Source organism: Ruditapes philippinarum, unplaced genomic scaffold (genome assembly GCF_026571515.1).
Source record: "Ruditapes philippinarum isolate M1 unplaced genomic scaffold, ASM2657151v2 ctg407_1_1_1_1, whole genome shotgun sequence".
In the NCBI taxonomy this organism is placed as follows: Eukaryota; Metazoa; Mollusca; class Bivalvia; order Venerida; family Veneridae; genus Ruditapes; species Ruditapes philippinarum.
This window is the reverse complement of record NW_026857632.1, coordinates 101,589-245,767: the sequence shown is the minus strand read 5'-3', so window position 1 is coordinate 245,767 and position 144,179 is coordinate 101,589. Positions and strand designations below refer to the sequence as shown.

Sequence of the window (144,179 nt, the reverse complement as noted above, 5' to 3'; positions counted from 1 at the left end):
ACAAATAACCAATCTTAATAATAATTTCCAAAAATACCCTCTTTATAAAATATACACTTATAGGAGGGTATATATTTGATATTATAGACCTGTATATGTTGGATATTATCGTTAATATTGATAGAATTTCAAGTTCCTGTGGAAAAAAACCATTAAATTTTAATACTCGCCAACCAAAATTCATCATGAACAATGTCTTTTGTCTGCCCATTCATAAATGATATACAATTCTGGTAAAAACCAATTAACCATTGAAAAGTTTATAAGAATATCTGGTTATCAGATGTCTACTAGTTCTTCTTTACTTGCTGCATTTCTTGCTTGGACGCCCTTTGATGCTTTGCATCAATGTTTTTGTTGTTAAGAGAGTGATATAACTCCCAATCACAATAAAGTATCACTCAACCCATGGGAACATAAACAACTCATGACGCTACAAAGAGACAAAAGAGAACAGTATGAGTGTAAGGATTTTGTATTTACCAGTATTTGTTTTTCTTCGCGCTACAAATAAAACTGTATATATACCCTCTTTCAGAAACTGTTGAGGGACTTAAAACTCAAATGATACCATCCATATGTAGTCACTTATTTGTGAGTATCACAATAACTTCAATTCGACTTTAAATAAACTCGACTGTTATATAATATGAATTAAATTATAAATATATGTAAAACTAGCACTGTGATAACCTATGTACGAACATATTTATACATTTGGTATGTAAATTTCACTTGAAACGATGTTCTGTAGTGTATGTCCTGAATAAAAACAGAGTCACGATCACCTGAAGGTCGTACATAAGATTAAATGTTTCTATTTCAATTAAATAAAATGAATTATCATAATTCACATTTACTATCCAATAAAAAAACTAAACCATTAAGATTAATATATACTTCTGTCAACCAACCTTGCATTGTTGACATTTCCAGAGATGACCTGGTATTTCTATACTCACTTGCACATGCGCAACACTAACAGTACGTTGTTTGCTGGGATGTTCCTCTTTAAATAATTCATAGTGTCTCTCTATTGATTAAACGCAGCTTTGAATTATTATTTCATTTTTTCTTAAATTCTGCAATTCCATAGATTATGGTCTGTACTACTAAAGATACTTTTTATATTGTCCCTGAAATAACTTAAATATCACACGTACCTGCATGTGGGTGAAATTAAGTGATTAGATATCTAGTAATGGCAATCAGTCCTAGACTATTCATTTCTGTAGTCAAAGAGAAAAAAAATGTGTTAAACCGCAGAGTAGGTGTTACGGTAAAATGTCTATTTTCCATATTTGTACGTAATTGCTGATATTACCAAACCAAAATGTCAATCTAGGCTTTAAAGCTGCACGCCTCCAGATGAGCCAAAATATTTCAAGAAATTCAATCTTAAGACAAATGTATTAAGATATTAAGAAAAGTAAAATGATTCAATATTTAATAAATTACTCACATGTTATGCGCGATTTATGACTGCTTTTGCAGTCTCAATCACTATAATTCTACTACGTTACTAACGCAGAAAGAGGTAGTTATGTATATTTTGACCTCTTTTTGCAAATTTACGTGGATTGTAACTGCCGCTTGCAATGTGTGAATTATTTTCTGTGGTCTTTTCACAATATTTGACTTTCAAATACATTTTTAAAATTTTCGTGAACATTAGCATAAATCTGTAGGCATTCTGAATTTATAAGAATCAAAAAGATAATCAGACACGTGATAGTTTAGCTAATTTGTTTTTGTCTCGTTTTACAACTGTGAAGATTAAATTATATATTTTGATTTTGTGCAAATACAAAATTGTCACAAATACATTCTGTGGTGAACGTATTTATTTTACATCACTGACAATTGTGTTCATGATTTTAGCAATCAAGCAATATCATGTGTTATGTGTTGAGTCGAGTGCGCCTAAGTTCGAGTACATTAAACATAACTGCAGTAACATAACTTACATTTCCATAAAGGTTAGTAACATGTTACTCTTACATGTATACCCAATGCAACTCGCGTAAATTGTAACATTACAATTTGTTACATTTTCCTGCTACAATCTGGTCTTTTTTCCTGTGAGCACGTCTGGCATTATATTAATATATTATACAGCCATCATGTGCTTAAAGTACATATGTCTCGTTCAGTTGCATGACTGTTTACATGCCGATTATTTTTTCAAGATGGACACATTTGTGTATGTGCAATTGCTCGTAAATTGTAATGACATAATTTATGTGACTTTAACAAACGTTAGGGTAACGAAAACGGATAACGGAAATTACAACGCTCCTTTAATTTCTAAATTAACATCTTCTGATAAGATTTAAATGTGAAAGATGCACCAATTATTGGGCAGGTTTCAGTGGAACAGTAATTTACATCTTAAATTATGATTGTCTTATCTTCACCTCCTGTCATTAAGGCAAAGACATTTCCAGACATGCAATGAAATGTCTTGTACTATAACAGTCAATAATAATGTGTTCTATTTCCACACAATTTGGAAACGTTATTAGGATTTAAGACACATTCAAATAAATAAAAATATATTTGCAACAGTTACAACCTAACTTTAAAGATGTCAAGGCGGACATTTGCCTTTGGAAGTTAATGCATCTGAAATACCATAGTTTTCTTTATGACAAAAACATCTGTGTTAACATATTAACATTTTATTATTATTATTATTATTTTATCTTTTAATTCAGTGACTCTGTCTTAAAAAATGATTTTAAGGAAAATACGTTTTTATACGATTTCTGGATATCTTGAAGGTTACTTCATGCATATATTATCGGTGAAATAAAGCTGTTCAATGTGCAATAATTTTAAACTCAATCTTCGTATTTTGTTATTCTTGTGTTTTTTTTTTCAATTTATAGTAGTTTTTTAAATTCTGCATACTTCATATGTATAAACAGAGCTGCGTAAACAAAGTCTATGTAATGAGCGACTAGCTGTAGACAGTATAAAATGTTTTGTTGTTGGTTTCTTTATTTGTTTATTTATTTATTTATTTATTTATTTATTATTTATTTATTTTTTATTTATTTATCTTTCTTTTTATTTTTTTTTATTTGAAGCAACTGTCATCTCTATTCAAAAATATATTAATTACGTAACAGGGCTGCGTTTCATGGAGAGTTTTAAGTTAATCCTAGGACTTACGACCAACTTTAGGAGAAAAAGTGTTTTCACTTAAGACCGTTTCAAGTAACAGTCCTATCTTTTGTCTTAAACTTTAGACTTATGACCGATACGCTCTCCTGTAAAAAAGTTACAAAATACAATGAAACGCGCATTTGATTTACTATGCAAATTTTGATTATAGCAAGTTAGTTATGTATTGCCTTCTTGACGTAATAGACAAAAAGATTTTATCATGTTGAGTGAAAATATATAACATGTTTCACGAAAAACGAAAAAAACAACCTTTCCATTATCAAAGAAAAGTGGTAACGAACCCCGTTGCTTGCTGTGCAGCTGCAATTGTACAGCGGACAGTAATATTATTATTTCTTGTTTTTCAAGCGATATTTTGCGCTACATTGTGACGTCACGTTTACAACTCTTTAAACGTCTGTACAGCGTTAATGACTGAATTAAGGATATTAGTGTTCGGATTTATTTTCTTAGTTAGACCATTTTCTATCATTCTAGATTTTCAAAACAAAATTCAGCAAAAGTTGTTTTGTATTTGTCAGATTTTTCAAACAAAATGGCGAAAGAAGTCCCTTAAAATAAAAATGAGTTTTGACTCCGCCCATTTCCTTATTGTTATTTCATATTTATTTTTAAAAAAATATGAAATATTTCTGACTGATATATGTCATGGGTAAAATTAAATAGTTTTCAATATCCCCTTTCACTAATTCGGTGATTTGCATGATGATCGATTCCATTTGTACAGTAGACTGATCAACTTATCGTCAGTATAAACGTCCAGCGCCTCTGACCTTCCCCCGGCACAGTGCCCTCCGTCTTTGAAATACTACCATGAACGCTGCCATGTTTGATTTTGGAGTGGTTTTGACTTAGGACAATATTAAGATACCTTTAAAACAATCCTAGCCTTCGGACTGTTTTAGTCATAAATGTAGGAGTCATAATTTAGAACCTTTTTAAGACTTTCTTTGAAACGCAAAATTGTCTCAATTTTTTTATCTTAGGACCGACTTAAGACTCAGAACTCTCCATGAAACGCAGCCCTGACTCAGAAATATTAAGATGTCGTTCCTAATGTCTTTGCAATTTTAACAAGCGATAATTTTATTAAAATGTAATGACCATTTTATAAGACATGTGTTCAATTAGTTAAAATGCAATATGATCACCGCTGCATGCTGAGAGCAACATAAAACCTAAATGAAAGTTTATTTATGATATTTGAAAAAAAGTGCAAACAATCAGCTGTTGAAAATGCAAGCGTGTTTAAGAACTTTTATTATTGCTAAATTATTGATTAAGATTTATATCATTTTAACGAAAAAGATATGTCCTTAATGAGGCGAGTTATTCAAAAAATCTCTATTTTGCCCTTTATATTTAGTGTTTTAACGATCAACTGAAGAATATATTTACATTTAAATGATGTTAGAAAACCCATCTCAATTTGAGACTTTATGCATATCTTTATTCATTTCAAATTCCACACAAATACGATGGAGATAACTTATATTTCTCGAAATCAAGTATGATGTTAGTAATTCAAGTAACTCAAACTTTATTGAATTGTCTTCTGATGCAATTGATTAATTTGCTTGATTAAGTAGATTGCACATTTAAGATTTCTATATATTTTACATACTAATACATGCTTAAGATAAGGTTAGCCACTGCTTCGTCGTTAAAACACCTTGCTTCAATAGCTTCTGGCACAAGTAGTTTGAGTAAACGTAGATGAGCTTTACACAGCAATTACATTATGTTTCTTTTTTTACCATTTTTCCTTCCATTATTTATCATGTTTTAATGATTTATATAACACCAATTCAGCTTGTAACAGAAGGTCTTAGATGTGATTTCATATAATTTATTTCCGATCATCATTCTCAATACGAAGAAAACGAAACAAATTCGAGACATAGTTAATAATAGCGCTCCCAACATGTTTCATTTCTTTAGTCAAATTACACTTTGCATCGCTTCCGTATTCAAACAACTAGCTTACGGAACGTCGGTGGTTCTACCCAGGTGCCCGTTCGTGCCTGAAATAATACACGGAAGGGCACCTGAGGTCTTCCTTCACCAGTAAAGCTGGAACGTCGCGATATGAGCTATACTGTGTCGATGTGACGTAAAACACAAAACAAAAAAAAATATTCAAACAATGTGAAATTAGACCATGTAGACGATCGACACATCGCTACGGGCTGACTGAAAGGTCATGTAGGGACTGTTGTTTTTTTTCTGCTGATGATTATTGGAGAATTTCATAAAGCTATTACGTTATTTTTCATTCTATATATTTACCATTTTCAATACATTTACGAATTTTAAGTGGACACCGAGCTTATAATGGTAACAGCGTCAATTGTTGATCTTGGTATATAAATCATTAGTTAAGAATAACACAATACAATAAATAATACGATCATGTTTGAAATAAATTGTACACCTTTTAACATTGAAACAGATGAACAGATGCTTTAAATGGGTATGACCCTCTTTTGTAACTATACTGAAACAAAATTGAATTTTAAATATAGTTAATATAAAGGTGAACAGATAGACAGTGCTGTCAATATGGTTTTGGGCAATGATATTTCATTCATTATTATTTGTTCAAATGTGTTCAATGATGATAACCAACCATATTAAAAAGGAAAAGCATTATGAATTGTGACTGTAGTTTATTTCTGTAGAATGGCTTTGGCAAACAAAAGCAGTAGTTATTGCTTTGAAAATAAGAATACATATTAAAGTACGTGTTAACGTCTGGGGAAATGGCTTGTTTTCTTTTTATATTTATGTCTTTATAACAAAAGTACACTGGCTTTATATGGTGCCATTCTGGGGCCGTTGCCTTCTCTTTTTTCACAATTCACATTTTGAAGCGAGTGTTAAGTCACTTCAAGTTACTTTATCAATTTGATAATAACATCAATCTTCTTAACATCTGTTTTTGACATTTATATGTTAGACTAATGGTATCAGTTTGGAGATGAAAGAAAGACTTTAACTCTCGTAGATAAAAGACATTTAAAATAGTATAATATAACAAATTGTCACTTAAAAATTCAGATCTAACAAATTGCTTTATAGATTGGTTATAAGGAAAACAGATTGGTTATGAGTAAAACGATTCGTAACATCTCAGGAAGAAGACATATATTTATTCACATTTCTCCCAAACATTTTAAAACATGAATATATCATTTACAGTTAAAGGAATGTTCTTACTTTTACACAATTTACAAGTTTCTTTTAACATTTTCTAGAAATGCAAACTTCAATTTAAGGAACGCACCTTACTGCCGATTTTTTGTAACATTTGGAAACCCGATGTTAAGATTCATCTTAATTTCCACATTGAGTGCCTTTGCATTTGTGTCTTTCCTTTGTTTCAGTTACTGCAAGGCCTATTATGCCATACTTATATACATTATATTAAACATTTTTGTGTGAATCATTTACTGATGTAAACCAGTGACAAATGTTGCGAGAGTTCCCATTCTTAAAATTATAATTTTTGCCATTGAGTTTATATTGTGGGGCGTCCGTGGCCGAGTGGTTAAGGTCGTTTACTTCAAACCACTTGCCCCTCACCGCTGTGGGTTCGAATCCCGACAGGGACTTTGGATTCTTTCATGTGAGGAAGCTATCCAGCTAGCTTACGGAACGTCGGTGGTTCTACTCAGGTGCCCGTTCGTGCCTGAAATAATGCACGGAAGGGCACCTGAGGTCTTCCTCCACCAGTAAAGCTGGAACGTCGCGATATGACCTATACTGTGTCGATGTGATGTAAAACCCAAAACAAAAAAAAAAGTTTATATTGTGAGGTTGATCGTATTATATATTATGGGAGATTGTGCGCTGCCCAATTAAAAAAATTCCATTACAGTCATATTTAGAGTTACTCTACATGATTTGTTGTTGTTGTTTGTCACAAATTAGTTTAGATTAGATAATAATCAAATATCTTACTTTTTCGACAACATTGCAACATTATCTAAAGGTGTAAAATCATCTTTCTGAATGTAATATACAGCAATTAAACTTCTTTCATAATTTGGTAATTACGTGCCGCATATCAAGTTAAAATAAACAAGGAACTACATAATTTCATGGTCTATGTCAATCTTATTAAAACAATGTGATTATTGTGCGTCTGTAAATAATAATCCTGATATACAAGCAAGGAACGTAACGTTACAATAAATATGTTCATATCATGTTCAATATCTGTAATTTTGTTAAAATATAGGATGTTCTGCTTACTGATTCCCATTTAACTCTTATGTATCCGACTTGTAAGTAATACAATTATCGATATCGTTTTTCAAAATCTTAATGTAAAATAACATTACCTTTTGTTTTGGGTAATAAAACGTCACATTATCGACATCGTAACAATATGTGCGTACTTTATCATAATTCAAACCATTTACAGTCACACCAGATACTACGCGTAAATTAGAGTTGTCATATTTCGCTCGATCAATACCTGAATAAGTTGATGAAGTTATCAGAGTATTGTGTAATATGATATAAAGGAATATACATTTATAACTTGATGAAGATTGATATAAGCAATCATTGTTAACAGAAATGTAAGGACAAAACAAGCATTTGTGATGCTATTTGTTTTAAATGATGTTGTGCGGAAATATGTTTCTATAACACAACATTTTTCTTTCTAAATATTTTCTGACGTTTGTAAAGCAATGCAACTATATGAACACTTATGCTTACTGAACGTCGGTCGTGTTCCACAAGTGCCAGGCTATTTGAGGTCTGTTTCTTAAATCAGTAAGGGCTTTGTATAAGCCAGAAGACTATCGGTGTGTTTAAGAAGTCAGTAAAAGATAAACACGGAAGCTTATCAGTGCCTCCACTTATCTAAAAGTTTCACATCATGTCAACTTGGTTCTTCGGGTTTTGACCAGAAACATTCCATGAAGACGTTATGATTAATACGTAATACATTTATAACACATTCCGTGAAGAGGTTATGATAAAATACGCAATAAGTACAAGTTTTTAATCATTGCAAAAAAACTTTGTTGAATTACGTGAGCTATTTGTCTATGCGAATAACGTCTTTGCGTCTAACTAAATATTTCAGCAAAGTCGTGAAATCAAGAAGTTTCGACAGTTTTTTTGTTCGAGACACAAAACTTTACGGAAGCGTATCAGGGCTACGGAAGCTTCAAAGGGTCACCTCTTACGCGATCTTTTATGAGAAGATTTACGCAAGTCGAAAGAATTAAGGTGCAAAGGCATGATATCTTTAGTGTTTTCGCAAAAAATAATTCGAATAAACGAGAAGATTTGAGTTAATTGGCCAAATGTTTTCTTGCAAAAACAGAAACATTACACATAACGATTAATATTTTGACGAAAAATTAATAAAAGGTGTTTTTCGAAAAAAATATAGAGGCAATACATGATGCATTTCACTTTATCGAAAAAGATTATGACGCAATACCTAATTCATTTCACCTTCTCGCATTAACTTTTGATGCATTACCATAATACATTTCATTTGATGAAAAAAAGTTTGCGCAATGCCTCAAGTGTATTCCGCTTTTCGTTATAAATTTTGTCGAGATCGTCTTCCGTTTTGCATACGATGGCTTATTATTTCGTTAAATAAGTTTTAATAAAATTGTGATATTCAAGACTACAGCAGGTATTTGTCGAAGTCATGGAGAAAGTTCTAACAGTATTGGTATGATGTTATGATTTTTATCATCGTCATTATTAGTAGTATTACAATTAGTCGTTATAGGAGTTGTAGAAGTGGCGGTGCTGGCGGCGGTGGTTGTAGCAGCCCAGCAAGTATCAGTCTAAAGAGGTACATGTCGTATTACACGCTTTGTTAGATTCTCACTCATTTGGCTTTCCATGATAGCTTATTTCATAGTCAGTGATTTACAGTTGCCATTCCCTACCTCATTTTGCATTTTAATCCACGGAAACAAATTCTTAAACAGGAGCTGTCACTGAAGTGACTTATGCCCCCGATAGGAAGCTCTGGCATAAAATCCTCAATATATGCCAAAATACTGGTTATATATACCCGACCTCCTTTGATAAATATCATTCCTATAATAGTCTAAACAATTTTCACTTAAAATCATCATTAAGGGCCAAGAACTGTGCGAAAAAAAATCATGTACAAAATCATGGCACAATGCACAACTATACTTGGCATGCAAACAATTTTATAAATGCTCACTGAAATTTTCAAACTGGCAAAGTTAATTTACTGAAATCAGGAACAATCCACAACTAGGCTTGGTGGCAAACAATTCTGTGAATAATTCCCCCCTCTGCTTTGGTGATGAAGCGCGGACAAGCTTATTTTACTCAAAAAATGAACATTAAGGGGCTATAACTGTCCCAAAATAGATTCAAGCGGAAAATCAAGATACTATGCACAACTAGGCATAGTGACAAACATTCCTGTGAAGTGTCACTGGAATCACTCCTCAGTTTTCCTGATGAAGCACAGACAAGCTTATTTTACTCGAAAAATGACCAGAAAGGGGCCATATCTGTGCAAAAAAAAGATTCAAGAGGAAAACCAATAAAGTATGCACAACTAGATTTGGTGACAAACAATCCTGTGAAGTTTCACTGAAATCGCCCCTTAAAGCGCGGATATGATTATCCGACAAACGTTTGGAAGGGCGGGGAGAGGGACAGTGCGATTACTATATGCCGACCTTCGATGCATAAAAATGCTAAAACGACAAAATAACTATATTACTCCAATTTATTTGTTCATCCAGACTTAACAGTATTCTTAAATTACCTTAAAATTTATGTGGGCCTCCTCCCTAAAAAATGGTTTAAAATGATTGTAAGCATGCAATAACAGGATAAACACTTACCAAACACAACATTTTTAGGAATCTTTATTAACCTTAGTATTTACTTCAGAAAAAAGGATGCATAATTATAAATATATATGATATCATTAAAAGTAAAATCAAAGCACTTAATATACTAGTTGTATTGCGACTGGCAACAGTAACCAATGAAGTACTTAACAAAGCATATCTCTGTTCATTATAAAGAATTTAATTGCCAGTACAATGTCATATTAAAGAAATTCCATATGGAGGTTTTGCCAAACGTGTTTATTGAGGTAAGTTTTGAAAATAATACAAAATTCAATAAAAAAAAGTTATGTAATATCATCACTAATATTTTTACCTTTCAAGGTCATACCGATATCAAAGTCAAATTTCATAATGTGTTAGCTCACCTGCCACGTAACAGAATGAGCATTTGTGGTCAATTTTTCCGCCGTCCATCTTCCGTAAACAAAGTTGGCGTTACCGCTCTAGCGTTTTCATTTTTGCTTTGATTTTGACTGAACTTTGTCAGAAAGTGAATCTCAATGTAAGGTAGATCATTTTATACAATGGATTATGTCGGGTGAAGGTCAAGGTCACAGTGACTTTGAAAACAAAATCAACAAATTATGATAATTTGTTTTACATAATACTATGCTTGGAACAGTTTACCAAAATATGATAAAAAGTAATTTGCAAATGTTATAATATGAATGAAATTTGGGTGCATTTATTTGAACCATACGAACAATTGGAAATACAATATTGGCTGCAAAGCTACCAACAGGCATGTAATTGCTAAAACGCTTCTTGAGTGCAAATGTTTTGTTGTATGCAATTTTCTTCTCTTGTGAACATGTTGCAATTCACTAGACAGTACAATAAAAATGCAGTATTGAAGAAATGAAAAGATACTTTTAAAACACGGTCACCATGAACCGGTTTCAAAAATATACTTCTACACAATGCCCAAGCTCATTATCTGCCATTATACAGAAGAAAGGTAACATTTTTATTGCACACTACTTATTCACCATACCTTGCCCCTTGCAACTTTTGTTCTTCCAAAATTAATAGAAATAAAAAAACACTAATAAAAACCGCTGGAAATAGTTCTATATGATAAAAGACAGACACTAATCTTGGATCTGCCTACTAGTATACCCAAATCAGCGTACCGTGACGCATTCCGGACTAAAATTATGCATTTCTAGTACTTCGAGTACTTCGAGGAAATGACATAATAAAATAACTGATTACTAAAATTTATTACATCCAGTTCCATAATTAGCAAATCTTTTCGAATACTTCCTGTTACTCCGACTTTGATAACGAACATTGTTTTGAGTAAATATCTTTATGGATGATACATGCATTCAAAAATATTTCGCATTCGATGTTCCAAACGGTTTAAAAAGTTGTGTTTAAGAAAGTTCATAGTGATGTGTGTTTTTATTTACATAGTTGTTTGAAAGAGTCGATTGTTGTTGTTGTTGTTGTTTAAAACCCCCTAAAATACCCCGATAATTGGAAAAGCGCCATTCAACGTTGCAGTAGTATTGGTCCTAGTATTGCTAGCAGCAGAAGCAGCAGTAGTAGTAGTAGGAACAGCAGTAGTAAAAGTAGTATAAGTAGCAGCAGTAGTAGTAGTAATTGCCTAAGAAGTAGAAGCAGTATAAGTAGCAGTAGCAGCAGTAGTAGTAGTAGCTGAAGAAGGTAATAATAAGTTGAAGTACATGTGATAGTAGTAGCCAAAGTAGTAAGAGTAGTTAAGTAGTAGAAGCAGTATTTATATTAATAGTCGTCTTAGTCTTATGCGTCGTCGTCGTTAGTCGTAATCTTTTATTTTACATATATTAATAGAAATAGATAATATTCTTTGCAAAAGTACTGAATGACTCCTCCACATGAGCCAAAATATTTCAAGAAATTGAATCTTTGGAAAAATTTATTAAGATCTTTAAAAAGTAAGAAGATTTAATAGTTAAGTAATTATTTACATGTTATGAGCGTTTAATGAGTTAGTAACGCAGTAAGAGATTTTTATGTATATTTTGACGTCTTTTTTATTATTAACGTGGATTGTACATGCTGTTTGCAATGTATAAATGACTTTCTTTGTTCATTTTACAAAACTTTACTTTTAGATACATTTTTAAAAATTTCATAAGAATAAGCAAGAACCTGGAGGCATGTTGCCAGTTAATGTTGTTGTATTCAGTGAAAAATTCTAATAATTTACTTTGCTATTTGATTTACTTTCAGATACTTCTTGTGGCAATTCATATCAAGTTGTCTTATGGTATGCTACGAGATGAGCTGAGCCTACACGATACTGTCCAAAAATACTTCAATCTTGGTTATACGCATTCGGAAATGGCTGGAATGTTTTTGTTTGTTCACCATATTGTAGTTTCCAAAACTAAAATAAAAAGAATTCTTCGACGTTTAAACTTACGTAGACGTGAAGAAAGCAACCCAGAGGATATTGCTCGTGGAATAGTACAGCTACATCGAGAGGGTTATTCTGAACTAGGTTACAGAGCAGCATGGAGAATGCTTTTTTGAGATATGGAATCAGAGCACATCAAAATACAGTGAGGATTTGTCTTAAGGCGTTAGACTCTTGTGGAGTAGTCAACAGGAAAGCAAGACGATTAAGACGTAGACAATATTTCAATCGAGGCCCAAACTTCGTAATTCATGTCGACGGATATGACAAACTAAAACCATTTGGAATATTAATTCATGGAGCTATAAATGGATTTTCCCGAAAAATTCTATGGTTGAGAGCTGCACATCAAATTAAAACCCTGCTTTAATTCCATTTTTATTTCATGCAACATGTAAAGAAACGTGGTCATGTACCAAGTATGGTAAGGGTTGATGCAGGGATTGAAAACTGTACATTAGAGAACCTTCAGATCGCACTTAGAATGTCACATACTGATAGCATGTCAGGGTACAATTCTGTTTCTGTTGGGAGATCAACTGCAAATCAAGGAATTGAAATGCTTTGGATTTCCTCTCGAGAAACTTTACTTGTTATTGGAGGAACTTCTTTAAAGATTTGATTGATCAAAACCTATTTGATAATACCGATCAGTTGCATATCGAATGCCTCAGACTTTGTTTTATGCCTCTCATTCAAAATCATCTTGACAGTTTTAAGAAATCCTGGAATATACATACGATTCGGGCACAAACTTATTGCGAGACTGTAACAGGTAAACCCAACATGATGTATTATCAGCCAAGGATGTTTGGTTATACAGATTGTTCGTTTGCAATAAATTGTTCTGAAGAAGAATTGGAGAATCTGGTGCGGGTGTATACCGAGGAACCACCTATCCATGGTAGTTGCAGTTGAGTGAAAATTGGATGGGGTTAAATGCACATTTCTTTCAACAACTGAACACTGCAGAACAAGCAAGCGATGTTTATCAAAATATATTATCATCGCTTCATAGTCGATTACTACAGAATTAGGTTTTTTAGTGAGTGGGACACATTTCATGGGGTATATGACAACGGTAGTAAATAGGCCACGTGGAGTTGTTCTTATTATGTCTGTATTATGCACATGCAAATACATGTATATTTGATAATTGTTAAAATGTTATGGAATCGAAATGTGTTAATTTCCCTAAAATTATTTCATTTGTGTACATATATCTGATAATTTGTAAGGTAACGATAGATTAAGAATATCGAAACATATCTAATGTCAATTTGTCACATTTGTAGAGGTATTAAATAAAAACGGAAAAGTATTGTTTTCAAACTTTTTAGGGTGATAATATGTTACAGACTAAGTTACAGAGTTATATTGTAATGTGATGAATAACCCATTTTATTATCCTTGACATACGAAACTTACTTTTTATTAATACATAATTCAATCAAATAAAGATTATAGTTTATAAGCAGTTCAAAGCAACCTAACAAGGTAGATTTTACCTAGAGGTATACCAGAGCTTAAGTGAACACTTAATCTGTCAAACCTGTCAAGCCAACGTAATGCTCAGCTGAAAATCTAATAATGACACCCTAAGGTATTTCTTTATGTTTGTAAGGCCCAATAATTTTATATTGGAAAAAATTAAAAGACACGTAATAGGAAATGGTAGGAACGACTTCTGCATGTCCACAATAAAACATTTTAAATTAGTATTTAGTATACACAGCTTTGTTTATAAAGTCACCGTAATAAGACGAAATTATTTGCAAAACTGTTTTTACTAAACAAAGACAGTTCATTCCTTACGGTGAATGATTTCACTGTTGCATATCGACCCTTTAGACACCTGAAACTATCAAACTTTTCCCGTGTTTTGAAAGTGCTTGGTTTGCAAACAGTTTTTTATTTATAATTTATAGCACTGACAGATTGAAAGGTCAAAATACCCCTTCTGGAGGATAAAATAACAAAGGTACGCATCATGTCTTACACATCTGTCCACGAAAAGACTGTCAATGTCAAATGGTGGTAAAAGTCACATGTTAGTTTTTAAATTGAATTTAATGTAAGTCGCTTTTGAAAATAAAAACGCTCTGCACAAATGTCATCGGAAGTCACTAGAAACTTTACAGTGCAGACAGCCCCTCATGTTGCTCCAGACATAACAATATTGTGGCGCCTTGCAGCCACCCGAAGCACCAGTCGGCACACAACAGAACACCTCTAGTACTTAGACTGCCAGGCAGTTAACTTAAGGCTGCTATGAGTTGTTTCCTTTGAAACCGATGAACCAAATCTCTTCTTATAGTCAGAGAAAGGCATTTTTGATACATAACATTATTCTTAAACTATTTTGTGGCTATATGATATGTATTTCCCCCATGCTAGGCCACTGGGCAGCTCGACTGCTAACTTTAAGGCTGCTTCTTACGCAAAAATATATCGATAGGAAAACAAAACATGACTACAAGCTGAGTTAACAGGGTCAATCATAGGTCAAACTCAGATTTATGAATCAAATCGATCTATTAATAAAATTATGGACCATTTAGGAAAAATTAAATCCAGAGCCACCGCCGGGCGGGGCAACTCTCGACTTTTTACTTTTTCTGAAAGCAAACAAAGAAATGTTTTCACAAATCTTAACGTTTCCTTTTTATAATTTTGTTTGTATGAATCCTGTCCATATATTTATCCGCATGTGTATTACAGAAGAAAATATGTATGTATGTATGTATGTATGTATGTATGTACGTACGTACGTACGTACGTACGTACATACACACCAATAAATATATTTGGTCATGTAATGCACTAATCAAAGTCAAGGTCATTTATAAGTGAAGGTCATGGTCTGTCTGATTATTTAAAAGGGCTATCCTTGAAGATTATTATTTTCAAGTTTGAAGACAATCGATCCAAAATGACAAAGTAACAGCCAATAACAGCAAGAACAAGCAAAATTTGGACATTTGACCTTGAAGTGTTCAAGGTCATTTATGAATAAAGGTCAAGGGTAGTGTAGTCTTTTGAAAGGTCTTGTCCCAAGAATTGGTGTGGCCAAGTATGAAGACAATACACCAAGAACTCAAAAAGTTATGATCTAGGTACCAGTTTGCAGACCGCAGCGCCGCCAGGACTATAACAATACCTCTACTGTTTTTGTTTTTTTTAAAGTCAAGGTTAAAATGATCAAGACGATCAATGTCATTTAGGTGTCAAGGTCATATTTAATACTCTATTTAAAGGCGGTCTTAAAGAAAAACTATAAAGGCAAATGAAGGTATACATAATTATAAATTAAGTTTATATTATTATTTATTATACATGTATTTGAAGGTTGATACCAATTAAAATTTTCTTCTACCACACATCATCAAGAAAATATGTGCTAATGATTGATATAGAATATAGGGTTTAAAGGACCTGCCTCGTCATTTTGATTTCATCTCGATAAGAAAGTTGAATCTATTTTAAATCAATTTTGAAGAACCGTGTCATTTATGGATCATAATTAAAGATTTTGTGCAAAAGGATGTCCAAATATAAAAGCAATAGGGTCCGTAATAAACAAGAGCTGTCGGTAGGACAGCAACGCTCGACTATTCTTAATGCTTGATAGTAAAAGAGCCTGTAAAAATGTAAAATTTTATGTGTTAATAACGAATGGAAATTTTCTTTAATACACGTTACAGTTATAGGCCTTGGAGAGAGTCCTATTATGCTCTCAAAGAAGAGTATACAATTTCAACTTGTTTCAATAGAATATAAAAATATTTGAGGTGGTATGCAAACCTTAATAAATGTAAATTCTAAGTTAAAAAGGAGCATAACTCTGTACAAATGCTTGATACACTTACCTCCTTCTGTCTACATGTTGGGGTCATGATGTTGAACAAATGTGTAAAGGTACAAAGCCATATGTCAATGGACATCGAAAATATTTGAGTTATTACAAAAACTTTAACATATGTGGTTACACCGACGTCAACATTCGGGTGACTACAATAGCTCTTAAACTTATCGAATAGTCGAGCTAAAAATTTGACCAACAATAAAGTTTTGGACTGCAATGGAAATCACAACCTGACTGTTATGATAAAAGGTTAGAAAAAAGTAGAACTGAAAATTGGTTCTGTATGATAAAATAGTCATAAAAATTAACTTAGTAGAATTTGCAGTCACAATTCAATGTCAAATCTTAAAGCCTCTTAACTATTTTATTGTCCATGCTAGGGCTTTAATGTTATTACATAAGACACACCTGGATACTAGCTTTTTATGAATTCCAAATTGGTTTCAAAACAATGCTGACAATGCAACTTCTAAACAATACAACAAAGAATGATTTCTAGTTTTATTTCAAATAAAATATAACAGATCGCATAAAAAGTTTATGACTTTTAATTTTTTTGCAGAACAAACCAACATACATCAAAGAAAATTGTAACATCAAAGGCACTAATTAAAGAAAACTTATTTTCTATTCCTAATATATATAAGGTTAAAAATCAACAAAATATTTATATATACGAAACCTTTGTTTCTGTTGCATTACAATAAAAATATAAAAGGAAAATACAGATCACACTAAAAATTAAGACTTTGTAGTAACTTTAACATTTTGGCAGAACTTGCCATCATACATCAAAGAAAAATGTAACTTCAAAATTACTAATTGGATAAGACTGACTTTCTATTCTTCACCTAGTTAAGACTTAGACTCAAAAAAATGTTTATATACTTTGTTTCTGTTTTATCACAATAAAGGTATAATAATAAAATACAGAGCATGCTAAAAATTAAGACTTTGTAGCTTCTTAAAAATTTAGGCATTACCTGCCATCATACATCAAAGAAAAATGTAACTTCAAAATTACTAATTGGATAAGACTGACTTACCATTCTTTACCTAGTTAAGACTAAGACTCATCAAAATGTTTATATACTTTGTTTCTGTTTTTTCACAATAAAGGTATAATATAAAATACAGAGCATGCTAAAAATTAAGACTTTGTAGCTTCTTAAAAATTTAGGCATTACCTGCCATCATACATCAAAGAAAAATGTAACTTCAAAATTACTAATTGGATAAGACTGACTTTCTATTCTTTACCTAGTTAAGACTAAGACTCATCAAAATGTTTATATACTTTGTTTCTGTTTTTTCACAATAAATATATGAGAATAAAATACAGAGCATACTAAAAATTAAGACTTTGTAGCTACTTTAAAATTTTGGCATTACCTGCCATCATACATCAAAGAAAATGTAACTTCAAAATTACTAATTGGATAAGACTGACTTACCATTCTTCACCTAGTTAAGACTAAGACTCATCAAAATGTTTATATACTTTGTTTCTGTTTTATCACAATAAAGGTATGAGAATAAAATACAGAGCATGCTAAAAATTAAGACTTTGTAGCTTCTTTCAAATTTTGGCATTGCCTGCCATCATACATCAAAGAAAATTACTAATTGGATAAGACTGGTTTTCTTTTCTTCACCTAGTTAAGACTAAGACTCAGGTTTATATACTTTGTTTCTGTTTTATTACAATAAAGATATGAGAATAAAATACAGAGCATACTAAAAATTAAGACTTTGTAGTTACTTTAAAATATTGGCATTACTTGCCATCACACATCAAACAAAAATGTACCTTTAAAATTACTGATTGGAAATTAATATTCGAATTGATGTTTGAAATCAAGAACTTGTAAAAGTGAGATACTAACTTTACCTTCAGAATTTTAACACATGGCGTCTATTATATTAAAATTTAAATCAGTTCTAAACAAGATTGCAATTGTGAAAAATGCTATGCCACCGCATTAATACATGTACAACACTAAATAGTAATGTAGGAACATTTTTTTTTGTTTCTATACAATTGAAGATTGTCATAATGTATAGATCACTGACCTATCTAACTCTTATCAGATTAGTGGTTAAATCGATTGTTATTCATAATTCAAATGAAAGATCAGAGTAGAAATCTATCAATGCAGTTGAGTCTAGTGAATTTGGTGGTGACGGTCATATTTCACATGGCCAAAATTCCATGACTGTACATCAAAGGCCAGCACAGTAAGACACTTTGTCAAAATCTACGCCAGTTGATTACAAAGATCACTTTATATCTTAATCTGTGCACATGGTTCAAATTTCATAACTGCACATCAAAGGACAAGAAAGTACAGGTAGGTCACATCATCAAAATCTAGTTCACCTGATATCACAGTACAATTTTACAACTTAAACTTTGCATATAAGTCCACATTTTCATGGCTGTACATCAGAAACCAAACATGACGAGAAACAGGTTCCCATCCATACGGATGTTTTGGTTCTGGCGGCACCCAAACAACACTATATCATTTCCGATGAGCCAAATATCCTAACAAGACTCTAAGCTTTTCCTCCAATTCAAGAAAAACATTTGTTTAACTACTGTTGTTACTATAAAATGAAAAATCCAAATATCCCACTCCGGGCAAAGGGCCGGGAATTAATCTTTATGACACAGGAATCACAGCCGGGCAAAAAAATTTGAATACAACTTTGGGGTAGAAGGACTCTCACATGGGCTGATATTTATGGACCAGTGTGTTTTTTTCTCATTATAAGAAAGATTTCTTTTTTATAAATTCAGACTATATAATCCTAATAGAAAACACATACAGCAAGGTGAATACGCTATATGGCCACCGCATCAAGCAGATGCTGCGGTGGGACATAATAAAGAAGTAGCACCTAGTGGCACCTTAAGAAAATTGTAAATATAGTTATATAATTATTGTAAATGTAAAAAATTGTTGTCAAGTCATTGCAATGACTTGTAATGAAGTTTAAAAATATTTAACTTTATCAAGAATATATAAATACAAGACTTTACAATGAACACAGAGACAACAAACTTAAAAATTCACCTATGGTATGTTCCTTGTGAATATTGTGGAGACATTGGTAAAACAAGAGCCGGTTGAACCGGGTGATGCTCCCCGAACAGGTTTTTAGACACAAGAAGGTAGTGTCAGAGTAATGTCACAGACAAAGTTAAAAGTGTAAAATAACCCAAATGTTGCGCGCAACACATTGTCTCAATATGGTGATCAATCATATTTCTACCTTTATGAATATATACCAGATATAGTAAAATCCACATTCATACACTGATATCAATATTAAGACGAGTCTTATTGGGCCTGAAGAATAAAGTTCGTAGTTCTAAAATCTTCGCTCTCGAGAGCTATAGGTCATTTACGGCGGGACGTGAACGGTTGAGGGACCTTTCAGACCCCACAAGAGGCATCACGACAGAACAGGTCTTTGACCTGCAAGCACCTTTGCTTAATTCACCGGAATACACTTGCCCCGCGCCCATCTGCGGGACATAAGTACATAGACTAAGTTGTTTTTCTATTAATGGTATGTTCTTACAGCCGGAGAGTATTAAAAAAAAATAATATCATCTGCTTTGTATCTCAGAGATTACTTAAATAAAGCATCACATCAACGTATCATTCGACAAAATACAAAACTTGTCTCCCCTAAAAATCACTACTATTGGTAGAGCCATTAATTTTAAGGAAAACATTAGTTTAATGATAAGAAGAGCGGAGCCTAGATATGTATATTCTCGAGTTCTATCTTCTGGCACGGTTTTTCAAGCGATAGGGATTTTTGCAGCTGAGTCAGAATTTTGTTACTGTGGGTGCCGGAAGAGAAAAAATGAATTGGCATTTTTGAGTTACGCGCCGTTTCCCGGCAAATACCAAATGAGCCTTGGTTAATTTATTATAGAAGCACGGATTTATAAAATTTATCTGACCCCTGATTTGAAAAGCGACATTGTAATTTGGGGTTTTTCAGACAAGAGGGGTATGTTTATGAGCATGCTGTTTTGAATTAGGATGTTTTTCACTCTCCTTCTATTTGTTATTTGAAGAAAAAAAACTTGTCCTCCCGCTAAAAAATCAATGGACTTACGAAGTTAAATGACGACATTGTGAAGACAAAATGAAATACAAGAGGGTCATGATGGCCCTAAATAACCGCTTACCTGGCTGCTTCAAGTCAGCCAATACCAGATTTATATTACTCCATAAGATTGTTTTGTTGAAGTAAGACTAAAATTAACTAATTTATATCAAAGATATTTTTAAATTTGAAATGTTGACAGTGACGGTCAAGAAAATTTAAAGTCAAGATAGTCACCTTCATATGGATTATTTTCAAGCTTTTGTCCATAGTGATGTTGTGTCTAGGGAGTAGAGGTGTAACAAGATTATGACAAATGTTTAAGTTTTCAGACGACAGCGGTTTGTGGTGTGGTCATTTTTGCCCATCGAGCCATGATGTGAACAATCTTAACAGATATTTACTTTGCAATGATACTCTTATCAAATACCTTAGCTGTAGCTTCTTTGGTGATGAAGTGAACATTTTTTTTTCCTATCGGAAATATATGTGACTCTCAGGTGTGGTCAGTTTGACCCAAGGGATCATGATTTGAACAAACGTAGTAGACTTCAACTAGAAAATGCTACACCCTGTTCCTTTGGAGAAGAAAATATTTGACGTTTGTCCTGTATAAGTCTATAAACTTAAGTGACCCCATTTAACCCCGGGGTCATGATTTGAAAAAACTTGGTAGAGGTCCGCCTGACAGTGCTTCATATCAGAAATCTAAACTGCAGCTCTTTCGGAGTTTTGAATTCTCCCTAAACAACTCTATGTCAAAACTAAGAGACCCCATTGTGGGACTCATTTGACTCTCAGAGACATGATTTGAACAAGCTTCGTAGAGGTCCACCAGACAATGCGACACATCAAATATCTAAGCTCCAGATCTTCTGGTTCTTGAGTTGAAGGTTTTAAGATTTTTTGCTATTGGTTGTCATGGTAACCAGAGTTCTGCATAGTATTCAATCAATTTTTGAGCACATTTAGCAGAGATACATAGCAAGAACATACCTGTAAAAATTGGATGAAATTGGCCCAGCAGTTCTGTTGTCTCACAAACGGACGGACGCCGGACATTGTGGCGCCGTTATATGATTTAGGTGAAGTTAAAAATCATATTAAACTGGTCATAATAATTATTTTTTACTTCCAATGAAAGAAAAGAAAAAAAACAAGCAGAGCGAAAAGCTAATCAGATTTGTTTACATCAATGAAATTATAAAACTAATCAAATTGTGATACATAGATAGTATAATACCTATAATACAGGTCTATAAAACATGTTTTGTAGATTAAGGCTAACACGCAGTATAAAAATAATTATCTAAATTTTAATTGAATCTTTCACATATGGTTATTAAATGAAAAACAAAAATACATATTCGTTTTATCACCAGTGTAATATGTTTTTTTTACTTAAATCATCTAGAAAAAAGCGAAGGAGAATGACAGACACTTTACTTATTGGTCTAACCTGACAGACTGGTGATTAGATGATTTACTTAGATGTTAATAATAATATAATATGATTCTTATTACTTTGGTTCGTACTTTTAAATGGCAACAAGCGATGTAATAGCGATGTAATAGGAAACTGTTGCGCATTAATTCAACACAAACAAATTCAATCGCATTTTCAGTGGTTTTAGCTTGGATTCCAGTAGCAGTTTAATGTAAAAAAGCCTTGTTTTCAAAAGTATTAATGAGTTCTAACTAAAGTACATGGAGATAGAAGATCTCCACTGGTTATATTATGCATCTCATTTCTGCAAGACTTTGCCGGTATGTAGTCTGAAGGGGTGAATGTGTTTTAGAAAAAAAAGCTTAAGGTATGGCATGGTATCGCGGTAATTAATTCCTCGCGTGGCAGGTAAAATGATATGCCAGACGTAGGTAAACTAATGTATATTAACTAGTGTATTTTGTGTAGCAAATCTAAATCAAATATGTTATATTTAACACTATTTTTGGAAAAATTGAAGTTCATAAATCATAAACATCTATTATGACTGACATTGATATCATTTTTTAGCCATTTGGTCATAAGGTATATAGGTGGAGTTCAAGCATGGGCAAGAATGTAGATGGTCACGGACTTTTAGGTTATATACATGTATTCTATTGCGTTATTCAGTATGAATAGCGGCTAGCCGTGGCAAACTGATAAGGCCTGCAGAAAGGAAATGGAAGTGATCTCATGTTTTTTTGCCTGTGGCACAAACACAATTATACATAAACGCACACACACGTACACACACGCGTACATGTATCGTAGATGACCGAATTATAATCATTTATTGTTTTATTGGGTCACATCGAACACATTGAATGTGCGTTATAAGATTATTAATGAGACTTCATTTAGATAATCAAGTTAGATGTGGTATGGTCAAATGATTAACTCGTCAGACTAGTAATCTAACGATTGCTGGCCACGTGGGTTCGTACCCAGTCAGTGGCAAGTCGTTTTTACTGTAAGCAAAAGATTTTACAATCATTGCTTAGTACTGGATGGTTTTCACTTCCAGTGTCTTATCACGCATCGAGCTTCCAAAACGACAGAACTAAAATAAATTTGTATTTATATAACCAAAAAAAAACCAAGTTGATATTCTAATTGGATAACGCTAGTACTTACAACAATATATACAAAATAAGCAGTCTGATACAAATTTAATAGATTTTTGTCGGATTTTACGTCAGGAACATTAATTGTGACTTTTCAGTCTTACTGGTGGAGAAAGACCTCAGGTGTCTCTCCGCATATTATTTCAGACACGGGAATAAAACAAGTGACGTTCCGTAAATTAGTTAAAGTATCTTCCTCATGTAAAAGAGAATAATAAGTATCTTGTGGGATTCGAACCCAAAAGGTAAGGGGCTAGTAGATGGACACAAATATTAAAAGCAATATACTGATCACTAGCTCCGTGAAACTGATTATTTTTTTTTAAAAAATCTAGTATTTAAAGTCGTGACAGACTCACAGTAATTTTATGATTTCAAACTTCCTATATTTTTCGACTTTAAGATTCCTTTGGCGGCTCGGATTATATTTACAAACAACCGTTGATATATGGCCATATAACCTGTCATCAATCTTTATAACTAATAATATACGGTGTGTAATCAAGTTATATCCGTTGTGTTAGATGCTTATCGTGTCCAGAGACATTACACACAACTCACATATGAACGTTGTTATCAAATGTGCGCGTTGACGTTCTCATGTTGGCTAGACTAGATATTGAATCAAACCAAACATTTACATTATCAAAAGACATATTTAAAAATATTTCAACAATGAAGGTTTTATTTTTAACTCAGTATACTATTTTGAAATGATTATTTAATAAAAGGGTTATTTATCGGGTATGATAAAATATGCACTTGTTCTCACGTGGATAATAAAGCACTCCCTACGGTCGTGCAAAATTACCGCTGCTGTGTATCTTAATATAATTATGTCATTTCACGATAAAAATATAACGAAAACCAGACTACACTTTAGGAATTGCGCAAAAAATATTTTCATCAAATGAAATGTTTTAGAGTAATGCATCAAAAGCTTTTGCGACAAGGTGTTATGTATTAGGTAATGAGTCATAATTTTTATCAAGAAAGTGAAATGTATCACGTATTGCGTCTACATGTTTTTCGAAAAATACCTTTTATTAATTTCTCGTCAAAATATTACTCGTCATGTGCAATATTTCTGTTTCTTGCAACAAAAAATTTGGCCAATTAGCTAAAAATTTCTCGTTTATTCGAATTATTTTTTGCGAAAACACTGACAATATCATGCCTTTGCGCCTTATTTTTTTCCACTTGCGTAAATCTTCTCACAAAAGATCGCGTAAGAGGTGACCCTTTGAAGCTTCCGTAAGCAAAGATTCAAAAGGTCAAAATTGAAAGTTTGTTTTTGTGAAATGAACTTTTACTCAATGTGATATTACAGTTTTAGTTATTGAAGACAGTTATGTCGCATCAGTCTTTAGATGACACGATAACACAAGCCTCCTTTTTAAAAAGTTTTCAATTCTGTAATTTCCTTACTCAATTTTTTATACCTTTGTACAGGCAATGTTGTAAAATATAAGTCTGTTCTCATTTTGAATTAAATAATATAGTTTTCAATTTGACTGAAATAACCTTCAAAATATCATAGAGTCGCAACATGACTGTCCCAATTTTAATAATAATATCGGATTTACTGATAACAATACAGGATCGATCTAAATAATCACACTTCTATTTCAATCACACAATGAAATGCAAGACCAAATCAAGGGCTTTTGCATCAGTAGGCCATATAGATGCATTATCATTAGTCTCACTTTAGATGTAAAATAATTTTCAAAGACAGATGCTCCTTCTTTGCAGAAGCCAATGTAAATAGGGGTCAAATCTTTAAATTCTTCTTGGATTTTTGAAATTTTTCTTTCCTTCTTTTTTCAATTTCAGGATAATAGGAGGGTATTTTAAAATTTGACGATAAATATTAAATTCTGGATATTGTAAGTCAACGGAGGATTATTTTCTTTTACAAAATAATTTGTAGGTCAATTTTACGTTTTCCTAAACTACATCTACATCTTATGAATGACTCAACTTAAGAAAGTATATTATCATCAAACAAATAATTGCCCGCTTATCTTGTTTCAGTTATAATGCCCAAGATACTTCATATGTTGAAATATTATTATGTTATGACTGCAGGAAATAATAACGTCTATACAGCACCAGGTTTTAAGCAACATTTGCACGGAAAGTCTCTTCCTTAGAAAGACTGTAAATCTTTAAAAAAAATACAGAAAGAACTAACTTATTCTAGATAACATAAAATGTTGATAGGGTGTACAGGAACCAAACGATAAAACACCGGGTATATTGTTATACGAAATAGAAAAATACAAAGCTTGTAGTAAGGGTCGTATTTTAGCTGTAAAACCAGTCTTTCGCTCCGGGTGCTTGTTTGGTGCCTTCTGGGTGTCCTGCTTGGGTGTGTCCGGAGGCGGCGTCCTGTGAACGTTGCTTTTGCCTTGTTGATCTTTATTCTTGTTATTTTACGTACACAAGTTCATAATTATTTCTTATTATGACGACTAGTATTTATGGATATTCTTAAATTTTGTTACTATAATAAATTAAAGTCGACAGTTCCAGCTAGATAATTACCTTAACGTCTTTGTAATAGTAAAATTTGCATATTTTAAATAAACGGTAGTTACAATGCCGTTGAACATACATTAGTGTCAATTTCAGTCGCCAGTAATGATAACTTGAAGTGAATTATAGGTTGTTTGATTGACAGAAAGTAGCAGTTTAAAACCAATGCGAACATGACGTATTGAAAACATGTGCACAAGTTTAATAAATTAGCAATGTAAAATAAAAACAGCTCTTGTCAGGCCCATCGGTTAATTGACTTTTTTTGGCAATATATACAGTACTGTGTTTCTGTAATAAATAAGTACCATACATCAAATATGAAAACAAAGATTAATAAAGAAGGGCGGTATTCAATCATTCAATGAACGCACCATAACAAAATAACCGAAAGGAGCCCATCTGGAAAACTAATAAAATTTGGAAAGGGCAAAAGGGTTAAGCACGGATGGGGTGTTACTTTTTATCAAGTTTTCCTGTTTTCCTTTCCTTTTCAATATGTGCCCGTTCTTTTTTCCCTTTTTTGTTTGATAAATGTCATTTTATCTTGCGGACAGCACGGATGTATTATATTGTGTTAAGAGAACCTTGCTTCATTTAATTGGAGTTACGAAAATATCAATGTTTTAAAACTTAAATATTTTCCAATTTACTTTAGAAATTCCTTCAACTTTCCGATTTGCTATCATTGTTTTGCAAATTGTAAACCTAGTTTAAAGAAACTGATGGTTTTCTCTAGTGATTATGAATGCAAGGAGAATTCAAGCATTACCGTTCAAGAATTTGAGCGTGTCAAGTATAGGTTTCTTAAAACTTTGTGCAGACGGATAAGAGTTGTTCTCGTATCATTTGATCCTTCAGCTACGCCTCTTAAACTTTTAACATGATTTAAATTGTTTTGCAGACAAGTTTTAAAAGTACAATTTGCAGTAATGAGGATTTTCTATCTTATGTGCAGAAAATATTCAGAATGAAAGTATGAAATGCTCGTACAATAAATTTAAGGTTACATACATTTGTTTTTTCTTTCACATTTGTAAGTATGTTACTCGTTTCACATAAGTAAATTTACTTGTATTTCATGTTATATTGATTGTTTTAAAGCCTCAAAAAGCTAATATTTTGCATGACTAAACCAAAATTTATTATCTCCATGCGCAGACAATGGTAGGATATATGGCAAAAGTCTTTTTCCGATGGTCCCTCCATCCGTCGCACACTTTTGTACGGAGCATAACTGTAACATAGTCTAGATACTGGCTTGAAACTTAAAATATGAAAAAGAATATGTAGCACTGACAAAAGCCCATTATTATATATTTTCAAGTTTTGTTAACACCCCCTTCCCCCGGAACAAATGTTAAAAACTATACTATTGATGGATTTGATATTTGAAATATTAATGAATGGCAACTAGGGTAAATGCGCTGATTATTTGGTCATATAACCTTAACACAATCTTGTATCATTCTTGATAAAATTTCCTTTCTATAATTTCCTTATTTTTTTTCATTTATTTTTTTTCCAAGTGCAGTATTAAAAAAAAAACAAGCACATCTCATCTTAAATAAGTGTAGTGACCATGAACAATTATCATTATTTTTTATTTTCTTTAAGGAATAGGTATATCATCAAGAACCATGATTATATTTAATCCTGTTTCATACATTTTTTTTTCTTTTTAATTAGAATTATTTTGCTGTCTGTTTTACAATTGTAGAATAATGAAGATTTTTTGACATATAAAAAACGACTTTTTACACTCAGGTGTGAGCTTGCCTGATAATATTTTTAAAGAACCTATACCATAAGGTAAACTTTGACATATTTTGAATGTTTTGCATAAGTGAAATTAGACGGTACTGTGCATGGTAGGTGATATCTTTTCATTTTTTAGGAATAGCGATATGAAGAATTTCTTTCAAACTGTTTGACACTTCAACCATATTTTGTTAAATATTTATGTAGAAATTCAAAATAGAGACGTCGTAAATGTAAGAAACTAAAGGAAAATTTCAACTGTACAGGCAGCTGTACCTTTTACATTTTGATAGATTCAAATAAATAGTCAATAGAAAAAAAAAGAATGAGATATTTCATTAGAATTGAGGCACCAGACACAAACAGCGTCTAGAAAACGATCGTGATTTTTGTGAAATTAGTCTGAAGACGATCTTGGTTTTCAATTCTTTACCAGCATTTGATAATCATCTTAGACTAAAGTGATACGAACATTGTGTTTACATTCAGATTTACAGCTGGATTTTGCCTAAGCTAACTTACGTACTCACTGGTCTTTTTTCTAATTGGTAAAAATATTTGGAATATCTGAGATTATGCTTTCCAGGGCATTACAAGTAAAATGGTTTCCTGCGGTGAACTTTTTAATGATGTAAAGATATTTCTTTTAACTATTTTCAACATTATTTGGGGGGAGGGGATAAATAAACGTTTGTATCAGGAATATAGTTGACAATTGAATAAACGATCAATAGAAGAAGGTCTTTGGAAACTGGTGACAGTTGAAGACCGGAGAAGGTCGAACATAAAACAATTATTTCTTTTTAAGAAAATGATTAAATAGGCCTACCATTTTATGAATAATTCCGAGCAAAAAATTAATAAAGTAAACACACAAGTTTACGCAGAAAATATCTCTATTTATTATGGCAGATGCCACTACGAATATTTTAATTATGTAGATTATCAGTATTAACAATTTATTAACAATAATGTTTTTTATGTGTAATCAAATAATAATGGTAAACTCATTAACTCACCTATAAGATCACCCAGGTTAGTGAACTATCTAACCTGTGCGTATATGTCGCAAACAAGAAAGAACTTGGTCCGCTTGGTCATGTAACACAGAAGTGGTTCCTGATGATAGATAGTTATTTGACGTGTTCATATTATTTACATATTGTACTGGAGTATTCCGTATTATTCTAACAAAAATTAATATCTTATCATCCATCATTTATTCGTTGAAAAACAGAAAACTAACCATGCATTGAATGACTAGAAAAAAGTCTGTGAAGAAGCACATATTAAAAAGGGGAAACTTTGCCAATATTTTATTTAAATGTTTTTCTCCATAAAGTTTTCCATGAAAAAATATAAATGTTACTCGAAACCGGGTGTGAAATTCTTAATATGATATAACTATACAAATAAAACTGCAAAGTATATCAGAATTCGAAAGTCCGTTTAAAAGCTAATAGCTTCTTGCACAATCGAACTAAAATAAATTCTGTATAAACCAAAGTATTTCAACTTAACATATTAATAATCTTTATAACAAATATCAATCATATTGGATTGATATGAAATAAAGATATGAAATGACCCCTCAAATGCAAATTAAAGCAAAGGTCATAAACATATCTGCACGACATTTTTTTTATTAATCTGACTTTGTAACTATCTAACGGGGTGTAAAAATGTAAAACTGCAAACGATTATAAAGGAAATGCAATGCCATCTAAAATGTTTTAATCTTTTAATGGCTATCATAATATTCTCTTCTGGCTTATAAATCATGATAAAGCCACTTCGATATAAAGTTTCGAATTAAATTTACTGCAATTTTCTTTCAGTCGTCGTGATAGAACACATATTTATGATTATTATCATTTGCCTACACACTAAAGATCAATGAGATGTGCACACATCAAACAAAAACCAATAATTTGATCATAGATTTATAACTTAGCACAAATAATAAATGACATCGCATTTTAAACTGAATGTATATAAATTACGGTTACCATAGCATAAAATTTCTACATTCAAATTGTAATATCAACGTAAAAACATTATACAATGTACTTTATTGAATAGCACAAACACCTTTAACAGCCCTCAGATTAAAGGATACGTTCCTGATCGTACATGTGATACATCCCTTGCAGCAGTGACTTTGTAATTTCAACGCAGACACAAAAATATCATATTAAAATGTACTTTTACACAAGTCATTTTAAGAGTAATTGAAATTTAATACAACCAATTATTTTTGTCTTTGTTTATTATGATACAGGAAATTAAAATAATGTGTTAAAAATTGTTTTCGTAGGAAACGTGCGTCTTACAATATCCAAGGTCTTAATTTTATGCTGAAATATAAACTTTCAATGTTTTTATGTCTAGGGTTTGGAATGCATCAGCAACTTGTTTTGGACGGTGTATATCTGGTTAAAGAATACTTTCAACATCCGTTAATTCATTATAAACGTATTTATATCGATGTATATCTTTTTCAGCACGTATGTCTTTCTTAGCTTCATTTTCTGTATAACATTAAAATATGAAAATGTAAATTTTCCCTCTTAACGGTAATTTATAATTGTATAATATATAAGCTACTCTTGTAAATAACTACTTTCAAAATATAATTATAACGAGACTTTGTGAGAAGATTAATTAAAACACTATAAACAGAAAGCTGAGTAAAAATTAGCACAAAAAGTAACAAAAAAGTCGCTTAAGTCTATACATGTGGTCTGCAAGATGTAGGGCGTTTGTGTTTTTCTTTCCTTGATATATGTCATGGAAGATGCAGCGTGTGCTTTGATATTCATTTTTGTTGCTATTAATGGAAAACACCCCGTGCCAAATTTAAGAGCAAAGAAAAATATAAAAGCATCAGCGTTTTTCCTAATTGAATTATGTCAGAATGAAAATACATTATCAAAAGTAATGCTTAAGATATAATCTGTTTTTCTGAATTTAGGAAAAGTATAAGACAGTCCATTAATTTTCTAAAAGTTTGAATCTTGATTCCTGTATTTTAACAGCATGTTATTCCTCATTTCGACACAAGCCGATTGATCACTTTTAAGTTCACAAAATCATTTATCAATTCTTTTTATTTTATGGTTTCGTTTGATTTTTAGAGAATCAAACTTTAATTAGTGAAAGTTATTTTCTATGTTTTAAATGGACATGTCATATATCAGTTATTTTATTGAAAATCTTTAAATATTTTGATTTTTTTGTATTGTCTTTTGCATCTTTTGAGAGGCATAAAAAGTTTCTTATTTCTATTGCCAGTAAATGGTTCTTTATTTACAACAAATGGCGACACAATATTATCGACCCGATCATGAAGGTAAAGAAAAGAAAGAGATAGTTATTTACCAAGACAGGGGTGATATCATGAAGTGTGTTCAATACATCTTTGTCCCAATTTGATTTCCATTCATATGAAATACCGTTGTTTACTTGTTTTAAATGACTACATGCATTTGGTAGCGATAAGTCTTCTGGCTAAAACTTTAAGGAATATTAAGCCAAAGCATCTACATTTCCTCGTATTTCTTCGTGGCTTGGGATCCAACATATTTTTATCGATTTAGTTTTTTAGATATCATGAAATCACAATAGAAGTTTGCCCCTGTCCTGTGTCCTGTTGGGCTCCTTGCCGGTAATCCTGTGTTTGAGGATGCATTCATTAAATACCACCCTTCCTTGTTAATCTTGTTTGTCATATCTAAACAATAGATTATCAAATTTTCGACACGGAGAGTTTCTATCAGTTAAAACACGAAAGTCCTATAATATTAAGATTAGTGTATGTGACGGTAGCATTAGGGAAATGAATGTCAAAAGTGCTGATAAAAAAACACAAGTGAAATAAATGATAATAGTGCGTTTAACAGTAGTAATAGTTAAATAAATGTAATTAATGCATGTGACGCTAGCATTAAAGTAGACTACACTAACCTTGATCTTCATACATAAATGGCCTTCACCTTCATAGTTAAAATTCTACATTTTGCTTGATTTTTGCTATTAGTGGCTATAACTTTGTTATTTGTGAATGGATTGTCTTCAAACTTGAACAAAATAATTTTCTAGGATAGACCTTTAAGTTGAACAGACAGAACATGACATTCACTCATTAATGACCTGGACCTTGAAGGTCAAATTATTGATTTCTTTTTTATTATTATTTTTCCCCTGAAACTGGCTATAACTTCAAATGTGGTATAAATGAATTGATTATCGTCAAACTTGAAGGAAACAACATTTTAGACAAGAACTTCTTAACGTGTAAGCTGCCTTTGATTTTAAAATGACTTTGACCGTGAAGATCAAATCATTAAATGTTGGTTAAATATTCATCATTTTTTATATGCCCGAAAGAATTTCGGGCATATTATGTTACACCCCCTGGCGTCCGTCCGTCCGTCCGTCTGTCCGCTTTCACGGGACAGTAAAAATGTGGCTAGAGACAATAGGTAACTGTTCTTTCTCTTTGATATCATTCATTCCGTAATGCTTTTATGAGGCTATTTTCTTTTGTGTGGCTAAAAAGAACAATAGAGTAGCCACATAATTACTGTCCTGTTAGAACATCCGTTCGTCCGTCTGTCCGTCCGTTCGTCCGTTTGCAATTTGATTTCCGGAGCATAACTAAAGTTCCATTCCGCCAATAATATTCAAACTTCATTGGATGAGTGTCCATACTGGGCAGAAGACCCCTATTGATTTTGGGGTCACAAGGTCAAAGGTCGAGGTCACTATTACCATAAAACTTCCGGAGTATAACTTATGTTCCATTTTGCCCACAGTATTCAAACTTCATAGAATGATTGTCCATATTGGGTAGAAAAGCTCTCTTGATTTTAGGGACACAAGGTCCAAGGTCAGGTTTACTATTGCCTTTAATCTGAAAACAGTTTCTGGAGCACAAATTAAGTTCCATTTGGCCCATAATATTCAAACTTCATAGGATGATTGTCCATATTGGGTAGAAGACCCTTATTGATTTTGGGGTCATCAGGTCAAAGGTCAGGGTCACAATGATCTTTACACTGAAAATTGTGGTTTGTGGAGCATAACTTAAGTTCCATTTGACCAACAGTGTTCAAACTTCATAGGATGATTGTCAATATTGATAAGAAGATCCTTAATAATTTTTGGGTCACAAGGTCAATGTCATTATTACCTTAAAACTGAAAACGGTTTTCGCTCAATAACTGAAGTATTAATCAACCTACATCTGTAAAATTTTATAGGATAAACAGCCATGTCCAATACATGACTCCTATTGAGTTTAGGATCATATGATCAAAGGTCAGGGTCACAACTACCTTAACACTGACAATTGTGCTTTCCGGATCATAACACAAATTACATTTGACTAACAGTGTTCAAAGTTCATAGGATGATTGCCTATATTGAATAAAAGATCCATATCTATATTGGGGTCACAAGGTCAAAGGTCAATATCAAATGACCTTAATATTGTTAAAAGTTTTACAACTGTTAAACTTCATAGAATGATCACTTATATTGTGTACATTAATTATATGCCCTAAAAAATTGCTTATATTATGTTATATCCATGGCGTCATTCTGTCCATCCGTCTTAGTTAAATTATTTAATTCCCATGTCTTACAAATGTTTTATCCTTTCTAAAAAAAATCACTTTCGGGCATAGTATGCTCCGCCTAGCGGTGCTCTTGTTATTTATGTACGGATTTGATTAATACAAGGATAAAAGAAGACTTGCTTCCAAACAAAAATATTGAATAATATAAATGTCACCTTGACCCTAAATTGACATTGACCATCAAGGTCAAATTAATGGAATTCTTTTCTGTTTTTTTTGTAACTGGCTATGTCTTATTTATAAATTGTTTAACTTCATATTTAGACACAACACAACGGTCCTTTTTGTGTACTCAAAGTGACCTTGTCTCATGTATGACATTTACCTTGAAGGTCAAATTATTGAATTTTACTGATTATGGCTATAATTGGCTGTAACTTGGTAATTCACCAATGCATTACCCGACAGGGTCAAATTATTGAATGTTGTTGGTTTTGTCATACTTTTGTTATTTATGTTCGGATGTGATTAATATGTGGACAAACCAACGCTTGTGACCAAAGGAACATGTTGAATAACTTTGACCTGTAAATGACATTGACCGTCAAATGATTTGATTCTGCTAATTTTTTCTGAACTTGCCATTTATCTATTGAAATGATTCATATTTGACAAAACAAGAAGTGCAGCTAGACGGACTTATTGAAATAAAAATAATAGTAACAAACTTTATTTTCTTTTATTTTCTTTTGAAGATTTATTTAAACAATGTATGTGTTTGCTTTTGGAAAAGTAAAAAAGTCGAGCGTTGCCCAGCCCCGCGGTGGCTCTTGTTGTATTTCCTATATCTGCATAATATCTTCCACCACTGGCAATGTTCTACATGGATAGAGATTAGAGTATCTGGAGACATATTGGTTAATAAGTTATTTTTAGTCATCTTAAATGATAATTTTCCTTTCAATTTATTTATTTATGTAGTCAGTCATTTACTCCAACAATTTGAGACTGCAATACTTTTAAATTCTGTAATTCAGATTTGGTCATATAATCACTGGTAATTTTGATATCATTGCAGACAAAAGAATTCGTAACTTATTTTAGAAAGGACCTAAACACAGAATTCCTTCTGAGATTGATTTTAATGCTTGTCGTGGTCAGATTGCTGAATCTGTAGAGGATTTTTCTGTCAAATGGTGTCGCCGTGAAAATGTTGATAGTAATGCTCTAGTTACATGGAAACGTAACAACTTTAAAATTATTGATTCACGTATTAATTTTATCTTGGAAATGAATATCTTCTGCCACCTAAACCAAGACTTACTTTAAGAAATCTGAAAAAGGATATTTTAGCTTTTCATTCAAAATTTGTTTTGGTGGCGGCGGACAAGGCGGCTAATAATATTATAATTGTATGACGAATCCATTACATTAACTTTTTGCATAAGGAATTAAATAGTACAAATGCGTATTCTAAAACCTCTGCCTCCGAAAAAGACATTGTGAAAAATCATATCACTAATATTTCCAATCAATGGAAAATAACTCAAACTTCTTTTATGTATTGGATTCCTAAATTACAAAAAAAAAACCTTACAAAGCCAGATTCATTGGTAATTCTACATCTTGTACTACAAGTAAACGTCTTGTTAAAACACATGTAATTAGATATTGTGATAAAGTCTATGAAAACACAGGCAAACATCTCTTTTGGTTTATTAAAAATTCTGGTGAAATTTTCGATAAATTTAAAATTAAGAACTATCAAGCTTCAACTGTCAGTACATATGATTTTTCTACACTTTATACAACTTTGCCTCATAAATTAATTAATAATAAATTAATTTCTCTAATTCAGAAAACTTTTGCACGGGAAAAGGTTACCTTTCTAGCATGTAATTCTAACAAAGCTTTTTTCACTAACGGTATTGTAAAACAGTATACTATGTGGACCTGTGACGAAGTTTGTAGAGCACTCTCTTTTCTTTTAGACAACATTTATGTCAGGTTTGGTAATACCCTATTTAAACAGATCATTGGAATTCCTATGGGTACTAATTGTGCACCCATGGTCGCCGATTTGTTTTTGTACTGCTATGAAAGAGACTTTATGTTCAGTCTCCCTGAAGATGTCGCATTTAATAATACTTCCAGATACCTTGATGATATGTTTAATTTAGATCATTCTTATTTTGATCAAATGGTGACATTTATCCTCATGAACTACAACTTAATAAAACGAACTCTTGAAATTTTAGTACATGATTTTTGGATCTTCATATTACTATCAACAACAATTCTATTCACACGAAAATCTATCATAAAAGAGATGACTTTGACTTTCGTATAGTTAATTAACTACATCTAGATTGAGACGTACCCCATGCAACATCTTACGGGGTGTATTTTTCTCAGTTAATTACATTCGCTAGAGCTTGTAGCAGCGTAAAATATTTCGACGAGCGGAATATTTTCATTACCAGCAAGCTTCTAAAACAGGGCTACCGCTATCATAAATTACGGAAATATTTTACAAAATTTTACAATCGTAATTTTGATTTAATTTCAAAATTCAATTGTGATTTAAAAAACTCTTCTGCCACAAGGGATTAGCCAGCCTGCTTTATATGGCGATGTGATTTACAAACTTCGTAAGATTCGTAAAATCATTAAACGTTTTATTAAAAGAGGTTATGACCCTACATTTTTAAGACATACTGCATGCTAAGTGTTCAACCCTTTTACAGTTGGACACTACGCTTTTCTCTTTTGATAACATCTGAAGGACCAAGCGGGACACTCTATGATGAACAGTTATTAAAGCCCCTTGGGATTGAAATGTCTTAATGTTCGTCTTCTGCCTTTCTTCGTCGGGCCCTTGTAGGTGATTTTCTTGTTGCTCTGTCTTCCTTTAGGACATTGAGTACTTTTGTTATGGTCATTGGGTTTACTTTGATATGTTTCTACATGATCATTTTGGTGTTTTACTTATTTAACCTTTTGACAGCTAGCGACAGCACGACAAAGCGCCAAACTTTTGTCTTGTGTACCTGTCACTAACGATGCACGCCAAACGGCGCGATGTCGTGTGACGTGTTGTTGCGATGTCACATTGTCGCTCGGCTCAAATCAAAGGATTGGCTTATTAACCAAGCGACAGGGCAACATCGCGACAACGCGCCGCACGACAACGAGCCGTTTGGCGTGCTTCGCTAGAGACAGGATGACAGTGCGACAACGCGCCGTTTGGCACGTTTCGCTAGCGAAAAGGCGATAACGATATAGGTTGTGTTGTCGCTATCGACAACGCAACGCGCAATGTGTACCAAATCAGCCGCCATAGTCGACTGATATTAACGTGGTTTCCGGAGTTATAAAAAGTGTCGTGATTTTCGAAAAAAAATGACCTTTGTAACAATGCTGATATAAAAATTGAAGACATTTTATTTGTTTACCTCAACTTTAAGTATTTCTTCTTTATTGGCATTCAAATTCAGTAATTATATACAGTACTATAAAAAATGTGGGTCGCAGATTTCCTGCTGAAGGAAGAAAATATAAAATATTTACTGTGTGGGAAATAATCTTTAATATAGATTTATTGCAATGCAATGTTCGTAGTTTCTACCGAGCATTACTTTACAAGATAACTGCCTGACATGTGCTAATATATTACAATTACGAATAAAGTTTCCGACCCGTCAGACCAATATTTCTTAAATAATCTGACATTTTAACAATAAACACAAGAAAGTGGTATTAATGCAGTATCTGGAAATATTAATCTTTGCTACAAATTAGATGAAAAGAACAAATTACTTTTGTTAGATTCGACTTGACAAAGGATATGAGTCTGTAAGGTTTTATGATTTTGTGTGTTTCATTCAAATCGGACAGCTTAATATCTATTGAAAACTTTCACACAGTGTGAGAAAACAAGTTTAAGTTTATCCAATATTTGCTTTGTTATTTTATATGAATAAGGGCATTAATATATGTTGTACAACAAATATTTTTCTGCTTTATTTCTGCCTAGTTTGGATAAAATAATGTAAGTATTATAAAACTCTGAATACAGTGTGATCTCTAGGGAGCAAAAATCACAACAAAATTACATGAAAATTGCAGACACGGTATGATTGAGTCAGTACATGACACCTGGTGTATAGGTCATTAAGGAACCTAATAGGGCTAAGAGTGAGGTTTGGCGCGCCTCAAACCAGTTTAAACTCCCAAATAATTTTGTTACTACTGACCGTTCCAATGCGAAACCCGTCTGTATTATTTCTTTTGTATGTTTGGTGTGTTGTTATATATTTTGTATGTTGACACATTTTTTTCATGCCCTATGTTGATAAATTGTCGTTACCGGTATGTATTTTTCAATAATGCATTATGACTTTGTGCCCTTCCCTCATCCCGCCCCGTTTCTGTGTCGCCTGTTCAGAGTAGTGGCGACATATATTGATCACTCCTCCGTCGTCGGCCTGTCCGTCGTCTATCCGTCACAAAACTTGTCCGAATTACACCTCATAAACTACTGGTGCAATTTCATCTAAACTTTACAGGAATGATCAGTACCATGTCTAGTTGTGCACATCGTCGGCACTTTTCGGTTCAATGTTTTTGTCAGAGTAATGGCCCTTTAATGATTTCTAATTTTAATGGTTGTCGGGACTACTCCACTTACACCGCTAATGCAATTTCAATGAAATCTTACATGATTGATCTGAAGCTTAAGTCCTTGCGCATATTACACGGGTTCTCCGGTTTAATGATTTTTGATCGAGAAAAGGCCCTTGAATAACAAGCAATAATCATAGTATTGCTAGCAGTCCCCTACCGCTTAGAACACCAGCAACATTCTGAAGGGTCAATGATGATTGAATAATGCCACTGAATGAATGCATGAAATGAATGAACTTAAGTCTTTTGAGTCTTAATTTGTCTATATCATAGTAATGTTCCCTGTCTAGTAAGGAAATTATGTTTATACAACAGATAATCCATAGATTCAATTTTCTCAGAAAAAAATATGTATAACTTATGTTTCAACTTTTCTCTATTTTAAGTTAATTTCTTTAAAGTAAGCAAGTTCTTTAAAAGTGATCACAGGAAACAGTTATACTTCCATCTATCTATAATCTAAGTTTCATAAAAATATTTAGTAATCGCAAATATTGTTATATTTGCCATATTTTAAGAATTTTTGTTGCCAAAGCAACCACATTTTTCAACATAGAAAGACAAAAAGACGTGTAAAATTTCGAGACTGTCATCCACCCATATTTAAAGTTATCACGGGATTCAGTTTTGTGGACATATGGACGGACGGGCGGACGTTCCAATATTTTTGGCTTTGGGCTATTTTCTTTCTTATTTTCTTTTGTCTGCTTAAGGGCTACTAGCCCATAAACCCTTTGATCACCAAATGAACCTATTGTTATCTTTTGTTCTCTTTACCGTTATATAGCCCCTAAACTCAAAATGTTTGTTCGGACAGACAGACGGACGGAAGGTAAACAGAAAGACCCCTCCGGTTAAATCGGTAGGGGACTAAAACATGTGCCTATTTCTGTGTTGCCAGCTACACAGAAGCTTGTCCGGACTACTCCGCAGAAACTACTGGTGAAACATCTAAACTTTACAGGAATGATCAGTACCAAGTCTTGTTGTGCATGATAGTGTCACTTTACGGTTCATTGATTTTTGTTGAGTTATGGACTTTTCATGATTTTTATTTTTAAAGTTTGCTCGGACTTCTTATCCAATTTCAATGACACTTTACAAGACTGATTAGTAACTCAAATGTTTGCGCATCTTACACTGGTTTTCTGGCTGAAAGATTCTTTGCAGAGCTATGGCCCTTGCTACACAGCAGATTGTTTTGACTACTCCCCAGAAACTACTAGTTCATTTTCATCCAGACTTTACAAGAATAATCAATATTAAGTCTGATTTTGCACATTATCGGCATTTTATGTTATGGCCCTTTAAATATGTTTATTTAGAAGGTTTGTTCGTATACCACTAATGAAATTTCAGTGCAACTTTACGGGATTGATCGATAGCTCAAGTACGAGTATGTACGCAAATTACAAAGGTTTTTCGGTTGAATGATTTTGGGCTGAGTTATGGCCTTTAAATAAAACGCGTTTTGCTCTGTTAATAATTTCCTGCTACACAGTAGCTGCAGTATGCAATTGGCTTTCATGAGGCAACACATGTGATGGCTGATTGTTCTTGTTTCCTCAGTCTTGTCCATTTAATGTCCGTTTAAGCCGTTTTAATTCTTATTATTTGATTCCATGCTTTGATCTTTGTTCTCATTTTTTCTAATGCTAAAAATTCCAGTTTTCTTTATATATTGCAACTTCTTCTAAAAAGTATATTTTAGAATAATTTAGATTTAAGAACAATGTTCATTATTGATAAGAATGATTGCTTATAGTCGTAAATATTTAAATATATGTATATCATATTTTGGAAATGAAAAAGATCTTACAGAAATCATGAAAAACATTACTCAATCACCTCAATTGCTCTTTGTCATGGAGGGTCACAATCCTGTTTATAAATTACAATAGCACTACTTCGTTCGACCATACCTCATTCTAGTTTACACAAAGATTTCCGGTCATAGTAACAATACAATAGATTAATGGCAAGACTTGTGCTCCTTAACAACATGCATCATTTTATCTTGACAAGAGGTCGTAGACAATATTAGAAAATATGTCTTTTTGTTCGAAAATGTAAGATGCCCAGACAAACAAATTACAAAAATTACTTTAGACATTTAAACTGATTGCGATAGTGCTTTGATTATATCCGTGAATTATTTATTCAGCTAAATAAATTAATCAAGCATTTGGGAAAATGTATTAAGATTTACACTTAACAAGGTACATTAGTCTATTCTGAAGTGTAAGTCCCGTTCCTCTTTATGGATAGCATTGAAAGCTCTTATAAACTTTTTAAAGTGTATAAAATATCATCTCAAATTTGTCCAAAACATTAAAGTTTCTATAGTATAAATTAAGTGTTTTAGAATTATTTAAAGGTTTGATCCTTGGTCCTGTGTTAATGCGTTCATTAAGTGTTGTTCCTCCTTGTCGATCTTGGTTTCATATTCCATTAAGACACAATGAACAAGTTGAACTTAAACACGCAATAGTACTTTTTTAACTTAAATTATTTTATAAGTATTTTGTGAAAATGAAAGAGATTACAAAATTGATACAGAAAAAAGCATATCATTTTAATTATTATAATGATACATGAAAATGAGGATCAAAGGGATGAAGAACATTATAATGTGTCAGCCTTATTTAAACATAAGATTGTTGGGTACATTGTGTTATGTAATGTGTAATTAACAGAGCAAGTAGGGAATTCCAATATAACATATTTGTAATTTGTAATGTGTTAAGTTGAATGTATCAAAGTTAGATATGCATGGAAAAATAAACGCCCTCGACTACACCTTTGACCAGGCGTTGGTATCAAAAAGGGTTAAAGTAAAAACATATTCCAGAAGTTTTTTCTAGTTTTTCAAAGGAATGGGATAAAAAATGTTTAATCTTATTTATCATATCAAGTGAGCTTGACCTTGCATATATAAATTTTGAATATACTTGTAAATATTTCTGGGAAAAAATTGATCCCTCAGAAGCATCAAAATCAGCAAAATTACATGAAAGTTGCAGAATCGGTTTGAATAAGTCTGTACATGAGGGATAATGAAAAATTGCAACATCACTCACGCCCCCAAGCACCGGCTTGAACAGTATTCGATTTAACTAAATATACTGGAAGCTCTATGTCTCATACTTGTGATCATTTGTGATATAAATCTTAAGTTCAAACCTACTGAATGATCCGTGCATACATTTTTATGTTTTGATTGTATGTTTGTATGTATGTTGTGATTTGTATGTCGAATCAGTTCTTGGGACCAAACAGTACTAATCAATTAGCGAAAAGTTCCTTAATCAAGAGAGCAAAAGCTTGCCCCTAACGGGAACGAGTTGAACTCATGTAGATGAGATTTTTACATTACTAGTCCTACGCTTTAACCACTCTGCCATACTGCCACCGATCCATACAGTTCTTGATAAGACAGTGACGTGCCAATATCCGACTTTGCTGAAACGCACTTAACTTTAAAAATCTGGTTTTCAAATAATGTTACGTAGAGTTGCAGTTTTTGTAATAATCATGGTGTATCTTTTATGGCAGTTTTGATGAGCCCTTTTTGCACTTTTTTTATCTCACATGGAACGTTATATGAATCATGTTGAATAATAAAAGTGACGCCGGAAGGCAATCAAAACATTATGCTCTGTCATAGCATCCCGCTCGTGGTTCAATGTTGTTGAACCGCCAAGAATCTTCACAAATGTTCAAAGAAAATACTGATAACTAACAGTGCAAAATAACAGTTTTTTTTTCATAAATAACTGATTTCATTTATGATTAAATTATATATGATTGTATGATTGCTTAATAATCTAATGTCACGCCAGGTTTTCCCTACAGAACTTTTGCAGTCAATTTTCTTTAGTTTCCTATTGATGGTTTATGAAGTAGCCTTAAATTCAATCAAATGAAGAGTTCAATAGCATTATTTGTAATGTTACATCAACGAAAATGGAAATATGACAATTTGTATAATTAAGTCAATCTTCTGTGCATGATTTCATTCAATATCACAGCGCAAAATTGCTTAAAAATGTATTTTATTTCGGCAGTAATGTCAAAAATAATTTTATACAAGTAGAAAATTCAAGAAATTGTGTCAGATAACTCATGATCTTTGCAAATATTTCATCTGGCTTTTGTTTCATACAAAATTAATTCTAAATATCTAAACAGCTTGCCGACACGACAGAAATCTAATTTAGTAGATCAGAAATTAAAACGTTTGAGAGTGGCTTTCAATTATCTAATTTTTACAACAACAAAAATATATCGAATTTCCGTAATTGATTTGCACTTTCCGGAGAGGAAATTGCTATCTTTTTTGTTTCAAGTTGTTTTCATTTTTTAAATGAATTGAATTGTCTTTGTCTCCAGACCCATTACTCCAACGATGCAAATTACAAGTCATGCATAGTTAATTTGTTTTCTATACAATATTGGAATTCTAATGACGATTCTGGTAGAGCAATATTCACTTGGTGCATGTAACTGTCTATCTTCCTAACTTCACCTAGCACCAACTTACGCGGTACTCTGTTCATTTTCAACGAAAATGCGCGAGGAAAAACTTCACAGATGTCACTCACCTGCAGTTATGTGCATACATTTCTGAAAAGGGGAGTAACAAGAATAAAAATAAATATGTGAAAAATGCATGCAGACTTAAATAATGATGATGAAAGATAGAACAGCATGACGACCATGAATGTTGTTTAAAACATCTTGTAAATACATGTATTTTTAATCTAATTTTATATACATGTATATTAAGCATACTTAATCCCTCACAGAAGGAAATCTATAAGCAATATTTTTAAGCTTATCATCTTAGGCTATTAAAATTTTTTGTGTCTGTGTGTGGGTTTTTGTGTGTGTTGAGGGTTTTTTGTGATTTTTTATTGTTGTTGATGTTGTTGTTGTGGGATTTTTTTAATGTATGTGAGGGTTAGGTGGTCCGAGCACTACTAAAACGTGTCAGTTGATATCTACATGTTGGCTATACTTATATCGTGTCAATACAAAAATTACTTAAATAGATTAATATACAAGATATGTTGATAAAGATAAACAAAATGGCTACTTTTGATAGCGTACTTCATTTCGATTCATGTACTGTATATACTGGTATCTAATTTAATATAAAATAGGATTTCAGTTCAAACTCTATTAAGTAAGTACCATATTTTTCAATAAATATTATGTTTTACGTCTCATGTCATGTTGATGTTTAAAGTGTTTATTATTTCAACAAAGTCATACAAATAAAAGCAAATGTTATAAAAGATAAAACTTAATATTTAAACATATAAATGTCCAAATGCAAATCATATTAATTAAGCAAATGATTTTATCTAAGTTTATAATATAATAACGAAAATGTAAGTTAAATATCAAAACATGTTATCTATACAGAAAGATAGTTTAAAAGCAATTTGATAAAAATTGTAAATACTGTATACAAGTAAATTTATTTCACAAATGTGATACAGTACTCACGAACGCTTTAAATATTCATGTTACAATTTAAGTATAAATCTAGTTTCGGGCACTATGGATGGCAACGTATCAACAGTGTTTCCAAACGTAACTGGACCACCATGTGATGCGGGTGATACGCCATTGTATGTTGGCTTTATGACTGCAGGCATGGCAGTCGTGTTTTACGGTACAACCTATATACCAGTGAAAAAATTTGATACTGGTGATGGTAAGTTTTTTTCCTATTGTTTATAACTAATAACCGACAAGAAAATATTATATAATCGAATAATGCCTATATAATGATCAGTATTTAAATGAAGGAGAATGCTCAGGACTCTATCAAGTTGTTCTTACCTTTGTTTATTTGATGCTTTAAATGATGTCATATTTGAAGTCAAAACAATATCTTTTCACATTCGATGTTCTTGTTAGTTTAACTAGAAAAACATGGGAAACATAATAACTTATTTATTTATCTTAACACAGAAATATTCAAACCTAAATTCAACCGTAAACACAATAGTAGAAAAAGAAATTAAGATAGCAACTCTGAAAATGTTGCAGGCCCCATGAGGCTCGGTTTGATTGTGCTTGTTCATGGTCAGCAGTGTTCAATGCAATAACTCGTTTAATTAAGACTTTAGAGAGAACTGAGGATGTGGTTAATATAAAATCTTAAATGTACTTAGAATCTCACTTGTTTCAGAATCATTTTGGTCATGTAATTAACAGAAACCAAAATCACCGACCACTTTCAAATGATGTATTACCTATTGCAGGCATGTTTTTCCAGTGGGTATTTGGAGTATCTATTGGAATATATTCGCTGATAATTGCACAAGTCCGAGACAATCCGACATTTTATCCCATTACAATGCTTGGAGGCGCTTTATTTATAACAGGTTACAGTTCATGTATACAATTAAGTGAAAAATAAATTTAAATTGATGGTCAAATAAACTGTATTTTAATACTCGATGCTAAGATTCCATCTCATCTTCTTGATTACTTAATGAGTTACAAAACTTCTAAAATATCTAAAACTATATATTATTGACGGGCACTATTACTAAAAAATGTTTAACGAATGTGTGCTAACCTTTGTGATATTCGATAAACCGTACTAAGACTAAACTAGTATTGTTCACATTGCTAATTTGGCACTTTTATAGGTATTTTTGTTGAAGGGTTTACGTAATGATAGTGTAACATTGCATTGCATGCACTGTTTTTATTTATATAATATGTATTTTTAGGAAATCTCACTGTAATTCCAATAGTTAAAATGATAGGACTTGGACTCGGTTTCAGTATCTGGGGTGTGACAAATTTACTGAGCGGCTGGGCTACAGGAAGGTACATTTGAGCCGCGTCACAACAAAACCAACATAGTGCGTTTGCGACCAGCATGGATCCAGACCACCCTGCGCATCGCGCAGTCTGATCAGGATCCATGCTGTTCGCATACAAACCCTATAACAAGAAGAGAAATTTATAGCGAACAGCATGGATCCTGATCAGACTGCGCGGATGCGCAGGCTGGTCTGGATCCATGCTGGTCGCAAACCCATTATGTTGGTTTTGTCGTGACGCGGCTCATTTATTCATATGCACACATCTATATACTAACTTAAATACCAAAGGTAATAGAGAATTTCTTTAAAACTGAAATATTTATTTTAAGTGTGGATTAAATTCGAAATCTTTATTCAAAGCACGTCTTTATTTCCAGGTTTGGATTATTTGGGTTAAAAGCAGATCCCCCAGACAATTTGGTTCTGAATGACATCGGCGTGATATTGGCAGTTATAAGGTAGTTTCAAGCTTTCATTATTGATTATAGAAATATAAGCATTTAAAACGCATTTACTTAGCTTTTATGGGATTGGGCATGTATTTTAAGAGACAAAACTCTTTCAAAACATTTTCTTGTTGCATTCTTTTAAGTTCTACCATAAAGCAAAGTACTAGTACTAACAGTAATACTTGTCTTCACCTAATGCGTTTTTGGTAAAACATCTTCATGGATATTCACGTTATGTTGAATTTATAATCACAAACATTCTAAAACATTTTAAAATCACCTAGTGAAACATATAGCTTATTTAATTGTGTTATCATTCTTGTAGAAAAAGAGAACACAAGAAAATGTCCATTTTATGTTCTATAGTACTTAGTATTTTATTTCAGTGCTGTGATATTCACTGCTGTGAAAAATGAGGTCAGTAGTTCAAACATTGATACAACTGTTACTGTAGATGTATCAGAGAGCAGTCCTTTACTTCGGGTAGGTTTTTTAAAAATTATTTACTTAATAACAATGGAACAACATAGACAGTTTAGATAGATATCTGCATTCATACAGAATTAATTTGTTTTAGTAATGAAATTTGTCTGGTAATTTTGACGATGCAAATTAAACTTTTTTTAAGAAATATTACAATAACCAAATATCAAACATATCGTTTGAAATCATTTGAAGAACAAAATGGTCTATCAAAGATCTTTTGTCGTGTTAAACCCGTTTTTGTTCAGTTTTTAGTAGGCGTCCACAAGATTTGGGATAAATCAATTCTATCAATTTCATTGCATTTAATGTTCATTAGATTCGTAAATTCCATTGCAATACACAAATCGTATCATTTTTTCAGTTATAGGAATTTAGGATCCCTAAAAGAAATGGTACCTTAACATCCAAAGGAGTTTAAAAGTAAAAAATAATGGTATAGAAGGCAAACAATAATGTATGTATTTGATATTATTTTACTTTTCAGAACACAGATCACCTAATCGAGAAGAGGTTGCTAGAAGAACCGGAGTGTGACATAGTTACTTTACCTAAAATTAATCAGGTTGTATGTCATTTTATATTTATTAATTTCAAAGATATAAAGAAATTTATTATTGCCTTCGTGCTTACCAGTTTAAAATATGAAAGTAAAGCATTGTCTTGATACTAATAATTCTTCCCCATAACAAAAAATAACACTATCAGACAGAAATTTATCTTTCCTTTCTTTCCTTCTTAACTATTTCAGAACGAGTCAACAACGGAGCAAGAGTTATTAGTACAAACAGATGACTCTAGTATGTTTGATCATCTGAGTCCAACAATAAAACGTATATTGTAAGTCTTGCTCTACGCATTTCATTTTGCTCTCTTTCTGTCTTTAAGACATGCTTTGTATATATGCACTTTTAATTGCTATAATGAAAATCATCTTAAAGCCAAAGCGTCTATAGAAGTATGTTGTTGCTGTTTTTCTTCGTATGTGCTTCTAGTCGTAATTGGTGACATGAAGTTAACACTTTTTAATGTGTCAATTATAATGTTTATCTCTAATTGTACGTTATTTTTTTTTTATAATCTTTTTTACTTGAATTGATTCTTTATATAATCTTGATTATTTCTGAAAAGATTTTTTTAAATACATAATGTTGTAACAAATTAAGCCCATATCAAAAGCTATGCGTTTCAAAGTTGTCAAAGTGTTACAGAACCAATCAAATGTTTACAATTAAATGAAACGTAAATGTCTTCAGTTGCATTATAATTAGATATTGCGGAAAATTTGAAGCATTAACGTGTTAGGTCAAATACATAAAAAAAAACTATTAACCTTTTAACAAAATGAAAACCCGTAAAAATGTGTATCTTTAATGTTATTTCTTCTAATGGTAGCAATAGGAGAATAATCAAATGGCCCTCCTTAATGTCAATATCGAAGCGATGTTGATTAATCACAATTTTAACACCCTAGTCGGGTTTTATTTCAGTGGTTTGTAAAGTTTAAAGACATAAAAAGAATTAAATCGCCATGCATCAACTGTAATAATATTATTACGACCGTGTTTAAACGCTTGAATTTCTAATAAAAGATAATCCAGCCCTTTACAGTTTAAGCGCGCACGGCAATCAGCATCAATGTTTCAGGATTTTAGAATAGCAGCAGACAAAAAGTTTGCTTAATAAAGTCATTAGTTTTCTGTAAAATATTGAAATGCTTTAAATTGACGATGTTAAGTGTAAAGGCGATATTGGAGACATGGGTATCTTAGTACAAATAGTTTAATTGATAGAGTTCTTTTCTATAGATAGTACACGATCTGTTCAAATATATACATACATATATAATTAAACATCGCATTATATCATAACATGATAAATTATATCTATTTTGTTACACTTTATTTTCAAGGGGAGTTGGCCTATCATTACTGGCAGGCTTAGTGTATGGTCAGGTTTTCACCCCATTTCTTTATGTTCAAAACAACTATGAGAATTCCAGTCAAAATGGTAGGTTTTATACTCGTATAATAATTTAAAAATGACCCTTGTAATAGCGTGTTTTTGTGTTAACAACAGCATTTTGTCCTCCTTGCTTTTATTTTGTATCTGTTTTTTTATGATATAAAGGTAATGTTTTCTCTAGAGAATGTTCTAAACCAATTTGAACAAATGTGGAAGGAAGAAATAATTCATCACCGTTTTAAACTGGTTGTTGTCAATCATGTGATAACAACTAAGTTGTATTGATAATATATTAATGTAACGATTTCAAGCTGCGGTAATAGTTCATCTTGAGCGTTTATTGTTATAATATTTTGATCTTTAGCTAGTTTGATATAAATATTTCGTAGATAATAGACGTGTTTCTTACCCAGCCATTTCTCTTGTAAGCCTTAAAATTATATATGTATGGGTTGTCTGCGTTATGTCAGTTGTTTTCTTTTCAATATTCAAACAGAATCGTATAACTGTGTATAAACTTTGTTTTAACTGTGTACTAGTACAATTGTAATGTTTACTCGAGTATATTCTAAAGCAAATGTTTACAGCCCTGGACTACGTATTCTCTACACTATGTGGAAGTGTGATAGCATGTAGTGTCTACTTCTTGCTGTATGCTGCCTATATGAAGAATCGCCCTAAAGTTTACCCTAGGGTCATTCTACCCGCATTTATCTCCGGGCTTCTGTGGACAGGGGGTACAACGTGTTGGTTTGTTGCTAACAAAGTACTCTCAGAATCCGTGGCGTTTCCAATAGTGACCACTGGGCCAGCCGTTGTTGCAAACTTGTTGGCTGTTTTTGTGTTCAAAGAAATTAAGGTAAATAGACTAGAAATATTTACGGTCAGGTTGTTGCTCATATTTAATAAACTATCACTTTTTTTGATAAATATATTAACGTATTAACGATTGTTTCAGTAGATTATTGTATTGAAACTTTTTAACAATTATCTGTTACACAGCACATGTTCTTACTTTCATTTCTCTATTTTAGGGATTTAGAAACCTGTCAATACTAGTATTGGGTTTGTGTATCACAATTACCGGCGCATTACTTGCAGGGTTCTCCAAACAGTCATCCAGTGCTTGCTGACCTCAGTTTCAAAAACTGTTTAGTGTATCTACGAAGCATTTAGACATTTTACGGGTTTTTTTATTTTGTGGATAATCAATAACATAAATTTTTCCTTTTTCATGCCAACAGCCGTTTTTATAATGTCAAAGTTTGAATGTATAAGTGTTATGGACAAGTTCTATAATCAAGTAAACCAACGAGATTTTATAAAGAGATAATACGGTGTTTTGCTGATGTTTTTATTCAGTTCATATATTTTCTACACGTTTCACATTTTCTTTAGTTTTACATTGAACACATTTCCCAGCTTTAGGGAATGTGATTATGTTTCACACTAATTGAACAGGTTATACTTTATCGGCTTTAACTTACCATTAATTTACCAGTTCAATTAAATAAATCACTCGGTATGGTCTCAGCACATTGTGATTTCTTAAGTGGTAACATGTAGTTCTGCGATATTAGATGAACTTTGTACAGACGACATTTGCCATGTTTTAACATATGCTCTATTAGACTAATACGTTACTCTGTAGAATTTAGAGAAATAAAACATTTTAAATAAAATGCACACTGGGACATATTGACTTTCCCATCCATTGAGAAAGATTAATGAGACTTTGTAATTGATGGTAGCTTTCAGAGTACAAAATTGTTCATTGTATATTACTTACGGTCACAGATACTCAGATTCAGCTCATTCATAATGATTTTAACACCACGTGATAGTTGTAGTTTTAACCCCGGGAATGATGTATGGAAAACAGGAAAACCTCGTTTTAAGAATTTAATGATCTATAATCTCGTACAATACACATCTAGAAGACATTCCAGTATAAACTATTGAATATTTAATGAGAAAAAACACTTAAAGAATAATGTGATATGTAATTATATAATGTTTTGTTGCATGTTTATTATTCACTTATTTGTTCTAAAACGTATATGTACTATAATCTTCCTGATAACATTATGTGAAACTGTAAAAAAATAATATGAAGCTTTATTTTCATTGGCTATAAATTGGGGTATTAAGTCATTATCTAATTATAGGTACACAACTTTTTATACCAGGAAGTTAAAATGTAAGACAAAATTAAAAAAATGTACTATATACATAAAAATCTATACAAGAAGACGGTGAAACGTGTGTACTTGTATGAACTTTTGGGTTAATATTAAAACTTGTATGTTTATTTAAATAGTTAATTCCCTATTATCTTACTAGATAAATCTAAATCAATAATTTATGTCCAGCTCTGATAACCTATGATATTTGGGATAATATTTATTTGCAATATAGAAGGATTTAAAGTCGCATTTAAAGGTGAGTATTTGGCTTTTGTAAATGTAATGTTTAGTTGAAATTTAATTAAGTCACACATTTATCACTTATTCATTTGTAACTGTGTACTTTAAGCATTAAATATTAATATCATAAACATGTATATGCAAGCAGAGTTTTAATTGCTATTGACTACATTCCAAAGTAAACGATAAACTTTAAAAAAGATTGTGTTTTAATACAATCGTTTATTCTGTCACTTCTTTTATTAATTTTGTCAAATAGCAACAACTTATGTTACAAATAGCTCTGTGCAAATAATATATAAAATTGTTTCATACATACATACATACATACATACATACATACATACATACATACATACATACATACATACATACATACATACATACATACATACATACATACATACATACATACATACATACATACATACATACATACATACATACATACATACATACATACACTTTTAATAACATTTTATAGAAACCATACATGTTAATACATATAAATAAAACAAGTTCCCTCGTATTACATCTAAGTGTTGATACATTTTTCTGGTCTTTTAGAGTGGTGGTGCTGTTGGTAGTTTTCACTCCGGATTACGGCAGTAAGTCAACATAACTTTATGAAAATATGCTAAAACATCACTGCATTCACTCGATACATTGGACATAGTAAATATATCAGATTTAACATGTATTTTTCTATGAAATAGTGTCAAAAAACATATGACTTGCTAGAAATCGCCTGTATGCGAAATGAGTGTGTACCGTTCCCCTCGGCCCAGGCTATGAAAAGAAAACTGTACTCGAATGTTCTAAAAAACCATTCAGGGGTTTTCATAATTTTGATATACCGTGGATAACTTACGGGTACTCTGCGCCTTATCTCATCAAAATCGGTTGAGTAATAAATAAGTTATGAATAAAAAACATACCTGAATCGGGTGAAAAATCGGCGTGTTCCGTACCCGAAAAGTCACGTGGTATGGCCACATTGAGTTCAGCCACGGCATCGTTCTTGGGCAGGCTGACAAACAGTTTACCAGTACTAGTTGCCTTCACTTTCACAAGAAACTGATAACTACTGTACAATCCCGAACAGAGGTAATGTGCAAATGACCGTAGAAAAGATTAAATGATCAATCACAACGTAAGTGACTTGCACGTCCGGTAATCGAACCCGGATCGCCCGATTCACAGTCCAATGTTTTACCTTTTGAGCTAACCGGACGGTGCCATTACACTCAGTCAAAGTGATTGTTTCCTAAATACCTTCATATATTGTCTAAGCCGACGATGCAAGGTAAAGTAAGAAATTTTGATCATTCAATCGATTCTCATAAACAGACTAAAAAGTCAACACAGTCGACTTCGTTATTTTAACTCTCGTGGCTCTCAAGCGATCACTACTTTCGGATTAAAAAAGTAATGTCCATTAAATGCAGTACTGTTATAAATGGACATCTTTAAATACATATTGTAGATGTTTGTTTTGTAAATTTAATCACGGAACAGACAACAAACACAATTTCTTCTTTCATTCATTTCAGAATTACTTGTAACACATAAAACATTCTAATATTAACCGTTGCTGTGAATTGAATGAAATGAACTTTTTGACTCTGCCAGGATTTTCATATGTTTTTTATCCTGAAAGATATTCATGGATACATAATTGTTCATTCAAACTTCAGTTTTTGCTATTGAATTTCCCATTATCCTTAGATCTACACAAGTTAATTTATACTTACCAATACTTGTTCATATACAAGGTATAAATTTACAATTTTGACTTTCATTAAACTAACTCCATTTGAGCACCTGTGAAGATGTTTCATCTCTTGCATACCAGACTGGTGTTTCCGTTAGCTTTACCCATGTCATCTACCATGGGGGTGCCAGATGAGTCGCGTGCTATACAATGGCATGCTTTGGGTGTTACGAATGAAGTTATAGTTTACATAAAGAAAATAGTAACGGGTATAATGACATAATTTTCCATGGAATTTTTTTATTAATGTAAAGAATTTAAAGTATGAGAGAAAATGGTAGAATATGCAAGAAAAAGATATCTGACATATCTTTGCGGTTCGGATCGGCAAGCCTCGTTACCGTTCAATTGGGGAGGATATTGCGATCTGAACCGGAACATATGACAGATATTGTTAGTATTAAGTCAATTACTCGACTGCTTTTGATGAGCGTACAGGTTGATCATCTTGAAATATGTAAAATGATATTATAATTATTGTTACAGACAGAATGGAGGGTAATATAACAACAATGTTCCCCAATATTACGACACCACCTTCCGAGCCGGAAAAGACTCCCTTATATGTTGGGTTTATTTGCGCCTCTCTTGCCGTAGTGTTATATGGAACCACTTATATTCCTGTAAAAAAGTACGATACTGGCGACGGTAAGCTTTTCATCTTACATCAATTGGATAGGTCTACGACTGGCATAAATTACATAAATATATCATGGAAAATATTGATAAAAACAATAGAAATTTATTGAGCTATTTCTTGAGAATAAAATGTTGAAAGAGTTCTAAGTGTTTGAATGATAAAAGAAACCAAAACTTTAAGCACGTATTCAAAATTATTTCATACCATAATGCAATTATTCCTATATCCTTATGCAAGTAATCTATTAAAGCTCCTTATGATAAACCTCTGCCGTATACCGACAATTACAGGTTATCTTTTTACAGGTATGTTTTTCCAGTGGATGTTCGGTATCTCTATAGGAATATATTCACTGATTGTTGCTCAAGTCAGAGGTAATCCGACATTTTATCCTCTTACAATGCTGGGTGGTGCGTTATTTATTACAGGTGAGATATCTCCTGCATTTTTCATTTTTACTAAACCTTTAATTATCTGTAATGGAAAAAAACTGCGATTGCACATTTTAAGAGAACAATTACTGAAGTATTGTACTATATCAATACAGTTGCAATGACTTCTTATTATAGTTCAAAGTATCAGTATGACATCGAGAAACACTTAGGTCTATTAAATAGTCAAGATAACCGTTAAAGGTCGCCCAACTCGGTAAAAGTGTGCATACTCAGTTAAATTGAGTTTGTTCATTGACGCCGTGATAAATGCGAGCTACCGTTTACACCTACCTAGCACCGGTTAAAAAAAACTTGCCTTTAAGATACTAAACTGTAGTTCCATTTGTAAGATAACTTACCATTATCTTATATATATACAGGAAACTTGACAGTTGTTCCGATTGTAAAGTTGATAGGACTTGGTCTCGGCTTCAGTATTTGGGGTGTTACCAATTTACTCAGCGGCTGGGCTACAGGAAGGTGCGTATATGTAAACATTGATAATTGATAGTCCAAAACTTCTGTGTGACTGATATAAGTAAATATTGTTTCTTAATAGCGCGTGTGAAAAGTCAAAATACATTCTAAACATTTTATTATAGGTTTGGATTATTTGGTTTAAAGGCAGATCCTCCAGACAATTTAGTTCTGAATGATATTGGAGTAATTTTGGCTGTAATAAGGTGAGTGAATGTTTGTTTCCCTACAGTCGTTGCTAGTTGTTAAATTGGTAAAATTCGTACTTTGGTTTTATAAAAAAAACAAAGATAAATGCTTGATGGCAGTTCATGTTATGTTCAATCACAATACAAAAGGGAAGAAAGATAACCCCCTTATTATACATAATGTTGATATGTTTAGGAATCATCCCGATTTATATATTACATGCACATGCATAATTGGCTTAAAAAATTTGCTTAGTTGAGAGGTACATGAAATACATGTGTTGATACTAAGTCCTCGTGATATGTTGTTGGTTAGTATTATTTCCTTTTATGAACTATTAAAGTGATTTCCTGCCCGTATTCTGCCTAGTGCCCTGTCCTGTTTTTGTTTGGGGTCCTCCTCGGCTCCTTGCCGCTAGTCCTTTTGCTGGGTCATGTGGGCAATGCGTTCATTGATGATCTTGTTTATCATATTTTGAACAATTAACATGATTGCTGTGTTTCAAAAAATTTCTTTCTTTACCCTCCCTCGAAATTTTATTGTATTGCAATTGTATTCAACAACATTATTAGAACCTGTATTACATTTATTTCCTCTACAACTTATTGTTTTGTTTAAGGGTAATTATAAACACAGCATAATTAAAAAAAAACTGAAGTATTCTTTTCCGGAACCTACCGGTTATTCAAAGTTAGAGCGTACTTTTCATTTATTGGTACATGTTTTCTTCGATAATCAGATATTACTTCTAAGGATAACTTGACACTTGAGACATAGCTGGCTAATGAGATGAGGAAAAAAAACATAAAAATATGTTAAAAACAACTTGAAATCAAATTGAGAAACGGCATGTTATTTAGCAAAAGTTAGTGTTTTATTTCAGTGCTGTGATATTCACTGCTGTAAAAAATGAGGTCAGTAGTTCGAACATTGATACAACTGTCACTGTAGATGTATCAGAGAACAGTCCTTTACTTCGGGTAGGTTCTTTTTAAATAATACACCATTCTTGATGCACTGATAAAAAAATTATTTTTGAAACAAAGAATTGATTTTATTACATGTACATTGTTATTTTTGTAGACGATTTTTGCTGATGACAGATATGTCATTCTGAAAATGTCGTTTTTAGGTACATGTACTTAATTGGCATGTTGTCTTTTTTTTCTTTTTATAACGACAAAGAAACAAAGTTGCTAAAGTATCATTTGATCAATTTAAGAAAATGCCTTTAAATCAGTAGGTATTTTGCTTTCCTTATTTCCAGAATACAGACCACCTCATTGAGAAGCGACTGTTGGAGGACCCGGAATGTGATGTTATAACTATACCAACAAGCATACAGGTTTATTTGTATGACACGAAATACAAATAAGATATTTCAGAAAATAAAAATGTTTAAATGCGATAAGTTTAGACACGGTTTGCTTTGTTATAGTAAAGATTGATATACTAGTATTTTAAATATACACCTGGAAATAAGTTAAGCATACCCCGGAAATTTAAAATTGGTTGTGATTGAAAGCACTGTCATGAGATGACGACATAATTGAGCTAAGAAAAAGTAATGTGATAAGTAGCGATACCAATTTAGTAACCATGAACAAGTAATTTTGAGTTTCATTAATTCTTTTTAAGCATAAGCAAATGTGTTGTTTTTACCAAAAAAAAATTCTGGTTTATGATCCTAAGAAGAGAGCTATGTGAACTTTCCTTGGGTAATATATCAAAGGTACTATCGCTGACATGAAATCCTGCAACATATGTCTGCAAATTTCACATAACACTTTCTACTTTGCGAGCTAGAAACACATTTGTATCACTAAATGGAAACGGTTTAATTCAATCTTGATTTTACTCAATTTCAGGCCCCAGAAGAAGAAAGTTTAGAACCACAAAATGATTCAAGTTTATTTGATAGATTAAGTCCAACGGTAAAACGCGTTTTGTAAGTAGTAATGCTTGAACGTTGTATTTGACTCAAAGATCCGATAAAAAGTTTGCACTTTTAGAAAATACATCTGTTTAGAATAAAATACATTGAGACATTTATAATTGGAATAATTTGTTTCTTTAATGGGAAATAATAATCAAACGCTAAGGCGAAGTGTGATTATTGAAAAGGGAATGATAAAAACGAGAGAAATTTTATCGCTTTTAGATTCTCCACTAATAAACCGCACACCCACATTTTTTTTCTTCCAAATTGTGGTTCATTTTTAAAACCTGACAACATTTTTATTGGAAGTGAAATGTTTTCAAACATGTTTCATGACATGAATAGAAAAAAATTGGATTTTGCACTAATATTGTTAATCTTTTTTTTATATTTTAACACTACAAAGTACGTTAACATCTTAAACTTCAACCTACTAGTATGTGATAACTATTCCAAGTTGCATTTTTCATAATTATCAAGTACAGATATATTTTATCGGAAAATGCACGGGGATATTGCTTAAAAATTAGAATATGCATAATAAAATGCAGTGTATAAAGTACATACATTTTTTATACTACATTCTAGTGCACCAGGAAACCACTCAAGCCTATTGGCTAGTTTTAATAAATATTAAGAAAGGTTGTCACTGATGTATATTTCTGGATATAATTTGATATTCCAGAGGAATTGTTTTATCTTTGATTGCTGGATTGATATATGGACAGTGTTTCACGCCATTTCTATATGTTCAAAACAATTATGAACATTCTAGTCAAAATGGTAAGTTTTGCAATACATAATGATACAATATATGTATTTCATATAATAAATGCCAAAGACTTTTTTCCATAATTGTTTATTATTTCATAACATTAGTAATTATAAATAAACAATATTAAGTCATGTCAAAGTCATTCCGCCATACTATACACATTTATTTAGGACAAATTTGCTACTGATTATTATTAAACATTGAAGAATAATAATAAAGTTTGAACATTATACTACAAATTATTACAAAACTTAATTTTCTAATTCAATTACAGCACTGGACTATGTATTCTCGTCACTCATAGGAAGTTTATTATCGAGTACTGTTTACTTCTTGCTGTATGCTGCCTATATGAAGAACCGTCCTAAAGTTTACCCTAGAGTCATTCTACCCGCATTTATCTCCGGGCTTCTGTGGACAGGAGGAACAACATGTTGGTTTGTTGCAAACAAAGTACTCTCAGAATCCGTGGCGTTTCCAATAGTGACCACTGGGCCAGCTGTAGTTGCCAATTTGTTAGCTGTGTTTGTGTTTAAAGAAATAAAGGTGATATAGATAATGATGTTTTTTCTTCTTCTTGTATGTCTTTTATATAAAGATGTACGAGGTTGAAGCATTATTCAAATACTCTAAATATTTCAAAAAAGTCGATTCTTTTCAAACCATATATCCATCATAATAACAATGGATTTAGAAAACATATGAATACTTTGTCGTGATAAGAATCGGAATCGGTTTCAGAAAATAAATGTTCAAGTATCTATTACTTAAAATTTTTCACTACAAATCTATTAAGCAATCGATTTGTTTGACAAGGATATAAATATTTCCGAAAGAAAGTTCTTTTTTCTCTACCAAAGTATGAAATATATTCATCACTATTTTACATTTGTATGGCATCTATCTGACTTTGGTTTCTCTGCTATATTTCAGGGATTCCGGAACCTGACAATACTGGTTATTGGTATGGGTATCACAATCACAGGCGCCATTCTCGCGGGCTTCTCCAAACAATCTTCTAGTGGATGATGACCAGTATATGTTTTCTTGTTGAAGATATCATTTCCTTTCAAATTTTAGAAAAAAGAAAACACTTTAAAAATACTAAAGACGGGCGTCTACTGTGTTTTGATAGCGTTCAGAAATAAAATGTGACGAGATCGGGAGTCTTGTTTTTATTTATTGCAGTGGTTCATTAGCAAAACATATTTACAAGCTTGATTTGCTTGTATTAAAAAAAACTACATAGACATGTATATGACATAATTAACATGTAACTCGCAAGTTATACTTACAAATGCACACAGATGTATGTGTAACTTGACGCAAACTATTTTAGGTGAAAAAAATCCTTCCAATATTTTTGTTTTGAAACCTTTTCTCAAGATATTGTGACAATCCTTCCACCGGGTGTAGAGCAATAGGTCTTCCCATTATTATTTAAGTTTTATGTTTACATTTACATATTACGTTTTGTTGTTGATGATGCTTAAGTTTTACTATTTATCTTGTGTTTTATAACTAATAATCATCATAAGTATCGATGCTCTCTGCATGTTCGCTTTTCTTTGCAATAAAACAAGTTAAATAGTGTGCGTCCAAACACTTCAGGTGGCAATTGATGAGTAATTTTTATCGGAAGATGCGTTAATATCTAATTTCTTTCAAATACATCCAAATAAATAAGAACATCCTAAAGCTGCTTCATAAAGTATCATATTATGTTTCTCACTATATGTGTGCTGAAAAGCTTATTATTTATGAACACAGTTTATAAAATTTAATTGGAATCAAAATGTTTATCCGAGACAATTACTCGTATGTTATTAATGAGTTTGGAAGACAGAAAGCACAGCTTCTCCAACAACGCAGTTTCTTAGGTAGATGAAATAAATAGAATAAGTTCTAATTTAGATAAAGTGTAGACTCACGTATCTACGTTGTGCTGTGGGACTTATAACCTGAATGAAATCTGTAGATTGTCAAATACCTCTAGAAGATATTTGATTTGCATGTGTGTGGAATAAATCACTTGGTATGGACGTAGCATATTGTGATCTCTGAAAAGAGCAAATATGATTCTATCGGATTCGATAAACTTATAAAATACGGCATTTTCTGTTTGCATCTGTACAGTTAATGAAAGTAACAGTAATACAATATGCTTGATTAATGGTGACAGTCATATACCGAGGCCCGAAGGTAACAAACAAAATGTTTAAAATTACATACAATCAACGTTTGTAAAAGTATCAGGCGATTTAGATCGTCAAACATGTAGCATAAAATTCACAGAATAAAATAGTTTCAAAACAAAACAAATACATATAGTATAGTAAAAGCAGGAAGATTGTAAAATAAAGAATATTGCAGACTCTGTTTGATTGCACATGTTCGCATCGCTTTATCTATTAGAGTTAATGATAACTTGACTTTTTGAATGAAGTTAGTAAGAAAGTGTAAACAGTTTGCTGGCAAGGTAAATAAATAATTGTAAAACAGCAAAGTTAACCATGTGTAAGATCTCAAAACTTGACAATCATTAATTTTGTGTGTATCATATTGCCGCTCTTCTTTTGTCCATTTTTGTCTCATCTTGGTGTGTCTGTATTTTCGGATTTTGTGGCAGAAAAATAAAAAATAAAGGACATACGACATGGCGTAAGTCTTTAAGGAAGTCTTAACTTTTTCCAAAGCCATTGTCAAGACTCTTTGCAACAGAATGTCTACAGTTTTATCAGCAAATGATAGTACCAAATGCGTGGATATGTGAAAAAAATTGACCGACTGACATGATGCATATTTCTATCAAAATGATTCCCTATTCAGAAAATAAGCCTTATTATGAAAGCATATCATGCATTTACCAGTTAAGCAAAAATAGGAGAACTTACCATTTTTTCTTCTCGAATGGCCTCATGTCAAAAAGTAAGACGATCTCGACAAAAATATAACGAAAAGCGGAATACACTTTAGGCATTGCGTAAACATTTTTTCATCAAACGATATGTATGAGGGTAATGCATCAAAAGTTTTTGCGAGAAGGTGTAATGTATAAGTTATTGCGTCATATTTTTTTTTCGAGAAAGTGAAATGTAGCATGTATTGCGTCTACATTTTTTTCGAAAAAAAAAACACATTTTCTTAATTTCTCGCAAAAATTTTACTCGTAATGTGCAATGTTTCTGTTTTTGCAAGAAACCATTTGGCCAATTAACTCAAATCTTCTCGTTTATTCGAATTATTTTTTGCGAAAACACTAAAGATATCATGCCTTTCCGCCTAAATTTTTTCGAATTGCGAAAATCTTCTCACAAAAGATCGCGTAAGAGGTGACCCTTTGAAGCTTCCGTAAAAATGAGTCAAAGGTGAAATAAAACATTTACTTAAAAAAATGTTTGAACAAAAATGCTTTGAAACATGTAATTTTAATCATGCAGCAGGGAGACAATAATTATCAAATCGGAAACAACAAAAACGGGAAAGATTTTTTATGGCTTTTAAATTCTCCACTTAAAATTGTTTCGGGTTTTAAAGCTTTTTCTTCTTCTTATAAATTATATTTCACTGAAGTGCAAAAACAAACCCATAATCTTGATTGTCATTTATCAAAGGTAAAAAATGTTTTAAACATGTGGGAAATTTTTGAATTTGCACCGAAAATGTTTTTGTATTAATGTTCACTATATCGTTATTTTTATTTGAATAAAATGTTTCGCATTTTTTAAAAGTTTTTTCTCAACTATCTTACTTGTTAGACAAATATCACACTTCAAATTGCTAACTGCACTTCTATCCGTCGGAACAATGGACACTATATGATTCCATACATGTAAGTTCAATACGAATATGCATGTCAAGATGACATTGTTAAAAAAAATGAAATATACGAATATATGTATATCATAATGTCACATTACTAAAAAAGACTTACTTGGTCTCCTATATCTGGAATTTCACTATGAATGAATGAACCTCAGATTTTAATTAAATAACTAGAAATTGAAATGCATATATATTACGTTATGTAATTACTTTACTTTATTGTCATCATGACATTTCATTTTTTTTACTTTTAGGCCTACCTGCTGCAGCAATGCATCATTTCTAAATGCATGTTTATTTTGCTTACTATTCATAGCGAATGTCTTTAACAAGGAACTTAACTTATTGTTAAATTATAACTTAAAAAATAAATAAATTAAAAGGTAATTATTTCATCTTTGCTAGCTTGAAATATATACGTCAAATGTTTATACCATTTCAGGATCTGGCAAAATGTTGAGACTAAACAATACAAAATCTCAGCCACTCTTCATTTTCACTTTAGACTTTTATCGTTTCAAACTCCTCAAGGTGTGGCTGGAGAAACAATTCAAAATATGATATCTGACAGATGTAATGACACCTCAGCACAAAATCTTTGCTGAAAGATAGTGAAAGATAGTGAAGCGTCTGGAGGTCTTTTTTTTTTAAATGGACAGTATCAACATTCAAACGCATTATCTCACATCACAACGTTAATGATATCGGAATTCTGTTTTCGTCTCCCTAAACATGTTCAATGACCAATCAGAGAGCACCTATAATTGCTTTCCGAGACGGTGCTAGGGGGGGGGGGGGGGTGAGAGAAATTTTTATTCTAACCGAGCCATCAATCTTTAATTTTGTTTCCATTCATATCCACAAATGTCCAATTTTACAGTTTCTAGGTCTCCTTTAACCTACTTTATTTGTGTAATGTCGTGTTAATTTACCAAGCCTTTTGGTGTAATGCCTTTAATCATATCGAACAAAGGTATATTTGGGAGAAGTGCCTGCTCGCATATGACCGGCTGTATCTGTTTAATAAACTAGCTATGTGTGTAAAAGACATGTTTAACAAACTATATTTGACAAGATTTACAGGCTACATTTGCTTGATGGACATGTCATACTTATTAACAAAATATATATGTAATGTTAATCTCAGTTTTAGAAGGACGTTGTCTCTAAGATGTTTCTTTTTTAAGTTGATGTACGGTTATAGAGAGAAAAAAGGCAAATCGACGGTCAAAAAACGAGCATGCCACGCGGAAAATCTCTAGTACGTATTTATTGGGTAAGGGCTTTGAGCCTTATATTGAGCAAAGACGATCCGCCAATTGAATCCGCATTGTAATCAGACAAATGGGTTTAAAACGGTTGGCGCAGGAAAATGGTGTTTTTATACACTTGATGTAAAGAAAGAACAAATTGCCGGAACAAAAAACGACCATGCCACGCGGAGAAATCTCTAGTATATATTTCTTTTGTTAAGGCTTTGAGCCTTATATTGTGCACAGATGACCCTACAATCTTGTACAAAATTGAATCCGCATTGTAATCAGAAAATGGTGTTTAAACGGTTGACTCGGGAAAATGGTGTTTCTATACACTTTATATACAGAAAGAACAAATCGCCGGAACAAAAAACGACCATGCCACGCGGAAATCTCTAGTATATATTTCTTTTGTTAAGGCTTTGAGCCTTATATTGTGCACAGATGACCCTACAATCTTGTACAAAATTGAATCCGCATTGTAATCAGACAAATGGGTTTTAAACGGTTGGCTTAGGAAAATGGTGTTTTTATACACTTGATATATAAAAGAAAGAACAAATTGCCGGAACAAAAAACGAACATGCAACGCGGAAATCTCTAAAACACAATTCTTGGGTGAGGGCTTAGAACTTTTTATTGTGCACAGAAGACCCTCCAGACATGTACAATATCGAATCAGCATTAGAATCAGAAAATGGTGTTTAAACGGTTGGCCTGGAAAATGGTGTTTCTTATAACCTTATATACAGAAAGAAAAAATCGCCGGAACAAAAAACGACCATGCCACGCGGAAATCTAGTACATATTTCTTGGGTTAGGGCTTAAAACCTTATATAGTACACAGAAGACCCCCCCCCCCCCAAACTTGAACAAAATTGAATCCTAATTGGAATCAGACAAATGGTGTTAAAACGGATGGCTCAAGAAAATTGTGTTTTTATACACTTTATATACAGAAAGAACAAATCGCCGGAAAGAGAAACGACCATGCCACGCGAAAATCTCTAGTACATATTTCTTGGGTGAGGGCTTAAAAGCCTTATATAGTGCACAGATGACCCTCCAAACTTGTACAAAATCGAATTCGCATTGGAATCAGACAAATGATGTTTGTTGGCTCTGGAAAATGGTGGATTTTCCAAAGAAATTATACAATTTAAATACAGAAAAAACGATTCGCCGGTACAAAAAAGACCATGCCATGCGGAGATCTCCCAAACATAATTCTTTGGTTAGAGCTTTGGTATTGTGCAAAGAAGACGCTCCAAAATTGTAAACAAGAGGTCGCTCACCTGTATAAAGGCACCCGGAGCGTGGCCAGTTTAAACCCCAGGGCTTTTATTTGAACAAACTTAGAAGACACCCATTAGAAGATGTTTCACAATGTTAAGTTTTTACTACACACATATAATGAAAAACAATGATCTACTCCCCCCCCCCCGCCGTCAGAGCCAATTTTAATTCAGGGGCTTTTATTTGAATAAACTTGGTAGACACCAATAAGAAGATGTTTCATGCTAAACATCTAAGCTCTAGCTCATTGGGTTTTTTTAAAAGAAGATTTTTTAAGTTTTTGCTATACACATATAAGGAAAATCAATGACACCCGGGGCGGGGCCAGTTTTGACCCCAGGGCTTTTATTTGAACAAATTTTGTAGACACTCACTAAAAGATGTTTCATGCTTAATATCTAAACTCCAGCTATTTGGGTTTTTTTCAAAAAAAGATTTTTTTAATTTTTGCTATACACATAGAAGGAAAATCAAAGACACCCTGGGGCGGGGCCAATTTTGACCCCAGGGCATTTATTTGAACAAACTTGGTAGACACTCACTAGAAGATGTTTCATGCTTTATATCTAAACTCTAGCTATCTGGGTTTTTTCAAAGAAGATTTTAAGTTTTTGCTATACACTGTCATATAAGGAAATTTTGACCCTAGGGCTTTTATTTGAACAAACTTGGTAGACACCCATTAGAACATGTTTCATGCTAGATATCTTAGCTCTAGCTCTTTGAGTTCTTTAAAAGAAGATTTTTTAAGTTTTTACTATATGCATATAGGGAAAATCAATGAGCCCCTGGGGCGGGGCCAATTTTGACCCCAGGGCTTTTATTTCAACAAACTTGGTAGACACTCATTAGAAGATGTTTCATGCTAAATATCTTAGCTCTAGCTCTTTGGGTTCTTTAAAAGAAGATTTTTTAAGTTTTTACTATATGCATATAGGGAAAATCAAAGACACCCTGGGGCGGGGCCAATTTTGACCCAAGGGCTTTTATTTGAACAAACTTGGTAGACACTCACTAGAAGATGTTTCATGCTTTATATCTAAACTCTAGCTATCTGGGTTTTTTCAAAGATGATTTTAAGTTTTTGCTATACACTGTCATATAAGGAAAATCAATGACCCCCGGGGCTGGGCCAATTTTGACCCAAGGGCTTTTATTTGAACAAACTTTATAGACACTCACTAGAAGATGTTTCATGCTTAATATCTAAACTCCAGCTATTTGGGTTTTTTCAAAGAAGATTTTTTAAGTTTTTGCTATACACATATAAGGAAAATCAATGACCCCCTGGGACGGGGCCAATTTTGACCCCAGGGCTTTTATTTGAACAAACTTGGTAGACACCCATTAGAACATGTTTCATGCTAAATATCTTAGCTCTAGCTCTTTGAGTTCTTTAAAAGAAGATTTTTTAAGTTTTTACTATATGCATATAGGGAAAATCAATGACCCCCTGGGGCGGGGCCAATTTTGACCCTAGGGCTTTTATTTGAACAAACTTGGTAGACACTCATTAGAAGATGTTTCATGCTAAATATCTTAGCTCTAGCTCTTTGGGTTCTTTAAAAGAAGATTTTTTAAGTTTTTACTATATGCATATAGGGAAAATCAAAGACCCCCTGGGGCGGGGCCAATTTTGACCCAAGGGCTTTTATTTGAACAAACTTGGTAGACACTCACTAGGAGATGTTTCATGCGTAATATCTTAACTCTAGCTATTTGGGTTTTTCAAAGAAGATTTTTAAGTTTTTGCGATACACATATAGGGAAAATCAATGATCCCCGGGGCGGGGCCAATTTTGACCCCAGGGCTTTTATTTGAACAAACTTTGTAGACACTCACTAGAAGATGTTTCATGCTTAATATCTAAACTCCAGCTATTTGGGTTTTTTTCAAAGAAAATGTTTTAAGTTTTTGCTATACACATATAAGGAAAATCTATGACACCCGGGGCGGGGCCAATTTTGACCCCAGGGCTTTTATTTGAACAAACTTGGCAGACACCCATTAGAACATGTTTCATGCTAAATATCTTAGCTCTAGCTCTTTGAGTTCTTTAAAAAGAAGATTTTTTAAGTTTTTCCTATTGGTTGCCATGGCAACCAGAGCTTTTAATGGAATTTAGATTTTTGAACAACTTTGAAAGGGGTCCACCTAAGGATAATTTCTGTAAAGTTTGGTTGCAATTGGCCATGTGTTTAGGAGGAGATGTTGTTTGAAAAGTTTGACGCCATTTTTTGAAGGGCGCACGACGCACGGACGCACGACGGACGCAGAGTGATGACAAAAGCTCACCCTTGAGCATTTTGTGCTCAGGTGAGCTAAAAAACGAATACGCCTTGGAATCAGGCCAATGGTTTTTTACGGTTGTCGTGAGAATATTGTGGGTTTTTTTTAACGAAATTTTCTACAAGTTATATACAGAAAGAACAAATTGCAAGTCCGAAAAACGACCATTTCATGCGGAAATCTCCTAGACATATTTCTAATGTTAGGGCATTGTCCTTAAATTACAGGAAAGCAGACCAACCAAACTTGTACAAAATCGAATCCGTATTGGAATCAGTCAAACGTTTTTATCCCTGGTTTTCTCGTTTTACTAAAATTTCAACAATTCATATACGGAAATAACAAATCGCCGGTACCTAAAGCTACACTAACTGAGACTTCTTGTTCTTTCTTTTCTTGCAGGAGAGTTTTGAGCCATATATTGCTATGAAGAAGATCTTACAAACTGATATTATCAACTTGATATGTACATTTTTATGTATGTAGCGTTCATTTTACAAAAACTTACTGTGCAGGATCTCAATTCCTATAAGAAAGTTCTCTGAAATGCGGTTTTTTTGTTTGTTTGTTTTTTGTCACACTAAACTTACTTTCATTTTTATAAAGTACCGAAATACATGTTTAATATACTATAGTATATAGATGGTTTTGGAAAGGTAAATATTATAAATTATTTTTCCCTTAAAATAATAAGAGGATATTTATTAAATAATTTCCTTTATTTTTTCAAGAAATTATTTCAATCTCGTTCGAACGAGATTTTTGTTTACAAATCACTGGTTCCATTTCAGTGTATATATTAGTAAGGTAGTAAACGGAACCAATATCACTCTCAACAACTATATAAGCACGTGAAACTCGTGCATCGGTCTCTCAATTTACAACTCGCCGTCCGAGTACACTTCAAATTAACTCTTCGGATTTTACATCGGAAATCTCGCTGTTTGGAATGCCACGTGGAAGAGGAAGACCAGTTAGGGCTTCAAGGCCAGTAAATACTGCAAACCAGCCTAAATATGTACAGACAAGGGGTCGGAAAAGGCAGGCAGAGGAGGGCGGTGACTCCCTAGTAGAAGACACGTCCTTACAGTCCAACGCAGATGTCTGGGTGTTAGGCGATTCGTTGCCGTATTGGGCCGGGGTTCACGCATCAGACACTTTCAAGAGCAATTTAAAGATCGACGGTGTAACAATTGCATGGTGGGGAAAAAGAGGCCTTGGTTGGTCGGGATTGAGGCGTCACATTGAATTGCAGGTTCTATTGTCTCAGCCACCTAAAATGGTAATTATTAACTTGGGGGGGAAACGACTTGCAATCTTTTAAAACACCTGACATAAGAAATCTTATAAAACAGGAAATTGACTATTTGCGTGATGCCTTTCCTGACACCCTTCTTGTGTGGATGGATATCCTCCCACGAACTTGGCCGGAAAATGAAAACAAGCCCTTAAACTTAAAGAGAAAGCGTTTAAATAGATTAGGTCGAAGAATTGTCATGGAGTCTGGGAAGGGGGCGATTATTACCACTGAGATTAATGACGCCTGTTTCTTCCGCCCTGATGGTATCCATTTAAACATTGTAGGCTTGGAGTTTTATTTAGACTATTTGAAAGATGCAATTGTTGAAAATTTATTAAATTAAGTGTTCATCGCTATTTTTTTGGAGGATAAATTTTTTGTGTCAAAATTTACTGTGGCGGGAAAAAAATTATGTCGATCGGGAGGCGGCCGTCTGGTTAACAATCTTGTCTACGGTCTTAACTATTACCGTGTATTTAATCAGCGTTAATATTATAAATTTATATCTTTGGCGTTTAAACTTCTAAAATTGTTTTTGTCGGTATAAAGTATGACACAGTGTATGTGTCGGTATAAAGTATGACAAAGTGTATGTGTCGGTATAAAGTATTACACAGTGTATGTGTCGGTATAAAGTGTGACACAGTGTATGTGTTGGTATAAAGTGTGACACAGTGTATGTGTCGGTATAAAGTGTGACACAGTGTATGTGTCGGTATAAAGTGTGACACAGTATATGTGTCGGTATAAAGTGTGACACAGTGTATGTGTCGGTATAAAGTGTGACACAGTGTATGTGTCGGTATAAAGTGTGACACAGTGTATGTGTCGGTATAATATGTGACACAAGTGTTTTGAGTCAGGTAACCAGATATTGCTCTAGTGCTTTGGTAATATCTGTGTGTTTGTAATCGGTATTCGTACTTCAGACTCCGTGATGCTTCTGGTAGTTTTCATTATTTTACGGTTATCGGTAGGATAATGGAAGGTATCAGTGGTTGTCAGCTGGTCCGTGTTGATGTACAATTATTTTGGCTCCGTGGCTTTGCCGGTACCCGATATTATTATATGGTTATCCGTACGATAATGGAAGGTGTCGGTCTTTGTCAATTAGTTCGTATTGGTATATCAATAAGACACTGGTAAACATAAGTGACTAGTATTCGGTTAATGTTTGGCAATCTGTTGGTCAATTATTATGACTAACATTTTTGTTTTGGCCTCCTTCCGGTCGGCATACGTTTTTTCCCAAACTAAAACCACGTTGGTTATCCACGTTGTTTATCTCGAGTGGCCATAATTTCCCAAAACATTGATACAAACTTGAATTTATTTTCTAAATAGTAAACATTTTATAAATGTACCATGTTGTTGTTTTCTCTTTTTCTTGTAACAAAATAAATAGAGGATATTTGTTAAGTTCAGTGTAAGATCGGAATATATTTCACCGAGTGAGCACCAAAAGGTATATTTCACGAGTGGCGCAGCTACGAGTGAAATATGAACTTTTGGTGTTCACAGGGTGAAATATATTTCGATCTTACACTAAAGTAAACAAATTTTCTTTTTATTATATGCAAAGAAACGTTTTAACAATACATTAAACCTAATACTGAATGAAAAGTGCGCCAAATAATAATACGTGACGTCATTTACGACGTCACGTCATTAAGTTGGTGCCCAGTATTGTGGACGTTGGTATTTCGCTGAAACAACGTAAGGGACTTAAATTCAAAACAGTGAAATTATCAAAGTGGTAATTTCACTGTTTCAAACAGTGAAATTACCAGTTTTATATCACCGATATATTTCTATAAACCACCGAAAAGCATGTAATAAAATGTTTAGTTTGTTAAAGTATGGCATGTCCATCAAATAAATGTTTAGTATATGTGGTATGGAAATGGCCTGCTTTTGTTCTGAAATAGCCCAATGCTAACATAGCATTCAAATGTCTCAGCTAAGGGCAACTTGGGATATCTGAATACATTGGTAATCATTTTTTGCACACAAGTGTTCCAAGGACGAATATATAGAAAATCTGATTTTTTCTTTATTTCATTTTATTTTGCAAGAAAACAAGTAGCATTTTATCATATGTTATATAACATAAAGAATCTACAACATAATATATATGAGTATCACAGTTCTAATAAATCACAGATCTAACAATTATTCATAAAATCTATATGCATATCACTGGTATAAATACATGTAATTAAATATAAAAGCTGAATCAGAGTTATATTTCATGTATGATTCCAATACAAAAATATAAATTAAACTTCCTGGTCTACCAATTAGAGTTATTCAGCTCAGACAATACTTAACCACATTTTGTGTATCAAAAAGCAATATTTTATAAGCTTAACACCTGCTAAAAAGTGTCCATTTACATAAGATTCTTAAATTCAGTATCAAAGACAAAGGATTAGTTCTTTCCAGAATATTGAAAACTTTTGTTCAGCCTTTATATTTAACGTTAAAGAATACAATACAACTGTCAAGTTTGATTTTAAACTTAACTTCAGTTTTTCATTAAAACTGATAATTAGCTTTGAGTATAATAACTTATTCACATGTGACTTCCAATACATATTCAACTACTTTGATAACTAAGCAAAAAAAATTTGAAAAGCTGTTTGACAGATTAGGAGGAAGTATATTTTTACTGGATTAGTGGATTTAAAGAGCAATCTTAAACATTACAACATTGAAAAATAAAAGTAGGAGTTTTTCAACAACAAAAATGCAAGAACAAGAACAATATCCTGACTTTTTAGATATATAAATAGATCATAATAAAACACCTGACAAATACACATACCAATTTGAATGATTATATCATTACTTTAATAGTTTGACATGGTACTACATGAAATGAAAATAAGATATGTTAGTATATCAATAATTATAATAAAATGAATGTGACATACTAGCCTAGTACAATGACAACAGGCACTACAGTATATAGTATATCTACTAACAAAAACTGTGAAACATTCAATACTGATTGAAAACTGCCATTAACTATAGCACCCATAAAAATGTGAAATAAATATTTGTGCATAAAAAAAAACAATAAAATATAGGACAATACAGTATAATCTAAAAATAAACATTCGTATATACCCTTGTACATTTATCAGCAGTATTACCTTGTATAACATATAACTTGTATAACATTCAACTTGTATAACATTTAACTTGTATAACATTATATCATATAACAGTTGTATTCTGTAATAACCCAAGTCAGTCTGATTGAAATAAAAAAATAATTTTTGCATTTGCTGTTGTATCCCTATAACATGACTGTCAATATGGTCTGATGAAAATTATCAGTCTAGTTGTGCAGTATTATAACTTTTGAGAAATATATTAATATGATAACTATTATTAATTTTAAATTTGCATAAATCCTTCTTTACAAAATTTGTATTTTTGTAAGTTTTCTTCAGTTTAAATGATAAGTTAAATAAGAAACTTGTGAGCAGTTTTCTGCTCACATCATTAGTTGATTTAATAAGTTTTTAAAGGAAAAAAAATATCTTCCCAGGAACAAGAGAAAAATATTCTTGTAACATCTTTAAATTATGTCACAACAAAACAAATTACTAATTTAGCATATAGCTATACATTTGACAGGATCTGTCCCTGTAAATGCATTATAAATAAAAACAAAAAATGCTACCTCCAAGCAAACATACCTAGCTAAATATTCTGGACAGCTATGATATATTACTGTTCCCAGTCTTCAGTAGTCCTTTAGCTACCGGTACATTATCACCCTGATTTATATCTACTTAGCACAATTCTTAACTGATGTAGCCACTACAGTAGGAATTTGTCACTTGCTCCACTACAGTAGGAATTTATCACTTTCTTTATATCTTTATTTTCTCTTCTTTAATGCTGTTTTTGTTCCAGCAGTCAGACTTTTACTGACACCACCTCCACCTTTCTCTGTGGACTTTTTTCTATCACTATCAGAATCCCCGTCCACTTTCTCTCCTTTAACTTTTCTTTCTTCCTCTTCAAGTCTCTCTTTCTCTTGTTCAGCCCTCATTCTTCTCTCCTTACGTGAATTAATCACAAGCTCTGCACATGGTTTTAAAGGTGCCCCTTCAACAAATTCACTTCCTTAAATGTAGAGAAAATCATTGTGTTAGTTTTTAACAAATGAAATGCCTTAATCATGAAATAAAAACAGATGTATTCAAAACATACCTTTTATTGGAAAGTAGTAATTTTGTCAAAGAAGTTTTCAATTATCTATCAAGTGAAATGTTTACAAAAAGTTATTAATTGGACTAGGTTCATATTCTTAGATCAGAATGTACGCGTCAAATAATAATCATGTTATCATCAGTAACAAAATAACTATACATATAACACAAATTACATCGGAATATTTCTATTAACAGATAACAACAGACATATGAGCCGTGTCTAGACAAAACCAACATAGTGCGTTTGCGATCAGCATGGATCCAGACCAGCCTGAGCATCCATGCAGTCTGATCAGGATCCATGCTGTTCGCTTACCAACTCTATTACAAGTAGAGAAACTGATAGCGAACAGCATGGATCCTGATCAGACTGCGCAAATACGCAGGCTGGTCTGGATCCATGCTGGTCGCAAACACACTTTGTTGGTTTTGTCATGACGCGGCTCATATGTTTTTTACATGTAAATAGATCTGTATATAATAAGAAACATCTATTGAAACACACAACAATATATAAACAATATCGTGTAAATTGAAAAACATTTCTTAGAAAGATGAGATGAAAAATTAAAATTCATTTTTTTTTTTTTCAGTGTTATTTCTGTTTTCAAGCAGTTATTCATGTATTACTTTACAATTCCTCAATTCTTTATCAGTTCTAACCTCTTGCAATGTCAATCTTATGTAATTTTATTTCATGCTGACCAGTGTTTTACTTAATATATCAGATGATTATATTCTGATAAACCACTAGTATAATTTTCACTGTACCCAGACTATATCTGAATGCGAATGAAAAGAATATCATAAGTACATAACATAACAGGCGAAAATAAATGTTGTCATATGTAAATTTTGCTTATTTAGGAAAAAAGTCAATACCATCATACATCATGTTAAAAATGTAACAAAATTAGAGGAATTAAACTATATTTCAAAATTGATGATGTGACGTCATAATGTGCTGACGTCACAAAGGAGAATGCGCGACATTACGCGGGCAAAATCAGTAAACAAGAGGGCCATGATGGCCCTGAGGTCGCTCACCTGTATATAGGCCCCCCCCCACCCCCGGGCCAATTTTTACCCAAGGGCTTTTATTTGTTTATTTGAACAGACTTGGTAGACACCCATAAGAAGATGTTTCATGCTAAACATCTAAGTTCTAGCTCATTGGCTTTTTTAAAAGAAGATTTTTAAAGTTTTTACTATTCACATATAGTTAAAAACAATGACACCCCTGGGGCAGGGCCAGTTTTGACCCCCGGGCGTTTATTTTAACAAACTTTGTAGATATTTACTTTAAGATGATTCATGCTTAATATCTAAACTCTAGCTATTTGGGTTTTTCCAAAGAAGATTTTTAAGTTTTTGCTATACATATATAAGGAAAATCAATGACCGCCGGGCGGGGCCAGTTTTGACCCTAGGGCTTTTATTTGAACATACTTGGTAGACAACCATTAGAACATGTTTCAAGCTAAATATCTTAGCTCTAGCTCTTTGAGTTCTTTAAAAGAAGATTTTTTAAGTTTTTACTATACGCATATAGGGAAAATCAATGACCCCCTGGGGCGGGGCCAATTTTGACCCCAGGGCTTTTATTTGAACATACTTGGTAGACACTCATTAGAAGATGTTTCATGCTAAATATCTTAGCTCTAGCTCTTTGGGTTCTTTAAAAGAAGATTTTTTAAGTTTTTACTATATGCATATCGGGAAAATCTATGACCCCCTGGGGCGGGGTCAATTTTGACCCAAGGGCTTTTATTTGAACAAACTTGGTAGACATTCACTAGAAGATGTTTCATGCCAAATATCTAAGCTCTAGCTCTTACGGTTCTTTAAAAGAAGATTTTTTAAGTTTTTACTATATGCATATAGGGAAAATCAATGACCCTCGGGGCGGGGCCAATTTTGACCCCAGGGCTTTAATTTGAACAAACTTGGTAGACACTCACTAGAAGATGTTTCATGCTTAATATCTTAGCTCTAGCTCTTACAGTTCTTTAAAAGAAGATTTTTTAAGTTTTTACTATATGCATATAGGGAAAATCAATGACCCTCGGGGCGGGGCCAATTTTGACCCCCAGGGCTTTAATTTGAACATACTTGGTAGACACTCACTAGAAGATGTTTCAAGCTTAATATCTTAGCTCTAGCTCTTTGGGTTCTTTAAAAGAAGATTTTTTAAGTTTTTACTATATGCATATAGGGAAAATCAATGACCCCCTGGGGCGGGGCCAATTTTGACCCCAGGGCTTTTATTTGAACAAACTTGGTAGACATTCACTAGAAGATGTTTCATGCCAAATATCTAAGCTCTAGCTCTTACAGTTCTTTAAAAGAAGATTTTTTAAGTTTTTACTATATGCATATAGGGAAAATCAATGACCCCCAGGCGCGGGGCCAATTTTGACCCCAGGGCTTTTATTTGAACAAACTTGGTAGACACTCACTAGAAGATGTTTCATGCCCAATATCTTAGCTCTAGCTCTTTGGGTTCTTTAAAAGAAGATTTTTTAAGTTTTTACTATATGCATATAGGGAAAATCAATGCCCCCCTGGGGCGGGGCCAATTTTGACCCCAGGGCTTTTATTTGAACAAACTTGGTAGACACTCACTAGAAGATGTTTCATGCCAAATATCTAAGCTCTAGCTCTTATGGTTTTTTAAAAGAAGATATTTAAAGTTTTTTCTTTTGGTTGCCATGGCAACCAGAGTTCTGCATGGAATTAAATTCTTTGAACAATTTTTAAAGGTGACCACCAAAGGAACATTCCTGTGAAGTTTGGATGAAATTGGCTTAGTGGTTTATGAGGAGATGTCATTTAAAGCAAAAGTTTACGGACGGACGGACGACGGACGGACGGATGACGGACGGACGCCGGACGAAAAGCGATCACAAAAGCTCACCCTGTCACTTTGTGACAGGTGAGCTAAAAATACTTAATACCACTTAAAAAAGAAAATTTATTTGTTTTACATATAAGATTGAAATATATTTCATTCGTGAACACCAGCTATTTTATTTTCACTCGTGGCTATGTCACTTGTGAAAATATTGCATCTGGTGTTCACTCAGGGAAATTATATTTCAATCTTACATGCAAAACAAACAAATATCCTCTGTGTAAACTTTACAGCATGAACTACTTTTATCAAAAACAAACGGTTTCACGCTAAGTTGTCACATATTTGATGATGGGTTTTTATACTGATCTATAATAAACAATCTCCTTGTAAAATTTATGGATACAATTCCTTTTTAAAAACACATCTAGAAATTTACTATATGTCTACACTACATTCAGAATAGAAAACAAGATGTCTAAAAATATAATACCGTGTCATGACAAAACCAACATAGTGCGTTTGCGACCAGCATGGATCTAGACCGCCTGCGCATCCGTGCAGTCTGATCAGGATCCATGCTGTTCGCTTACCAACTCTATTACAAGTAGAGAAACTGATAGCGAACAGCATGGATCCTGATCAGACTGCGCGGATGCACAGGCTGGTCTGGATCCATGCTGGTTGCAAGCACTATGTTGGTTTTGTCGTGATGCGGCTCATATAGTCTCACATTATTCTTAAGTGGCTGTAGTTTTCAAGTTTGTATACAGAAAAACAGACAGATTTTCAGTCAGATACTTTTTCATACATTCTAGTTTTTGTACAGACAGAATTACAGAAAGACAAAGTGATCAACACTACATGATCATGCAACTTTTTGACTGTAAACATTTCAAACATTTGATACTAAGAATATATTATACAGTAGATATATATATCTCCACATAAACAGCTACACAATATTAACCATCACCTGCATTAGATTTTCTTGGCTCTGCTGTTAATGCATAACCTTTAATTGGATTTAATACATAATTTACAGACTTTTAAGAAATAAAAACCTTTACTGATTAAAACTATGTTAATTGTCAAAAAAAATTGTAACTTATTTAAAAATTTGTGGCTCATGATCATAAATGCAGAAAATTAAAACAACAGTATAAATTTTAAGTATTATTGTATTTGTTATAATTTAAAAACATATTTTAATTCAAAATCATGAAAATATTGTTCATTCACTAAGATTTGAATGTAGAATAACTGAGATATAATTTTACCTATCAATTTCTTTGCTTCAACACCATTTATAATGGGATTCATCCAGGTTGACTGTCTAGTGTCAGTTAATCCTGTTGCCTTGGGAACATAGATATAAAATAACAAGTTCATTGCCTCGTGTTTCTTCAACCCATTTCCTTTCTTTAATGATTGACCTGTAAAATTTCAAGATAATTCCTTTAGCAAAGTTGTCTTTTCACAATATTTCAAGACAGAAGGAAATGATCTATGTATTGCTATAATGCATTTCGTAAGATAGAAACAATTTGAATTACGAACCAATAATCCCAAATGTGAAAATACTTGATTTACAATGATTAATACTTGCAATATGATCCTACTTTTTAACATATAGGTTACACCCATTAAAACTGAGAGTATTTATATCTTTAGTCTTTGATGAATAGAGTATTATTTTATTGGATTATCACTATATACTGGCAGGCAATAATTATATCTGAATGTAGTATCTAACAATAAATATATCTAACCTGACTCCCAAACAATACTCAGCACTAGAGAACAAAATATACGAAACAAGGAAATTTCTTTTCAACCTTTGGTACAGCATTTAACCTTTACCTCCCTAAATGTCTTAAATGGACGTGTCCATCTTTCTATGTGGACAAAACTAATAATCATTTTCTAAAGAATGAAATTTCTAAATATGTACTGACTGAATAGCGAACAGTGCAAACTATTATCAGATGGCACAGATGGGCCCGATGATGTTGGTCTGTTATGGTTGCATGAGTAGAATCTGTTGCCACCAACAGGCCAAAAGTTAAGGCTATTTTTATAACAGATGTATAACATACCTTTAGTAGTGACATCAAGACCTTCCTCTATCTCTGTCCGTGATGGGTACAAGTCACATTCTCTGAAAAATGCTTCCAGTTCAGACTGCTCCATCTCCGAACCAAATGCCTTCTTATCAAACTGACTTTCAAATCCTGAAATTATAATGTAAGTGCATGAAAATTCTCAATCATGGTTCTTAAAATATCAATATCACCATGTAATGTTTATTGGATTACAACATAAAATTTATATTTCTTTTCTTAAACAGTTTCGTATATGGTACTGTGTGATTATATTTAAACAACATTAGAAACAGACATCATCATCATGTCCAACACATAAATGCTAAGTCGTTTTGAAATCTGACCAGAAAATACATGAAGAGTTGCTGACCAGACATTATCATCAAAGCACTTTTATGAACAGCTTGTTTAAAGTCTAAGTGTAATCTTGACCTTTGAGCTTAAACCCTGCATCGCGATATACTACAAATTATTTAAAATTTCATCCATAAATAACAATGAAAAATGGACAGACAGACAGAGAGATAATTCAAAAGCTATATGCTTCCCTTTGGGAGCAAAAAAAATAAACATCCTTTTTCTGTAACCATTTGTAAGACCAATAAGACCAACAGTGCACATATGTTTTAAGTATTTCCAGCATCTCTTTGAAATTGAGAATGTATGGAAATTAAGTAACTTTTGAGAAATAATTAGAAGCTTTTGATGGATTGAATAAAAATATACTTATCAAATTCAACAAGATGAAACAAGGTCAATAAAAAAAGTTCAACTAATCAATGTAAGATGCTCAATCTCCCAGTATTATCTCAATATTCCGTCTGCAACAGGCTTACAGAAGATTTAAGGATGCTGTTTAAATACAGACATTTAAAGAAATGCTGGTGTTAGGATACTTACGTCTGCGCAGGTCCATGTATTCATGCATTTCTTGTAGAGAGAATGGTGTGACAGGTTTATCAACACCATGCCACCTTTGTACTCTGACAAGAAGATTTTTGTAATCTTTTACCATCTTCTCCCAGGTACTACCACAGAATGTTGCCTGAAATCAGTATAGTCAACAAACATGAGATGAGATGACATGACAGCAAACAGCCCCCTGTGTTTTCCTTTGTGTACTCTATCCTAGCAATTAAGACAAACTTAAGCCCGTTTCAAGAAATATAAATTTTAGACTTTTATTAAATTTATTCTCCTGAGAAAAGTTATAAAATACAATGGCACATACTTCAATCCCCATAAATGTTCATCTACTTCGTTATTCACAAATTGAAGAGTCTAAACATACAAGTCATAATTTAGGACATCTTCTTTTCAGTTTTGGTCTTCAGACATACTTCAAAGGACTTTCCATGAAACGCAGATATTTACCTTTACCTTGTATGGGAAATGTCCTGATCTTTTTTAAAACAATGACTGACTTCTGTGACACATCCAATATAAACTATTACATTAATGAACCAGTTTACTAAAACAAGAGGGCCATGATGGCCCTAGATCGCTCACCTGACCCATCAAACTCATCCAAACAATTACCTAGACAAGCATTCTGACCAAGTCTCATGACAGGTGAGTCAAAAATGTGACCACTACAGTGTTAACAAGGATTATCCATATTTGAGCAGTGTGACCTAGTTTTTTACCCAGGTGACCCATATTCAAACTTGACCTAGAAATCATCAAAACAAACTTTCAGACCAATTTCCAGGATATTTGGATCAAAACAGTAGTCACTAGAGTGTTAACAAGATTTTTCTATTTTTAGCTCCTGTGACCTAGTTTTTCATCCGAGATGACCAATGTTCGAACTCATCCAAGCTATCAACTAGACAAACATCCTGACCAAGTTTGATGATGATTGAGGCAAAATTGTGACCGCTAGAGTGTTAACAAGGTTTTTCTATTTTTAGCTCTTGTGACCTAGTTTTTCATCCGAAATGACAAATGTTCGAACTCATCCGAGCTATCAAATAGATAAGCATCCTGACCAAGTTTGATGATGATTGAGGCAAAAATGTGACCGCTGGAGTGTTAACAAGGTTTTTCTATTTTTAGCTCCGGTGACCTAGTTTTTCATCTGAGATGACCCATGTTCGAACTCATCCAAGCTATCACCTAGACAAGCATCCTGACCAAGTTTGATGATGATTGAGGCAAAAATGTGACCGCTAGTGTGTTAACAAAGTTTTTCTATTTTTAGCTCCGGTGACCTGACCTACTTTTTCATCCGAGATAACCATGTTTGAACTCGTCCAAGCTATCACCTAGACAAGCATCCTGACCAAGTTTGATGATGATTGATGCAAAAATGTGACCGCTAGAGTGTTAACAAGGTTTTTCTATTTTTAGCTCCAGTGACCTACTTTTTCATCCGAGATGACCCATGTTCGAACTCATCAGAGCTATCACCTAGACAAGCTTCCTGACAAAGTTTGATGATGATTGATGCCAAAATGTGACCGCTAGAGTGTTAACAAGGTTTTTCTATTTTTAGCTCCGGTGACCTACTTTTTCATCCGAGATGACCCATGTTCGAACTCATCCAAGCTATCACCTAGACAAACATCCTGACCAAGTTTGATGATGATTGAGGCAAAAATGTGACCTCTAGAGTGTTAACAAGGTTTTTCTATTTTTAGCTCTTGTGACCTAGTTTTTCAACCGAGATGACCCATGTTCGAACTCATCCTAGCTATCAAATAGATAAGCATCCTGACCAAGTTTGATGATGATTGAGGCAAAAATGTGACCGCTGGAGTGTTAACAAGGTTTTTCTATTTTTAGCTCCGGTGACCTACTTTTTCATCCGAGATGACCCATGTTCGAACTCATCCGAGCTATCACCTAGACAAACATCCTGACCAAGTTTGATTATGATTGAGGCAAAAATGTGACCTCTAGAGTGTTAACAACAAAATGTGAACGGACGGACGACGGACGAACGACGGACAATCATCGATCCTTAAAGCTCACCCTGAGCATGCTCAGGTGAGCTAAAAAATCATAATCAAGTATTTCTACAGCATGACTAAATGAGACATTGTCTCGTCTTGTTTCTAAAAATAGAAACAAGAGTACCTTTCTGCGTAGTTTCTCAAATCTCCTCCTGACCAAGAATCCTCGCACATTTTTCTGCATCACTACAGCTGCTTTGTGCATTTCTCTTTTAGATGGACCACTCTCTTTTGGATGATATATGCTGAAATATTTTATATAAATATTGTGTATGCCTGTAATTCTGTTTTCTGTATCACAGTTTAAGCATTTCATCTTCATGTACAATGTAATCTACAACCATGTACAGAGCACTCTCTCAATACAAATCAAATCATGTGGCCAATATTGTTTTTAATGCATGTAACTTAACAAATACATTCTTTCCAGTAATTCACCTAGTTTCCAAGACAAAAGTTGCTTATAAATTTTCTCTTTTTCACATAAATCCTGCAGATATAAGAAAAAGAAACCGTATCCAGGACAGAATGTCTTGATTGAATTGTCAGGAGAACAAATGTTACATAACATGACCTGCAATATCATGATTCAAGATTGTATAAAAGAGAAGGTATAAATTTGACCAATCCTGGATCCTCTCATTACATGTATCTCTAAATAAAATAACAACTTTTAGTATACCAAGGTCTAGTAGCATATTCATTCTTCTCTAAACTTTTCTTTATAATACATTAGACTGACTTGCATTGAAAAATGATAACCAGTACGGAATATACTTTAAACTTGAAAACAGTGTATAAATTGATGAAACTAAACTTTATATACAATATTTCTCACTTAAATAATCATCAACTATCAAATAGTGTTTTAAAAATATTTATAACTCATATTCATTTCATTGATTTCTATATTTTTACCCTCATTTCATGATAAAAGAATGACAAAAATAATCATAATTTACTCGTATATTTCCACATGAGGACCTATGACTTCAATCTTCGACTTTGCTTTCTGTTGATTGGCTAGCATTCTAGAGGTGAAAGGTTAATAAAGAGGTTATTGTATGACATTACAAAGAATAAAGCATGTGGCATGTGTTACAATAGAAAAATAATATACAGTACAAGATTTAATGATTGCAGTTTCTTCCCTAAATACACAAAGGTATTATATAATCATATACATGGTTTAGTGAAAGCAAGCATAGATAATTGTTTGTTAGGGGTAAACAGTTGATTAGAACTTGAATAATGTCAGATTCAACATAAATATATCTCATTATTTTATCTTTAAGTAAGTTAATTAAAAACCAACTTCTTGATAACAAAAGGATAGTACAGTGAAATAAAACAAGTAAATTTCATTAATGCAGCATATGTAAGTCTATATAATATGTATGAAATTGTGTTACTCTGAAGCTTACAAATTTTCACAATTACTAACACCTTCACTTTTAAATGCTTTACAGTATTCTGTAAGTAGTTTAAATTTTCAAATTTGTGAGAAGTAAATGTACTCACTCTTGTGCCATGGCATCTACTTTAACTTGTCTTTTTCCTTTGTATTCTACCTGAATCTTTTTAAAATCTTTAGCCCACTGTAGAAGTTGAGGGTCCAGTGGTGGTCTGTTGTAAATCTTAGCCTTCCTTCCCTGATGTTTCTTGTACTCCCTACACAAATATCAATAAATAGAAAACACTAATTGACAATGATATTCATGTTACTATTCATTTTATGGACTTATAAACAAAGACCAACTTTTTTTTGTTCACAAGATGAGTTTTGATTGCAGTTCCAATTTCAAATTCAAAATATAACATATCTTCCATTTGCAGAAAAACACCAATATACATTTCTTTCAGACACAAGCAGGCACTTTGTTTGAGCTATTGACTTGCATTGACTTTAAATCAATGTTGAAAGTTGGATTCAAACCCACATCTGGCAACCTTAAAGGCACATTATGCTTTAGAAATCAATATTTTTCTATTTCTTTAGAAAGGTTGAACATGTGTACAATGTTTTAGTTAAGTATGGATTAAAAGCAATTCAGATGTTAAACTACTGAAAAAAGAGAAGTGATGAGCATGCTGTAATGTATTATTAAGGTAGCAAAATGTAAACGAAGTAGTATTTTTGACTTGTATACAAATTTCTAAATTACTATACATTATTTAATTACCGGTATACAAACTGCCCAAGAGCAAAAGGAGCAAAAGATAAATAATCTATAATGGCCAATGAGTAACATATTGGAAACTGCAACAAGCTTAACGGACCTTTAATTCTGTCCACAAATTTGAATATCTCTATGACTTCAATTTTATGTAAACTTTCTATATTTCTCATTCTTATACTTATATTATATAACAACAACTTGCACTGGAATCTATATCAGCCGAGTACCAGAAATGGTAATAATTATTGAAGACAAATAACAGTTGTCTTGAACTTCAGTAAATTATCTATACAATATTTATAATCCACACCATGCACTTCTAGTGTGATATAGTGCATGTGATTAACATCTCAATCTTTCTACAGACACTATATATTGATTCCAGTTTCTGTACGTTAAATTTAGAGCTCTAAGTTTAATGACTGTATCACATACCTTTATTTGTACAAGTTACATCTTTTTTGCTCTAAATCCTAAATATCATTTGTATTTGATGAAGCAGAAACAGGTTTGGTGTTAAAAGCTTGAATATTTATCTCTACAAATACTTTTAATGAGTATGAATTGATATCATAAATTCAGATTATTGTATCTGGAATAAAAGTGGGGAGGAGTTTATGGACTAAGTAATCTTAAGCTTGATGAATGCATGTAAATGGCAATTTCTGCTTTGATGTTAAAACTTTTCATAGTTTTAATATAGAATTTAAAGTTAGAAATCCTTAAACTTGGCAACCAATTAGAATGTGGTCAAATTGCATAGATTGGTGACCTAACTTTGCTTTCTACTGTTGGTATAAGCCTGCCTTATTGCATGCAGAACTCTGATGGTAAAGTTACCTTTGACTTTCCTGTAAAGCTATCTGCTTGTCTTCCATATCTTTTCTATTATCCCACAACAACTTTCTATATGAGTTACGACACACATAACCTCGGAATATACGCTGTATATCTACAGCCGCCTTCGCCTCCTTTTGCTTCGTTACAGCCTCGGCAAACTCAACCTGAATGTGATTACCAAGATGTCAAACACTATAACACTTGCATAACATATTACAAATACATGATACTACTTTGTTGTGATGATCGTCATCTTTCAATTGGGACAAAACCACTAATTTGGGACAAAACCACTAATCACTTCTTGGAAAAATTTCCAAAATTTGTACTCACTGAATTATGAACAGTGCAGACCATGGTATGAGTGTTGTCCGATCTTGGTCTGGCACTGCTCCCATAGATTTATTCAGTTACCACTAGCAGACTACAGGTTGATATAAATACAGAATAACTAATTTGATCTGAATATAATCTTCGCCATAACCAAGAATAATTTACTAGACCCTAATGTTCACAAAGAAGACAAAATTGCAGACATAAGCGGATTTCCAATTATTTTAAATTAATATTTTACTTGGTTTAAATATCATAAAGATTCTTATGTTTCATCCCTTTTTGTCTAGACCAGAAAATATATATCCATTAATAACATTTATTTATTATAAATTATTATGTGAAATAATATATTGCCTTAAAAATAACATGTCTGAGATACTTGGGAAAAAACCCACTATAATTCTAGAGAAGTGCAATACTTAAACTTGATATAATTAATCATTTTTCAATTTTAATTTTCAAAAATATTAAAACTTCATTCATAAACATTCAGATAATATTTTTTAATTAAAAATTTTAAACTGTAAAACATTTATTTCACAACTATTTCCTTGTCAAGAGACAAAACAATCAAGTGCATAATAACAGATAATGGAAACAATTACAAAGGAAAGGAACGTTTCCATGCAATATAATTTTAGATTTAATGTCACTAAAGTTCAGCATATTTTAACCGATTTTCTTTCATGTTAGAATGGAAAAAAATAACAACTTTTCTTGTGATATACTTGTAGTAAAATTAAATGTAAGCTTATATAGCTTAACTTGTGTTGTGTTGTAGACTATTTTTCATGTGCATACAGCTTTTCTTGTGTTGTAGTATAATAATATATGGTTGTACAGATTTTCTTGTGTTGTAGTACAATAATGCATGGCTATACAATGTTTCTTGTGTTGTAGTACAATTATGCATTGTGATACAATGTTACTTGTGTTGTAGTACAATAATGCATTGCTATACAATGTTCTTTGTGTTGTAGTACAATAATGCATTGCTATACAATGTTTCTTGTGTTGCAGTACAATCATGCATTGCTATACAATGTTCTTTGTGTTGTAGTACAATGTTGTAGTACAATAATGCATGGTTATAGTTTTTCTTGTGTTGTAGTACAATAATGCATGGTTATAGTTTTCTTGTGTTGTAGTACAATAATGCATGGTTATAGTTTTTCTTGTGTTGTAGTACAATAATGCATGGTTATAGTTTTTCTTGTGTTGTAGTACAATAATGCATGGTTATAGTTTTTCTTGTGTTGTAGTACAATAATGCATGGTTATAGTTTTTCTTGTGTTGTAGTACAATATGTAGTACAATAATGCATGGTTATAGTTTTTCTTGTGTTGTAGTACAATAATGCATTGTTTTAGTTTTTCTTGTGTTGCAGTACAATAATGCATGGTTATACAGCTTCATTGATAACAAACAACTTACAGGATCAGGTATGCGTGACACCTGGGGTATAGGTCTACCTATATGAGCTAATGACTGCTGGCTGAGGTCAGTTTTTCCTCTGACTAACACAAAAGGTCTAGCATATATAACTTCAGGTGTATCAGTGTCAGTACTTCCATCATCCATACCTGCCTCCTCTATATGTGCTGGTAATGTTCCTAATGTATCTGTTATATCAAAATTAAATTTACTTCCACCTTCTTTTTTTACAAGCTATATAAAAAACATTATAAAACCAATTCTGTTTATACAATTGACAACTATAAATCTTTTTATACAATAAAAATTCTACAATAGCTGTTTACAAATTTTTCTTGACAATTTGTATAAACATTTTGTTTTACACTATCAGGAACCTTAAACAATCAGACACTAAGGCTATTGCATAAATTTGGAAAATTAAAATGCTTCAATTCAAACAAATTACAACAAAAGTTAAATACTGGAGGAGCAACACATTGATGTAATTTACTGGTCATGTTCAAAGAGATCTGACAAGAGTTGATCATATAAACACAATACCTACCATTGTTTCTCTGTGAATGTACGGTTGGTGCAGTGTGAGCTCGGGATGGTGTACGTAGACTGACAATCGACAGTGAATCATTAATACCATTAGAATCAGGACATGACCCAGGAGGAGCTGACCTACAGTTGTCCTTCCTCAACTCAACAACTAGAAATAGGTATAAATAATACATATTATACACTATAGTGATTGTTAAGTTATATATCTATAGGCAGGAGAAATGTTTCTATCAAAAGTTTTTATAATAAAACTGAAGAAAAACCATAAAGGCATGAAATATAACTCTTCAGTATTAATAAAGAATAAATAATAATCAACTGTGTCAATGTGATATATAAGGACACATTTAAATCAAATTAAAATCTCAATGATCTAATAAATTTTCAGTATTTTCAGAAATGACAAAAAATACATTTAATTAAAAAAACACATGACTTTAGTGAAAATTTCAAGCATTCAAATGCTAGCTAAAATGACTCCAAGACATGCATTTTAAAATTAATATAATACAGTCTTAATGCAGAAAACATCTCAGGTTATATGGCAATACTTAATTGAGAAGCCAATTTTCATTCTATCTTTTTTTTCATTTGAAAAACCCAAAAAGCTAGCACTGAGCAAACCATTCTATTACCTTCTGTGAAACTCTCTAAAGTAAAAGAAATATGCACTACTATTAATGTAATATGTTATTTTTCTTTCACTCATTAAATGTATTACTTTCTAGACAAGCAAATCTTACTTAAACAAGGTATGTTCATTATCTATAACCAGCAACCTTATCCCAAGGAGGAATAAGTTACAAGGTATGTTTATGCTGAAATTACTAAAATTTGAATATTTGACCTTGAAAGTCAAGTAAATTTAGGTCAAGGTCATATTTAAAAGGTAAAACAAAGTGCATGTCTAGAGGGTAATTATGTCCATCTGTTCAAAAATAATTTCCTTCATTTTGAAAAATTTCCATTGATGGTGGAGGTCATTGATAAGTCAATATTTAATTTCAACATATCAATTAAAGTACATGTAAGTTTAACATCAAGTCCAGAAGTGCTTTATAAGTACCTCAAGATTTAAAAATACTAATCAGAAAATGCCATATCTAAGAAACAAGTTTTGTCCAATAAAACATAAATCACATCACTCTTCTAAACTATTTTGCAGATATTAACCATCATGTGAATGTTTTAAGTTGTTATGGTCTATATATTTCATATTTATCAACACTTAACTTAAATACTAAATTTCATTACTTCAGTTTATTTTTTGAATCAGCATATTCTACCACTAGGCAGTTAACATGACCTAGATTTCCTAGACACTGGACAAGTACACTCCCTGTTTGTCCTAAAAGCTAGTGTGAACTTTACCAAATATATCACTCTAATTCATGACAGTTTCTTATCATGAAGTTGCTAACTACTTCACATAAATTACCTTTAAGTAACTTTAAGAGACAATTACTTTCCCACTTCTCGGACATACATCCATAAAATATAAGCAAGTAAATGGTCCATGTCACATATTTCTACAGCCCAATGTTTGTTGAAGAAATATGTTACCCAAGTAGGGGGGGGGGGGGGATTTTAACTTTAAGTTACATAGTTAATCATTAATACAATGCTCACTCTAATGAATTAACTGGTTTAGATTACAACTAAAGAAACAATAATTCAAGCTACTGATTTTTTTTTCTATTATCATCAATATCAAGTAATTCTGTTAAAAAATCAGCACTTAAAAATAAGGTAATGGCTCCCTTCGCATAGTAATATAATCACCAACTGAAACCCAATAGTTCTGGAAGAAATTATACCACCTTAAAGAAATATAACTTTTAATTGTAGCAAATGCACTTCCAAGAGAATTAACACAGCCAGAATCTATGCTATAGATCATTTTTAGATTTTATAAACAATTTTGATATATCATTACAGAAAATCTACAGAAATTAAAAAAAGTTACTGGGTACTTTTTACATCATGTTGAAACTTGAATTTGATCAGTTTTCACAAATCAAAAATAGTACATTCAGTCATGTATTAACGCTAAATTTTGTCCATTCATAAGATAACCCCATTTTAAGCATGCATAATAATCATTTAGTTACTGATGTTACTGGTTTTGTTACTGATTACTGAGCAAATGAATTAAGTTAAAATAAGAAGCTGTTAATTAATTCCTTAAACCTTACATATCACATACTTAACAAGGTGCCTCGTTGAGTGAAAATATACTCGGGCAAACTGGAAGCAAGCCTTTCCTCTGTTTCAACTTCTAAAATATTTCATTCTTTTCAAGTCAGTGATTTTTACAGACATGAATAATATAGAACACATTTTTAGACTTTAATGAACACTCTTCTACCAAGCTGTCACATCATGGTATTAAAATATATGTGTTGTATCATTATAAAATAACTGCAAACACTGTACTTTGATATTGAGAAATATTTTACAACGGAATTTTTCATTGTTATTATTGATTCTTCACTTTACCTCCAGGAAAAGAAAAAATTGTCATCATCATTTATTTGGTTTAAACATATTTATTTATGCTCGATTGCAAAACAAGTTCTTACAACTTATATTAATCACTTTAGAGTCCGCTTCCTGGAACCAACCAGTACTGGTGTCATATGAAGAAACATGGTCGTGACCCTGAGTAGGGCTCAAAACCATGATCTCTGGGACAAGAGGTAGACAAAATTTAAAGAACAAGCATATTTAACCTGTTTAATATTTTCAATTACCCTTCAACATAAAACTTCCCAATGTGGAGACTCTTCTTCAAAATCATGATTGGCATTCTATTACTTTTATTTCCTTCTAATTTTTTTTTAATTTTAATTTCTTCTAATTTTCCCAATGAATTTCTGTAATAACCCTTGTCCATCCTTGAATCTAAAACTGTCTATTGTTTGTTTAAAATATCTAAAAAATCAAAACTAAAATTAGAATGTATTTAGACTGTACACACCCCTTTGTCTCTACATGGGAGCCACATGCCTATCATTATAACAGGTTATATTTGGTTTCAGGGTGAAAATTTAAATTGAATTTCTGGTAATGAACTCTCCTGTCACCAACATAAAACAATATTTGAGCCGCGTCACGACAAAACCAACATAATGGGTTTGCGACCAGCATGGATCCAGACCAGCCTGTGCATCCGCGCAGTCTGATCACGACCCATGCTGTTTGCTTATAGACCCTATAACAAGTAAAGGAACTGATAGCAAACAGCATGGATCCTGATCAGACTGCACGGATGTGCAGGCTGGTCTGGATCCATGCTGGTCGCAAACCCATTACGTTGTTTTGTCGTGACGCGGCTCATTTATATAAAACAAACAGATTCTGTCTATTATACAGTGTAAAACACATAGAACAAATATACACTAACAATGTAAACTGTGCTAGCAAACAATCACTGACTCTTGTTTGAGTAAAACGTAACAGTTCCATGAAATATAACATATATTGCAACATTTACCCACAGAGCTGCTATCAATTAAAAAGTTTTATGGTTTTTTAAGCCAAATTTTAATGATCAGGAGTTTTTTTTTTAGTTTTTTTGTGTTTTTTTTTCCATTATCACTTTTTTTTGTCGTTATTTTTTAATTCTAGAATACAATTTTGGTTTTTACACTTTATAACTAAATATACTTTTTATTTCTAATTTCAGTATTTAATATAGAAAAAATATCTTAACAATATCATTTTTTTTTTGAAATGTTAACAAAAACAATCATATATGATTATTATGTCATAATTTCAGTACAAAATGATATTAATCTGAGGTTGAAAATAGTGTTTACTGGCTGAGATAAAACTTGATAAATAATAAAAGCTCTGACCCGTTACTTACGTGTTATACCCTTAACTAATCTCCCACTTTCTAAATAATTTGAATACACAAATATTCAGTACAAAAGAATAACAATTCTGAGCGCTAAATTTATAATTATTCAGTATCAAAGTTGGATTCTTTCAATTAAAATAATTATTCTTTCTCCTTAGAATAACTTGTATCATAAGAAAAGTTATATTTATTTTATTCAATTTACCACTGAATGTTTCCAAGTTTGTAAGCGACACTGTGTATTACAGAGGACAAACTGTTCCTGGATTTAGAACCAGTACTGACTAAAACAATTTAAAACAAATATATATCTACTAGAAATAGGGCAATTAAATTTAATGCTAATGTATTAATACTGGTAATGCATTACTTAAGTAATGCAAGGTAATGATTAATGCAACATATTTAGCATTATTTTAATACTAATTCAATTCATTACCTTTGCCAAAATTCTGTTAATGCATAGCATTATTTGGCATTACTTTGAAGTAATTCATTTACCTTTGCAGTCATAAACGATTATTAATTAGACTTAGGACATAATTAATCAGCAGTATATATTTTACAATTAAGCTAATATTGACTTTTTAAAAATATAATGAATTATTACACAAATGTACTTAGAACAGACCAACTTATGGTGCAAAGCAACATTTCCAATACCATACCGAGGGAGGCTTTACACAAATGAACTAAAAATGTGTCTGTCAAACAAAAACTCTGCCCTAACATAACAACAAGCCTAACAAAACTAAACACCACTTTACCTGGACGAGACTTTCTTGGGCTTTCTATTAGGAAAAAATGTTTTGTGATAAGTTTTATTTCTTTTATGTTGCAATGTACAAAATAGTTATGCATATACATATAGTGAGGAACATTTACTACATTATAATCTGAATATAACATAGACATCAAATATTCATTATACCTTAAAACTTAAAAACTTCAACAATATATCACTGAGTGATATACATATTATTAATAGTATTTATAATGTAATTTGTACAATAGCTAAAAATAAACAAGAGGGCCATGATGGCCCTGAAATCGCTCGCCTGTATATAGGCCCCCGGGGCGGGCCCAACTTTAACCCCAAGGGCTTTCATTTGAACAAACTTGGTAGACACCCATTAGCAGATGTTTCATGATAAATATCTAACCTCTAGCTCTTTGGGATTTTTAAAAGAAGATTTTTTTTAAGTTTTTACTATACACATACAAGGAAAATCAAAGATCCCTGGGGCTGGCCAATTTTAACCCTAGGGCCCGTATTTGAACGAACTTGGTAGACGCCCATTAGAAGATGTTTCATGCTAAATACCTTAGCTCTAGCTCTTTGGGTTTTTCAAATGAAGACTTTTTAAGTTTTTACTATATACATAAGGCCTAAAAAAAAAATGTTGTGTTTCCGGTGGCCCGACCGACCCTATTTTTTAGCGCCGACCCAAAGTTTTTTATCGATGTACAAAAAAAAAAAAAAAATGGCGCCCGTACCGACCGTACCGAAGACGGGTTTTAGTATTGCGAGTCGACAACGATGTGAGGCACATACGATTCGTGTTCCAATTACATATTAACGCGCACCGGCTAATATGGCGGCACAACAAGCAGCCGAAGTGTCACTGCTGGCGATTTTCTTTAAAAATACGATCATAGTTTGGCAAAACAGGAAATCAAATTAATAGACCACAGCAAAACAGCTCAAAACATTTTTCGGACGTGCATGGTCATGTTAAGAGTGATTATATTAAAATTGAAGCCAGTTGTTCGGTAAGAATAAAAAAAATGAAAACGAAAGTCGAGTCATGCCATTGGTAAAATTTATTTCAAAATATAAGATTGAAGACTAGGTTTGGTAGTCTAACAGTTTTAAGTACTTTTATATGCTATAGAATATAATTTAAAGTCCATATAATCCGTATCTGACATATCTACAATCGTTGATTGACTAAAAAAAAATAAAATAAAATAAAAGTCCAACCTACCGACCCCACTTTTTTTCGCCTCGCCACCAGAAACACATCAATTTTTTTTTTAGGCCTAAATGGGAAAAACAATAACCCCAGGCAGGGGACAATTTTGACCCCAGGGCTTTTATTTGAACAAACTTGGTAGACACCCACTAAAAGATGTTTCATGATTTATATCTAAGCCTTAGCTATTTGGGTTTTTTTAAAAGAAGATTTTTAAAAGTTTTTACTAAATACAAATAAGGAAAATCAATGACCCCCAGGGGCAGGGCCAATTTTGACCCAGGGCTTTTATCTGAACCAACTTGGTAGACAATGTTTCATGCCAAAGATTTAAGTTCTAGCTCTAACGGTTTTTTAAAAGAAGATTGTTTAAGTATTTTCTTTTGGTTGCCATGGCAACCAGATTCTGCATAGAATTAAATTCTTTGAACAATTTTTAAGGTTGACTACCAAAGGAACATTCCTGTGAAGTTTGGATGAAATTTGCTCAGTGGTTTATGAGGAGATGTCGTTTAAAGTAAAAGTTTACGGACAGACAGATGACGGATGGACCCTGGACGAAAAGCAATCACAAAAGCTCACCATGTCACTTTTTTGACAGGTAAGCTAATAAAAGGTAAACAATTTATCAAGGGTCTTTATAAATATATAAATATATAGAAATATAAAATCAGCTAGAATAGTGGCTGTAAAAGAAGCATATGTTGTACAGTCTTTTATAAATATCAGATATTATTTTACACAAACATGGGTTCTAAAACATGAGTTAATCTCAAAAATATAACACAATATTATGACAAATGTTTATCTCAAAAGAAACATTGTATAATATAACACAATATAACGAAAAATGTTTATCAAAATCTTCTCCTGAAGTATCTAATTCTGCAAATGTAGAATGTCATAAATCTGTAACATCTAACCCTGAATATTCCTGAGATAAGCTATTTTGTTTTTTTAGACCACTTGTTATATAATATTGTCATAAATATTCATTAATAAAGTCTGCACATCAAATATAAACTGCATTAAAGGCAATTAAAATCAATATAACATCACAGGTTATAGTCTGTTTATTATCAACAAAAATAGAAAATGTTATGTAAATGTAAAACAGCTCAAAGACACTCCAATTCTTATCCATTAGATCCTTAATCTGCTTGAAGCTGAAACTGTAAACACCAAGTTGCCATGGTAACATTATTATGAATTATTCATAGAAATTGTGGAAAACAACAACAAGGCTTACAAAAGACATTAATATCAGTTTATTTTATTTCCATTCTTTTTAAAAATACTAAAATATTACGAGATATCTAAATCCATCTCTTCATATTCTTGGATATAAACATGTCTCATGTTGTGAAAGAATATATTTATTTCAGTACTTTATGCATTATATTTTGATATTTCAAAGAAATAAATAATAACAATGAATAATATATCAAAATGAATGTATAATATGTACCTATTATTCAAACTGTACATAACTATTAATATTCACACAAGCAGTTCAATATTATGTCTTATAAACAAGAGCATGACTCTAAAATATTATCCTTTAAATATTGTTTAAGAATTTCGTATAACCAACAAGGAGAAATGTCCTATATAAGTGTTATCAGAGAGACCTGTTTTTATAAATAATGTTTTATTTTACAGTATCTGCTACTTCTGATCGACTCATATGATCTTGCATCATTGTGCAACTTAAAAACTCCATAACAGTTTTAATTTTACAATTTACAGTAAACTCCACTTATAACGATAGTCTTATAACATGACAATAATTCATAACAATGTACCACTTATTAATGATGCTGTTACTGTGGTCCCTACTCTTGTTTTCAAATGGGTTGCCTCTCTTATACAAGGATATCTGGATATAATGATATAAATTCTGCCGTCACCTGAACATCGTTATAATTACCCGGAGTTTACTGTACATAGCTGTTTTTTAACTCATCTTACAAAACAACATGGTATCAACTAGTGAGTATAAAAGTGTGAAAAGAGGTTGAGGAAAAGGGGAAAAAAGTAAGTATAAAAGTATGAAAAGAGGTCAGGGAAGAGGGGAAAAATTAAAGGTTAAAAAACAATGGAGAACTAACCTTGTTCCATGAAATGTCTGGGACTGTTAACTTTCCTAGCATGATGTTCCAGCTCAGTACTATACTGCTGACCATGTCTAGGTGACCGTGCTGAATGCATGTGATGTGAACTTGGTATAGACGGTGGAGTCCTCACAGGTGGTGCTTTCTTGAAATACTCGTTCTGTCTTCGAGCCATTCTCAAAACCTGACCAGCAGGACTTTGGACTGCTCCAGGCATTCGCCCGGCTGAGCGGCCAACCTTGGTACTCATATTGTCAGGAATACAATTGAAACAATAATTTTCTGGTCTCACGATAGATTTTGCAGAACTTATTTGTCTTGGTATGTCATGTCTAGGGGAGTGGTTTTGATGATGATGGTCACTATGTGGAATATTTAAATCAGTATCTTTATTATTACCGGTATCAGTTATATCTTGTTCTGTCTGAGGTTGGAAATGCCACGTTTCTGATTCAGTTAATGCCTCTACAGCTCCCACACCAGGTGGCGTACGTGGTCTACCTACTGCTGGCACTGCTGTCACTTCTATATGAACATCTCCGTCAGCCTTACTCTCAACAACAACTTCTCTTCCTGGCTCAACAGACTTCTTTGGTATTTCTGTGACCTTGACCTCAGTCACACCAGCTGACGCAAACTGATCTTCAGCTTTGCTATCTGATTCAGATCGTTCCTCTGACCTTGACCCTGTTTCTATGGCCTTCACCTCATGTTCAGGTAAATCACCATTGATACCAACAGGTTCTTGTAATGTTTGAGGAGAAACTTGATCTTTGTTTTCTATGTCCTCATTATCCTAAAATTACAGTATGTTAATATGTCAATTACTGTTAATCTCTTAATACCTGTATAATCTTTTAATACTGTTATAAGTAAGAGTAAATGCAGATTATAACTGTTATGTCTATGCGTATAACTGACTGAAACATTTAACAAGGTAAGTCAAATAAATCTCTATTAATTAAATATTATGGTGCAGCACTGATTATAAAGTAATACAAAATTATCATAAGTAATACACTGGCACCAAGTTAGAATGCTCTTTTGGAGGTCCAAGGTCTCAACCCACAATATAAATAGGGTTCTGATGTATTACACACCTTACTCAGTTCATATTTAGTATTTGCAGGTCAAAGCTTCAAATTTGAGATTGTCATAACTGTCTGATACTTGATTAATTAGCAACAAAATGAATGGACTAATGCCAAGTTGTGTATGTTTTTTACACCTTTTGCTCCCTCAAATGTCCTAATTACTTTTGTTTGTTACAGCACATTTTAGATATGTAAGTACTTGTTTTATGGTCATGAAAAGTATGATTTTTTTGGGTGCTAAGACCCATGAGTATTATAAGACATTATATTGATGTAAGCGTTATCACAGGACACTGGCAGCTATATTGACACGCTGAATTATGCCAACAGCAATGTATGGCTGTTCAGTCAATAATGTAAGTTTCTCAATTTGAAGTATTCTCTGAGTGATAACAATACATCATCAGTGAGCAAAAACGTAAAAGTGAATGAATACACTACTGGAAGCTTGGTTGTTCGTTTTGTTGGGATTTTCAGTCACACAAATACTTTTTAAAGCTAATAAGGCAACATTTCTGCTTTAATAGTTGAGGAAGACTTCATGTGCTCCTCTGTGTATTATTTCAAACACAAGCAAGCATCTGAGTAGAACCACTGACATTAAATAAGCTAGCTGGATAGCTTCCTCACATGAAGCAATCCAAAGTCCATGGCAGGATTTGAACCCACAGCCTTGAGAAGCAAGTGATTCAAAGTCATGAGGCTTAACCACTATGCTATGGACCCAACACTAATGGAAGAGAAACATGGCTTACATGTTGAGCAAGTTGTAAAGGTTCCACACCAACTGTGCTGTCGTCGTATTGTACCTCTTCTCCCTTTTCACTTAACTCCTCTGGTATTCTAAATGTAAAATATTAATTAACTCAATGAATGCTAGTGGTGTTACTGACAGACATCATCAACTAGTTTAGAGCCAGACACCGAGACAACATATCCCTAAAATCTGACCATACTTTATACTAGTCATTACCTTTAATTTCATAACTTTATAATGAAGCTTCAAAAAGAGCTCAAGACCATAAAATATATCTAGCAGGTTCAATGATTAGCTTGTCAAATTAAGGGGAGCTGTGGGTGTCTGCCACTCAACCCAGGGATTATGGGTTCGAGCCCTACTTGGGTCACTACCATGCTTCTTTATAAGACACCAGTACTGATAGGTTCCAGAAAGCGGACTCAAAAATGATTAATATAAGTTGCAAGAACTTGTTTTTAACAAAATAATTATAAATAATGATTTATTTCTCATGACTATTTCACAGTTTAAGATACAATATACAGGTTTTTTCTTTATTGTTTATGCAAACAAAATTAAAACAATCTTATCTAATTATGATTAAAATTGTTTCTGTATTTAGTAACAGCAGCAAATCAAGATAATGTTTTTGTAGTCTTAAATGAGATTTAAATATAGTAAATTAATACACTCCTTGGTCAAAAAATAATTAATTAATTTCCATATATACTCACTGATTTATAAAATCAGGTTTCCTCACACTTTGTTTACTGTATGATCTGGCATCTGAAAATAGACAAGGTCAAGTATTTTCTGCAATTTTAATCATCTTAACTAATTAACTTGTCTATCTAGCAAAAATAGATTCATCCATTTCAGCCATCTTTCTTCAATGTAAAAAATGATTCAGCAAGAGTTAACTTGGACATATTGGCTTCCCTTAAATATGTGAAATCATTTCTAATACTCAACTATTTCTATTATGACAATGCAATTTACATCAATTCAGATTGCCTTGTTTAACTGGTCACATATTAACATTAATGGACAGCCTTTATACTAAGGCAAGTTCTTTTTTCCTTTTTCAACTAGAACAAAAACATAAGTACACAAACACACCAATCACTTCAAAATAGCTGACTCCAAATTTAAACCTAAGAGATTTAAATGGACCAAATTTTTCTTTCACTAAGGGCAGTCTATATTTCTTAATATCCAGTATAATTGCTTTGCTAACAAACAACTTTATTGCAGATTTATTTCTATAAATCTTAATGTCAGTAACTGTTTGGTATTATATAAACGTCAAGTGGTCTGCAAACATATAAGATTATCTTAGAACAATATAATAATCTTTTTATTTGCAGACACTGAACACAGTATATCAATGTCTGGCACAATAACACCAGAAAAATAGAGGCCTACTTTTGTTTCCATACATCATGGCAATTATGATGTTACAATTAATAATTTTAACACTCAAATAACACCTACGCATATAGTAACTTTTAATGGTCAGTTGTAGTCAATGTGGACCACAAGGCATCTCTTTCAACCTCCTGTATTCATTTGATGTTTTTATTATATGTCTGGTTAGGTACAGTGTCAAATTTAAATAATGCCAAGTAGATCATGTCAGGTAGATTATGTTATCATCAGGTAGATCATATCATGAAGATCATGTAAGGTAGATCATGTCAATGTCAGGTAGATCATGTCAATGTCAGGTTTATCGTGTTAATGTTAGGTAGATGTCAGGTAGATCATGTCAATGTCAGGTAGATTATGTCAGGTAGAGCATGTAAATGTCAGGTAAATCATGTCAATGTCAGGCAGATCATGTCAATGTAAGGTAGATCATGTCGATGTCAGGTGGATCATGTCAATGTCAGGTAGATTGTGTCAATGTCAGGTAGATTGTGTCAATGTCAGATAGATCATGTCAATGCCAGGTAGATCATGTCAGGTAGATCATGTCAATGCCAGTAGATCATGTCAATGCCAGGTAGATCATATCAATGCCAGGTAGATCATGTCAATGACAGGTATATCATGTCAATGTCAGGTAGATCATGTCAATGTCAGGTAGATCATGTCAATGTCAGGTAGATCATGTCAGGTAGATCATGTCAATGTCAGGTAGATTGTGTCAATGTCAGGTAGATTGTGTCAATGTCAGGCAGATCATGTCGATGTCAGGTAGATCATGTCAATGTCAGGTAGATCCTGTCAATGTCAGGTGGATCATGTCAATGTCAGGTAGATCATGTAAGGTAGATCATGTCAATGTCAGGTAGATTGTGTCAATGTCAGGCAGATCATGTCAATGTCAGGTAGATCATGTAAGGTAGATCATGTCAATGTCAGGTAGATTGTGTCAATGTCAGGCAGATCATGTCAATGTCAGGTAGATCATGTAAGGTAGATCATGTCAATGCCAGGTAGATTGTATCAGGTAGATCGTGTCAATGTCAGGCAGATCATGTCAATGTAAGGTAGATCATGTCAATGTCAGGTAGATCTTGTCAGGTACGTCATGTCAATGTAAGGTAGATCATGTCAGGTAGACCATGTAAGGTAGATCCTGTCAATGTCAGCTAAATCTTGTCAGGAAGGTAGATCATGTAAGGTAGATCATGTCAAAGTCAGGTAAATCATGTCAATGTCAGGTAGATGATCATGTCAGGTAAATCAGGTCAGGTAGATCATGTTACGTAGATCATGTCAGGTAAATCATATCAAAGTCAGGTAAATCATGTCAATGTCAGGTAGATCATGTCAGGTAAAAGTAAATGGGTAAATATCAGTATGAGCCTGAATTTCAAGGACCAGCTACTCATTTCTCAATATGAATCACTTAAACCAGTGAAGAAGAATGTTCCAAATCAATGTTTTGTTCAAAACAATGCCAAAAATAACATATGCTATGAAGACTATTAATAATACACAATTCTGAAGTCCATAGACTTATGAAGCAAACCTTGTAGGCTATGCAATAATGTGAGTAAAGGACCTAACGTTTTAACCTTCATCAGGCAATATCTAATAACTGTAAAATTTAATTTAAAAAACTTGTTGAAAAATCTTAAAACATTTTCATCAAAATGACTCAATAAGAAAGAGATCATTTTGAAATTTCAGTCATACTTGTATTAGAAATAAGATGCTAAGATGAAATTAATAAAAAGAAAATAAACATTGCATTGAAATAATTTAAATTTCTGGAGACATCAGATATCAATTTGAGATATCACCTAGGAGATAGAAACAGCTCATCAAAATATGTGCCATTAATTTCCTATCAAAACATGACCAAGAATCAAACTTGTAGATTAAATTTCAATTTTCATGTTCACATCAGTCACCTGAATGATTCTCGTCTAATTTTCCCTAAAATTAAAGCTAGGGAATATTTCATCTGAAATCATATTTCTTAAAGCAGATATTTTATAGAATGATAATATTTCAAAAAGTTTGTTCCATTTATTTTCCAATTTTACAGGGATTTTATGAAACACTTAATAACATAATAATTTAATCTGTTAACTGACATTAAAACCTGTTTCCTTCATATATCAAAGCTTTCGTTTTTGCATTTTCTTCTTACATGTATAAAAACTAACAAATATTGTGCATTTATATACTTAACTAGTAATTTGAAATAATTTCATCATTATTACTTACATCTAAATACAATAAACAAATCCTATATTATCACGTAATAAGTAACCTAATGCTCCAAGAAAAATAAATATTTTCAAAAATATTTTTGCACTGAACGTTTGAATTGAAATGACAAATTCTAAATCATTAAAAGTCAATGTTAATATTTGACAGAAGTTATATAGAGGTATGTTTTAACATGTACATGACTTTACAGAGATTAATCATTTTTGTATATATTTGAACAAGCATATATTTCCACTTATACCATCTCAAAACACTCAAAGATAAAACAAGCATGACCAAACCCCTCTATACCATATTGTAAATTCCCAAACCTAAAATCAAACTAAGGTTAATACGGTTTACTACTTGAGCTGTGTCACATTCATTTCATATAAATATCACCCACTTATAGCAGGTTCTTGTTTCCCTCAACTGGCATTATTTACAGCCCAGGAAGTCAGATATGTTAGGTTTTTATTGGACAGATTACAGGGCACTTCAAGTAAAATATCTCCTAAATTTTTGGAAAATGTTTGAAAAGTTAGAAAGTTTACAAAATTTATTGCTTCATCACATTTTTATCTGGTTTTTGACACACTTTCACTATGGCATACAGGGTCTCATACATTATGACAAATTTACAATATGAGGACAACTTTACACTGGCATAAAGCTATCAATAATACTGATGGGCAAAGCGCTAAGTTGACAAACAACTTCAAGTGCTTGCAATTTAAAAAGTTTTTACAATTTGAAAGAATATTTCTTTAAAATTCTCTGTGCAAAAACTGTCCATATTATAACACCTGTCAATAAAATAAATTCAATTTCATACTGACAACCTATATTACATAATTATCTAACAAAATGATAGAAATACCTGTAAAGTCGGGTCAGTATCCATCAACAATCATATGAATAATGCATGAAGACCAATGTTATAACACCCTTAGTTAAGGCCATTATTAAATTACTATTGTTTTCCTGTGTTACCAACACCATAAAAAATCCTTTATTTAATTTGTTTATTTCTTTTCAGACATTATCAAAGCAGATTATATATGTATACACTTTTCAAGGGGCATTATACCATGAAAAGAAGCATTTATCTATAATTAACCATATCCTATTACATGAAGCAGGGTTGAGGGACCGTTAACAAATATTTATTTCAAAAGTTGAAAGTCAAAGTACAATATCTTGTAATAAACATTTAATCCCCCTTCATAGCTAATCTGCACTGGTAATCCCATATATATATAGAACAAAGTCTGATAGATTTCTCGAGGACCTTATTATAACAAATGTCTAAATCCCCGACAGTATTAGAGTACAACTGAAAATTAATTAAATTTGTAAGTCTTTAATCCCAAAACATAAATAGATTGTATATTATACAATATTTAACTTACTTATCCAATTAGAATGAAAAGAGTTTTGTCTATCTGTAAAAAATTTATATCCAAACAAGATAATGTACAAACATTAAACTTTAAGCCACAATACGAACTTTTGTTTACCTTACATTGTAGATTGATATATTGATACTTTTATAAGACACAATTAGTGTAGAGTTGGGACCATTAGTAATAAAGACTTCATATAATAATATCATTGATTCTGTTCTGTCAACTACAGCTGTATTTTTCTCATTTATTTGAACAATAAAAATAACATAAAATACGAGTGGTGCCAAGCACTGAACTTCAACTCAACAGCTGATGTTGAACTGCTTCTAGTCTTGTTTTTCAGATTTGCAACAAAATGTATATGACAAAGCAAAATAAAATGCATTTTCTTAATATATTTAGAAATATTGAAGTTGACACTGGGGTAGAACAGTTACAGCATACTTCATATATTCAAGCTAAAAATCTATTTAATAGGTGGATAAAATCTGTGAATTTCAAACTTTTACATATTTTTTTTTAAAGCAACAATAATAATTCAGTAGATATTTCTTTATTAATTGAGATTTTACTCACCTATTGGAGATTGTCTTGGTGTTTTTGGAGCAACAAATGACAAGTATTCTTTACTTTGTGAAGCAGACGTCAGGTGACTCATGGATGTGCCCGTTGAATACCGGGAATTCATTGAACGTAGAAAATCTTCATCCAAGAATAGTGATCCCATGGAGCCATACCTACAACATAATGAATGGAACTTCCTTCAATATTTCATGACAACCTTGCAAAGCCTTTTCAATCTTTGCTTGTCCTAAATTCAGTTTGAGTTTTTAGTCCCTGTAGTATTCATTTAGCTTGAATATATACACAATCACAGTGGCTATAAAGTCATTCTTATTAAATGAGTTCAAAGCCTGAAAAGGACATTGAATTTTTAAATGAGCTATAAAACTACCTTTATGACATTAAGTTATACTGCCCTAATGCCAGACTACATCTTAAATCATGTAAGCTAATCCTGACATCAGAAGAGCTGCAGATCATAGTATTTGTGTGACTTAAAACAAAATAACTTACAAACTAACTTTCAGACATTAATACTCAGCCATATTCACATAAAATGAAAGACAAATGCTACTACTATTTTGTCTGAAATCCTGCCAAATTACTTTCCATAAACTTCAACTAGCAGGGAAAAACTCCTAAATTCCAATGTAAAGACAAACAATTTTCTCAAAACATTTGTTGAATTTCTTTCTATCTTTATATGGTTTATTTGGTAAACATAGCAGTTTTCTCAGTAATTAAACAAGTGAAATTTTGAGACTGGAATTAAACACTGTCCACTACATATATCAGTGATCAAATATTTTGACACTGCTTCTTAGGAACCTGATGCTGAAAACATTAACGGTACCTGAATGAGATATGGCAAAGCACTATCTTTTGCTGTGTTAAAACAATGCAAACATGTATAGCAGAAGTCTGTAGATAAAATAGAGACACAAAAGTCTTAGAGAATCTTCATTAACATTTAACATGCAAGGGTGCATGGCCATTTGGCCTGTTTGTGTTTGGTGACTGTGAAAACCCAGATAACTAATCTCAGTGGAATCATGACAGATGAACTTACCTAGAATCACTGCTACCTAGTAGATGTTGTATGCTCATTATTCTGTCCATATCTTGGTCATCTACCTGAGTCATTGTGTTACTAGCTGCCTGGGATGATACTCTCTCATTCTTCTCACATTCCTGATAACATATATACATGTACATAGAAATAAACATATAATTATACATAGAAATATATATATAACACTGCATGTTTGTAATGTCACCTTTCATTCGATTATCATGACGTTTATATAGTTTCATATACTCAGCTGCTGTCAATTTATGAGGAAATCCCACTTTTTTATCTAAGTAGAAATTTTGCTATATTACCAATTTGTTAAAAATATTCCTGACAGGTTATATGACTGTATATATAGAGGATATTGAATGAGTGTAGTTTAATACTAAATTTATTGAACGAGTTGAATAAATCATATTATGCGAGCCTCTGGCGAGCATAATATTGTTTTATTCAACAAGTTCAATAAATTTAGTATTGAATCTACACGAATATAATATTCTATTTATCATATATACAAAATAAGAACAGTAAACTGTTAAAATGAGTATTTTTTCAATGACGCGCCCGTAGTGTAACGCTTACATCAGCGCGCTTTAAAGCTATGTTTCTATATAGCGCAAATGAAGTCACGTCAAAGTGTTATTACACTAGTGTAATATCGTTTTTATTAAATGGCTTTATTACACTCCTGCGCCGCGGTTTATGTGATAAAAATGGTTATGTAACAGCTCTGGTTATATTTCCAAAGAAACATTTATATAGGGCCATAATTATAACTTGTCAAAAAATCTTTATAATCAATAATGTATCCTTCATTATCACATAAACCGCGGCGCCGGAGTGTAATAAAGCCATTTAGTAAAAACGATATTACACTAGACGATATTACACTAGTGTAATAACACTTTGACGTCACGTCATTTGCGCTATATAAACATAACGTTAAAGCGCGCTAATGTTAGCGTTACCACTATAGGCACGTCAAATAAAAGTGACTCTTGTTAACAGTTTAAAATTTTTATTTTATATATGTGATAAATAGAATACAAGTATTATATTATAATGTTACTTTCATACGCATGTGTACTTAGTACATATAATTAACATTACATATACAAGCAAAAACCTGAAATTTACTGTTTTGCTAATCTGACTGTAGGCAAAAAATCATTATTAAGTCTATTTGATAAATAAAATATTAATTCCTGTTATTTTACAATCAATCTGATTAAGAGTTTAAATCTGTGGTCATCTCATTTTATTCAATTTATAACATAAACGCAAAACTGGGAAGTACACTCTTACTATTCTGATACCCTAAACGTAAATCCCTACCTGATTTAATTTCCCTAATAGTACTAAATATATAACAATTATCTTGTTAACAACTTGGATCTAAAGCAAATCATTCATAATGATATGATTGGGTCAGCTAGAATTCAAACTATCGCTAAATTGAAATTGTGTAATAAACTCAGAGTCAATAATAAATCCCCATTTTGTCCAAGATGTAATAAATATTTTTCTATGAGAAAATATAGAATATATCATTATATCTTATTAAAATGTGTTATAATCATCATAATCATTTTTGAAATTCTAAATTGTTAATATTAAATGCGGTATCTAATCATTATCATAACAGTTCAGAAATAAAACATACAAACACAACTTAATAGAAGAGTCAATGAAAATGTGCAACAATACACAACAATCAAATAAAACTCAAATCAAAGTGTAACAAAAAATATATACAAGGAAAGACAACTCTTGGTACCAAATATTTCAGCAACATGCAGAAAATACAGTTATTTCCCTTTTCACTGTCATTCTACAAATAAATATTATCTCTGTACTTTAAAATTGTCATCCCAAGAAAAATGCTGAAAATAATTACACACAGAAAATGTTAATTGAAAATAACAAAAAGTTAATACTTCTTTTTTTCATTGTTGTTGTTCATAATTTTCATTAGATATGAATAAAAAATATAGATGTAAAATAAATGAATGACATATCCGATATTAACATAGTCTTACTGTACTGTTTTCCCGCCAAAAAATTCTAACATTGGCCAATATCATAGCAAATCGGTTATTTCTGCAACGTTTTTTTTTTCCAAAATCTTGGGCATTAGATAATTATTAATCACTTATCCTTAATCGCTATGTACTAAATTCCGGTTATAAGGGGTTAAAATTTTTAGAATACAGAAGATTGTGAAAGCAAATGTTCCAGAAATGACCGATTTATTACGATATATTGGCCGATGTTAGAATTTTTTTTGGCGGGAAAGCATTACAGTAATATTATCTTAAGTTAAGGGGAATTTTATAGCTTTTAGAGAAAATCTCAATTCTCAATTCTTTACTTCTATAAACAAGGAACACGGGCACAACTCAGAGGAATTCTTATCATTTTAGATTTTTATAATTCTGGAGTTCACCATATATTCTTATCATATGTGGGGTAGATCTAATTGTTACCATAGTATTCTCAATTTGTATATTATAATTTAACTAAAAGATTTTACATGAGGAAATTTTACATAAGCTAAAGGTGTTCTACAGGTTTTTTACAGGTATATAAACTCTATCCATATAAGGCAGTTACTTACAAAAGCTATTTTTACATAGAAAGTTTATAATATTATTTAAACTATAAAAAAAGAGAATTAAATAGTTACATATAATTAGAAAACTCATTTTTTATATGTAAATTGTACAAACAAAAAATTTCTATTAAGTACAAATGTAACACAGTATATATTGATTAAAAAAGAATTTTGTCAACTGTTTCAAAAAGTAACGAAAGTCAATGCTTTACATTTTAGTTGAACATGCATTTTTTTAATAAGTGTATAATTATTTTTTTCAGGTAAGCACTCTAGTCATGCTTTAGTGTATTGTTTATATAACTAAGTACTGAAATTAGCAGGAAAAAAATCTTTGCAAGGTCTAGTTAAAAATTATTTCAAAATAGAAATACAAGCATTCAATAAATTCTAGACATAATCCAGATCTATCACAATATTTCAAAACCATTTGATACCGAACCTTAAGTAAAACATTTAGCACTTCTCTTTAACAGCAAAGGTGCTGTAAAGACACTTGCTTTAAATCTGTATAAAAAAATTAGGGATGGCAACGAGTAACCGGTTAACCGAGCACTCGATCGAACGTCTGAATATCGGTTAACAAAATTGATATTCGATTACTCGGAAAAAATGTATAATTTCTATTTTATTTGCTATTTAGACAGTTTGGTGTATCCAATTAGTTCAGAAATACGGAGATGTGCATATACCTTCATAAATACCTGTTAAATGCAATCACAACTTCCTTGCAGAGGTGAGAAAATGATACCATAAACAACAGTTTGACACGCGCATATGTGTCGCTTACATCATCCGGCCTCTTATGATATTTAGTAACCTTAATTGTGAAACACAGTGCAGTTTGTACCCGAATCTTGTTTTAAGGTAACATTTTTGAAAACAACAAAGGGCCGTATTGCTATTATGAGATAATAATTAAGGTAGTATTTAGACCCGGTTAAACTTTTGTTGCCGTTGATCAGTCTATTTTATTACAAGAAGAAAAAGATGTTTCAACTGCTAAACATGTTTTAAACTTGATATTGCATTAATTAAAATGTTCTAAATTATAATGTCGTTGATTTAATTTTAATATATTTGTCTCCTTTGCAGTCCTATCTATAGTTATGAATTTTATGAATGTAAATAGAAAACGAAAGTAGCATGCAGACGGTGTTGTTATTGTGTGATAAACTTTGAAGATCATTGGAAATCGTCCGAGTAACCGAGTACTCAATCGGAAAAATGACCGAGTACTCGAGTATTGATTTTGGTATTCGTTGCCATCCCTAAAAAAAATCATTATCTTAAATCATTTTTCAGCAACATAACAAAATATTTATGAATATAAAACCATTTGTTTTAAGTTAAAATTAATATAAATAATATGTAGTTTCACAAATGGGTAAAATGACAAAGTCATTGACTTGATTTTATGTGAACTAGTGCAGAAACAAAAATGCAAAATTACAACACCAGTCAAGCAAAATATTTGAACAACATAAATACTAGGCATTTGAATTAAACTGAGTTGCAAAAGAATGTACTTGGTTACTTGGAAATTCTGTAAACTTACTTTATAGCAAAATATTGGCAAATATGATATCAAAATTTGCAGAAAATTATTGACCATGAGAGAAAGTAAAAGTTGCAGAATTGTGACTATTTCAGATTTCTTTTTTTTGTCTAATTGTGTGACAGTTAATCACTCTATGTAACGCATCAAATCAATGGATCGACAAAAGTGTTCAAGACTGCATGTAACTGACTTTATGTGACAAGGAATTTGGTTTGATTGATGTTCCATTCAAATATTCAAGTATCCAAAGGCAGAAAAACACATTAACAAAAAGTACACTAAGTCTACAACTTTTATATTTCGCCCCTCAGCTGTTTACAAATAATCAAAGATCTGATAATAATCAGATCACAATTAAGTATTTACCACAGCATTGTCAATACATTTCTGCAAATTTTGATACCAAATATGTTTTAATAAGTTAACAAAATTTTCCTGTAATACAGTGAACACTTTCTTTTACAACTGAGTATAGAAACTGAAAATTTTATAAAAGTTTCATTCATAGAATCAACACAAAACTATAGATAAATTTCCATTTTATGAATTCCATAAGGCAAAAATATTCTTGAAAAAAAGATCTGAAAATCTGCCTGTGACTTTTTTTAATATAAAGAGTGACATAACAAGCTTTTAAACAGACAGGAAGAAGGGCTAAAATTAAAATCTTCCACAAATTCTTTTCCTTCAGCAGACATTCAGTGTCTTAGTTGCAATATTAATGGCTTCAAAAAAGTTGTAAATATAATCCATTAACACTTAATAAATTATAAGACCAACAAATGATAAGAAGAGAAAACAATATGATATTCATCTAAATCAACCATACTGTACAGTAACACTCTAATAACCTGCCAAATCTGTGCAAAAAAATGGCCCAGCTTTGATTTTGGAAGAGTCCATTTCAAACTAAAAGGGTTTTTAATTTCAAAATTCAAAATTTGAGGTACTAACAGTATAAAGCCTGGTCACTTTCAGACTGGCCTGACTCAATACTGGTGGCTAAGGCTAATCCTTTTGGTTCCAAGTTACAAACAGGGAGACCAACAGTAAGTAAGTTGTAACAATAGATCTTTGAATTATTTAATATACAAGTAATGGAGAACAACAGGTAAGCAACATTATATCTTATACATGTTATAATATTATACCACAGTCACCATGCTAAATGCCAAGGTCACTTGCTTATTATACCAACCACATTTTGAAAAGCTGTGTAAAGTTCTTTTAAAATTAAATAAGTCAAGTGATCAAAACTGCACACAGACATTGATTCCTGATGAATCTCCAGCAAGCAACATTTGCATGCAGTTTCATCTTCTTTCTTGTTATCAAAATGGTCAATTCCTAGCTATTGGAAAGTGAAAATGTGCAGAAAACATTTTCTGTTAATGTTGTAAAGTAATGCAATCACAATGTTTAAAGCAGCACGCCTCCAGATTCCTCCTATAATTTTCATGAAAATTTTGAAAATGTATTAAAAAGTAAAAAATTGTGAAGCTGACAAAGTAAATAATACACACATTGCAAAGGCCACTTACAACCCATGTAAAATACCAAAAAGAACTCAAAATATGCAAAATTAGCCCTTCCTGCGTTCTACTATGGTGAAATTTACTGAGAAATCAGCCATTTTTTGCAAATAACATGGGAATTATTACTTTTTTTATCTTCAGTCATTTTACTTTTCATAAAACCTCAATAGATTTTTCTCAAGTTTGATTTTCTTAAAATATTTTGGCTCATTTGGAGGCAGGCAGCTTTAATGTTCAGATAAAAGTTTACAACAGTTATTATATAATTCTGAATCTTCCCATTCACTTATATTTTAAAGCTACATGCCTCCAGATGAGTAAAAATATTTCAATAAAATCAAACTTGAGAAATATGTTCTAAGATTTTAGGAAAAGTAAAATTATTCAAGATTCAAGTAAAATCTTACATGTCATGTGCGATTAATCATTAATGACTGATTTTTCAGTATTTACAACTATATTTCTACTGTGTTACTAACGCAGTTAGGGCTATTTCTGCATATTTTGACCACTTTTTGGTACTTTACGTGGGTTGTAAGTGCCATTGATTATGTGTTAATTGCTTCCTTTTGGTTATTTTACAATATTATACTTTCAAATACATTTTCAAAATTTTCATGAAAATAAGCACGAATCTGGAGGCGTGCTGCTTTAAGATCATATGTGCAAAAACATAAATTGCAATATATTCCAACACTTTTAACAGACTTCAATGAATTTCCACTTTATATCACATGTATAATATTGGATGATATATTTTTTTCAATCAAAGCAAGTGACCTTAGTTTGTATAAAGTAGAGATGTTTAAAGATGTTGATATTGTTGCATGCAAGGTGTCTGTCTTACCGTAATTGTAATTAAAGCCAGTGGCTTATCATCTCGAGGTTTCACCGGATAGAAAGGATAGTTTTGTGGTACTTTGGGATAGTTCTTAAACCAGAACAATAAAATGTTGTACAATATTTAAGCCGGCATGAAAATGTAATTTTAAACAAGAATGTCGAACGACACATATACCCCCCTTTCTAGCCATTGACTCACATAATTGGTAATTTTATTACAGAAACATGCCAAAAATGGGTACAGGGAAGTGTTCAATTATGGAAAAATCAACGGAAAACATTTTGACATTTTAAGGTCCCTGTGACCTTGACCTTTGACCTAGTGACCCCAAAATCAATAGGGGTCATCTACTAAAGATGACCAATCACTATGTGAAATATGAAGACTTTGTGATACATACTTTTCAAGATAATCAGCGGAAACCATTTTGACATTCCAGGCCCCTGTGACCTTTGACCAAGTGACCCCAAAATCAATAGGGGTCATCAACTAGTTATGACCAATCACTGTGTGAAATATGAAGACTTTGTGATACATACTTTTCAAGATAATCAGCGGAAACCATTTTGACATTTAAGGTCCCTGTGACCTTGACCTTTGACCTAGTGACCCCAAAATCAATAGGGGTCATCTACTAGTTATGACCAATCACTATGTGAAATATGAAGACTTTGTGATAAATACTTTTCAAGATAATCAGCGGAAACCATGTGGTCTACCGACAGACAGACCGACAGACAGACCAACATTAGCAAAACAATATACCCCCTCTTCTTTGAAGAGGGGCATTATAATGTCAAATATATTATTTTTCAACCTTAGAATATTACATGTATTACAAAGTAGTTGAAAAACTACACAATCATATCAATTTTTTTTCTTTCAAGATTATTCCTTCACCAAGACAGAATTTACAGGAAATATAATGTCTCAATCACAATTACCTTGAGTAAAGAACTAAACTTTTCTTTCTAAAACTATCTAATAATAGTATGCTACACTACAAAGTGACAATTTCTCAACTTAAGTATGATAACAATATTATGTATTCAGTAAAAAAAAAAATTAAATATAAAATGAATGTTACATGTTCAGTTATTACAAGTAATACAAGAGCTGTCGGTAGGACAGCAACGCTCGACTATTCTTAGTGCTTGATAGTAAAAAAAATGCTTGATAGAGTTACCTCCTCCTGTTTACAGGTTGGGGTCATGATGGTGAACAAGTGTGCAAAGTTTCAAAGCCATATGTCAATGGACTTTGAAAATATTTGAACTATTACAAAAACTTTAACGTAAATTCTAAGTCGAAAAAGGGGCATAATTCTGTCAAAATGCTTGATAGAGTTACCTTCTCCTGCTTACAGGTTGGGGTCATGATGTTGAACAAGTGTGCAAAGTTTCAAAGCCATATGTCAATGGACTTTGAAAATATTTGAACTATTACAAAAACTTTAACGTAAATTCTAAGTCGAAAAAGGGGCATAATTCTGTCAAAATGCTTGATAGAGTTACCTCCTCCTGTTTACAGGTTGGGGTCATGATGTTGAACAAGTGTGCAAAGTTTCAAAGCCATATGTCAATGGACTTTGAAAATATTTGAACTATTACAAAAACTTTAACGTAAATTCTAAGTCGAAAAAGGGGCATAATTCTGTCAAAATGCTTGATAGAGTTACCTCCTCCTGTCTACAGGTTGGGGTCATGATGGTGAACAAGTGTGCAAAGTTTCAAAGCCATATGTCTATGGACTTTGAAAATATTTGAACTATTACAAAAACTTTAACATAAGTGGTTACGCCGACGCCGACGCTCGGGTGAACGCAATAGCTCTACTTATTCTTATCGAATAGTCGAGCTAAAAATAGAAAATATTAAGCCATGGGTAAAATCAAGTATGATGATATTGACGATTGAAATATTACTGTTAAAAGTTTGATTGTAAAAATCCTATTTCTTTAACATTTTTACAACATATTACATACACAGAAGATTTTAGACACTTTCTAGCTGAGGATAACATGTAATTCATTGAAAATATTTAATTTTAGCACATGCACTATATCAATATATACTAAACGGATGGGCAAAATTTACCGAGCTTTGCTGTATTTGGACAGATTTTTTCTTATATATTTATGATCTTACACCATGCATTATTGTGTAGATTACATACCTGTATTTGAACCTCAGGAAGTTTTAATGGTTCACCATTTTCCTCCTTATCAGTGTGAGGTAGCAAAACAATAAACAGAACAATTTAGAATATCTACAGTTGTTATACTATTGTATAATCTACAAATTTGAAATACGATAAGAAGCTAAGCATCAGCTAAACATCATGATAAATCTTTGACACAACTATGACATATTCAAGTGTCAAATAATACTATGCTATAGCCTGACTTGATACTTTGTTTGGACACAAACTATTCACTGCAATGAACCATTATAGACATATCACTTTAAATGCATTCATTTTTAAAAGTTCAGGTGTACACCAACATTACATAGTTATTCCTTGTGGGTTGAAATTTTATTTCAAGGAACAGATAGATAGTTTTGTTGTTGCCTTAAGTCCTTATAACCAAATGTCAGAGTACAAAGCAATGCTCTCCTAACCAACATCTTTGTTCACAAACTTGCCCGCAGTCTAATGCTCTACATAAATTCTAATTTAGTTAGTTCTGTTGGCAAGGTAAAGATAACCAATCCTCAACCAAGAATTTTAAATGCATAAATAATACATCTAACATTTTGTTCAAATGGTGGTGTTATGCACTGTTTGAAAAATTAAAAAAAAATCAGTGAAACTAAAAGAAGCCAATTTTGTACCAATTAGTTACACACACACTCAATTAACTTCACAGCCTTTTTCTTAACATTTCTATTTTGAAACAATGACAATTAGTTATCAATTATTTAGTTGCAAGCACTCTTAAATAATTATAAGATGCACAAATTTTCTGAAAATTTGATCATGGAAAAAATTGAATTAAACTTCAAAGATGTGTTGGTGAATTGAGATTTTACAAAGATGTGAAGACAAATATTCCTCTAAAATACACAAAATTTGATATTTGATAATGAAAACTATGATAATAATGAACATAAACAAATGTAAGCAAAATACATACAGCATTAAGATACACAAATGATATCTATTTTTACACTCAAAATAAACTATCATGTTATACAGGTCATGTTGGAAGCAGAATTGATTTTGTTGTTGTTGTTTCCTAATTTCAAGAAACATCCTTTTAATTTTATCACTTGTTTACAGAAAGAATGATAACTTCATTTATTTCAGCTATAACATATTTGTCTATATTGTTTTAGCATAAAAACAAGTAGATTGTTTCATCTATACTAAAATGAATATTTATTCACACTAACTTTCTTTTTTGAAAATATGTACATGTAACTTCAAAGCATGGAATAAAGTGTGTTTCAGTTAAAGTATGAAAAATTACCTGACTCAGTATTTGTGTTCCAAATTCTAACATTTGATCTTTATTACAGTCTGATTCTGTATTTTTATTATTTTTATTTGACATTATTAGACAAGTTTAAATCTAATTTTGTCAAGACACCAGAGAAGTTTTCATATTAAACAAATATAATGTACAGAATTTCAATATCATTTCAATTTCAATGTTTAATTAGTATATTCGCCATATATGAAATATTCATAAAAACAGGCATTTAGCAACATTTGCTTTTATGATGAATTTATCTACATAAATGTTAAGTTACTATTTCTTACCTTCTCTTTAGAATGCCATCTCTCTTTCATAGAAATGGGTGCAGTTTTTGGGCGTTTCCCAGCACTGGACGCCCCTGCTGTTCTCAGGGAGGGTTTTAACTTCTGTACATAGCTATGACCACCAAACCTTGTTTTTGACCTTTACAAATACATTTATGTTTAAATTATAAATATCAGAACTATCAAACATAACTCCTTATACAGCTCTATGGGAAAAATGAAATTATAAATCTCTATAAAACTGCATGTTTGTAATGTTGATTTTGGGACAATCATAAAAGATATTTATCTAAACACATAGATGTCTCAAGTTTTTTTTAATTAATTTTCATTCTAAAGTGTAATCAAAGAAAAGAATTATAAGATATTATATATTTTTGGACTTTGTATAAAAGGTTGTTTGCTATAAAACATGAGCATCACTTCACTTTAAACCATCTTAACTGGGTCATATAACATACCCAAAATCTTTGTTAAAATTACATATTTTACAAAGATTGGTAGTAAGATTAAGATTCAACAATGCATATTAGTTGAAGCAATATGCATTTTCATATCTTATATTTACATAACTAATTCTGTCAAATCAAGTGTTCAGTGATGTTCCTTTATTTTAATAAGTTTAACCCATTACCAGATATATACGCCTTTCTACGCCTTTTTCACCCCCCCCCTTTTTGCTTCCTCAAATGGTGAAAAAATGCCTTATTAAGGCCCCAAAACACTTGTTTTTGTTTGAGAAATGTTGTTTAAAAAATTGACCACTTTTTCGGCGCGGCCCCCCATCCAAAAGATACATCAGGGGGTTGCCAGAAGGGGGATGTGCCCTCATCGCCAAGAAAATTTTGGACTTGTGGAAGGCTAAAAATGGCCCCAGGTCGATCATAAGATAACGTGTAATCAATGCTGAAAAGCCTTTGACTCTATCTCGATCCATTGAGAAGTGGCAGCACTTTGAAATCAATTTTGATGGAAAAAATCAACGCAAAATAGTGATTTTTGGCAATTTTGAGATGTCCCCTAGTTGCCATGGTAACAGGAAATTTCAGACTGAGCATGTTGTTACAAAGGCAATGGTCCAGTCAACATTTGTGCCAAGTTTGATTAGTATTGAAGCAGTTTTTATAGTTTTATAGCAACCTGAACTTGTAACGGGAGACTTTTCAATGAAAACAGCCATTTTTCACAAAATGCTCATCGGGTAATGGGTTAACAGTTTCACAAAATAAAAGTTTTATTTACAAACATATTAAGAACTACTAAATTGATACCTAATTCTAGCACTCTCTGGTGTAACTTTACCCCTCCAGTCTACTGCTTTATTAACACTGGCAGAGTGTGGTCTGTTGAGTGGTAGAGAGAGAGTTCGGAATGAATCTCCCGGTACCTCAGGCTCACCCATCAATATCTCATCTACCTCTCTAAAAATATAAAATGCTGGCTTTGTAACTAACTTATTACATAATTTTACTATAAAAAAACCTTTTCAATGTATTAAATTCTAACGTGCTTCACCAAACAGATAGGATAATCAAGTACAAATCGGCCTTTGATTATATTCCTAAGCATTTGAACTCAAACTGTGCATTATTCTACAACAATGCATTCTAAATTGATATCTATTTCCAAAAAAAACTAATATAAATTGATCTACACCCATACAGTTAGAATGAAGCTATATGATGTAAAATGGGCTCTAACTGAAATACTGGGTATCACCCTTACCAGGCTCGGACACAAACCTTTCCTCAGGACTCTGCAGACGTTATAACACGGAAAAACATGCCTTTACCCTATAATACCATACTACCTTTCAATTTGAAATATGGAGCAAAATAAGGGAAGCAACAAAACTATTAATACTTGAAAAGAATAGAAAGAGTTATTCATCTTGCTCCAACAAAATATAACTTTAATAAATATTTGGTAAGTAAAATATTATTTTCAACTTACTGTGGAGTACTTGGTCGACCTTCTGGACTGGGTGACCTTGGCCTGACCTGTGATGACCTTGGCCTACTTCTATGACTTGCTGTAGAGGTGGGTCTGGACAGAGGTTTATTTGAAACACTGGTACTTGCTGGCTGTCTAAATCCTGACATAGGAGCTGGTGCAAGCTGTTTTAAAATGATATTTAAGCCGCACTATGACAAAACCAACATAGTGCATTTGCAACCAGCATGGATCCAGACCAGCCTGCGCATCCGCACAGTCTGATCAGGATCCATGCTGTTCACTTGCAAACCCCGTTACAAATACAGAAACTGATAGCGAAAATCATGGATCTTGATCAGACTGAGCAGGCTGGTCTGGATCCATGATGGTTGCAAACGCATTATGTTGGTTTTGTCATGGCGCGGCTCAATTATTACATAATTAAATGATACTACTCATGAAAAAATATTAATTAAAGCTGATAATTCATCCAACCACTTAAATGAGTTTTCAATTTAGACAATTAGGCTGCATTCGTATAAATAAAGAATATATGATATATGAAACATCACAGATGATTATTAAAGCCCTCTCTGACAGTAGAAGCATTTCTTGTTGATCTATAACACTATTATAGTTATAGACTATCAATATTACAGCTACAAAAGGTCAAAATGTCATGATTTCATGATGAAACCAAGCATGACTTTGAACCAGTTCCAATTTTTGTTAACAATATATAAAAATAGAACTGAATTCATATGATAACAAAATTATAAAAGTTGCAAACCTTTTCTCTGAAGAAGTTCATCTCATCTTTGACCTGATCTATCATGTTAACAACAGCCTCTAGTTTAACAGCTGACTTTGGTCTGTCATTAGCTGAACTATACAATATCTCATCTTCTTCATCATCTCCTAATGTCTTCTCATCTCTACAAATATACCTCATCATTGTAGACATTGTATAACTTTTACCCAAATTAATATCTTAAATGGACTTCTCCATCTTCAAATCTGGACAAAGCCATTTATCAATTTTTAGGAAATTTTCAAAATAAGAACTGACTGAATAGCTAACAGTGCAGACCATGATCTGCAGACTGCACAGATTCATCAGCTGATCTTAGTCTGCAGCCTGCAATGGTCCTGTAGATAGATTCAGTCATAGTTTGGCCGGCTTGAGGTTAAGTAATCCTACATTATTTAATTTTACCCATGAAATATTGTGCTATATCAGTCAAATATATTTCATATTTTTTGAAAATAAATATGAAATATAAATATGAAAGTGGGCGGAGTCAAAACTCATATTTATCTTAAGGGACTTCTTTCGCCGTTTTGTTTGAAAATCTGATAAATACCAAACAACTTTTTCTTGAATTTCGTTTTGAAAACTATCTAGCATGATAGAAAATGGTCTAACTAAGAAAATTAATCCGAACACCAATATCTTTAATTCAGTAATTAACGCTGTACAGACGTTTAAAGAGTTGTTTACATGACGTCACAATGTAGCGCCAAACAGCGCGTGCTTACGCATAAATTACTGCGCGCTGTACGATTGCAGTTGGTAGCAAGCAAGGGGATTCTTTACCATTTTCTTTGATAATGAAATTAAATAAAAAGGTTATTTTTTCGTTTTTCGTGAAATATGGTATATATTTTCACTCAACATGATGAAATGCCACATATTTTCACTCGCCGTACCGGCTCCTGAAAATATGTGGCATTTTATCATGTTTCGTGAAAATATATACCATATTTCACGCAAACGAAAAAATATCCTCTTATTATTTACCAAATAAAATAAGTGTTAATAGTAATTGAAAAACATTGAATAAGTTGGAAGTTTATTCCCTTTTTTAATTTTTTTTTAGAATTTATAATGGCAATGATGTCATTTAGGAATAAATTTCTTGACTTCTGTTTGTTCAAATGTTACATTCAACAAACAAGTATTAAAAAAAACAACAAGAAGAACTACGAACTACAACAATACTTCCATGAGAACAATTATATTGTCAAATTATAATCAGGAAGAATAGTTTATTGTAAAAATACCAGCAAGCAGTAGAATTCTTAACAAACAAAACAAAACTGTCATTATCATTGATAAATTTGTTTCCCTTCCTTATAAATTTCTTCTCTTATTACAATTATCTTTTCTTTCTTTTTTAACTCTGAAATAACCTACTCTGTATTTATGTTTTATTAAACCCATACAATATACTCACTTAAAGTCCAGAAGAGATTTTCCCAGCTTGGCTGTGGATTGATTTTTACCAGAAGATTGCCTTCTAGGCATGGCAGTCTTTGCACCACTTGGTACCGGTTTTGAACTTTTCACCCTTGGTGGCGGGGCTGACTGTATACGTGCACTATTGCGGAATGATGAAGTATGAGATGGGGAGAAGTTGTCTGCAGTCTGGTAAAATTCTTCTAATGTTTGGTGGTGAATAAGGGACTCACTTTGCTTTGCTAAATGAAATAAACATTAAAATATATATCACCATTTTATACTCTTTTACCAGAATAATGCTATTGTACTATAATTATACAATACTCAATAGTATATACATTAGTAAACAGACAGTTTAGAAAAACATTAATTTATACAGAATTATTATTCAATATTAATTTATTTAATCAGTTATTTTGTAGATAAATAGATGTTATCAAGAAGTAAAAATTAAGTAAGAATTTTGTTAATAAAGAAATGAATGTATATAACACAATAAACTCATAAGGCTATTAACTTGAATGTTTTCCTCTTGAAATTTTTGAAAGACAAATAATAAATACATTCACTGAAATAACTCAAATTTCTGTTAAAAAATTATAGGAAGTGTTACCAATTTATGGCATGTTTTAGAGTTATAATTAAAATTTGTAAATTTATGCCAAACAGATCCTAATTAAGACATCACCATTAAAACAGCTAGGGTAGTTTGGTGAAAGGGTATGGGGTAATAACACTCTTGAACAACTTTGTTGCAGATTACTTTGATCAACGTACTTCTGACAGCTCTGACAGCTCTGTGATTTTTACAAGACATAACTAGTGCACTAGGGAATACAAACACAACTTAAGACATGATGAACCTTTGTGTTGTGATAAAATTACTTTAGATCAATCCAAGTCAGTGCAAAAAATTTCTTTCACATGGTGTCACATGGTGAAATTATGAATAGTGAATGTCGAATTTGAATTTTATTAATGTAACATTTACAGAATATCAACATAAAATGGATTTACACATATACATGTATATTCTACCTGGGAGTTTGTATAACTTAGAAGACTGACTTAGCAAGCTAGTACTACTGGGTGTAAGCAATGTTTTGCCATATCCTTCAATACAAAATGTACAAAAAATTATTTCCAACAAAGATACAATTAGAGTCAACTAGTTTAAAATTCCAGAAATTCTATTGGTTAATTCAAATTCAAGGTAATTAATAGTAACAAATCAGACACTGTGGTTTAAAAAAGATAACAAATATTCTTATATATAGCTTTCAGCTAAAACACACCAAGAAATAATGATCATTTCAAAATTTCACATCAACATTTTAAGTAGGATTTACAGTTACAGCAATGGTGATGCAGGCCTTGTTGGTAGGGTTTTATCAAGAAAAAAATGAATAAAGTATAAAAGATGGATAAACTTCAAACAGTAACAAACTGGATTGTTCAAATAATAAAAATCCATACCTCCGGCAGGACAGCTATGTTCTAGCAAAACAATTATCATATAAGGTCTTAGTCGTAAAACATTTTTTTTAATTCATTGCTGATGCATCATTTTACAACATAATCATCTACATAAAATTTGTCAAACTGCACTTATGTTGGGCCTGTTTACTAATAACACATATCTGACAAGGATACATATTTCCTGGATTGTTTGTAAATAACAGACTAGAATGTTTTCTCTCAAGAATATATGCCTGACTCAGGTGATGTTTTGAAAAGGAGGAAAATAATAAAGTAACAATTTAAACAAACAAAAATTGTCTCACACGTTTAATCATAAAAGGGCTTTATAACCGAAGATATCTTGCAAGAAATAAGACAGTATTTTTTTACCACAAGGAACTGCTAAAACCAAATATCTTAGTTCTGGGCATTGCAGTTTCACGCACAGACTTAAATAAAACTAAATAAGGATTTAATTTTGACGCATGGACATGACTTCAATAACTTGTAAAGGATATAAAATATTAGGTGATGCTACATGCCAAATATAGATGTTTCTGAAAAGATTTTAAAAATTATATTTTCTAAGTCTCTATTTAGTTCTTGTGGCATCTTATGCATCAGCCTGAAACAATTTATACAACTTGTGAAGATCCACATAAAGATCATTCCTGTAAAGTTTGGTCAAAATCTACCTGGTGCTATAGGAAAAGATGTTGTTTAAAGAAATTGTGGATAACGACAAAGAATATTGGATGATGGACACAGTGCCATCACAAAAGCTCACCATACTGCACAAAGTGCTCAGGTAAGCTACAAATATAAATTATAAAAGTAAAAGATAAAAAAAAAGATAATTTCTGAAATGCAAAATTCTGCATCAAGAATGTATGTATATACAAGACAAAACCGTGTAGAAATGTGTGTACATATATAATGTGCATTTATGGATATATATGTGTGTGTAATGTTGGCCTACATACAAAACTAGAAATTGTGTTACATACAGATTAGAATTAAAGATATGTGCGGAGAAACAGAAAGCAATTAAAGCAAATTTATGCATTGTAACTTTTATGTAATCACCTGGGTAAAAGAAAGGATGTAAATACATATTTTATATATAAAACCTACACCAATTTACATTATTTTAGGGAAAGGTAGAAGTAAAGAAGAGAATGTATCTTGTCTTTATATTTTGGTGTATCATGTATTCTCCAAGAAATCATAAAACTGACCATTACTAGCATATTGTATTCTACAATTTTCCAAATAAAACTCATCTTTGACAATCTATATATGTCCTTACAGAATATAGATTTCAGAATAAAATTTCACATAAATTTAGCCTAAACAGAATATTTCTGGTAATATAGAAATATAATTAAAGATTTCTATTTAACCTAGCAACCTATAACAAATTCTGTAAGATTTTCTTTAAACTCCAAATTTTTATAACACACTTTCCAGCTTTATCATTTTCTATCATTTCTCCAATCATATCATCAATTTTCACATAATGTATATCAATGCTATTAAAAGGTAAAGGCATTTGATCTAGAATGTAGCTTACCTATTCTGTGTTTGGTATTTTGTCTACATTTAAATGAAAATCAGTTTTGCAAGAAAGTGTGTTAAAAAGCTGTCTTATGGCTAGCTTACAGGACAAGTTAAATACGACGGATGATCCAGAAATATCCAAAGCTTTCATGTGAATATGAGTATTGCTAGATTTGTTGGCAATGTTTCTTTTCAAAACATTGAAATATGAAATTCATAACTAACACAAACTAGACAGCAAGTCTTTAGTTAGAAATCTGAAAAAAGTTTTATAGTCAGCATCAAATATTTTGGCATGACTGCACATGGTTTTCTGTCAGTCTCTACCCAGAACCCCAGTGAGAGGCAAAGTAAATGACAAATCAACTTATGTCCCATCTCACAGTAGCATAACCATGGTTATCTAAGGCAAACTGAAAAGGTACTTGGCAATAATAATTTAAGATGAAATAGGTTATATATTGAACTGTACGAAGAAAGTCTAAGCAAATTCAGGGTATTTCTGAATCAACCCTCGCATATAAAGAGTAGCAGTTGGAGAAGCCTAAAAAGAAGAATATCATTAAAGTAATGGGCCTCTATGTAAATACATCAATCAAATACATGTATATTGTATATTAGAAATATTTTCAGATCAAATATAATGGGTTTATCAGTAATAATAATATTGATTTTTAATGTAAGCCAAATATACAGCTCTATTTGATTGAGTATTTACATTTTCACCCTTGATTTAACCCACAACAAATTTATATATTATAGTTTAATATATTTACATTTATTAACAAAATTAAGAGATAAGAATTCAGCTATTTCAACATTTTCATTGTAAATACAATGTCCAATACCTTAGATTTTATTTATATAGGTAAAGTTAAAACAGGTTTCTTCAAGAAACTATGAACAGAAACCAAACAAAATAATTTATAACATTTTGGGTAGTTGAGTGTAGGATAATCACCCAAAGCCCTTTTATCTAAAAATGGCAATGTTGACTTTTAATTATTTAAAAAAAAAAATATTCAGCATCAACGTTTTAAGATTTCTTCAATTGGTTTATAACAAAGTTATCATATAAATTATGTTGCAGGGTATATGTTATAAAGTCCAGCTTCCAGAGAAAAGAGAAGTGATATATATAATCCGCAACCAGTACAAGGTGCCACTCAACCCCCCCAGCTCAAACTCAGTACCATGGGGTTGTAACCCGCCATTGTTCATCATTCCATACAGCTGGATTACACTTTTGGTGTGCTGTTCGGGTTGATCACCCTGTGGGTGTGCACTATACCGCACATCTAGAGCAGTACCACTGCGACCAACAAAGTTAAGTCTACCTGTATACAATACATTTAGAATAATACACCTGAAACTTGTTAACAAGTGCCATATAAGAACAGTATCAGTTTATATAATTATGTAGTTTGTTAGATAGACTTTAGACAGTCAAGAGTCTGTTAATCATAGAATTATAGAGATTTATTATAAGTTTATATCATATAAACAGAATTATTTACTACATATATTTCAAAACCTTCAAAACATTTAGCCAATATCATAAATAAACTCAAATGTTGGGAAAATGAACAGTTTTCATATTATTGAAAAATCATTTATTTAACATGGTGACTGTAACAATTATTATTAACATAGTTTTTTTTATAAGAATAGACAGTTAATCAACATTTCGTTATCATTAAATGACTTATTTTATAGGTTCTGTAAACAAATCATATCATTATTAATATTACTGAACATTTGTGTCACAAGAAATACAGCCTGCAAAACACTTCATATTACACTAGCTTAACTTATACCATGCAATAATTATATCTGAAATCACAATTAGGGTTTAGTACTTTTGTTAGGGTACAAACTCTGAATCATACTCTAATATACTTTAATCCAACAATAAGTTCAACAATATTTTTTTTTCAATTTCACCTTTAACCTTTCTTTTAGAACATAGATTTAACAAAATCATATTTAGTTTATCATCTCATCATTTCAAGTTAATACCAATTACTTTCTATATACATGTAGTTGCCTCCCTCGATTATAACAAGCATGCTTTACTCAAATTAGGCATTTAATAAAGTTAGGCATTTGACAATTATATTTTCATTATGCAAATTAGATTTATTTTAAGCCAATCATGATACTGAATGGCCGTGTAAGCAATGCACATTATGAGCACTACACAGTTCACAAGGACAAACCTGGTTTTATAGAGGGAAACACCTGGGTGGTTTGAGGCGTCGGAAAATATGGCCTGTGAGGACCTAGATAAACACACAATACTTTGTTAATATATAACAATCCTACAGTTCATTATGTTGAAGAATAGAATCAGGTGTATAAAAAGGACAATTGACATAAAAGCTCTTACATAATAAAGCTTTTTTTTATCAAAATTCAATAAATAAAAATTTTCACAGACAAGAAAACTTTTAGAAAACAAGCACATAAAGTTTAGCTGAAATTTCACAAACATCTGCATTTTATGGTCAATATTTAGCAAAAATGGCTTCTGTTTATAGGTCTTTAAATATATGTCTAGTTTCACAATTATAAAAGCAGTTACTATAAATTAAAATAACCTTTGAAAAAATTGCTTGGTTTGTTAAAGAATTTGAAAAAGCATGACTCAAAACTCCCTTTGTCAAACTAGGATTTTAAAAATGAAATTGAATGAAAGCTAACTTGTAAACTGATTTATTTCTTTTTTGAAAAATACATTTAATACACTTAAAATACCTGTAATTTAGGTAGTAGTGATCTCCCTTAGTTCTTTTATATGTATAGTTAAAATATATGAAATAATGTAATTTTTCCTTACTTTTAGAAAAATAAAAATACAAATTATAACCCATTATATGTCCTATATAACAACATGACAAAGTCGAGTAAAACAGAGATAACACATTAATAAGCAATATTTTCAGGAAACTCTGAAATGGACATGACAAAGGCTACACATACAAATATATGTTTATATCGATCTCTACTTTGAAGTCAAATACAGAATTTTACCAAAATGTTGAAAGAGGACTATAAAGGAAGACTTACTAAGTATTTCCTGACCATAAAGATGATCATGTCGGAAACTGTTGAAGACTGATACATTATCTTCTCTATTATTAGACACACTAACTGTACGTAAAACTGGAATATGAGCACTCAAGTCTGGACCTCCTGAAAAATAAAGTTGCTCAAATTCAAGTAATCAACTGCAAAATCTTAAAATTCCCTTTAATATACCAGTGTTGACAGCTCAACAGCCTTCTTCATGGTACATAAATAAATAATAAACAATATATAGGAAAATTATGTCATCACCACATGACGTCAATAGCGATGACATCAAAGTGTGACTGAGTTTGGCGTATTAATCATAAACAGGATCAATTTGATGCATTATACTAGTGAACAGTTAAAAGTGCTAATATTAAGTAAAAACACCAGTAATACTGACTAAGATATATACAAAATACTTTTTAGTAATTAATAGATGTAAAGAGAAAGTAGAATTCATTCCATTTGGTGATAAAGTATCCAAGTGATTTATCTTAAAAGTCTTTTCCCATGGATGTGTTACTTCATCAATAGGCATAAAAGAAAAATCCTGACTAAATGCATATGTAGCAGGGTCATATTTTTGTATGACAGTATTATGAAACGTGTCACAACCATTTGTTTTAATTTTAATAATTTGATAAATAATATTTCGATCAGAGTTATTAAGAAATCATACAACATTGATACATGACTTTATCACCATTATCGTGGGGACACGATAACTAGAGCTGGGGAGAAGATAGTATAGTGCTATAGTAACTATTAACTACCCGAACCAACAGTGAACATTGTAAAAACTCTTTTTGGATGAACTTTCTATTTAAATAGTGTTTTGTTATTGAATTTGTGCAAAAGTATTTATTATTTCAAGTATATATTTAAAAAAAAGTATTTGATATAATCTTTGGCACTGAAAATTTAATTCTGTAATAAATATTCATATATAATTTTTAATATTTTCAGGAAAATATGTTTGGATAATATTTAATAATTTGTTATTTTGTTATCTACAGGGTGTGATATTGTATGCTGAATGAAAGAATTTCACTTGGTACACTGATAGGTGAAGGGAACTAACCAGTAAGCTGCACAAACTAGTAATTTCTTTCTCTTATTATCTTCTGTTTTAACTACTCTATAGTGACTGCTATATTGGAACATTAAATTTAAGTATTATAAAGTAAATTATTTTATAAGTAAACAAGAATTTTTTTTTGCTAAGGTTATATTTCAGCCATCATATAATATTCATAAACAGTGCTGAGTTCCAAGCTTATATACTCCCTAGTGATTTGAAGTTGTTCATTTGATCTTGGAATCCTTTCTGTTTTATTTTTGGACTTGTGTGTTCTGATTCTTGAACTTCCTGATTTTGGTCAGTCCAGAGTTGTCTTTTCATTGAATAAAACTTCATAGTAAATCATATATTATTGTTTTCAGTCAGGTCGGAGTTGTCTTTTCATTGAATTAAACTTTATTGTGAATCACATATTATTGTTTTCAGGTATTACAGAGTAATCTGCCTTTGAATACTGATTATAAATAAAATGATATAAAATTGAATATTATTGAAGAAATCTGTGTTACATCTCTGAAATAGTTCAGCAAATAATTATAAGGGTGTATGAAATAGAAAATTATTTCATTCATCATTAAAATAATTAAATTTTCTAAAATTAATTGATAATTAATTTTGGAACTTATCTAAAGTTAAACAAAATATATATTATAAGGGTGTTGAGATAAATATTATCTCAATCATCATTTAAAATAATAACATTTTCTGGAATTAATTTTTAAATTAATTTCGGAATTAATATTAGAGCTCTAAATAAATAAATAAATAGTGGATGCATACACTATAAATTTGGTTTGAAAGTTGAAACGCGAATTGTTCCGCGCGATTGAAAGGTGAATGTAGAATTGAATTGAAATGTGAAAGTAGAATTTAAATGAAATAAGGTGAAAATAGAATTGAACTGAAAGTGAAAGTAGAATTTAAATGAAATAAGGTGAAAATGGAATTGAACTGAAACTGGAAGGTGTTTCAACAACATGTGATGATAATTCATACTGGAAAGTGTTTGAATTGCAATAGAAGTAGAATGTAAAGTCAACATATGAAAATTCATACTGGTGAAAATATGAGAATGCAGTAAAGAATCTGACAATTCATACTGATACAATAAGAAACTAATGAATATTCCTAGGAAATAGTGTTGACAATTCATACTGGAGAAAATACTGAAGAATTGATATGGAATTTAACTATTGATTATTCATAGTGGAGAAAATTCCCGAGAATTCATGTGGAATTTAAGTCTAATGAAAACAATTCATATGGAATTATGTGTAAACGCTTGTAAACATAAGATTATTTTACCTTTTGTATGTTAAATATATTTTATTTTATTTTAAATTGTAGGGACACAATTTTTTTTCAGGGGAGAGCAGAAGTAGCATTTGATATATAATGTAAAGTTTATGTATATTTATAATTATTTTCAGTAACAGCTGATGTGCCTGAAAGCAGACTGTATTTTATGAATGTTCATTAATGATAATGTCATTATGTTATTTAAACATTCAGTATGTTATATCTTGATGAAGATGTTTAATGTTAAATGACGAGACGTCATTTTCCAAGGAGCAGGAGTGTGTAGCAGGGTCATATTTTTGTATGACAGTATTATGAAACGTGTCAGCTCTTTCCGGTGTTTTATTTCTTTAGGTTTTGATAAGTTCTTGCTGGTCTTTTATTTTCTTGTTATGCCCCCATTTCGAAGAAAAGGGGGTATATTGCTTTGCACTTGTCGGTCCGTCGGTCCGTTGGTCCGTCGGTCCGTCGGTCCGTAGACCAAATGGTTTCCGAGTGATAACTAAAGAACCCTTAGGCCTAGGAACTTCAAACTTAGTATGGTGATTGGTCATGACCAGTAGATGACCCCTATTGATTTTGGGGTCAAGGGGTCAAAGGTCAAGGTCATATTGACCTTGTAAGCAAAAACGGTTTCCGATCAATAACTAAAGAACCTTAAGGCCTAGGAACTTCAAACTTGGTATGGTGATAGGTCATGATCAGTAGATGACCCCTATTGATTTTGGGGTCAAGGGGTCAAAGGTCAAGGTCACATTGACCTTGTAAGCAAAAACGGTTTCCGATCAATAACGAAAGAACCTTAAGGCTTAGGAACTTCAAACTTGGTATGGTGATTGGTCATGATCAGTAGATGATCCCTATTGATTTTGTGGTCAAGGGGTCAAAGGTCAAGGTCACATTGACCTCTTGGGTAAAAATGGTTTCTGATCAATAACAAAAGAATCCTTAGGCCTAGGAACTTCAAACTTGGTATGGTGATTGGTCATGACCAGCAGATGACCCCTATTGATTTTGGGGTTAAGGGGTCAAAGGTCAAGGTCGCATTGACCTTGTAAGTAAAAACGATTTCTGATCAATAACGAAAGAACCCTTAGGCTTAGGAACTTCAAACTTGGTATGGTGATTGGTCATGACCAGCAGATGACCCCTATTGATTTTGGGGTTAAGGGGTCAAAGGTCAAGGTCACATTGACTTTGTAGGTAAAAACGGTTTCCGATCAATAACGAAAGAACCCTTAGGCGTAAGGACTTCAAACTTTATATGGTGATTGGTCATGATCAGTAGATGACCCCTATTGATTTTGGGGTCAAGGGGTCAAAGGTCAAGGTCACATTGACCTCTTGGGTAAAAACAGTTTCCGATCAATAACTAAAGAACCCTTAGGCCTAGGAACTTCAAACTTGGTATGGTGATTTGTCATGACCAGTAGATGACCCCTATTGATATTGGGGTTAAGGGGTCAAAGGGCAAGGTCACATTGACCTTGTAGGTAAAAATGCTTTCAAATCAAAAACTTAAGAACCCTTTGGCCTAGGAACTTCAAACATGGTATGGTGATTGGTCATGACCAGCAGATGACCTATTGATTTTGGGGTCAAGGGGTCAAAGGTCAATGTCACATTGACCTTGTAAGCAATAACGGTTTCCGATCAATAACTAAAGAAGTTTAAGGCCTAGGAACTTCAAACTTGGTATGGTGATAGGTCATGATCAGTAGATGACCCCTATTGATTTTGGGGTCAAGGGGTCAAAGGTCAAGGTCACATTGACTTTGTAAGCAAAAACGGTTTCCGATCAATAACGAAAGAACCTTAAGGCTTAGGAACTTCAAACTTGGTATGGTGATTGGTCATGATCAGTAGATGATCCCTATTGATTTTGTGGTCAAGGGGTCAAAGGTCAAGGTCACATTGACCTTGTAAGCAATAACGGTTTCCGATCAATAACTAAAGAAGTTTAAGGCCTAGGAACTTCAAACTTGGTATGGTGGTTGGTCAAGATCAGTAGATGACCCCCATTGATTTTGGGGTCAAGGGGTCAAAGGTCAAGGTCACATTGACCTCTTGGGTAAAAACGGTTTCTGATCAATAACAAAAGAATCCTTAGGCCTAGGAACTTCAAACTTGGTATGGTGATTGGTCATGACCAGCAGATGACCCCTATTGATTTTGGGGTTAAGGGGTCAAAGGTCAAGGTCACATTGACCTTGTAAGTAAAAACGATTTCTGATCAATAACGAAAGAACCCTTAGGCTTAGGAACTTCAAACTTGGTATGGTGATTGGTCATGACCAGCAGATGACCCCTATTGATTTTGGGGTTAAGGGGTCAAAGGTCAAGGTCACATTGACTTTGTAGGTAAAAACGGTTTCCGATCAATAACGAAAGAACCCTTAGGCGTAAGGACTTCAAACTTTATATGGTGATTGGTCATGATCAGTAGATGACCCCTATTGATTTTGGGGTCAAGGGTCAAAGGTCAAGGTCACATTGACCTCTTGGGTAAAAACAGTTTCCGATCAATAACTAAAGAACCCTTAGGCCTAGGAACTTCAAACTTGGTATGGTGATTTGTCATGACCAGTAGATGACCCCTATTGATATTGGGGTTAAGGGGTCAAAGGGCAAGGTCACATTGACCTTGTAGGTAAAAATGCTTTCAAATCAAAAACTTAAGAACCCTTTGGCCTAGGAACTTCAAACATGGTATGGTGATTGGTCATGACCAGCAGATGACCTATTGATTTTGGGGTCAAAGGTCAATGTCACATTGACCTTGTAAGCAATAACGGTTTCCGATCAATAACTAAAGAAGTTTAAGGCCTAGGAACTTCAAACTTGGTATGGTGGTTGGTCAAGATCAGTAGATGACCCCTATTGATTTTGGGGTCAAGGGGTCAAAGGTCAAGGTCACATTGACCTCTTGGGTAAAAACAGTTTCTGATCAATAACAAAAGAATCCTTAGGCCTAGGAACTTCAAACTTGGTATGGTGATTGGTCATGACCAGCAGATGACCCCTATTGATTTTGGGGTTAAGGGGTCAAAGGTCAAGGTCACTTTGACCTTGTAAGTAAAAACGATTTCCGATCAATAACGAAAGAACCCTTAGGCCTAGGAACTTCAAACTTGGTATGGTGATTGGTCATGACCAGCAGATGACCCCTATTGATTTTGGGGTTAAGGGTCAAAGGTCAAGGTCACATTGACTTTGTAGGTAAAAAACGGTTTCCGATCAATAACGAAAGAACCCTTAGGCGTAAGGACTTCAAACTTTATATGGTGATTGGTCATGATCAGTAGATGACCTCTATTGATTTTGGGGTCAAGGGTCAAAGGTCAAGGTCACATTGACCTCTTGGGTAAAAACAGTTTCCGATCAATAACTAAAGAACCCTTAGGCCTAGGAACTTCAAACTTGGTATGGTGATTTGTCATGACCAGTAGATGACCCCTATTGATATTGGGGTTAAGGGGTCAAAGGGCAAGGTCACATTGACCTTGTAGGTAAAAATGCTTTCAAATCAAAAATTTAAGAACCCTTTGGCCTAGGAACTTCAAACATGGTATGGTGATTGGTCATGACCAGCAGATGACCTATTGATTGTGGGGTCAAGGGGTCAATGTCACATTGACCTTGTATGTTAAAACGGATTCCGATCAATTAACTAAAAACACTTAGGCCTAGGAACTTCAAACTTTGTATGATGATTGGTCGTGACCAGCAGATGACCCCTATTGAGTTTTGGGTCAAGGAGTCAAAGGTTAAGGTCATGACCAGTAGATACTTGATAACCCTTATTAATTGTTTGATCACTGGGTCAGAAGTCATGCATAATAACCTTATCACATGACTAATTGGCTGCTGATAGGGGGCATACATGTTTTACAAACATATCTTGTTTTCTTTGTGATCTCGCGAGAGTTTGGCGGGAATGTTGTGCAGGTTTTGAAAAGAGTTTACGTGGTTGATGTAGAGAACATTCTGTTAATTTGAACTTGTTTATATGATTTACATTTGGTTGAGCTATCCAAGTGTTTGTGAGAAGTATTTAAGGTAGTTTTGTGATGGCTGAAATGATTATTTATTATTCGGTTTATTTGCAATGTTGTATTTTACAGCGCGTTGAATGTTCCAAAATGGCAGTCATTTACTTTCTCTTTCAATTCTATATTTTTATAACCAGCATGTATTATATGTTTTAATCTTGTTCACAGTTAACCATCACGTGAGACAGGATGTATGTGATGTGAAGTGAAGTGCTATAGATTCTAATTTGTCATTGGTTTATTGTGGAATAGGCTTAAGATCCCTTAGATCTGTAAGTATAAGAGTATGTTGGTATTTATACCTTTTGTAATAATGTAAACATTATACATGTAATGTTTAACTGGTAAGACATAAGAGTACAAATGCTTTAATCATTTAGTGATCTTAATGTCTATGGTAATAAGATGTTTAAATGCTATGTTTATTGATTGTATATATTATATGTGCAAACATTGTTATTATTATGTCATTTCAGTGCCTTGATTAAAGTTAACTTCAACAGAGAAGATATATTGTATATTCATGATATTGACTGTATATGTAGATTGGAAACAATAAATGAATAACCACATCTACCCTGTGTTATAACACCATGTGTTACACATAGTTTAGGAAAGATCCACAAACCCATGTTACACATCAAATATCTAAACACCACACCATCAAATCTTTCAACCATCAAAACTATTCAGCATTTTTGAAGTCAGAATCATTACATACTTTTACTTGAATTAATTCTGCTGTTAGATTTATATGGAGTGGCTGACATCTGTTCTCTAATAAGATCTCTCTTATATTCGTGTTCCATCTTGATAGCTTCAGACTCGGCTAACTTGGCATGAGGATTAACAAGACTAGCGATAGAATGTACCATCTTACGGGGTAAACCATAACCTCCTGTGAAACTCTACAAATATATAAAGAAAAAAACTTTCACTAAGGCTTAAATGTAAACATGACTAAACCTAACCCTATCATAGACTGTTTGAAAAAAAGTTTGCAATTTTTTTTTAAGATTAAGCAAATCATATGTATCAGATGTATCAGTATAGAATGTAAGTGTTTAGAAAAACAAACTTTGAGGAAGTTTTTATATTCAGTGGTAAGGAATTTGTGTCGTGTGATCCTCAAAAAAACTCCATGGTTTCATCCCAGCCAACATGGTAGCTGTGGCAGGGATGTTCATGGTCCTTATTTAACTCTTAGCCCACTAGTGGCAACTGATTCTACCAATGTAACCAGTACATATTTTGTAATTTTCCCCAAAAAATGGAAAATGGTTTTGTTTAGATTGAAAGATGGGCAGGTTCATTTCAGATATTTAGCGAGGATAAGGATTAATGTAAGATACACAACTGAAAAACGTGAGAATTATCTAAGTAAGGGCTTTAGGACACATTCAGACACAAATGTTTACACTGGTAAGAAATGATTAATATTCCAATAAGAACTATGTTCCACCAGCAGCCAACAAAATCAAAGAGTCTGTAAATAAGGTGACCTATCAAACAAAGGGTCGAAAAAACTACCTGGTCATCGGACATTCCCTGCACGCCTGTACCGGTTGATGTGTTTACACCATGTGACAGACGACGTCTAACATCACTGTGAAAGTCCATCATGTCTGCTGAACCAACATCTACGCCCGAACTAGCATTACCGTCACTATCACCAGAACCAATGCTCCGTGGACTTCCGGCCTGAGGACTTGAGTTTGGAACTGATGGATGGCTGGCATGAAATTGTTCATCAAAGGTTGGTCTGCTTAGTGAACTTTCTCCAATACGCTGTAACTGAAACAATGAATGAAAAAAACATTACCATAACTTCATTAAAGATGATCTTTAGTGAGAAAAGATCAAATATCAAGTATAATACATATATAAACATTTTAAAACTAAAAAAATATTTTAAACATTCTATGATAATTACAAATGAAAAAGTAATATCATAGGATAATATAAGCTTTAGTTACTTTATTGTCTTCATTTCTACCATACAATACACAATTTGTTGGTCGATATATTTTGTTACATGCAATATGTTTTATGCTTGTGATTATATATGTCATATAGTATGACCCTTGATTGGTGAAATAAAATTATTCTATTCCAATAAACAGATCAGCCATACCCAGTACATAAGTAAGTATACATTAAAATTGTTTATAGATAATATTTCACATAAAGATACACCTAAATTACACAAATTTATGAATTCATAGAAGTCGGCCTGCTTTAAAGATGCCAACTACAGGAATGCCAATATAAAAACTTTAATAAGAATCAAGTTAAATATACATTTAACATTCAAAGTTTCACCACAGATCAATGCCCTCTCCCAATAAGTCTACAACAATATGACAGTTTTAATATTCAAATAAAGAAGGGCTAAAAGTAAAATATAAACAAGCTTCATAAAAAAGAAATAACAGGGACTTTAACTCACTAAACATGTCATTATAACAACTCAAAAGAAACAAACCTTTTAAATTCAAATGAAAAATCTATCAGATCTGCCTTTCATATAGCAAGCAATTAAAGAGCAGAAAGTTCTTCACAAATTTATTGTTTATATATTCACCACTGTCATTATAAAATTATCAATAAATTGTTATAATCACTATGCAGAAAATTCTTATTATGATGAATCTTCAGAGCACAGTAAAACATTTACAACCCTCAGAAATCAATTGTTAACATTAATTTCAAACTGTCTTAAGTCAACACACACAGACAGCAATTACAAACAAAAAAATATACAATGTCTGTTACACAAATTACAACTTCTTCTTCAGCATACAAACTCACCTTTCAAAGTTTTATAAAATTTCATTTTAATTTTATTTGAATTGATTATTTACAAAACACTACATCACTACATCTGAGACGAGACATATCAATCTATCCATTCTTTCCAAATATTACTTATTTCAATGAGATAATTTTTGTGGCTGATTAAACAAATGTAAAATAGTCTGGGTTTACAATTGCATACTTGACTTCATCTTTACAAAATGTCTGATCTTTATACACTTCATTCAAGCATGATATACAGTGAGGTAAACCATGCCAAATACATGCAACAAGAAATGTCCTACTTATACATATTAAATCCATATAAGTACTCCTAACAGTAATTAAAATCAGGCACTTTAACAAAGAATGCTGTATTATTGACATGCTTGATGTTTCATATATGTCTGCATTAATTTCATTAATGAACTTAATAATTTATATCTTGCATGATGCCGACAAATATAAAATAAATATTGCATTTTTATTCATTAAGATGAAATTTTTTAACTTCAACATAATTCATGTCCGCACATTATAAATATTGAGAATATGTTGGTATAATAGAGATGCATCGATAATATAATTTGAGTATTCTAAACTACGTGATATGGGAAGTCTTGCCTTACATGACAAAATTGACATTGTTACCCTGACAATTCCATCGAGTCTGTACATGAACATTAATGAAAATTTCAAGCTATGGTCCACGTGCCCTAGCCAAAGTTTATGCGATGATATCACAAAAAGTATGCTTACGCATTCTCTTAAAAGGACATAATGTCCATCCAAGGGTATACAGTAAGTTACACAGTAAACAGGTGAAATTCAAAACAAGTTTACATTTTGCATTGATTCCTTTCAATTTTATAATTTACTTCACATGAACTATAAATTACCTGAAAGTGGTCAAAGAAAATTTCTGTAAATATCAGAATTTACCTGTAATGTTCAATTTATAAAAAGAGTAGGGCAGTTTTTTATATTTTTTGGCAGCTTAAACATTTTCCAATTATCATTTGTTGGTCAATCATAATTATAACAGTCAAATCTTTTGAAATGTATAGTCAATTCAGCATAAGTTGACAATGACAAAACAAGCATAATGTCACTTAATATAAGAGAACCTTCAATGCAATAATTACAACAAAATCAGAAATATTTTTATTCATCAAATCTTTTACAGTTTTAATATTTTATATAAAGATGTGTTCTTATAAATAACCAGCAGACTTTTAATAAGAAGATGTCTCACAAATGTTTTTTTTTTAACTTTAAACCTGGAAAAATTCATTATTTTAGATGTCCTTGCCATTACAGATATTAACCATCCCATGAAACATAATTATTGTTATCTACAAAACCCCAAGGAAAATCATGTCCAGCACCATGCTGAAGGACACAATTAGTGATTCTTGGGATTTCAATTCTGCTAAAGTATCTGAACTCGATGTACAGATGCATTATTCTATCAATTGTAAGATAAACAAACTCAAACTGTAAATGTATGCATCAAACAAAAAATCATTTACAATGAAATATCCTATAAATAATAAATTAAGTATCATGACATTTTGAGTTTTATGAATTCTTTTTTATTAAAAAGCATGGTTTTGTTGTTTTATTTAACCTAACCTTAACAAATATTTTGGCCAATGAGAGAAGAAATCTAAACAAATAATACAGTAACCAACTGATAGGATCTTCTATCTATGATAACTTTCCATTTCTTATTATGTAAGGATATAGCTGCCAATGGAACCAACTGACCACCTGTAAACAATCTGGACAACATTCAAAGATGTAAATATCACAGTCAATCTATCTGAAGTTACAGTAGTATCTGAGAGGAACACACACCAAATTAAAAGAAGCTTATATACTGGTACATAATAAACAATTCTCCTCTTGGAAAAAATATAGTAGTACATAATAAACAATACTACTCTTGGAAAAAATATAGTACATTATAAACGATTCTCCTTTCTTAGAAAAAATATACATGTAGTACATAATAAACAATACTACTCTTGGAAAAAATATAGTACATTATAAACAATTCTCCTCTCTTGGAAAAATAAATGTGTATTACAAAATAAACAATGCTTTTCTTGTAAAAAAAATATAGTGCATCATTAACAATGCTCCTCTTCGGGAAAGTATAGTACAAAATAAACAAATTTTACAAAATTTATACATAAATAACAATGCTCCTCTTTTAAAAAATATGGTAGCGGTACATATGAAACAATGCTCCTCTTGGAAAAAATATAATACATTATAACCAATGCTCCTCTTGGAAAAAATATAATACATTATAACCAATGCTCCTCTTGGAAAAAATACAGGACATAATAAACACTGCTACTCTTGGAGAAAAAAACAAAAGTATCTAAAATGTATTAAATAGTTACTACTTACAAGTATTATATTTATGAAAGATCATAAATCTTTAAAGATAAATATATCAAACACAGATAACACTACCTTGTCCAATAGTTGTTAATATAGTAGAAATATGATCCAAATGTGTCTAAAACCAAGAATATAAGTAAATATAGGTATTGTGAGAAGACACGTCTTTATTTACCATTCACTTTCATTATGTATAACATTCCTAATTCTCTAACCAAACTTTTCACAACTTTATTATTATTTCAAATAAGAAACTTGGGAGAATATATAAAAACACTGCACTTTTCGTATCAAACTTTTCTTTGTTTGTTTAACAATTCAAACTATTAAATCCATATTCTTGTACAATGGTGTTGAATTTCATAATTATTAATTGGTTTAATAAGCGGAGTGTATTAAATACAATGAGAAGTCTATTATATACTAGTATTGGTAGATTGAATGATCAGCTCATGCTTTGTTAATTACATACATTCTAAATGGGCTTTAAAACCCTGTCTCGATATTCAATAAAATAACTACAAATTTGAGAAAATCAGTCTATATATTTAAAACAAAACATTTTAAACTTTACATCAAGGAATCATTCAATTGCTTATTAAGCAATAAGAATAATTTCCACTTATATATATTGAACATCTTTCACCCAAGTCACATTTTTAAACTTTAAATCTGAATACTGTAATTATACAATAAAAGACATTTCTAATGCCATGCTTTTGGTAGTTTATCTTCCAGATCATGGCAGAAAGCCACCCATGTACATGCCAGAGCAGAGATTCAACTAGCTTAAGTGAACATGTATAATATGAGCGGCGCCATGACAAAACCAACGTAATGCGTTTGCGACCAGCATGGATCCAGACCAGCCTGCGCATCTGCGCAGTCTGATCAGGGTCCATGCTGTTCGCTTACAAACCCTATTACAAGTAGAGAAACTGAAAGAAACAGCATGGATCCTGATCAGACTGCGCGGAAACGCAGACTGCGCGGAAACGCGCTATGTTGGTTTTGTCATGACGCGGCTCATATATGTTTTGAGATATTGAACTCAAATTTCGACAGAACTGCTTTGACCACTTTTTCCAAGCAGTCTGATAAGTTCCACACTTGGGACTATATACAAATTCAACTTTTTCCATGAGGAAAGTGATGTAAGCAAAAGTGACAGGTTTTAATTGTTTTAACCTTCTATAATAACTGTTTCATGTTAATAGCGACATTGGAAAAAAACACCTGAAAACACTGAATGAACACAATTTCACAAGTGAACAATCAGCATACATCAGGCAGACCAATCAAAAACAATTAAATGTGTAAATTTGCGCCCCTTTTTTATATACTGGTAAAGTACTCGTACACCTTTTGTTGTTAAACAATTCTTTAAATTTAAGATGTATAACTTATTTCCATTTTAAATAACATTTGTGGGATGAGTGGAATAGGCTTGTATAAGTGTCCAGCACAACTAAATAAAATGATGTCTTTGAGGTAAATAAGCATATAATAATGTAAATCCCTTTTATTGTCTTCTTTTTTTTTTTACATACAAGTTTCATCTCTTTTATTATACTTTCTGTTTATTGACTACAATGATATTTACAGACAACATGTAATTGATGTAATGATTTACATAGCTGTAAATTGTAAATTTTAACGATAACATTATACCCTTTAAATAACCTGAATTCACTCTTGATTAACATTGCATTGTGTATGGTCAGTATGTATATAGAAAACCAAGTCTCTGAACAACTTCATTATTTGTTACACTGCAGCAAGTATATAGAACACCAAGACCAAGTCTAGGAACAATTTAATTATAAATTTGTTACAATTCAGTATGTATATAGAACACCAAGTCTTGGAACAACTTCATAATTTGTTACAATTCAATCTGTATATAGAACACCAATTCAGGGAACAACTTCATTATTTGTTACAATGCAGTATGTATATAGATCACCAAGTCTTGGAACAACTTCATAATTTGTTACAATAGAACACCAATTTTTGGAACAACTTCATAACTTGTTACATTTCACTATGTAATCTTCGAGCAACTTCATTATCAATTTGTTACAATTCAGTATGTATTCTTATGCACTTTAAGAGACTTCCATGTCATAAACACGTGACCTTTATAATGCATTTCTTTGATTTTACTACTGACATTATTTAATGGTCAGTCATATACTTTATCTTTACTTTTATTTATTGTGTCTTAACCTTAGTAGTTTTAACAGTTCAAGTAAATGCAAATAATAAAACAAAAACATACCTTAAGTTATAAAATAATATTTCATTAAAAAAAAATTATCCATATCTTCTGAACATTTCAGGGTATATTAGTCCATGTATTTTATTCACTATTATGTTAATAAGTTTGTTTACACCTACCTTCACAAGGATCAATACTTTTCAACCTATCTGACATGGGTAATGACCAAACTTTCACAATTTCTGTTTATATCTTGTACATTTTCCCACTTGAAATTAATTTTCAAAAGCAGGGAAATTTGATATGTATAGATTTAAATTTTTGATCTACATAACAAATCAGTCCCTTTAAAAATCTTAGTTCCACACTTAATTTATATTAAAGAGTCATTCAATAGCGCTATAAGTAAAAGTCAATAAAATCTTTTGTTTGTATAAATAGGTTTGGATTTTAAATAAACACTTCTCTGAAGATATATAAAGTAATATCATACTATAAACTGTCGATCATGAACCTTGGCTTGAGATCTACAATGCAACTGTGCTCAATTTCTTGTAATAAATTAAAACATGTATTCATGCATACACATCAAAGTAAAAGATGAAATGTCAATTTGCTAAGAGGTGTTGCTCAAAAGAGATTTATATAAGATTATTTAAATCTTACTTTGGGAAGAATTAAAACAAAGAACTGTTCTTGTAAAGAAGTCCTTGCTACAAAGAGGTCTTTACTGTACAGAGACCCTCTGCTAAAGTTGCACTGAGATATTGTTAATTCTAATTTGTGTTTGAGTGAGTTAACTGTCAGACAGGGGTGTGAAATATGAATAATTACCACTTGCCCACAAACAAGTTGGGCAGAATTTGTTACTTGTCTGTACCTTAGCATGGGCAAAACTTATTGAGAGGTACTACTTTTTATGGTAAGATGATACATAAAGACCAGGCTTTATTTCTGTGGTTTGTGGAAACAATCTACAAATCTTATAAGGCAATGGATCTTGTCAGAACTATCATCTCTTTGGTGCTTATTAATTTTCTTTATCATTAAGGTGAAAGTTTTTTTCTGTTGGGACACTTACTGGGGTATAACATGGCAAAGGAAAGCAAGATCTAATAACAAAATGTATGTGTGCAATTGTAAACATTTGAACCAAAACAACTTTACAATTGTAACTTAAAATGTGCATGATAAAATTTAGTTAAAAAAAAGAGAAAAGGTTGCCTCATAAGACCTACATGTATCAAGGAGCTTGCGTTCCTACAAGAGTTCTCCCATGGGGTGAAATTATTGATATGAAAAAGTGTATTAACTAAGTTAACTAAGATTTCTTTCCTTAACTTACTAGAATAAATGTTCCCCATTAAGGAAAGATAAAAATACAGTATTTTGTTTGTCCTACTTGCTCAGATTTTCACTTGTTCACGGACAAGTTCTATGGAAAAATCTACTTTTCCGCAGGCATAAAGTTGGACAAGTTGGGCATAGGATTTCCACACCCCTTCAGCCTTGTGTTAAAGTTAGTTTACAATTATAATGGATGTAAGTGTCCAGGGAATTTTTTTTGGCTTGTTTTATAGCCGATATTCGGTCATATTCCCAAATGAAAATAGTATATAATTTTCCAAATCCACAGGAAAAATTCCCAATTGAAAGTTACAAAATAAAAATAATCAATAAAAAACTCTAAAATCTTTGAAAATAAAGGTCTTCTTCACTGTTACAGTGCTTAAATGTTTGAAGATGCCGATTTCTAGACAGTGATTGTTTGCATTTATTTAATCATTGCAAAATTTCAGTCATGCAATTTTTCCCAACATCTCTGAAATTCCAAATTCCATGGGTATGGGTCATGTTCCCAAAATCCTGGGAAACTAGAAATGTGTCCATAGGACACGGATGCCCCCACACGCCACTGTTCTGTCAATCTTATGACTCTAGGTCAAATATTTTTTGGACTACATGTGCCACAAGTTGAAAACTAAAAATTAACAAAGGGCTATAATTCTGTTAAATTTGGTCGCAGCAAAAATCCCTTCCTTTACTACCATCTACACCTTAAGGTTGTTCATCCCTGTAAGTTTAAGCAAAATCTGCCATCCAGTTTAAGAGGAGTTGCGTTCACAAAATTTCTACATAGTATATAGTGAAAAAATCAACAAAGGGCCATAATTCTGTTAAATTTGGTCGCAGCAAAAATTCCTTCCTTTACTACCATCTACACATTAAGGTTGTTCATCCCTGTAAGTTTCAGCAAAATCTGCCATCCGGTTTAAGAGGAGTTGCGTTCACAAAATTTCTACATAGTATCTAGTGAAAAAATCAACAAAGGGCCATAATTCTGTTAAATTTGGTCGCAGCGAAAATTCCTTCCTTTACTACCATCTACACATTAAGGTTGTTCATCCCTGTAAGTTTAAGCAAAATCTGTCATCCGGTTTAAGAGGAGTTGCGTTCACAAGATTTCGGGACGTACGGACGGACTGACAGACGGACGGACTGACAGACGGACGGACGGACTGACTGACTGACGGACGGACGGACAAGTGCAATGCTATATGCTCCCACATTGTGGGGGCATAAAAAACCCTGGAGTTAGTGAACTGATACCAATAGGTGTTTGAAAATGGAGGTGTTAAAGTTAGAGTAATGTTTTTAATGGGTGTCAGAGTTTGTATACTGTTTATCAAGGCTGTTTCAGTAAGTTTACTCTTTATAACTGCAGTTACCGTTAGTTTAACTGTTCTCTATTCATAAGTATTTTTCAACTGTTAAAATTATAGATAATTGTCTAGTCAATCAAAAAATATAAAAGCTCACACAAGGCACTGGCAAGGTATATAAAATTTCAAAGAATTTCAATCAATTTATCTGGTTTTTACCGTTAAACCTAAGTGTCTAATATAAACCTGGTAAAATATTATACATTGTGTACACTAGGCTATCGATATCACTGATTGTGCAAGCTCCAATGACTACACACACATATATTAGAAAGAAAATACAACTTAACTAGTTTAGAACAGAAATATAACAGGATATAGAAAAAAAATGTCTAAACAACCAAAAGATTTTGTCACAGGATATTCTACAAAAATTGACAAGGATCTGGAATGTTCAAGTGACATGAGTGTATCCATGACAGAGGCTGATTCAAGTGTTGAAAAAGATTTGGAATATGCCAGCGATTATAGTAATTCTATAAAGGAACCTTTATCTAGTATAAAAACAGACCTGGAATGCTCTAGTGACTTTAGTGTATCTGGAAAGGAATCTTTTTCAAGAGGTAAAACAGACTTAGAATGTGCAAGTGATTTTAGCACATCAATTAAGGAAACTCATTCCAGTCTTAATAGAGATACTGAATGTGGTAGTGATATAAATGAGTCTGTTATATTTGGTATAAATCCTTTTGTTGACCAATCTTTATCATCAGGCTCTGATGTGGTCAGCAGTATTATGTGTGATGTTTGTCCATTAGATAAGAAACAAGCAAAAGCACACAAATTTTGTGTGGACTGTCAGCAATATCTGTGCTCAAAATGTTGTGATTTTCACAGAAAACTGAAAGTGCTTCAAGGCCATGTTCTACAGGATAGCAAGTTGGGTTATAAGGCAAATCGCAGAGTTTTACCAGAAGAAGATGCTATTTCGAAAGGTAAGAAGGATATCAAAGATGTTTGCAATGAGAAATGCTTAAAGCATAAAAACAGGATTGTAGAGTACTTCTGTAAGTCATGTGACCAGATTGGCTGTTCAATATGTATGACAACCCAGCACAACAAATGTTCCAGTTTACATCATATACCCGACATTGTAACTGGACTTAAAGATACTGAAGACTATAAGGAAGTTAATGACAGACTAAGAGAGTTTACTTGGCAGTTAGAACAAAACAAAGCTAAATATGAAACTAATGTTCTAAAGAAAGCATATTATAGCAATAGAGCTAAGTCGGAAATAAAAAGACATAGAAATGAGATGACTGCCATGCTTGATGCATTTGAAATGCAAATCGATACAGAATTAGATTCAATGGACCTTACCAATTCTGAATTGCTGAAAAGTGTTGTACTCAGACAAGATTTGTTATATAGTGACCTTCAGTCAGTGATCTCTGACCTCGATTCAAAAGAGAAAGCTGAACAAATGTGTGATTTATTCATTGCAATGATGAAGGCAAAAAGTAAATTTGAAACTTTACAAGAAAATATGATAAAGTTAGATGTAAACAATCATGTAGTTAACTATAAATTTGAAGCCTCTGAGGATATAAATGAGATAAAGGAGAAAATGAAACAGTTAGGAAAACTACAGCTTGTTGATTCATCTATAAAGAAAACTGAGGTCCTTAGAGAAGAGATAGGAGTAAAAGCTGATTCTGATAAAGTTGCAGGAACAATTTCTGGACTTTGTTTTCTACCTGAAGATAAGATACTTCTGACTGATATAAGAAATGAAGTTGTAAAAATTATAGAAACAAACAAAAGTTCAATCCAAACAACTTTTGCTATGCCATCAAAACCATGGGATGTTTCAAAGATCGAGAATGATAAGGTTGCTGTAACACTCCCTAATGACAATAAAATCATGTTCTTGATAATTGATCAGTGTGGGTCAATCAATAAGGAGAAAGAGATATCAGTAAATGGTTCATGCAGGGGTATAGCTTACAGCAATGGACAAATCTTTGTCTCATTCGACAAGCCAGAAAGTATGATACAAATCCTAGACAAGACTGGGCAGGTCATGAAATGTTTCAAAACTGATCAATTTGGGAACACACTATTTAGAAAGCCCTGGTACCTAACACTCAGTCCAGATGGGTTCACAATTTATGCTTCAGATAATGGATATCACACAGTAACCAGTCTGACCTTGGAAGGTAAAGTGAAGGCCATCTACAAAGACAAAGACCTGAGAAAGCCTGTAGGAATTACAGCAGATGAAGATGGGTCAGTGTATGTTTTAGGGTCAAGCATGTATTCCAGTCATATATATCAGCTCTCTGAAAATTTGAGCCAGATACATGTAAATACCAGTGTAGGTGAAGGAATTACTAACCCAAGGAGTGCAGTGTTTGACAGCAGAACACAAAAATTGTATGTTGGTATGGAATTTTCAGAAAAAATGCAAGTCATTTCAATGAAGAAAGACAATTAAAACATGAAATAATAACATTATGAACTGTGAGTACAAACATGCAAAAGAAATATTTAGCTCTTGTTTTGCTACTGACTTACCATGTGTTATTAAGTAAAACAATCTATAACTATGTTTAAATTACATTTAACCAATACACATTCATTATAAATGTATAAACTCTTTTATGATTGGAATTATATCATGTTTCATGTTTAGGTATCAGACCAGACACACAACATTTAGCCATTCAATACAATGGTATATAATATACTATATATATATCAAAGAAATTCTATTTAATGTACTGTATCATGATTGTAAATAAACATTTCAATACATGTCTAAATGTTGATTCACTTTAAACCACATCATGTGATATATTGTATATCATATACATAATGTTTGATGATCGTCTTTGTTTTAATAACTCATAATAACCTATATCTTAGTAGTTTGTTTATTTGTACATCTTTAGTTAAATAAATAAAGCAAAAGTATGACATTTTATTTGGTATAGCTTTATTGAAAAAATTTGAGAATGACTGGATAATATTATTTCTATCAAAATTGCATTAACACAGAGGAACACATAACACTGTTCAAACAAGAGCTGTCAGTAGGACAGCATGCTTGACTATTCTCAGTGCATGATAGTAAAACAAGAGTCTGAATTATGTAGGAACAAAGGGGAACATTTTGTTCCAATTTATGACATCTTGGATATTGACAAAAGAATATGTTTTTTCAAAAAAGCCATATTTTATTCAAAGAATTCAAAAGTGTGTCTATAAACTTCTATCTTCCTACATAGCCAAACCAAACAACAAATTCACTATAAACTAATTATTTTTCTGAAAATATGTATGAAGTTTCAAGTGTATACCTCAGATTTTTTATTAAATATTACTGTTGTGCACATACTAAAACTTAACTAAAGAAATCAAGTTTATAAAAGGCCATAATTCGGTCAAAATCCATGCCAGTGTTGTAATGTTGGATTCCAACTACAACAGGTTATATAATCATTAAATAATATTGTATAATATTACTCAAGAAGTATAACATGTACCGTAAAATTCCTAATAAACGCCCCTCCCCTAATAAAAGCCCCCCCCCCCAGGCTTTTTGATATGGAAAAAAATCTGCTCATCAGTGGTGAACTCTAATAAATCTGTAATTTTATTCAAATCTTTCAGAATCCATTTATTTCATAGTGAACAGAAAATATGTATCACATGAACTTTAAATCTTAACACATTTTAATGTTATTACCAACACTTGTTAACACTAAATGTATTTTCAATGATTTTTGGATTTAGGAAAAAACGTGTTGTAATAATTGCCCCCATTTTGGAAAATGTTTAGCCCCCGGGGGCGTATAATAGGAATTTTACGGTATAATCTTAAGGAATATTTTTCAAGAAATATTAAGGGTTAAAACTTTAACTTAGATTTAAGTGAATTTTAAAGTTTAATCATATTAAACATGACATATATTGTTTTATAGACATTTCATTCTTATCATTCATTAGTTTAATGTTGATTATAGTTTGTAGAACTTATTGATACACTCTTTAACAGCAACTTAGCATAGCCTAAGACTCTTTATATACACTATATAGAGAATGGTTCTAAATAACTTTCAATTACACTGGCCTTTAAACTTAGTGAGATACATATTGTTAATTTAGCATTTGCATTATTTATATATGTTTGTAAATATGTTTAGTTGATATTAGCTACTAGTTTTATTGTTACAAATATTTTGCAAAACTTTATTATTTTTATAATCATGTTCAATTGATGACGTTGCAAAATTTTCCATGAATCATAACCTATTTTTAGAGTAGTTACGTAAAGTACTGATAAGCCTAACTGCATTTGTTAAGTAAATTCTGGTTAGCTGTTTGCAGACCAATCAGATAAATTGTTCCATACAGTGCCACCTGTAAGTAGATACTAGCTCCCTCTGGGATGCAGAAGTCCAAATATACAAGCATCTCAGGCACTTTTGAGATTCTGCTGCTAATTTTTGGAAAAGTAACATCCCTTAAAGCTCTCTAAGGTTAATTAATTAGTTATTTAATTTATTAAGGCACTTTGGTATTTAAATCAACCTTAGAGATTATCTAAATTCACTGAAACATTTTTAATAAATTTGTAAGTAATTTTGGTACCGGTAATTAGTTTTTAGAGAGTAAATTAAGATTAATTAATATCTTATCTTTGTTTAAAGTGGCAGCCATCTTGAATTATTAGATCTTTATCTTTGTTCATACCGGTATAGATTAAAACAGGGCTTGCTACTATTCAGATTTATTAGTTTAACAGCACAGAATCATTAAGGTTATTTGTCATATTTTCATTTATAACAGTTATTGGTTTATATCTTTTATTCACTAGTTTATTTTGATTATCATATTTTTGGTTAATAACAAACAGTTTATATTACAGTACTTATTGTCAACTTGTTTAGTTTTAAGTAACTTTTAGTTTAGTGTAAATAAAAACATAGTTCATTAAAAATTTAGTTGATTTAAATTTATTCTACATTTGTGTTTTATTTCTCTTTGCATTCAAAGGGTGATGTCATCCTGACAATTAGATTTTATCCCATTAAAGAATACTCCTGAGCAAACTAAGAACAATAAAAGGTAAATGTTAGTTAATAAGTAATTAAATTTATTTATAGAAACAAGTACCTTTGAATTTTCAACATCACAACAATGGTGCCAAGTGGGATCAAGGCCTTCTTCTATTTTTAGAAACACCTATTATTAACATATTTTTCATCACCACAACACCAATAACGGGCCTTAAACAGGCGTCCAATTAATAGGGTCACCAAGACATGTATTATTTTTTAAGTAAATACCTTCAATAAAAAGATGGATGTTGCATGCAAAACTTTAACTAAGAATTCTCAAACTTCACAAAGGGCAATAATTCAGTCAAAATCCAAGTCACAGTTACTGACCTTGAATAGTGACCTCAAGTTATGGTCTGAAGATGTGTATTAAATTTTAAGTCAATATCTAAAGTAGTTTTGAAAATTAATGTTAAATGCAAAACTTCAACCAGCTCACAAAGAGCCAAAATTCTGTTTAAATCTATACTAGAGTCATTGGCATTGGATAATAACCTCCTGTTAGAGAGTGAAGCAACAAGTAAATGTCTCAAGTGTTTGATAAGATGAAGTTGTTATGCTGAAGCAAACGCTGACACCGAGGTGAGTAGGATAGCCCACCATTCTTTGAAAAGTCAAGCTAAAAATGATGAACAAGAAATGTTCGATACTTAAGTGGTCATGAACTATCAATTGCTTCATTTGTAGAATTTTTGTTTTTAATTAACTACTATTTGTGTTTCTAATTGCCTTTTCTTTCAAATGGGTGCAGCCCATCCATGTTAAAGTGATTTTATCCTTAAAAGAAAAAATTAACTAGTAACAGTATAATGAAACTAATTTGGGAAAGGCTATACTTGTTACAAGTTAAATAAGTAATTATTCTTTACTATGAAAAGTAAATTATGAATTTCACTCTACAACAACATGCCACGAGTGGGATACAATCGCCCTGCTTCCATTGTTGTATCCAAATCCAACTTAGTTTAACTATGATTTTCACACCCAACATAACGGCTAAACCGTCATTATGGGTCAGCCAAGTGATTTTACTATGAAAATATAAAAATTAAGCTACTAACAGTATAGATGTGCAAACTGGCCTGGCTATTTACTGGTGGCAAAGGCTTATCACTTTTGGTTACAGCAGGTTCAAATAAGGAATTATGCTCCTTTCACTAATGGAAAAGTATAATTAAGAATGACCTACCTCTATATCAGGACCATCCCATTCTGTAGGGGAGTTAGCCATATCTGTCCCAGACTTCCCCATTGGTGTATCCAAATGCCAACTTAGTTTACTGGATGGTAAATCCATCATAAAACGATTAGTGAGAAAATCATTGCCAAAAACTGACAACCGACTTGACGCAGGTTCACTAGGAGGGTTCATGCTGTCACCTACACCATGCATGGATGACACATCATCCCTTGTCTCGGACATAAACTGTTTAAAGTCTTGCTGTCGAGGTGTTGTCACGTTTTCTTTGTTTGAATGTTTCCCCCCAGCAGAGGTAGCAGATTTCAAACTTCTATAGCTTAATTTAGCTGACTTTGTTCTTAATTTTTCAGTCCTAGAACTATCTTTTGTTTCATTCCTTGGTGTTGATTTCCCAAACCTCTGTAAAATGAAAAGATTAATCATTTAGATCATGTTATAAAGCTAAGAATTACAATCTAAATTATGAAAATTGAATACCAGATTCTATAGGAATTTTATTAAAAGACAATTAGGATTTCTATATTTATAGTTTAAGTGACCTTTTATTAAGAGTGTATGGAAATCAAGAACTCTAAGGCATATAGCAAATATTTTGTATCATCTTACTTTTAACTATTTTTTCAATTCTTGTTTCATATAGGTTGAAAAACAGAACCCTTAACCACTTAGCAAATCAAAATGAGAGCACTATATAATT

General features: G+C 32.2%; 4 protein-coding genes and 1 long non-coding RNA gene across 13 annotated transcripts; 4 read left to right on the top strand and 1 right to left on the bottom strand.

Annotated features, from left to right (window-relative positions):
• Nucleotides 1-8,781: 8,781 nt before the first annotated feature.
• LOC132750427 (uncharacterized) lies at nucleotides 8,782-12,830 on the top strand. Its single transcript, XM_060740410.1, has 2 exons — nucleotides 8,782-8,902; nucleotides 12,303-12,830. Exons 1-2 carry the CDS (start codon nucleotides 8,879-8,881, stop codon nucleotides 12,603-12,605), a joined length of 327 nt encoding a protein of 108 aa, XP_060596393.1. The 5' UTR covers nucleotides 8,782-8,878; the 3' UTR covers nucleotides 12,606-12,830.
• A 29,910-nt stretch (nucleotides 12,831-42,740) lies between these two features.
• LOC132750423 (transmembrane protein 144-like) lies at nucleotides 42,741-57,234 on the top strand. Of its 5 annotated transcripts, XR_009628544.1 has the most exons (12): nucleotides 42,741-42,856; nucleotides 43,215-43,393; nucleotides 43,947-44,069; nucleotides 44,424-44,523; nucleotides 44,900-44,980; nucleotides 45,358-45,454; nucleotides 45,942-46,019; nucleotides 46,206-46,294; nucleotides 47,367-47,464; nucleotides 48,007-48,278; nucleotides 48,454-49,861; nucleotides 50,413-50,472. XR_009628544.1 is itself a non-coding variant. In XM_060740405.1 (11 exons), the coding sequence occupies exons 2-11, from the start codon at nucleotides 52,111-52,113 to the stop codon at nucleotides 57,100-57,102; spliced, it is 1,182 nt and encodes a 393-aa protein (XP_060596388.1). In that variant the 5' UTR covers nucleotides 48,557-49,861; nucleotide 52,110; the 3' UTR covers nucleotides 57,103-57,234. The 5 variants fall into 5 exon arrangements, 4 of the variants coding, with proteins under 4 accessions (XP_060596388.1, XP_060596386.1, XP_060596389.1 ...); XM_060740405.1 differs by lacking the exons at nucleotides 42,741-42,856; nucleotides 43,215-43,393; nucleotides 43,947-44,069; ... (6 more) ...; nucleotides 48,007-48,278; nucleotides 50,413-50,472 and adding exons at nucleotides 52,110-52,267; nucleotides 52,565-52,687; nucleotides 53,074-53,173; ... (5 more) ...; nucleotides 56,348-56,619; nucleotides 57,007-57,234 and having other exon boundaries at nucleotides 48,557-49,861; XM_060740403.1 differs by lacking the exons at nucleotides 42,741-42,856; nucleotides 43,215-43,393; nucleotides 43,947-44,069; ... (6 more) ...; nucleotides 48,007-48,278; nucleotides 50,413-50,472 and adding exons at nucleotides 52,106-52,267; nucleotides 52,565-52,687; nucleotides 53,074-53,173; ... (5 more) ...; nucleotides 56,348-56,619; nucleotides 57,007-57,234 and having other exon boundaries at nucleotides 48,557-49,861.
• Nucleotides 57,235-68,091: 10,857 nt separating this feature from the next.
• Nucleotides 68,092-143,875, bottom strand: LOC132750419 (uncharacterized). 5 transcript variants are annotated; one of them, XM_060740399.1, is made up of 31 exons: nucleotides 134,550-134,569; nucleotides 128,588-128,851; nucleotides 127,779-127,965; nucleotides 120,620-120,745; nucleotides 119,770-119,832; nucleotides 118,744-118,887; nucleotides 116,006-116,026; nucleotides 114,525-114,768; nucleotides 113,078-113,222; nucleotides 112,306-112,469; nucleotides 111,624-111,773; nucleotides 110,353-110,491; nucleotides 108,763-108,807; nucleotides 106,591-106,674; nucleotides 100,028-100,149; nucleotides 98,971-99,131; nucleotides 94,051-94,102; nucleotides 93,333-93,420; nucleotides 91,481-92,279; nucleotides 88,161-88,184; nucleotides 87,400-87,429; nucleotides 83,527-83,676; nucleotides 82,980-83,167; nucleotides 81,209-81,372; nucleotides 79,710-79,859; nucleotides 79,151-79,219; nucleotides 78,313-78,433; nucleotides 76,132-76,276; nucleotides 75,226-75,360; nucleotides 74,407-74,562; nucleotides 68,092-70,183 (listed from the first exon to the last, which is right to left on the bottom strand). In XM_060740399.1, the coding sequence occupies exons 2-31, from the start codon at nucleotides 128,678-128,680 to the stop codon at nucleotides 69,936-69,938; spliced, it is 4,407 nt and encodes a 1,468-aa protein (XP_060596382.1). In that variant the 5' UTR covers nucleotides 128,681-128,851; nucleotides 134,550-134,569; the 3' UTR covers nucleotides 68,092-69,935. The 5 variants fall into 5 exon arrangements, with proteins under 5 accessions (XP_060596382.1, XP_060596380.1, XP_060596381.1 ...); XM_060740397.1 differs by lacking the exon at nucleotides 134,550-134,569 and adding an exon at nucleotides 132,444-132,559; XM_060740398.1 differs by lacking the exon at nucleotides 134,550-134,569 and adding an exon at nucleotides 132,341-132,493.
• LOC132750422 (uncharacterized) lies at nucleotides 126,911-127,633 on the top strand. The gene is made up of 3 exons (XR_009628543.1): nucleotides 126,911-127,064; nucleotides 127,226-127,329; nucleotides 127,534-127,633. It is a non-coding gene; the product is annotated as an uncharacterized LOC132750422 (long non-coding RNA).
• On the top strand, nucleotides 137,440-140,852 carry LOC132750421 (uncharacterized). The gene has a single exon (XM_060740401.1). It carries the CDS (start codon nucleotides 137,541-137,543, stop codon nucleotides 139,650-139,652), a length of 2,112 nt encoding a protein of 703 aa, XP_060596384.1. The 5' UTR covers nucleotides 137,440-137,540; the 3' UTR covers nucleotides 139,653-140,852.
• Nucleotides 143,876-144,179: the final 304 nt, after the last annotated feature.

Bases quoted from the DNA above. Each gene is read 5' to 3' on its own strand.
- LOC132750421 (XM_060740401.1), top strand. From the start codon at position 137,541: ATGTCTAAACAACCAAAAGATTTTGTCACAGGATATTCTACAAAAATT.
- LOC132750419 (XM_060740396.1), bottom strand. From the start codon at position 143,704: ATGTCCGAGACAAGGGATGATGTGTCATCCATGCATGGTGTAGGTGAC. The intron at 93,421-94,050 runs GTGAGTATATAT...TTTTACATTTAG, and splicing joins AAACCTGATTTTATAAATCA to AATACCAGAGGAGTTAAGTG. The intron at 78,434-79,150 runs GTAAATTATGAT...AAAATATTTCAG, and splicing joins CCTCATGTGGAAATATACGA to CATATATCATCCAAAAGAGA.
- LOC132750427 (XM_060740410.1), top strand. From the start codon at position 8,879: ATGGAGAAAGTTCTAACAGTATTG. The intron at 8,903-12,302 runs GTATGATGTTAT...ATTTACTTTCAG, and splicing joins AGAAAGTTCTAACAGTATTG to ATACTTCTTGTGGCAATTCA.
- LOC132750423 (XM_060740403.1), top strand. From the start codon at position 49,804: ATGATATTTGGGATAATATTTATTTGCAATATAGAAGGATTTAAAGTC. The intron at 52,688-53,073 runs GTGAGATATCTC...ATATATATACAG, and splicing joins TGGTGCGTTATTTATTACAG to GAAACTTGACAGTTGTTCCG. The intron at 55,308-55,983 runs GTAAGTAGTAAT...TTGATATTCCAG, and splicing joins CCAACGGTAAAACGCGTTTT to AGGAATTGTTTTATCTTTGA.